Source organism: Oreochromis aureus, linkage group 19 (assembly GCF_013358895.1).
Source record: "Oreochromis aureus strain Israel breed Guangdong linkage group 19, ZZ_aureus, whole genome shotgun sequence".
Classification (NCBI taxonomy): Eukaryota; Metazoa; Chordata; class Actinopteri; order Cichliformes; family Cichlidae; genus Oreochromis; species Oreochromis aureus.
In genome coordinates, this window is record NC_052960.1 from 28663287 (window position 1) to 28807465 (window position 144179).

Below are 144179 nucleotides of genomic sequence, written 5' to 3' on the forward strand. Positions count from 1 at the left end.
GCAGCCATATTGCAAGAGGCTCGATAGCAATGGCGAATAAGAGGGGTGAGAGAGGGTACCCTTGCCTAGTGCCCCTCTCAAGTGGAAAAGGTGAAGAAAAGTTGTTGTTAGTACAAATGCAGGTGGATGGCGAGGAATATAGTAACTTAACCCATAGAATAAAGTCAACCCCCAAGCCAAACCTATCCATCACCTCATAGAGGAAGCTCCACTCGAAGCAGTCGAAAGCGGTCGAGGGATACCACAACCTCTGGAATTGAATTGCACGATGTATGGATAATATTCAAAAGGCATCTTGAATTGTCATATGAGTGCCTTGCCGGCCATGAAACCTGTCTGATTGGAGGAGATGATTTGTGGCAGGACACGTTGTAGCCTGAGTGCGAGAATTTTTGAAAGTATTTTAAAATCAATATTTAAAAGAGAAATTGGTCTGTAACTGCTACACAATAGGGGATCCTTGTCTTTTTTCAAGATTAAAGAAACAGTAGCTTCTGACAAAGTCTTGGGTAATTGACATTTTAAAAAAGGCTTCATTATACATATCTTTCAACAGTGGTGCCATAAGATCAGAATTGGCTTTATAGTATTCTGCCGAGTAGCCATCAGGGCCCGGCGATTTACCTGTGTTTAAGGATTTAATGGCTTCTTGCATCTTTACTACAGTAATTGGTGCCCCTCAGGGGCGATTCTAGGATCAGAGCTTTGGGGGTGCTGAGCACCCAGAGAGCTGCCCATCCAGGCAAGGTAAACTTTACTCGTCACGATGAGACTTCTTCCCTGTCTCTGTCAGTCCCTGCATCCTTAAATGTCTCCAGTTGTCCCGAGTTCCCTCTGACTGTCTCCTTGGTGCATTTAAACCCCTGTTCCTCCCTGTCCTCATCGTCTGTTGTCTTCATCTCCGTTATCAGTCATCATAATTTTACCCTCTCTGTGCAAGTCTGCAAATTTCTTTATTAAATCATAAGATTCTTAAATTCATCAAGTCTCTCTGTGCCTGGGTCCTTGTCACAAAACATGACATCACTGTTTTGTACATTTTAACACAAATATTAAATTGTGTTAAAATGTACAAAACACATTTGTGAAAGAAAAGCAAAACACTTTTTTGAAAAGTCTGTAACAAAACCATCAAATCTGATAACAATTATTTAAATGCTGCTAAAGACTCCTACTGCCAAAGAAGAATGGATTGGAATTTTTAAAAAAAAAATACATATCCTAACCTTAATTGCTGCGGGAGAATAATGAATGATGCTCATAGTGAGTAAAAAGTAAACTGAGTGCATTTTTTGGACAGAGATTCACTTTTAAAATGTATGTATAATACAATACAGATACATAAAAAATACACTCCAAAAATAGAAGAGTCCTTGAAATGTACAAAATATTATTAAAAAATTAGAAAAATAGAGATACCTTGGCCTATGGTACAATGTATACAATGTATGAAAAGGTCTTTACTGCAGATACTACTATGGCTCTGCAGATTTTTTCTTTTCTTTTAACCTATGTCGCCTCACCTTGAGGTTGGCAAATCTGTCTATCACATTTTGGTGGTCAAGTCTCTCAAGCATCTCTTTCTCAACTGACATCACAGCCAGGTGCTGGAGTCTGCTTTGACCCATGGTCCTTCTCAGCCAGGTATGGAGCCGATGAAAGACACTAAAAGACCTCTCACAGCTACAGCTGCTAACTGGGTTTGTTAGGGCAACCTGAATAACAGTTTTCAGTGTGGGGAAGATCTGATTATCCAGAAGATTGTACAATGTTAACATATCTGGAATGGCACCAGCCTCACTCTTGAGCTTCAAAAAGTTTTTGGCAACCGTGACTTCCTCTGACTGAAGTTCAATATGGTAATGCAGTGCCAGGGCTGACAACCCAGTTTGTTTTGCAGATTCTGTATAGCAGCTTTAATATAGGGAGAACACAACTTCCAGATTGTATGAGTAAAATTAGTTGTTGTTTTTTTCTTTGCCAGTTTAACAGTTTCTGTTTTGCCTGTTAGTATTCCCTGTCTGTTTTCTTACCTGGTTCTTCCTGACCTTGTACTTTCTCCTCATGTTCCCCTCTTTCCTCTCTCCCTCTTTGGACTGACAATCATACACAAATAGATTGTATTCAATTAGATTTAAAAAAAAAAAAAAAAAAACTATAAAGATCACTAATAAAAAAGTCCTCTCTCAGTGTACTTTCAACCAAAAGGCAAATAACCAAACCACATATACATCTAATAAAGGATATAAATATTGAAACACTGATCCAACATTATCCTTCATTGATCTTGCACTTTTACCTGACTGTGGCTCCTTTTTTTGAAAAAAACTTCCTCATATCCATTATGAACCTGGCTGTCTCACACACAACAGGAGTTATAAGGTTAATGGGCATCCAGTCAGTTAGCTAGTGTTAAGGTTCATTTTGAGGACGAGAGATGTGGGAGATCAGAATAACACACTGACCCTGTCAGTTGGAGTCAACGAATGATTTAATGACACATGTGGAGAGATAAATCCTGTATGCAGACAGCATCGATCTCTATCTCCAAAACTTCAGAACACAGTTTTATACATCGGGGTATTAGAACGCCCCCTCTTGCGTAAATTACATGGATACGTCAACTCAAAACCACAAATGTTCTGTTTGACAACTTGAGACACAATTAAAAAGAACACTGGCTTCCATCTTCTCCCCGGTGGTTTCCCGCAAGCCCGCTCAGCTCTCGCATCGTGCACCTGCTTCTTCATCAAACAGTCACGTACACCAACATAAAACTGCAACCCTAGCAAAACATGCTTAAACTTTCACCTACAAGTGAACCTCTAACTAAGTGTGTGTCTGTGTGTGTGTGGTTACGTGTGTGTCTATGTGCTAACCACAATCGCACCCCATTTCACCTCGCCAACTAGCTCCTGATCTCTCCCCAGACAGAGAGACAGAAGCCGCTCTCGTGTATGTAATAACCGAACCGAAACTATGTATGTGTACTCTACTGAATAAATGTTTTAATCAAGAACCTCTACTAAAAGCTTAATCAAAAGATATAAAAGTATAAAAGATAATAGCATCATCGAAACTGCTCCTCAGACTAACTTTCACTCAGACTCTAGTTTCGGTTTCACTTCCTGCAAAGCATGTAACTTCAAAAACATGTAACTTCCTGTCTTATTTTGGCACAGAGTTACTCTGCGTTAGGCCTTTTCTTTCACCACGGAGTCTCCATATAAACATTTAAGATTATAAATCCAACTCAACAGTTTAAGGTGGTTATAACTGCACCTGTAATAAAAGCTTAATTGGGTGCCAATACGTTTAAACATCTAAATGCAATATCACTATTAATAAATGCGTCAATGCAAATGCTTGTTATATGATTATGATGCAATAGCAATAACAAAATAATGAAACTAGAAATAGTAAAAGGAAATAATAAAAATGGCAGAAAAATAACACCTCATTTCCTCACACTAGTTAGTACCTTGGGTTCAATATCGGCACATGCAAATATGACAAAATAACCAGTTTCTCTCATTACATTTCAAACAGGACAGTGGTAACAACAATAGGCTACGGACAATGTTAAGTTTTAGATTTTAAATAGGCTGTATAAATTTCAATGGGAGCAACAGGACGGTCAAATATCGCTGATTTTACTACAGAGCAGGACGGATTGTAGGGTAGCAAACATAGTCGGGAAACACGTTTTCAACACACCAGGTTACCTGGGTGTAATGTTTTTCAGCTAAAAAGAAACATGGCCTGACTCCTACCTAACTATATAAAGTGTGACTGAAGGTTAAATGCAGCTAATATGTCCTGTTTTAAGCCAGGCACTCACACCTCCGCTCCGCTGCGTCTCAGCCACTATCGCTCTGGCAGCAACAGCGCTAGAGCCAGAGCAGGGGAGAGCTGAGCTGGAACAAACCATTTTGGGAGAGGGGGTTATCTATACTTTTGTTGTTAAAATGTTCCATCTCAATTAAGTACTGTATGCTTTTTATATTTTTAGTAGTGTGTCCCACAAACAGCAAATATTGTAAAAAAGAAAAAAGAAAAAAAAAGAAAAAAATCTTTGGGGGTGCTTTGATTCATTTTGGGCTAAAAAATGGGCTAAAATCGCCCCTGGTGCCCCTAATCCCATTGTCAGATCTGTATCTATTCTTGGAAAATGTATATTTTGGAGAGTTTCATCTGATAGAGGTGGAGAGCTTGAAGTGTACAGATCGGAATAGAAACGAACAAATACTTAATTAATTCCCTCTGGGTCCGATATTATGTCGCCAGCAGCAGACTTGACCTTTGGAATTAGTTTGGAGGTTGCTTCGGCACAGGCTTGATAGGCCAGAAGTTTCCTTGCCTTATCACCGGATTCAAAAAAGCGTTGTTTTGTCTTAATTAATTGAACCATAGCTGTTGCGGTGGTGGTTAAATTGAGACTGGCTTGAACTTTCACACGTTCTGTATAGAGGTTAGAATCTGGGTCTGATGCATATCTGCCATCTAGATCTTTAATCTTATTCAATAAACTGGCCGTGTAAGATAGCTCTTTCTTCTTTAAATTTGAAACAGCCTATAAGCTGGCTCCTCATGTAGGCTTTCGATGTTTCCAATAGTACACCTCTTGACACTTCAGTGGAATCATTCAATTCGAGGAAAAGTGAGAACTGTGGTCTCAAAAATTTTGTGTGGTCATCCCTTATCAACAGGCTAGAGTTAAATCTCCAGTGTTTAATAGGTCAAGATGGGGTCGCTAATACCACATCAAAAGAAACTGGTGAATGATCCGAAATGGCGATAGCATGATACTCACAATGGCTAATTTTACAGAGAAACCTAATATCGATAAGAAAAAAAGTCTATACGTGTATATGTATGGTGGGAATGAGAAAAAAAGGAAAATGCCTTAGTAGTAGGATTCGCATATCGCCATGGATTAACAATCCCCAACTGAGTTTTGAAAAATTCTAAGGTTTTAGCAGATTTACTCAAGGAACAGGCCTTAGTTGATGATCTATCCAGCAGAGTGTCCTGGACCAAGTTAAAGTCACCTCCAATAATAAGATGATAGTTTTCCAAATTTGGGAGTGAAGAGAAAAGTTTAGCTATAAAAGAGTCATCGTTCCAATTCGGCCTGTACACACTATCCAGTATCATAAGTGAGCCCTGCAAGTTTCCTGACATAAATGTGAAACGGCCATCTGGATCAGCAATAACTTTATGTTGCTCAAACAGAATATTATTACGAATAAGCAGTGACGGCGTTACAAGTAACAGCGTTACTTTTTTCAATAACGAGTAATCTAACTAATTACTATTTCTATCATTACAACGCCGTTACCATTACTAACAAGAAAATGTGGTGCGGTCGCGTTACTATTTTTCAACAAACAGACGGCTGAAGCTGTGTTCAGCTTACTGCACGTAAGCAATGTGGGCGCTACAGCTTTAAGCAGCTACGCGCACTCCCGCGGACGGCAATCACTTTCTGGCAAATGATCACTTTTTGGCACAACACCTGGAGCTAGGGGGGCAAAACAATCGCATGTGTGCTGCTGTTTGACTGAGGAAGAATAAAGTAGTCGTGGTAAGCCAATCATGCATGTGCAGCTGTCAGCCTGTGAGCTTCAGCTGCAGCAAATAAAAATGGCTCAAAGCAACAACCTGTGGTCCCGCTGTGCCTTATTCACACCACACCATGTTTTCAGATCAGGTCTCCAGGATGTTAGAACTCAGAGGTTGGTGTGAGGCAATGTAGCCTTATTCACACCACACTGGTGCTAAAACCCAGGACGCGGCACGGTGGGCCTACAACCGAGCCAGAGGGAGGAGCTGGCCCAGAGGGTGGCCGAGATGGCGGCCACCCAGAGTGAGCAGTGCTCCAAGCCTGGTCAGCATCACCACCGGGGGAAGCAGTGGAGGAGCCGCGTGGGGCACCTAGGCAGCCGGAGGTGGTGGACGAGGCACGCTGGAGTCCGCGCCTGCCTGAGGAGTGTGAACAGCCAGGTGAAGGGCTGCTCCTGCCAGGAGCGGTGGATGATCCACTCCAGCCAGTGGTGGACGAGGTGCCAGAGGGTCCGTGCCCGCTGGAGGTGGAGGAGCCGCTCCAGCCGGAGATGGAGGAGGTGTACGAGGGTCTGCTCCAGCCAGAAGCGGTGGAGGAACCGTGTGGGGAGACGGAGGTATCCACGCCAGGGGAGCCTGCTCGATCCGGATCCGAGGTCGAGGCACGCACTGCTCAGGAGCGACGGATCCGGCCCAGCTGCCCGTGAGCAGGGGCTCACGGCCGTGCCTGCAGTGCCTCCGGACCATTAGCCGTGTCGAGCTCATCTCTCTTTTGCTCTGCCCACTACCCTGGCGGGTAGTGAGAAAATTATTAAGTAGTTGTGATAAAAGTAGGAGCCCTGCGAAGAGTGGCTATTCCGACATGCCATCAACCGGAAGTCCCCTTGGAATCTTTTTTGACCAGGATATGTCCTCCAGTGTTACTGGAGGCCAAGGTAATGCCATGCAGAGTAAGCAACTGGTTAGAGACCATATTCCTACGATTTTTCAGGCTGAATACAATAACCTCAGTTTTATCTTAATTTAGAAGCAGAAATTTAGAAGTCGCCCAAGTCTTTATGTCTTTAAGACATTCCTGCAGACATTGTGTTATCTGACTTCATGGATAAAGCTGGGTATCATCTGCATAACAGTTGAAATGCTATGCATTTTAATGATACTGCCAGCGGAAGCATGTATAATGTAAACAGAATTTGTCCTAGCACTGAACCCTGTGGACTCCATAATTAACCTTAGTGTGTGAAGAGAACTCTCCATTTACATGAACAAATTGGACACTATTAGATATGATACAAACTATCTTTAATCCATACAGCATGCTCCAATTGCTGTATTGAATTATTATAGTTAGCGATATCAAATGCTGACGAACCACAACTACTCTTTCAAGAGGTTGGAGATTCACCTACAATAGGCTAAGACAACAGGGTCAAGCGATCGCTTTTTAACTAGTGGTTTAATTACTACCAGCTTAAAGACCTGTGGTATGTAGCCCACTAATAGATATAGATTGATCATCAAGATCAATCTATATCTATAAACAGGTGAGAGCACAACTGAGGAAAGATGGGAGGCTAAACTGAATATAGTCCCACGTTGTCTAAGGAGCTTGGAAAGAAAAGCGTTGCTGGAAGATGTTTCACCTCTCATCCGAGAAGCTTCTTCAGTTCTAGGGTCAAATGGTGGAGAGTCCCGGATTTAAGCTCTGTGGGAGTAACCCATCAAGAGACGTTCACAGACGTTCCGTGTGCATTATCAAAATAACACAGGAAACTAACACTGAGACAAAGAGGGTGAAATACAAACTTGACAATAACAGGAAAACATGACTGAATGAGAAACCATGGATAACATATGAGAGGAGAACAGGATTACTAGACAGGGGAACATAGGGAGACAAACAACAGGTACACATGAGATTGGGACACAAGAGAACACAGGAGAGAACTAATCAGGGAAGACGGTGATGCAGAAGCACGGAAAGACCACAGAAATAGAAACACAGACTAGACACAGAAGAGTAAATAAAAACAAAGCTGACTTCAAACATAAGATTGTGAAGTGCTTAAAGTTAAAGTTTGTAAAACATCTTCTGTTACAAAAATTACATCACTGGGTTGGTTGGTGGGTTGCCGCTTATAGACTTGCATCAGTTTATGTTAGCCAACTAACACCAGAACCAATAACTCAGTGGAAGGAGACTAAAACAACAAAATCCATTTAAGTGGGTCACATTTATATTACTCCTGTATGGGCAGAAATTTGTGCCATCAGAAACTGAATTTGAATAAGTTAAATTTGAATTTGAATTACTCGGATTGAATCTGAATTGTAACTTGAATGAAAGCTTTTGAAAACTGAATTTGAATTAGTCTAATTTGAAATTGAATTTATGGTTTGAAAATGAATTGATTTGCTTTGAAACTGCATTTTATCCTTTAAAAATTCAGCTCTCGAATAATTTCAGATTCACTTCTCACCATTCAGTTTCAGTTCTACAATTCAATTTCAGTTCCAAAATTCAGTTTTTTGGGACTTACATCCGGTTCCGGTTCAAGCGCAGATTAATAGAACTACAGACTGATAGCGTTACTGACGGAATCTACAGCGTCTTGAGCTGAATTAAGACTTCAGAAGTCATTCGTCATGTCGAATGACCAGCGGATAAACTCTCAGGTTGGTAATAAATGTATTACATGTATAAGAACAAGCGTCATGTTAACAAATGATAGCCGTACAGTAACCTTTATGCTTATTGTAGCTGCTAGCTAAAAACGCTAATTTAGCGTAGTTTGCCCTGAATTCAGCTTTGACAAACAAATATGATCGACTGTTTCTAGTAGAATTCCAAAGTTGTCATCTTGTACCCTGTCAGAGCCCTGTATGCTTGCAGAGACCCCTACAGTAGGGAAACATGCAAAACGCTGTCCAAACCTTTGTATTTGAGCTTTATTTATGTCTTACACAGCATCCCAACTCTTTAGCTAACTTAATAACTTTAGCTAAAGTGAATAGTTAGTCTAATTCATTAGTGCAGCATTACTGGATCACCTCTGTTTGAAGTGATATAATATGATATACAACTATCACTGACACAGCAAACTTTGTAAATAAACAACACTTCTCATTCTCTAAACGTTTGGCCACAGCTGTAGATTACACTATCAGTGCTTGTTCACTCTTGACAATAATTACATTTCTAAATTCTCTTTGTGCATTTACAGGTAAACAATATCTAATATTTTATCTAAATGACTGCTTTGTCTTTGAAAAGGTGAAGAGCCTGAGGCCGGTGACACTCCAGTTCTACTCTAAGTACATCCTTACGGTGGCTCACAGGACAAGGCCACATTCCTGTCCTGCCAGGAGAGAAGAGAAACTTCAGAGTCTTCATGAAGTTCAACCAAAACCTGTCATATGGAATATGACAGGGGTCTCAAACTCCATTCCTCGAATGCCGGTGTCATGCAACTTTTCCATGCGCCCTCGAGGACTGGAGTTTGAGACCCCTGCTGTATGGTGTTCATGCAGTTTTCTACCCCACAGTTACAGCATGTCTGACTGCCTGTTCAGCATATGCAAAAATATATGATGAGTTTAAACATGTGATGACTAAGGCCTTCCATTATGGTGTTTGTCATCACATGTCACAGACATCTGGATGATCATTTGGAATAAACAAAAAAACAAAAAACTTGTTACTTCATCTTTTATCTTTATTATTATTATTGTTCTTATTTTACATTTTTCATTGTCAGGCATTGGGTTTATTTATAGTAGTCCTTTCCAACTTCTTTCCCTCTTCCATGTTACTGTGTCAGCTTGTCAGCATCTATTTGGGTTTGGGAGTGGAACAGGAAGTAAGGAACAGAAAGTGCCATTTAAACCAGGAGAGGTTCTTATATTTCAGAAGAAGGGATTAATTCAAAAGAAATGACCTCAATGCCATATTTTATTTAGGAACCCTAGAGAGCACTTTGCAAAATAACACATTCTTATAATTTCACCCTCAGATGAGCCAAGCTACGACTGTCAGGGAAGGTGATGTAGGTACAGAGCATGTGAGAGTGATTAAGTTAATGTCTCTTGTCTAGATGAAGGCACAGGAGGGATCAATGGCACGGCGTAGAGATTCAGTATCTTCAGTCTTCAGTGGACACTCCATTTCTGGCACAAAACACCTGTAAAAGATGGTCGATTTAGGAGGTGACCCGACAACTTCAGCTTGTCAAACATAGCAATGGAGCAGTATGTTAAAAAAAAAACCCAACTAATTAAGCATGCACTCAGTACCCTAAGAATTATTATGGTAGTTAAACACAGTGATAGTTGTATATCATATTATATCACTTCAAACAGAGGTGATCCAGTAATGCTGCACTAATGAATTAGACTAACTATTCACTTTAGCTAAAGTTATTAAGTTAGCTAAAGAGTTGGGATGCTGTGTAAGACATAAATAAAGCTCAAATACAAAGGTTTGGACAGCGTTTTGCATGTTTCCCTACTGTAGAGGTCTCTGCAAGCATACAGGGCTCTGACAGGGTACAAGATGACAACTTTGGAATTCTACTAGAAACAGTCGATCATATTTGTTTGTCAAAGCTGAATTCAGGGCAAACTACGCTAAATTAGCGTTTTTAGCTAGCAGCTACAATAAGCATAAAGGTTACTGTACGGCTATCATTTGTTAACATCACGCTTGTTCTTATACATGTAATACATTTATTACCAACCTGAGAGTTTATCCGCTGGTCATTCGACATGACGAATGACTTCTGAAGTCTTAATTCAGCTCAAGACGCTGTAGATTCCGTCAGTAACGCTATCAGTCTGTAGTTCTATTAATCTGCGCTTGAACCGAACCGGATGTAAGTCCCAAAAACTGAATTTTGGAACTGAAATTGAATTGTAGAACTGAAACTGAATGGTGAGAAGTGAATCTGAAATTATTCGAGAGCTGAATTTTTAAAGGATAAAATGCAGTTTCAAAGCAAATCAATTCATTTTCAAACCATAAATTCAATTTCAAATTAGACTAATTCAAATTCAGTTTTCAAAAGCTTTCATTCAAGTTACAATTCAGATTCAATCCGAGTAATTCAAATTCAAATTTAACTTATTCAAATTCAGTTTCTGATGGCACAAATTTCTGCCCATACTCCTGGCTGCAATAATGAGTTTTATGTTAAAACTAAGGAAATACTGTCTGTTAACCTGTTAGCCATAATGTCAGGCTTGTAAAGCACGTTATAAATGAGAACAGGAGGAGATCTCCATACCAGATCAACAAGCTAGAACTACACGCAAATTTTCACACAGGTGTACAAACAGATACTTACAAACACATACTGTATTGGTTGACTGCTGCCTCTAAAAATATCATGCATTACTAGTACTCTATGCCACTCAGTAACATTCAATACTTAGTGTTTACTGTTACTCATGGTTATACTAGTTGTTCGTGTGTGGTGAAAGATTTTATTATGTTTATGTTTAGAAGTACATTTCATTTAAGGTTTTCTAGATGTGTTTGCTCTTTTTTACTAGAGAAGTTACGTTGTGCAAGCTCAACAGGAAGTTACGTTGTGCAAGCTCAGCAGGAAGCCTGCACGCTGTGCAAGCTCTGCAGGAAGCCTGCACAGTTGTATGTTATCTCTTCCTGCATGTTTCTGAGACGCAAACATGCTTGAGTATAAATAAAGGCTGACCACTGCTCCAGGGTGTGTGAGTCTCCTTCGAACTCTCACCCGTGTGCACGTTAATTTGTAAAACCTGTCTGAGTGTCATTTATTCCAATCTGAGTTGCATTACAGGAAAACTCCTCACATTTCTTGGTCCTCCGAGCCGGAGTAACATAACACTTTTGTGTGATCCTACGGGAAAACCTCATCGAGTCCTGACGTCGTGAGAAGCCCGCGCTGAAGTCTGTCGACAGCTCCTGTCTAGGGTACAGGATAAAAGACCAGAGACGTTGAAATTCAGGTTCTGGCCAGAGTTTTTAGAAGTGGTCCACGACGGTGGGGGTCGATGAGGAGGACCTGACAACCCGGCAATAACTCAACAAGCAGGTGAATATTGACACTCTGAGACACGTTGCGTAAAACCGTGTAAGCTCGCCCAGAGGGGCTGGTAGCATGTAAAAGCTCGCCTGAAGAAGGCTGGTAGCATTTTAAAATAAAATAGAGCTCGTCTGGGACTGGTAGCTCCCCTGTAGTGGGTAAAGTTAGCGCGCGCATAAAGGTATTTATTGTTTTATTTTTGTGTTGATGGAATAAGTTGATTTTACAGCACAATAAGGAGGCTGAACTATTCCATTAATTTGTTTACTGTTGGCCACCCAAGTACTGGTGAAAAGAGAAAAAGGTCGTGTTTTATCACGTAAAGGTGACACCGCTTTCAAGAATAGCTTGAAAGTAGAAGGCCGTGTCAACTACCTCTCTCGATTCTCGTGCCAGAGAAGGTGCCGCAGTTGTGTAGTTGTAAAGGATTAAAATGGGTAACGAAGCTTCAAAACTCACTGCTGACGAGCAGTGGTTAGAGAAAAAATGTCCAGGCGCCGGACAAATTAGTGCATGTAGATGGAGAAATCCAAAAAAAACTGAATGTCCCACATGGGAGGGAAAATGTAGCCCCTCCGCATTGACTAAATTAAAAGAAACCCTCCAAGTAGAAATAAATACTGAAAAGAATCCTAAAAAGAAAACAAAACGTATTCAAGAGTTGCAATATTTTAAAGCATGGAAAGAGGAGGAAGAAAGACGTAGTGAAAATAGACAAAAAAAAACAAAAGAAAAAAGAAACAGCATTACAAAGCCCACAGCCACCCCCTTATGTATCAATGCCGTCAGCACCAGAACCGCAATCAAAAAATCCGTTTATCAACCAACCTAACCCCTATGCTCAAGCCCGAAACGCATTAAACTGTATGACTGTAAATAAAAATCCACAGGAAGACATAGGGAAAGATCTGTCAGGCAGGGACATGGGAAGAAGTGTGGACCCCCCAGGACCCTCTGAATTATTCCCAATGATAGCCACACCTAATCCTAGATTTGGACAGCTGACCGGTGGTGTAAATAATGAGCGAGATGAGAACCCAAACATATTTGTTTTTAGACCATGGTCACAAAAAGATAGACAGAATGTACTCAAAGATGTCCCACCTTTAAATGAAGGCTTCATACAGTGGAGAGAAGCTGTCGAGTTAATTAGAAGACAGTGGTATTTAAATGGTCATGAAATGCTCCAAGTGATACAAGACTTGTTAGGATTAAGAATGGGAACAGTGAGGGAAGATTTTACAGGATCAGACGAACATGGTAGGGCCCTAGCTCCTGTATCTGCTGACTTACAAACTGCTATAACACATTTGTATGAGCGGATTAGAGTCCGCCTGGCCCCCAGAGCAGATTATGCAAAAATAGGAGAAGTAAAACAAAAGGAAGCCGAGACAGCATCAGACTTCCTCGACCGGCTACGCCCGGTTTTTAGACAGCATTCAGGCCTAGATTATGAAGAAGGCCCAGAGAGACCATACCAACAGCAATTAAAGAATGCATTCTTAAATGGTCTCCTTCCCCAGTTAGAGCCCATGTTGAAAAACACTGGGTGACAATGAACACCGGTAACCTAACAGATGCTCTGCAGTATGCAGAACATGCAACCCGAAGTGCTAAAAAGAAAGAGAAAGGAGGTGTTTTCACTGTGGATCCTGAAACAGGATTCGTGGCATTTGCTGGTGGATACAGAGGACAGAGACAGGGACAGCAGAGGAACAAAGGAAGGAGAAGAGCAGGTTTCAGAGGAGATAGAAGGGACAGAAATGATAGAGACAATCGCTGTTATAACTGCGGAAAGGAAGGACACTTTGCAAGAGACTGTAGGAATAGAAGTGAGGATCAGAGTAAGTGACTAGAACAGGAAACAGAAGAGGAAACAGAAATTTTCAACATAGAACAGTTGCTCCTAGGTTCTGAACACAAACCCACAGTAACAATCCATGTCAGTGGCCAACCTATAACCATGTTATGTGACACTGGAGCATGTAAAACTGTGTTAAATCAAAAGCCCAAAAATTTAAAATACTCAAGTGACACCCTGATAGTTAAGTCTGCATCAGGCCACACCAGTGTTAAATCATTAACAGAAGGATTGTTGCTAGTACACAAAGAAAGCGGCAGAAGTTGTAAGAACCAATGTATATATGACCCATCCTGCCCAGTCAACCTTTTAGGGAGAGATGCTTTAGAAAAACTAAAGATCGGTGTAGTGCCAGGGCCAGAGGGCATGTATGCTAAACTAATGTTGCATGAAGAGCAAAGTCCTGAGGCCCGTCAGCTTACTGTGTGTGAAGGACAGGGTGAGCCCCATTATTATTGGACACTAGACCTGCCTCCATTAGAACCCTTGCAGCATATAGCAAACCGCTATTTGCCAACTCATTCAAGAAAGCTAGACTTTACTGATTACCACAACACCTTAAGGTTCAAACAAAGCCCAGGTCATGACTCCATGTATGACCAACAAGTGCACAGACTAGGACCGCAGAAACTCACACTGCAACACCTTTATGTTACCCAAAGCGGCAACGCAGTGTGTTCTGTAATACAGCCAGAAAAGGTACAAGAGCTAAACAGGATGCCAAAACCACATGTGTCAGTAGCATGCAATGACAATATAGACTGGAAAGACTTAGGCCGCATCCTCACTCAGGTTGAAAGGGACAGATATGAGAAAACTGAAGAAACACATGAAGGGTGGTTTCAGGGCCGTAGAACAGGATGTATGAGGTACACATTAGGGTGGGTACTCACAACACAGCCAGCAACCCACATGACTGACTCGCAGATGCACACATGCATGAAGTTAGTGAGGATTGATACACTCTCTTTAGAGCAACATCCAGAACTAGAAGAACTACCTGCAAAGCTGTGGTCTATAGGACCAACAGACGTAGGACTAATTAAAGGAGCAGATCCTGTTGTAGTAAAAACCACCACAACTTACAGGCCAGTAAAACCGCAGTATCCCCTCACAACAGAAGCCAAAGCAGGAATAAAACCAGTAATTGCAGACATGGAAAAGGCAGGCATCTTAATAAAAACAACTAAAGTAACCTGTAACACACCTATTTTCCCAGTGAAAAAAGCAAATACGGGAAAGTACCGTCTAGTACATGACCTCAGAGCAATAAATGAAGTAACAGAACAAATCTCGCCTGTGGTAGCAAATCCCCACACACTCCTGAATCAAGTGACCCCCAAGGAACAGTGGTTTTCAGTTATAGATTTGTCAAATGCATTCTTTTCTGTACCACTGCACCCTGACTCGCAGCATCTGTTCGGGTTCACCTTTGAGGGTCAAAAGTACACATACACAAGGTTACCTCAGGGTTTTCAGAACAGCCCCACTCTGCACGCAGAGGCTCTAAAAAAGTCCATGTCACTGTGCACACTCCCCGCGCCGGGGCAGTTTCTCTTGTATGTAGATGATATACTCATCACAGGGAACACACAAGCAGACTGCAAAGCGAACACAATGACAGTGTTACACCATTTAGCTGAGCAGGGTCATAAAGTCTCACAGCACAAATTACAACTGTGGAGCCCAAAGGTCACATACCTCGGACACACACTCACAGGGGAAGGGAAAACACTGTTAGACAGCAGAAAACTAGCAGTACAAAATGCTCCAAAACCACTCACGAAGCAACAAATGATGAGCTTTTTAGGTCTTTGCAATTATTGTAGAAGTTGGATACCTGAATATGCTTCCTTAGCTCAGCCTTTGCAGAATCTAATTTATGGTAAAAATCTAGCACTGAAAGATAAATTAGAATGGACACCAGAAGCAGAAAAAGCGTTCAGCAATCTAAAACTCGCACTCCAAACACGTACAGTTTTAGCATTGCCAGATTATGACAAACCTTTCTACTTGCATGTAGACGGAGGTGCAGGCTACATGAAGGCTGTTTTAACGCAGGCCTTCGGGGAAAAGCAACGTCCACTTGCGTTTTACTCGTGCAAATTAGACTCGGTTGCATCAGGTTTGCCTACGTGCGTGCAGGCCTGTGCAGCTGCAGCAGAGGCAGTTAAAAAGTCTGCTGATATCGTTCTGGGACACACATTGATTATCAAAGTCCCACATGCTGTAACCTCCATCTTATTGCAAGCAAATTTGTCTTATCTCACACATGCAAGACAACTTTCCTATGTAGGCATTTTGCTTTCACAGTCACATATCAAAATTGAGAAGTGTGGCCAGTTAAACCCCAGCACACTTCTCCCCACTCTGCAAGATGGTGACGCACACTGCTGTATAAAGAAGCTAGATGAGAAAACAAAACCACGCGCTGACATTTACAGCACACCACAAGCTGGTTTCGTTAACATCTTTGTAGATGGTTCAGCGTTCAAAAATAACTTCGGGCGAAACTGTGTAGGTTATGCAGTAACCACAGCAGACACAGTTTTAGAAGCAAAAGCACTAACTTCCTCACACTCTGCACAAAGTGCAGAACTTACAGCTGTTATACGTGCGTGTCAACTGCATGAAGGACAAGACATAAAAATACACACTGACAGCCAGTATGTTTTTGCAGCAGTACATCATTTTGCAAAAATTTGGCAGAATAGAGGTATGATTACTTCTACTGGCAATCCAGTGCAACATGGAAATCTTTTAAAGGCACTGTTGGAAGTGATAACATTGCCAAAACAGTTAGCATTATGTAAATGTGCTGCACACCAGAAGGACAACTCAGAGGTCACTAAAGGCAATAACTTCACAGATCAAGCCGCAAAAGCAGCAGCACAACATACAATAGACACATTAATGTCTGAATCCTCAATGCAAATACCACTTGATGTGCTTAAAAACGAACAAAAAGCCGCACCAACTGCAGAACAAAAGAAATGGTTAAAATGTGGTGCACAGCTGGAAAATGATTTGATGACTTGTAATGGTAAACCAATACTACCAAAATCCCTACACAAAACAGCAGCATTAGTGACACACGGTTTCACTCATGTGTCAACCGGAGGGATGGTAGATATACTTTCCAAACATTTCTTTACTCAAAATTTCGAAAATTCAGCAAAGGAATTTGTCAGAACATGCATGATTTGCCAGAAACATAATGCACAGGGAAACCTCAGACCAAAAAGAGGTAACTTTCCCACACCACCTCATCCTTTTCATACAATCCACATGGATTTTATTGAACTAAATGAATGCCAAGGCTCAAAATACGCTCTAGTGATTATAGACGTATTTTCAAAATGGCCAGAAATTTATCCAGTAAAAAAAGCAGACGCCATCTCAGTAGCAAAATGTTTGTGCAACCATTCCATTCCAACATATGGCATCCCCACTCTGATAAGATCAGACAATGGGACACATTTTCTTAATGAAGTAATCAGCAAGGTCTCTGAAGCACTAGGATTCAGTATTAAACATCACTGTGCTTACCACCCTCAAAGTGCCGGACTAGTGGAAAGAACTAACGGCACGATAAAACAGAGACTGAGAAAATGCATGGAAGAAACAGGGAGACCATGGCCTGAGTGTATAGGCCTGGTAAAAATGTGGATGAGACTGACACAAAGTTCTCAGAAACTCACACCTTTTGAAATAATTCACGGTAGACCATTTCCACTACCAATCACAAGTGAGCCCATAGATAAGTCAATAAGAGAAACTACACTAGCCGAATGGATGACTAAATTGCTTGAAAATAAAGAGATTGTACTAAACAACCAACTGCCGAGTGATATCTCTCCAGTGTCTTGCAGGTTGAAACCAGGTGATTGGATCCTGATCAAAGTACTCCAAAGGAAAAATTGGAGTTCACCCAGGTGGGAAGGTCCTTATCAAGTGCTACTCACCACGCCAACTGCCTCAAAATAGCAGAAAGACCGTCCTGGATTCATCAAAGCCACTGCAAAAAAGTGAGTGACAACCTAGACGTTTAGACGCCGACACCCCTAACTCCTGGTGATCTATTGGTGAAGGAGGGCTGATCAGGTACACCCCGCCTCTACTTCTCGCCGGTAGTCTACTCATCAGAGGTCACAGGTGTGTCTGGTCATCATGAAGACGCTCGTCCTCCTAGTGGCTAGTGTTGCACTCCTGGTGAGTTTATTGACACTCACCCGAAAGAAAGAAGATGAACAACACCACCTGCAGACAAGATGGACACATGACAACTCACACCTCCGTGACATGACACAAGACCACATTCACCCATGGATGAATAACGCATGGTATCGCTACGTACATGACAGAACTAAGGGAGAGCCTAACAACACTGCATGTTATGTCTGCTCCCACATGCCATGCACCTCGACACATCCCACCTTTTATGGAGACTACATGAATAAAACACAAGCCAAGTGCGCTGCCAGTTTCGCGGGCATTGGCTATCAACATAAGAAAATCATCATTAATGAGACAAGCTCTACCATCCACTCGCTTAACCTGTTTAGTATGTTTACGGGACCACCACAATATGAGTTGATCACCACTGAAAACGCTGGATTAGACAATGGAACGTGTGATCAACTTTTCTGGATCAACTTCAACGTGACGAACCGGAACACATCCATTCACTTCCCAGTGTTCTTGGACCAAACCCCAGGGAAGAACCACTCCATATGCTACTGGCAAGACAACGGTAACAGACCGCTTGGAAACACCACTAATTGTAATCAGACCGCTGGAAACGGAGAAGGTGCCCCTGTGAACACAGCCAACCACTCTAACGGCACTTACTGGGTGCAAGGAGTAGCCTGGCTATGTGGACAACGTGCTTATTTCATACTACCCCCAGGCTGGACCGGAGTTTGCGCTCCCATCTTCATATCAGTTCACACCTTCAAAATAACTCTGGGAAACACCACGATGCCTCGACGACAACGACGAGACGTCTCTGCAGTACAACCACACGACCCGATCTGGGGATCAGATGTCCCCCAGGATTTCAAGCTCTGGACCACTGGACAGAAAGTGGTACATGCCCTGTTCCCATGGGTCGGAGTTGGGAAACATGCCCTGCGTATCGAGACGTTGGACTACCGTTTTGGACTTTTTCTGAACGCTTCATGTAAAATCAACGACAAACAGAATCAAGAAATTGACGCTCTGCGTATTGCAGTAATGCAACACAGAGTAGCATTAGACATGATTCTCGCCGAGAAAGGAGGACTATGTGTCCTCTTTAACAACACATGCTGCACATACATTCCAGATAATGTGCACTCATCCAACATGACTGATGCTCTGAACACACTTAGACAACTCAGGGATGCACAACAACAAGACTATGTCACAAACACAGAAGACTGGCTCGCGTGGTTGTTAAGCGGCTCTTGGAAGTCCCTGCTGATTAAAGGACTTGTTTTAGTTGGTGTTCTACTATTGTTATTGTGTATTTCCACTTCATGCGTCATACCTTGTTTGAAGAACATGGTGTCAAAAATGGTAACTGCTTCAATTAATGCTTACATCACCCTACCACAGAATGAAGAAGATGATAATGAGATAGACATTTGGATATAACATATTCACAAAACCCACTAATTAATGATGTCCTGGCTAAAAATGTTTTACAAGTGGCCATAGACTGATACAGTGTTAGTGAGTTGCTATGTATATATATAGGAGAAAAGATCAAACAACAGGAGGGAATGTTGAAAGATTTTATTATGTTTATGTTTAGAAGTACATTTCATTTAAGGTTTTCTAGATGTGTTTGCTCTTTTTTACTAGAGAAGTTACGTTGTGCAAGCTCAAAAGGAAGCTACGCTGTGCAAGCTCTGCAGGAAGCCTGCACAGTTGTATGTTATCTCTTCCTGCATGTTTCTGAGATGCAAACATGCTTGAGTATAAATAAAGGCTGACCACTGCTCCAGGGTGTGTGAGTCTCCTTCGAACTCTCACCCGTGTGCACGCTAATTTGTAAAACCTGTCTGAGTGTCATTTATTCCAATCTGAGTTGCATTACAGGAAAACTCCTCACACTGTGATTTCCCAACTGTGTTGTTTTTGGTTTTTTGCTAGTTTTTTTCCAGCCAGTGATAAAGCAGATTTTCAGTGTCTTTTCTCTCTATCCCTTTTCTCTATTTTTCTCTGGGTTTCCTTTTTTTTACTGTCTTCTCAGCTTTTCTTTCCTTCTTCTTTCTCTTTCCCATGCCTAAATCTGTCTGGCATTTTTCTTTGCCTTTAGACAATAATTCTCATCGCTCCAGTGCTGAACAGGACAGCAAAAACCAAAGAAAACAAACAAACCGATGTGTCATACTGGAACATGATAGAAAATCCTGACACTCATCAGTGTGTTCAATGGAAAAAAATTCTTACTTAAAAATGACCAAGTTACGCTCCCCTTCACTTACACTTTCCTGGTTCTGTTATTAGTTAGCTAACATATCATAACATAACATAACATAACTAATGTAAGTCTACTGACTGCAGCCAACCAACCTGGTGATGTGTGAGTACAAGAAAATAATTATTAGAATATAATGTGTTAAATTTGTTTAGATCACAGTAATAAGGGAGGATTTGTCTCTGTGTTTCAGTTTGGTTTAGCTGTGGCCTGAGAGTGTGTAATTCTTTAGAGAGAAAGGAATTTATGGACACTGGGGGTCTGGTGTCATAAATAAAAGGAGTCAGGAAGCTACAGTTGGGGGTTGCTGATGCTGATGCTTGTACCTTTAATAAAAACTCATAATTGCCATTACTTAGAAGTAGGCTTGCAGGAGACTCTCCACCTTATCTGTAAATGTAAGACAATGGCCCAGTGAATGCAGAGTGGGGGTCTCAATATTTGTAATATGTTATTTCTGTTTTGTATGTTGTGTAGAGGAATTTGGTTTAACTTGGGTGAGATTACTTTTATGACCCCCAGGAAGTACGTATACAGAGACACACACAAACAGTGCTTTGACTGTTACGACGCACCCACACTTACATGCACATTCACTCACGTGCACACACATACCAGGTATCCGCACACAGTCATTCACGTGCACTCACATAGGCACACGGGTACGCGCACACACAGGCACTCACGTGCTCGTGCACATAGACACAGACACAGAGTTTACAGCATACCATGGGGGATTTATGATAGGGCTGCTTCTATAAAGCTGGCTGTGACTAACAAAGGGGTGAAGATTTTGCAGAGGGACACACTGGCCTCGTCTTCCCTTCTAGAAGTGCATGCTTAAATGAAGATGAATAAAGATGAATAAAGATTTTGTAAAAATGGCTACTGAGTTCCGGTGCCGTTTCTGGATTCCTCGACGAATAAAGAACCGGGGCAAAACTGATTTCGTAACAGATGTCACGTTCCATACTGACAGGAGATTGTGCTAACAAGTTTTTAAGCACTTATTTCTTAAATCCAGCTTCACAGACAGGATTATAGCTCTAGTCATTTATGACAGCAGGGCTCTGTGGTGTAAATTAGCCTTTATATATACGTTTACGTGTTCGTGTTTGTCTCATCTGTCTTTTGTCCTTTATTTAGTGTGTATATGAAACACCACAAGGAAGGCAAGACTACAAAGGCACTCAAGTACAGGGAGTGCAGAATTATTAGGCAAATGAGTATTTTGTCCACATCATCCTCTTCATGCATGTTGTCTTACTCCAAGCTGTATAGGCTCGAAAGCCTACTACCAATTAAGCATATTAGGTGATGTGCATCTCTGTAATGAGAAGGGGTGTAGTCTAATGACATCAACACCCTATATCAGGTGTGCATAATTATTAGGCAACTTCCTTTCCTTTGGCAAAATGGGTCAAAAGAAGGACTTGACAGGCTCAGAAAAGTCAAAAATAGTGAGATATCTTGCAGAGGGATGCAGCAGTCTTAAAATTGCAAAGCTTCTGAAGCGTGATCATCGAACAATCAAGCGTTTCATTCAAAATAGTCAACAGGGTCGCAAGAAGCGTGTGGAAAAACCAAGGCGCAAAATAACTGCCCATGAACTGAGAAAAGTCAAGCGTGCAGCTGCCAAGATGCCACTTGCCACCAGTTTGGCCATATTTCAGAGCTGCAACATCACTGAGTGCCCAAAAGCACAAGGTGTGCAATACTCAGAGACATGGCCAAGGTAAGAAAGGCTGAAAGACGACCACCACTGAACAAGACACACAAGCTGAAACGTCAAGACTGGGCCAAGAAATATCTCAAGACTGATTTTTCTAAGGTTTTATGGACTGATGAAATGAGAGTGAGTCTTGATGGGCCAGATGGATGGGCCCGTGGCTGGATTGGTAAAGGGCAGAGAGCTCCAGTCCGACTCAGACGCCAGCAAGGTGGAGGTGGAGTACTGGTTTGGGTTGGTATCATCAAATATGAGCTTGTGGGGCCTTTTCGGGTTGAGGATGGAGTCAAGCTCAACTCCCAGTCCTACTGCCAGTTTCTGGAAGACACCTTCTTCAAGCAGTGGTACAGGAAGAAGTCTGCATCCTTCAAGAAAAACATGATTTTCATGCAGGACAATGCTCCATCACACGCGCGTCCAAGTACTCCACAGCGTGGCTGGCAAGAAAGGGTATAAAAAGAAGAAAACTAATGACATGGCCTCCTTGTTCACCTGATCTGAACCCCATTGAGAACCTGTGGTCCATCATCAAATGTGAGATTTACAAGGAGGGAAAACAGTACACCTCTCTGAACAGTGTCTGGGAGGCTGTGGTTGCTGCTGCACTAATGTTGATGGTGAACAGATCAAAACACTGACAGAATCCATGGATGGCAGGCTTTTGACTGTCCTTGCAAAGAAAGGTGGCTATATTGGTCGCTGATTTGTTTTTGTTTTGTTTTTGAATGTCAGAAATGTATATTTGTGAATGTGGAGATGTTATATTGGTTTCACTGGTAAAAATAAATAATTGCAATGGGTATATATTTGTTTTTGTTAAGTTGCCTAATAATTATGCACAGTAATAGTCACCTGCACACACAGATATCCCCTAAAATAGCTAAAACTAAAAACAAACTAAAACTACTTCCAAAAACATTCAGCTTTGATATTAATGTGTTTTTTGGGTTCATTGAGAACATGGTTGTTGTTCAATAATAAAATTATTCCTCAAAAATACAACTTGCCTAATAATTCTGCACTCCCTGTATTATACTGAAACCAGGGACAGAGAAATTTAGAAACTAGACCTGGGAAATATAGAGAAAAAAACTAACACAAATACAGTAAAATGACACAAAAATCAAAACACAGGGTCAACAACCCAGGAACCATAACAGAAAAACTGCAGTAATGCATCTATACACTGTGTTCAGATGCAGTAGTGCATCTGTGTTCATTAGGCACCCAGTAGTCTTAGTATAAAGGTAAAGCCTCAGACATACCTTACACTAAGCATAATCTATGATGGCAGCACATTTGAAGTATTTTTGTAGATATTCAAAATTCACTAAATTTAGCTTGCACAAGTGGTATATGAGCACATTCTTTTGCCATGATGTATGTAACACCTACCGGTAAAAGTAATAAAGAACTTCAATACAACAAAACTGTATTATTTTCAGTAGAGCTTGATCAGAAAGACCAAAACATTTTTTTCTGAATGTGCCAGTAAAATGATAAGATTGTGCACAAACACATGATAGTAAACATGGACTCATTTTAATGTATTCTGTGTATTCACTCACTAATTTATAGTCACAGTATTCACTCACTGTATCTTTAGGGTTTTGCTTGCTTAGCTTAGCTTGCGGCCGACTCGCTAGCACATGTCCCTCCTGCACCTTCCTGCTCATTGTGTCAGATGTTTAGTTACTACTTGGCCTCCTGTTATGTCAATCGATGTGGGCTTTTTAGATAATTGGGAAACTTCTTGTCTTGTTAGGAGAGACTACATCAATCCCACTTTGGATGGAGCAGCTCTCATTTCTAGGAATGTGGCCAAATTTATTAAACCCCCCCAAAACATGACTATCCAGAGCTGGGACCAGGAAGCAGAGTTGCAGTCCTACACGCCTCTCTGCAGCTTCTCTCCTCCTATTATCCCCCCAGAACCCCATCTCCATAGAGACTGTGTCAGCTCCCAACCTGAAAAAAACAAAGCAAAAACCAGCAAAACAGCCCCAGACCTTCACACTACCACCACTATGTGGTGGTATGGTATGATGTTCCTTTTCTGAAATGCTATGTTACTTTTATGCCAGATGTAGTGGGAGACACGCTTTCCAAGAAGTTCCACTTTTGACTCATCAGTCCACAGAGTATTTTCCAAAAAGCCTTGGGGATCATCAAGATGTTTTCTGACAAAACTGAGACGAGCCTTTATATTTGTTTTGGTCAGCTTTGGTTTTGGAACTCTGCCATGCAGGCCATTTTTGCCCAGTCTGTTTTTTATGGTGGAATCATGAATACTGACATTAACTAGGGAAGTAGAGTCTGCAGTTCTTTGGATGTTCTGGGGCCTTTTGTGACCTCTTGGATGAGTTATTGCTGCGTACTTGGGGTAATTTTGGTTGGCTGGCCACTCCTAGGAAGGTACACCATTTGTGGTGAATGCCTCTCTCTATCCTCTCACTGATCTTTGGGTCTACTCCACTTTGCCAGGCAGGTCCTGGTTCCTAATTGAGAACAGGTGAGGCCTTCAGACAAGGCCATGCAGGTTTGGATATTTTTTCTCATTTGGTGACTGCATTTTGTGTTTACTTGTGTTATCTTGCCTAATATTTAATTTTGTTTGATGATCTGAAACATTTAAGTGTGACAAAAAAAAAAAAAGGAAATCAGAAAGGGGGCAAACACTTTTTCAAACCACTAAAGCTCGTCACTGATCGAAAGAGACGTTTTGATCTGTCTTTATGTAAAGTTATGTCAAACTGAAACAGCTGTGGGGAAAGGTGAGTGTTGAGCTCAGGACGAGGACACACTGGAAATCCTAGATGGGAAGTACTCAGGGAGCACAGGCTGGATTATATCTGTGAACATCAAATTTGCTTATGTAACACATTGTAGTTCAGACAAAGACACTAGCAGCTGTTATGCAATCCACTGAATCCACTGGTGACCTGGCTAAGAGGCGCACTACACTGTACACACACGTACACATGGATATCTAAGCTACACTTTGTGTGTGTGTGTGTATAGGAAAGGGAGAGGGAGGAAATGACAGAATGGCTGTAATTGCCATAAATAGTATCTGACCGTGGTTTAACATAAAATTAAACGCAGAATAGAACATAAGGCTTTAGAACAGTTGGTTTTCAGAAGATAGCCTGAGATCTGGTTTAGTAGCCATGAAATCTATGAATGTCTAGGACCAGGATTTTAGGCTTGTAAAGATGTATTTGTGCAAATGACATGAAGAAATAAAAATATTTCTTCATGTCATTATGCGGGCCGCAAGTAGGGGTGACATGGGCCACGAGATTGAGACCCAGACATTAGAGCCTCTTAATGCGTGTTTTGTTTGGGTTTCCACCGGTGTGGAATTACCAAAAATAGAGAGGGCATAGCCTAACATATGAAACAGGAAAAGACCACCGTGTAATCCATTTATTTCAGCACAGTAACTGTATTCTGAATACCACTGTAACGGAATACAGTTACTCATATTTTGTATTTTAAATACGTAACGACAGTTACGACAGTTTTCAAAAGTCTAAGAAAGTTCATAGAACACATAGAACACAGATTTACACTGACCAAATCCAGATCTATGTTAATGGATCAAAGTGCGTTCAGGATTCTGTATAATTTAGTTATTAATGATGATTCTTAAAGATGCATGCAACCATAAAAATGATCAACTTTTTTGACTTTGGGTCAGCTGGGTAAGGGATGGATGGAAAAGAATCTGAATTTAAAAAAATTGTGAAACTGAGTGCAGTCACGACTCAAAATCCAAGCAAAAAATAAAAATATAGACAGTGTCAAATGTAGTGCAAAAGACAGTTTGAGATCAACATTTTTAATACAGGGACCAGGGAAACACTTCAGTCATCACATTTACTTACATTTTCACATTAACTTTTAGCTAGAAGACTTGTTGTTAATGAAAATACTGTATAGAAAAGAGATGCTGACTCGATTCTTCTACTGACACAAGGATGATAACTGACAAATCAGAACAGGTCTCACCACTTGAAAACCCCTCTGACACATAATCGGACATTTAACGTCCATTTCAGTGGTCATAGGGACATAAAAACTGCATGTATGTTGCGCCAGTTAAACTCACTAGTTGAGGAGTAGATCATAGAGCAGTCTGGGTCCAATATGTCCTTTGGTGCGTGTCTTCGCCAGTTTCTCTCCCCACTTTCCTGGATGTAAAAAACTGCATGTATAGAATCACCAGTCAAATCTGATAAAGAAAAAACCTTTAAGATTTGGTCTGTTTGGGTGAAAGTATGGTTTAAAAAGCTTTTCCATCACAACACATACTTCTACTATGCAGTCGGGGAACTTGAATTTCCACAATTTTGTTGTACAATGACAATAAAGGGCTCTTCTACTGCCTCTTGTATATTTCTTTATTTTAAAAGTATTTTTTTCTACAAACCTTTAATGTCACATTACCAAAACAAAAAACAACAAAGCAAAACAGACCAAAAGTGAAGATTCAACATATGCCACAGGTCAATACAAAAAATGGGGCATTAAAATACTAATTGGTTCAGTTTCCCATGTTAAGCATCTTCAAATCTTGTTAAATATTATTTTTTTGTGTAGTTTAGTTTTCTTTGTTCTCTTTGCCCAGTAAAAACAGTTAGGCAAGTGAAAGACACTGTGGGGCTGAATGGACCAAATGATTCACACTAAGAAAAAGATTAAAATAAAACCATCAGGGTGCAGCTCTGGTACAGTTGTTAATGGGTGCTACTGCACACTCCGCTGGTCAGAGTCAGTTTACTCCACCTCCTTTGGTTAAGGAGTTTGCGGGTCTGTTGAACCTTTACGCGAACATCAAAAACCTCCTGGATGGCTTTTTTGAAGCAGTGAAAGTTGTAGTCGATCAGTCCTGTCAGAGAGAGGACAGAATCACATTTGTTAGAAATCAAAAGATTTACAAATAGCCAAAAAATGCAGTAAACAGATCTATTTCAAATCGATACATAACACGTTCCGCAAACACTGATATGATGTCTAAAGAACAACCCTTAAAAGGCAAAGTTCAAAGTTACCATATCTGAGGCCATAAAACAAACAAAAAATGTGTAGATATAGATTTGGTTCTCATGGTTTCTTTACGGTCATCTATTTGTGTATCAAATGCACTGGTTTTGCACACTCTTGCTCAATTTGTCAGAGAATAGAGCACTTTTTGTATTTGGGAGTGAGATAACAAAACTGTGTTCAGAGGGTATCAACCCTCTCCCCTGACTCCAGCGTTTTGCAGAATCTAAAAGAGTTCTAGCACAGTCACACCATAAGATTGTAAACTGCACATGCTCTGTCCCTCCCTCACAAACAATTTTCCTTAAAGGTGAGGCTCAACAGTAGATCATCTCCATGGAGACTTTTAATCTCAAGGGGAAAAAAAAATCTTCCATTGTCACTCACCGAAGATTAATATCCGCCTGTTACCAAGCAACATGAGGTAGATAAAGTCAGACGAAAGAATAACAGGAATGATGCAGAGTTAAACTACAGGTATACAGACATCCAGCACAAAAACTGAATGTAAAGTGTAAATGCTGACAGCAACATCATAAAAGGCCCTTATAAAATAAATCACGAAGGTGAAATTTAGCACCTCAGGGCATGATAAAATTCCTACACAGCCTTCAAGCACAACTTTCTGTCTAAAAACAGAAATGACAAAATCTTCATGAGCCTCCAGGAAAATAATGAAATATGCCATGACCTAGTTGCTGAAATGAATCTCAAAATTGTGTTATGGTTCTGTTTTAGAGCCAAGTCTCATGATTATTGACCATTCTCTCCAGCTTACACACAATAACAACCAGAAGTGGAGTTAATGAATAGTTACAAACACTTAAGAACAATGACTGATTGTGCTTTGATGTAAATTCAGAAGAGTTTATAAGGGCCTACACTTATAAACTAAGATCACTGAATGGAGATAGGACTTTGGATGGCTGTGCTGGTCCTATTGTGCAGCATTTGATTGCACTGATGATTAAGAGGTGATCTGAAGAGGAGGAAGAAGAGGCCCCAGCTCCACCCCGATGGGGTTGAGGAAAGCAGCTGCCTTACAAACCCTCAGCGGGCATCTCCTCAATCCAGGAGGTCAATGTGGAGGACTATAAATATCTATAGATAAGTACATGACTATAAATATCTATAGATAAGTACATGACTCAATCACCTTTTCTGAAGGTGATTGAGTCTTTTCATATCTGTCAGGCAATGCTCAGGATTTTCCATGAGTTTGTTGGAGCATGCTACATCATCCTCTATGATGTAGCATGCTGGGGCAGCAGGTCGATACCACCAGATTCAATAAACTGGTCTGCAAGGCCAGTAACGTTGTGTGGATGGAGCTGGACTCTGGAGAGGCGGATGTTGTCCTACATAAGGACGATGCTGGACATTACCTCCCACCCACTCCATGACATGCTGGCCAGTCACAAGAGGACGTTCAGTGAAAGACTATGATTACGTAAATACACAACTGAGAACACAATAAGTCACTCAGCTTGTGGCCAATTCTTTGAATAAGCCCACTAGGACAAACACCAGGTTTTCCATGAGCCTGACACCTCAGAGTAGTGTGAAGTGGGGTTGTCAGCCTAATGCTGACAAAACTAGAAGTAGAAGTCCACAACACCAGGCCAGCTCATTCACATAAGTCTCACAAGATAGTGAAGATGCTTCATAAAGAGAAAGGCTGGAGAACCAGGGGTGTATTAGTAGAGACTAAAGGGATTAGTTGAATGAGGATCACAGTGCTGACGGCAAGTTAGAGAGTGTTTGCTACTGTCTGGCCAATCAGATGCTGTGCTCATTCTCTTATGTTTTTATGACAACACATGGACCCAAGCACAGGCAGACCACACGAACTATTCAAAAAGGTTTATTAACAAAGTCGTAATTTAACAACAACATGAACTGCAGGGCTGTTTTCTGTGGGGATGAAGAGAAGGGTATATTTTTAGCAGGTGACTGGACAGACATGCAGTTTAATCTGAGTTTGAATCAAAATCCAGTAAATTCCAAACATGCAATGGGAGAATCCGATTGGGCTGTGAGCTTTGTGGAAGAAGATATGAAAGCAATACAAGACAAAATGTAAACTACTAAGATACTGTATGACCACTGTATGATCTGGCAAAGCTGGAGCAGTGGAGTCAGTCCTTAAGCATTCAGTTTTTTGAAGTCTGTCAGCAGAACCAGCTGAAGGGCATGTCTTCAGAGATATAGAACAAAGAGGCAACCTTGCACACACACATGCGCATAACAGAATAAGGGAAGAGACAGCGAGAGAGAGAGAGAGAGAGAAGTAAAGAGAACAGGACAGAAAGGAGACAGAGAAAGCGAAAAAGAAATCTGCCATTGAAAATGATTGACATTTGGCTACGTCATATAAGTTATAAGTCATATAACCAGTTGTGATATCAGAGATAATCCTCACATCCTCAATCACGAAAACAGTTTTGTACTGATTCACTTGTGATCCATATTGTGAAGAAGTTAAGTAGAACATCAGTTTGATTCCGAACAAATCAAAATTGTTCACTAGTGTTGCTAACTACATATTTCAACTAATATCTGCCACTTCAGAGTGCCCAGCCTACTAAACATTGTTTTGATAAAGTTAAAATCAACATCAAAATTCAGAGAAAGGAGACAGGAAGGAAAAGAACAGTGATTTCAACTGAAATTTGGACAGTTGTTACAGACGATTACAATAATAATGTTTTTTCTTTTTTTTTTACTTAGCTAGACAACCAGCATAAAATGAGAGGGAGTGAGGTTTATACTGCACCCTGATTACCTTTTCAGTAAAACATGATGCATATGTGACTCATGCGTTTGAATTGGTTTGATGAAAAAAAATTACACAATGAAAAGTTTTGTTTGGGACACTGAAGAGCCATATGAGGTATCTTAATCTTTTTCTTCTTCTTGTAGCCATCCTCTCTTCTTCCTTCCTGGCATCTTTTGTCCCATTTATCCACATGTTCACACCATCTAAACCTCGCTTCTCTAATTTTGTCTCCAAAGCATCTGACCATCTGTTCCAGAAGGAAAAGATTAGACATGAGCTGTACCACTGTGGTACAGCTTATGTCTAATCTTTTCCTTCTGGCCACTCTCAAAGAAAATCTTAACATCTTCAACTCTTCATCTGCAGCTCCGCCACCTGTGTTTTTGTTAGTGCTACCATCTCCAAACCATTAATAGTAGGTCTCACCAACATATTGAAAGCTTCACTGTTACATTCAACTCCCTGTCATTCACAGACATGTATTCGGTCTTGGTTTTGCTGACTTCCATTGCTCTACTCTCCAGAACATACCTCCACCTGCTCCTCACTCTCACTACAGATCAGTGTTGTCTAAGAACATCATAGTCCATGGAAACTCATCTGTCAATCTGTCCATCACAGCGCCAACGAGAAAAAAATCATGTATTCCCTTCCCCACCTTGAACTGATATGTCACTCTTACCACACACCTCATCGTTATCTTGCTGACCTCATACATGTCCTCCACCACCCTCACCTTGTCTGCCACTCCTGACTACTTAATCCAGTACCATATTTTCTCTCTTGGCACCCTTTCATGTTTCCTCTAAATCCACCAAGGCACATAGAAGCTCCTTCTGACTTTTTCTATACTTCTCCATCAACACACTCATAAGTCATACTGTTGCTCGTCAGCTCCATTTTCAGCTTAGCTTCAACAACTCTTTAAACAGCTATATAGCTAATCACCTTTATGCCTCCAGAATTATTAAGCTCTGTCTATCACTAGTGATCCCAGTAGTCCAGTTCCTTGGAACTGTTAGTTCAATTCCTTCTCTTTTGAGTAGGAACTCCACTACACATTGGCTGGAGTGCAGTGAGCAAACTGATTGAGAACACCTGAGTCGGAGCTTCACCCCAACTAAGGTATTTTGGGCCTGGGTGTTTTGCAGCAGGGAGAAATGGTCTATCTTGCCTTCATCTTTGCTATGCTTGTCCTTCAGGGGTCAGATTTGTTTGCATTTGGTATGGTTTGCTTGCTCTTACATCTGGTGAGTGTAAAAAGCCTAATGATGATTTGTCTATTCCTAATGTCCCTTTGAGTAGGGATGGTTTTGTTTCCTTGGTAGGAGGTGAGGATAAAGTCCCAGTTAAAATTCTGAGGGACACAGGAACCTATGACTTCTATGTAGTGAACTCTGTGCTGCCCTTCTCAAACGAGTCTGACACAGGTGACAAGATCCTCGGTTATGGGATGGGTTTCACCACTCTTCCTGTTCCTTTGCACAAGCTCATCTTGACTAGCGAGCTCCTCCAAGGTGACATTTCCATGGGAGTACGTCCAGCATTGCCCGTTGATGGTGTTCATTTTATTTTGGGCAATGGTTTGGCTGGTAGCATGGTTTGGGCAGATGTTCCTCTTTCAACTATTGTGGCATCTGCTCCACTTAAAACTGTCTCTGATGAAGGTGTCGGTGAGTTTCCAGGTTTTTCTGCTTATGTGGTTAGACGTGCCATGGCAATGATTGATGGTGACATACCCTCCAGAAGTGTGACTCTGAGTTGAAGGTTCCGTCTTTAAATGAGTTTCCTCTAAAAGTTTCACAGATTGTGCTGTTGCATGAGCAACAGAATGATCAGAGTCTGAAAGATCTATTCAACTGAGTGAGCCTGAAACTGAAATAAACAGCCGAGCGTGTGGTTTATGTATTGCATAATGGTCAGTTGTTTGGAAAGTGAGTCACTCTGGCTGACGACGTTGTTGGAGATGCCTGGGGTCTGCCTGGGGTGAAGGGGGTAAGAAAAAGCTACCTGAAGCTTTTAAAATATTTCTTTTAGCCTCATGTCAAAATGGATGATGTGGCTTACATTAGAAGTTGTCATGTGTGCCAGTTGGCAGAAAAACCAATTAGGCCGTTAGGCCAGTAATTCCTGCAATAACTGAACCTTTAGAACACCTTATTCTAGACTGTTTCTAGACTTTAGAACACCTTATTCTAGACTGTAAAAACTGGAGTGTCAATATTTCAGAGTAAACCTATTTTAACCTAGATAGAGTATTTACAACTCTATGAGGAGTAAAAACCAGCTCTAACATCAGAGTTAAAAGTCAGTGTAAAGTTCTTCTGACATGCAGTGAAGACTTAACTCCACACAGTGTTGATTATTGGCAGTCCGCAGGCGTGCGCAGTCTCAGAGTTCTGATGAGCATGGAATTTTCTCCAGAGAGGTGCCACAGTCAGGTAACTGAAGTTAACATTCCCATACTGGTAACATTGTTTAAAAGGTATTCTTTTCAAATCTAAGTCGCTCTTTATAATTTCACTGATGTCGAGTGAGGCAGCATTTACCCATAAGGTTTAATGATATTGTTGAGTAGCTACATGCTAACAGTTGCTAAAAGTTCAGATGTCGTTATCTTCTCACTGAGCTAATATGAACCTAAAACATGTTAACTATGTATTTCTTCTAAATGCTGCTGAGATAATATAATTGTCACGTCTAATGCCATAGTTTTAACAACTAAATTAACGTTTATTTGTCAGCTAATAATCGCTAATTAGCTTCTGTAAGCGAACGAACTTTCAGAAAAAGTGGGTAACATTACCATAAAGTTAACTCTACTAATTTATATTCTTTTAAGGAAATCCCAAAGGCATACACTACTTTAGAGTTTCGCTCATTATTTAGCAAATAATATGTATTTTGTATAAATTAACTGATAGCAATGTTAATGATATGTTAATGTATATCACTTGTTCACAGAAATAAAGCGAATTGCAGTAAGAGCAGACCAATACTTGGTAAGTAGGCTAAAGTCATTAAACAATATTGATGTTAGCCACACTTGGCCCATTTGCAGTAACACTGGTTGATAAAGGATCTTTGTTAGCAGTTAACCTGTTATTTATTTCTTCATGTAGCTGCTAAGTAATGTTAACTTGTAAGTAATGTTTCTATTTTATATTTTTAAAAAACTAAAGTACATCCACAGTTAACTCTTTTTTCAATTGTTTCCTTTTTTATTTTTTCCTCTTTGTTTTGTGAACAGAATATGCTGCTGCGGGTTTTGTTTGGTAGGGAGCATAAGTATGTTATGCTGTCTGACCTAACATTTGATGCTGTCATGAAAGAAGGTTAGAATATCAGGATAAAACAATATATCAATTTTTACTTGTTCAATACACCAACTTCATTATAAAACCATATTCTTACTCAACTACCTAAGTTGACAAGACAACCTAAAAGGCCATGCCATATAAACTATGAGGCAAAAACTCTGGGTAGTGGATACTGTTAAGTCTCATCTGGATGTTTGATGTGAAGTGTTTTTATGTAATTGTTTTCTAGTCTTTTTTAAGGTTTAAAAATTTCTGACTTCATATTGAAAAAAATCTTAACAACAAAGCCCGGTGGTGAACACATCATACAAGAGTATGCAAAAACCAAATCTCTGACAGATGCAACCAGAAGACAGATGATAAACATACTTGCGGCTGAGATGACAGAAGCACATGGGTAAGAATCATAAATGTAGGCTGTAAAGAAACATTGTTAGTATTGTATTATTAATTGTGATATTCAATGCCTCATTGAATTTATACATTAGGACATCTCCCGCTTAAAGTGTAAGAGTGACGTATGCGCAGGGGATTGTTGCTCTGTTTCCATATCTACGAGACCCATATTCACAACATGCATATCTAAGTAAAGGGGACTTTGCAACATTAAACACGTAGTTGCTATCAGAAATTTTGTTAACATTGTCATTCTGCATGTATTTAATACATAGGAACATTACTACAATCCAGAAAGCGGTTCAGGATACCTTGCATGGTGGTTAAAGACCATTCAAAGAAAAGCTGCAAAGGAAAGAAGCGTCTCAGTTTGCAAATCTCGCAAAAGTAAGTTCACTTATCATTTAAATGATACTGATGTATCGTAGGCAGGAGTCAATCAAATTGTTTTTTCTTAAGTTGGTGGGCCAGGCCATGGTCGATCCAGATCACTCAGAATGGCATGACTGTGACTGTTTTTAATTGCCATTGTTGGTTATATAGGTAATTCTGTCAATTGAATGTTTTTTTGGAATAATTCTTGTTTATTCGTCTGTAGGCTGAGACAGTGACATGTCTGCTTTCTCGCTGCTGCTAAATCTGCTACCACCATCAGCACAAGGGCGAAAGAGACCAGGAAAGATGTCTGCATCTCAAGCTGTCGATAAACTCATCAAATTCCTAAAAGTATGTTTAAAATATATGTTCCATCACCTCCATTTTCATGAACAGTGAGGTGATCTAATCTACTGTCAGAGCATAGTCACTAAATACTGCTGTTTAATGTGTTGTTGTAGGCTGGAACCAGTGTACAGCAGCATCTAGACAACATCACCGGAAGCAGTCAGCCCTACATTCGTGCTCAGGGACCCATAAGAAGCAGCATTCACGCCTTCATTGTAATTGACAAGCATGCACTTCCATGTAAAGTGGCAGGTTCACTAGGAGCCCTTGATGAACTCTTTAAGGCCCATTATGTCTTTGGTACATCATACCGTTCATCCCTGACCAACTTTTTCACTTTTCTGCAAACAACTATTTACAACATTGATATTGGGGAAACGTCATATTGCTTTCTCATTATAGTACTGTATGCTACTGTGAATTGTAAAGGTTTGTTACATTAATCAAATGACACTGAAATGACACACATAATAAATGTTGTTACTGTACCCTTTATGTTTGTTGTTATTTCCATAATATAGGATAGATCACAGCTGGGTACTTGTTTGAGCTGTTGCAGGAATGGATCCATTAGCTGGAGTGCAGTGGGCAAACTGACTGAGGACAGCTGAGTTGGATCTTCTCCCTTATATGAAGGCCTAGGTGTTGTTGAGCAGGGGGGAATGGATTTCTCTCTTCTCAATCTTTGCCCTTCAGGGTCAGATTTGTTTCCATTTGGTATGGTTTGTCATCCATCACAATGACGTGAGTCATTTAACTGACTTTGTATATCAGATTACCAGTTATTAGTTTTTTGTTATTTTTCTTAAAAATAAATATTTGTAAATGGTTACTTTGTGTCCTTTCCCATTTTTGTCATAACCCATGAGCCAGGCTGTGACACGAGGTAAATTACAAATTACTTTCTCCTGGGAGTGACTATGTAATATCAATATTACATATTGCGCTTCATTTGGACACGCCCCCTTTACTGAACACAGGCCTTGGGGCTTCAGTGTCAGATGTATCATTGCCTCCAACAAACATTCGACCACACACAATGCAATTAATTTGCATTAATGAAATGTCTTTGATATGCTGCTTAGGGATGGTGGTGCCTCTCAAAGCAGAGCCAATGAGAATGGCAGGAGAGGGGTGGAGCAGTGGGTCCAGGATGTGGTGTCAGGGGAGGCTGACCAACACAGCTGTTCTCCTTTGACTGGTCGTGCCTTCCCTATCTCAGTAGGATGCCAGGACATGAGCAGTGTGCTACATGAGAACAAGGTAAACAAAATGCAGACAGCACTGTAAATAAAAAGTGCTGTGCACCTTGAGTCCTTTATAAAACAGGGGGCAATTACTTTTCACCTAGGGCCAGTTAGGTTTGGATCACTTTTTACTTTAATTTAAAACAATCATAATTTAAAAACTACATTTTGTTTTTATTCAGGCTCTCTTTGTCTAATATTAAAATTTGTTTGATCATCTGAAATATTCAATTTGGACAAATATGTAAAAAACAAGAAATTAGGAAGGGGGCAAATTAATTTTTTCACTGCACTGCAGTCTCTTTGCAGTGTATGCCTGAATTCTGTATTAATCTTCACCAGTGTTGCATTTGATGAAAACTTTGGATACTCAATCACATAATAACAAAGCAACTTTACAGGTATTTCAATATGAACAGAAAGAAATGCATCACACTTTGAAGTGGTTGAACAGCTAAACATGTTTTTGTGCAAAAACTACAAATATCACTGTTCATTTTGACATGATCTGTCATCTGTTTTCAGTTTTCAGCTATCAGTGAGGGCTGTCAGCCGTCCTGTCATCTGTGTCCCCCTTTCACACTGTTTTGTGTGTATGTTTAGGGTTGTCTGATTTAATAGATGTCCTTCAACACTGAATTAGCACAAAGCTTCCATGAACCTGCTGCCAAGTGTTTACTCCTGGTATTTTCACTGTGTTAAGACTTTTTTGCACAAGGGAAAAGTTTGCCTTCTAAAGTGAAAGAGTGTGTTGTAATCCAAACCATTTCCTGACTGAAATAGTCCATGAAAAAAAGAAAGAAAAGTAAAACAAAAATCTAAAATGGAACTCCTACATGGGATGCTAATACAGTGGAACCCCGACTTACGAAATTAATTCGTTCCCGGGGGTCTTTCGTAAGTCGAAGCACCCATCGCACATTTTGACTGAGGCGATGCTGAATGATAGGCTATAGGCTAATTGCTAACTAGAACAACAATACGTCATTCAAGTGGAACGGTGAAGCGCAAGTACGGAAGCCAAGGGGTTGTCACATGATTCAGAAGGCATTGTGGGTATTGTAGGCTCAGCCAATCAGAGCCAGTGGATTTCGTTACTCTGGCATTTTGCCGTAACACGGGCAAAAATATTGCCGTTCAGTGCCTTCGTAACTTGAATTTTTCGTGAAACGGGGTATTCGTAAGTCGGGGTTCCACTGTACTTGTTTTCTGGGTGAAATTGGATTGCAACTCAACCCCACCTACCTACAGAAAAGAATTTTGCCTGTTTTTATACTTCATGGTTCTAGGCTCATTGTATTTAGCACTAACCTGCACTATAAAAATGGCCCTAAATAGGTAACACCTGGATTATGTGGGTAGTACTTTAAAGTGTGACTAGAAGGGTTCCTGACCAATTCATATCACTGTGTGTTGAGCTGAGGATAAGAATGTCCTCTTGTTAATTTCCTACTTGCAGGGGATCAATCCATCTTAACTTAAGAAAAGGAAGCATGGTAATGAATTTCGCAATAGGGCTACTTCCTGACATGCTTATAAATGTACTGAATATTAATGAACTGACCTTTCCTAGCAAAGCTTTCCTTGCGGAGGAAGCAGACCATGGCAAGAAACTTGGTGACCTCTTTCAGGTATATGACTGTGGTGTTGTTCAGGTGAATGATGGCCATAGAGTCTTTGTCATGGGGTAAACCAGCTTCAACGTTTGGCATACTGAAGGAAAGAAGATAGAAAAAAATAGCTTAGATGAACTTCAAAGATAATATTTAATTTTACATAATACTGAGACACAGTGTAGACTTTTACTGAGTGAGCACTATATTATAGCTTCTTGTTTTCAACAGTTTAAAGAAACTGCCAACTGCCTAGGTAAACAACAGAGTCTCGCTTTTATTTAGAACTCACCCAGAGGACTTTCAAAATGTAGCAAGAAAGTTGGAGGGGAAAAGAAAAAGAACAACGTAGCACCCTGAAATGGATAGATGGATGGATGTATAGATTCTCTGGAGGTCATCTAAGTTTGGCATTGAGGAAGAAGCCTGAACTTTTCACTTTTCATCCAAACTCATCCAAAGTACAAATGACCATCACTTTTTCTCCTCCTTATGCTGTATCATAAATCCTTTCTTACTATATGTTACATGTATTTAGTTTTTTTTTAACCCCAATAGCCAACAGATATATTATGATATCTATAACTATTAACACATATACACCCACATACATGTACAACACCCCCGTATAACAAATTATCACACCAAGAAAGTTCCACACCATCTATATCAATCTGCAGTTGTGAGTTTGAGAATTCCAAAATAACATGATTTAAAATATACTGTAATCAGCAAATAATACTAATTTAAATATATCAGATATCTTTAAAAATGTCATTTATATAAAAATGAATAGCTCTGGACCCAGTACATAAACCTGAGGAAGCAATATCCAAGCATGATGAGGATTATTCTCTCAACTTTACACTTTTAACGTGCATCTTCTCCATGCATCTGGACTCGTCTTCAGTGATTTTTTTATTGGAGTCATCAGGTGTTTTAAGTCTTTCAACGTTATATAAACTCACCCAGGTGAGGGTGATCAAGAGCCACCCATCACTCTCCCCACTGGATCCATAACCATCTTGACACCACCTCTGCTGCCTCAGTGATCAGCTTGATAACCTTGCGCTTGCTTGCGCCTGTGATGGCCAACTTGCTGAAGGCCCTGAAGCAGGACTGGCCAATGAATCCTCTGCACCCACCTCTGTGTTCACATCTCACTTGCCACCCGTTCCTTCTACACTTTTCCATTAGTGCTGGATATCCTGTTTTTTTTCCTCATTAGCCTCCAACAGTCACTTCTATTAGGACGACCTGCTTTCAGGCTTATGAGATCAGCATCATGACTGATCGCAGGCTTCCGATTAGCTGCCTAACTATGCCCGTGTGGTCCAGATATCCTGGTACCTTTGGGATTCCTTCCTTCTGGACTGAGGTGTCAAGGTAGGTGTGCCTCAGGAGGAAGTCTGTTAGACGCCTGCCAACAATGGTAAAGAAAATCTTAGCTTCAACACTAAGTACGGACATAATTCTGAATTGATCAATACTTTTGGACTCTTCCTCCTCTGGAATCCACACCCCTTCTGCAAACCTCCACTGGTGAGCTACCTTCCCCCTCCTCCAGAGTCTGTGGGGTCGCCTAGGGCAGTTCTTATACACCTTATACAGTACTCCAGTCAGCCCTGGGGTGGACCTTCCTCTCGCTGTCTTGACCACCTCCTGGACCTCCTTCCCACAGGGCTCCTTTTCATCAAAGTCCTGTGTTGGTCCAGGAGAATTTATTAAGGCTCCCTGAATTTATCTCCATAGTTGTTTATGAGTTGATGGTCTACTCTGTTTTGGAGCAAGTGAGCTGCCCATTTTGCTTCTGTCCCAGCAGCTGTTTCATAAATCCAAATAGATTTTCTAGAAAGGCAGCTAGCTTTCTGGCCCTCTCCTTCCTCTGCCTCCTATACTCCTCAGCCCTTCTCAAGGTTAGCAGCTTCTTCCAGAGGACGCCACGCTACTCTACGAGGGGTCCTTTCTGAGCAGGGGTGCTTTTTGCTTGGTTGTTCTTCGTGTAAGATTTTGCTACACTCATCTCCAGCAGTTAAACTGCTCAGCTGCTAGGCTGTTGATGATGGTGGTGTAGGGATGTTTAGCTTATTTTAGAGGTTAGACATGTAGGAATGTTTAGTTTGCTTTAGAGTTTAGAAATGTGTTAAGATAGAATGTAGAATTAATGTAGAGACACTGACACTGCCCTCAATATAATAAAGGCCTGATTGTGTCGTGAGCTTAGAAGTAGATTTGGAACTGGATAACTGTGGTCTGGAGGGGAGATGGTATTTATGGCCCCTAGGAAGAGACATATACCCACAGTGTTTTAACTGATATACTCCCACACCTATATGCACACTCACTTACGTGCACGCATATATCAGCTATGCACACACAGTCACCACGAGCACTCACATAGACACGCTGGAGCGCACATGTAGGCATTCACGTGCTCGCACACACACAAGTAAAAGTAGGTAAACATAGCACTTAGTTTTATGGCACCTCGTAGAGGGATTAGAAGGGGGGTCACTTATACAAAACTGCATGTAACAGACAAAGAGGTTGAGATCTGCAGAGAAAGTCCGGGGTTCTGTACATCTCCCTTCTAGAAGGTATAATCAATAAGTGTGTATGAATAAAGGTATTGTTAATTGACTACTGAGTCCCGGTATTCTTTCTGGAAGCCTGACGAATATACGAACCGGGGTGAAACTGCTTTTTGCAACAGTTTTGGTGCCGAAACCCTGGGATTCGCTCGAGGCCCAGAGAGGACGAATTGGCAGAGCTGAGATCGTGAAAACGAGGCGAACAGAGAGCCGGCTCAATCATTTATAAGGTAAGCACCACCTGTTTATTTTCGAAGTGTGCATATTGAATAAAGTCTAAATTATGTGTTCGCTAAGTTGAGCGTATCCCAGTGTAAATTCACTCAGTAGAAAAAGGCGGCTAGGGTCCGCCTCAGTGCGTTAAAGCAAGAGACTTTTGCTAAGAACCCAGGTTGATGTTTAGCGCCCCGTAAGAAAAAGCAGGAGATGTTTGTTACGGATTAATAGAATCGGTGTTTCATCCATGGTGGTGTGTGACCCGTCTTAGTTATTAGGAAAAAGTGGCAGTGTGTGATCCGTCCTCCGTGCGTTAAAGCAGGAAACGTGTGTTACTATTAGTTAGAAAGCGGGGCTGGAAGGCCTCGTCGCCAGCTTAGGGCTGTGTGTGTTCCGGGCTTGGTTGCCCCACCTATTCTCGGACGCAGGGGATAGGACCTGTGGGATAGGAGATTCCAGGGTGGTTACCTAGGGGACCGGGGACACCTTAAACGGATTAATAGAATAGAACCAACACCTAACTAAAGCTAGGTGTTGGATCCTAGTCGCGGTTGATAACCTGCATGAGAGTGGGGGGCAAGTTGCTTCGTTAGTGAAAGCACGACGGCTTGGCTCACCCCACTGACTGCAGCGTTAGTAAATTGCGTTGTGTGTGTGGAAAGCGCCGTTAGAGTCGGCGTCTCGTTGAAGTACGGGAGTCAATTATAGTAACAAAAAGAATTTGTGTCTAAAAGTGTGTGTTTGTGGTGTGCAGAAATCGCGGCAGGAGGCCGTGTCGCGAATTATTGCAAACAGTGAAGTCAATTGGGGGGTTGAATTTGGTTTTATTTTTTCTGGGGAAGAGAAACTGCGGTATCCAGTCCGTGGCGCAGTTTGAATAATTCGCGAGGCAAATGTGGCGTGATCTGACGATTGTGAGCCTAATTGTCCTAGTTTTGTGAGGTGTGAGCAGACGGCACCCGCTCTTGGTGCTGACTGGGGCGTTGTCCTGGATCAGCAGAGGAGGAAGTGTCCCGCAGTGAGTTGTGAAGGGGACTGCGAGAAGTAGGAGGTGTGCGATAGCCAGCCTCAGGGGCGGACTCATTTGTGGGACGGAGGAGGAGTACCAAGGAGGAGCTCGGAGGGTTCCGAGGAAAACTACAGCGACATCTGGTGGTAAGTAAAGGGAATTTCAGGTGAGTTAAAATAATGACTGAACAACAGGAGATTATTAGAGAAGGAGTGAGGAGTCCAACGGAGGGAGAAATGCAATGGAAAACTGTTGAGAAGCAAAAAGAGAAATTAGGGGAAGCATTGAAGATCACCATGACAGGACATCTAACAGGTAAGAATGGTAAAATACTGGAAATGGGGAAGGAAATAATGAGTGTATGTGATCAAGCTGGAATAAAAGGTGACATGCGATGCTCTCTTGCAAAGGTTTTGTTGGAAGCGGCCAAGGCATCTGAGGAGAAGGAGGAGAAACTCAGGAAAGAGTTGGATGGAGCAAATATCTTAGAGAAGAGGGGAGTTAAGGACCGAATAAAGGAGGAGAAACGAGCCAGGCTGGCTGCATGGGGAATCAGCTGCCAAGGATTGGAGCACTGGATGAGGGAACCTGTGGAAGAGGAACCCCCAGCCCACAGCTCCTCTTTTTTCAGTATGTCCTCCTCCATATTTTGGTAATTATCCTATGTTGAGCATTAAGGATGGCAGCATGGAGAATGAAGATGGTGTGGTGCTGCGACTAACTGGAGGGCAGGCTGAGTGTGAGTATGAGGAGCAGCACCACCCAAGGCCGCAGCAACAAATGATAACAATGGGACCTGAAAAGATAGTGCCACCTGCTACTCAGGTCCAGACCCATGTGGATCATAAAGAGGAGGAGGACGAGGAAGGAGAAGAAGAACGGTCCAGTGCAGCAGGAGCGACAGCTAGGTCTCCTCCGGAACTATCAGCCGGAGAGGCAGAGAGATTGGTGGAGATGCTTTGCAAGCAACTCGAAGAAGAAGAATTGACTGAAAAATTTAAGAAGCAAAAAGGAGTAGCTGAAGGGAAAGCAGACCCGCCTTTGGATGTGAAAAAAAAGGTGCATCTTAAGGTGCACTTACCTAAGGTAAGAGGTGTTGACTCCTGGGATGGATGGATACAGGGCACTCTGGAAGAGGATATAGATGAATGTAGTGTGATTCAGAGTCCAGGAGGGGAGGAAGATGACTCAAGAAGACGCCACGCGTTTGGATCTAGAAAAGAGCGAGAGGAGATGGAGGAGCAATGGCTTCAAAGTGGAGGAGAGCGTGGAGAACATTCGATGGTGAGAAGAAGTCAAATGAAAGTAGCGGAAAACCCCCAGAAGGGGGTCATGGGACATTCCAATTATGCATTAGAAATGCCCCTGGTGGCCACAGCAGGGGGTGAGAGAAGATATAAACCATATGGAGTAGGGGATGTTACAACCCTAGTGCAGATGCTCCCACCCATCATTGATGGAGGGGCGGGTTGGCTGAGACAACTTGATAAAGTGACATCAGGCACACAGCTCGCCCTGGGGGATTTTCGAGCCATAGCTGGCCGGTGTATGACAGTCACTGCACTGGAGGAAATCCAGGTACTGGTAGCTGTCATCACTAGACCAGACTCTACACCTTTTTTTAGAGTGCAGGAGCAGATTGGGAATGCTGTGCATCAACAATATCCAACCCCAAATGCGGCTGCCATTACAAAGTTGCAATGGAAGCCTGATCAAAACCCTAGAGATTATGTAGAGCAGGTGAAAGAGAAGTGGATGCAGAACACAGGTTACAATCCTTCTGCACGTGGTCTTCACCAGGTGTGGTTTAGAAAGGCAGTATTAGAAGGGATACCAGAACAGGTAAGAGAAAAAATTTTAGATATCCCTGATTTAGAAGGAGCAGACGCACATCGCTGGGAGAGACATTTGGTGCATTATTTGGATAAATACAGTGGCTTGCAAAAGTATTCGGCCCCCTTGAACTTTTCCACATTTTGTCACATTACAGCCACAAATATGAATCAATTTTATTGGAATTCCAGGTGAAAGACCAACACAAAGTGGTGTACACGTGAGAAGTGGAACGAAAATCATGCATGATTCCAAACATTTTTTACAAATAAATAACTGCAAAGTGGGGTGTGCGTAATTATTCAGCCCCCTGAGTCAACACTTTGTAGAACCACCTTTTGCTGCAGTTACAGCTGCCAGTCTTTTAGGGTATGTCTCTACCAGCTTTGCACATCTACAGACTGAAATCCTTGCCCATTCTTCTTTGCAAAACAGCTCCAGCTCAGTCAGATTAGATGGACAGCGTTTGTGAACAGCAGTTTTCAGATCTTGCCACAGATTCTCGATTGGATTTAGATCTGGACTTTGACTGGGCCATTCTAACACATGGATATGTTTTGTTTTAAACCATTCCATTGTTGCCTTGCTTTATGTTTAGGGTCGTTGTCCTGCTGGAAGGTGAACCTCCGCCCCAGTCTCAAGTGTTTTGCAGACTCCAAGAGGTTTTCTTCCAAGATTGCCCTGTATTTGGCTCCATCCATCTTCCCATCAACTCTGACCAGCTTCCCTGTCCCTGCTGAAGAGAAGCACCCCCAGAGCATGATGCTGCCACCACCATATTTGACAGTGGGGATGGTGTGTTCAGAGTGATGTGCAGTGTTAGTTTTCCGCCACACATAGTGTTTTGCATTTTGGCCAAAAAGTTCCATTTTGGTCTCATCTGACCAGAGCACCTTCTTCCACATGTTTGCTGTGTCCCCCACATGGCTTGTGGCAAACTGCAAACGGGACTTCTTATGGTTTTATGTTAACAACGGCTTTCTTCTTGCCACTCTTCCATAAAGGCCAACTTTGTGCAGTGCACGACTAATAGTTGTCCTACGGACAGATTCCCCCACCTGAGCTGTAGATCTCTGCAGCTCGTCCAGAGTCACCATGGGCCTCTTGGCTGCATTTCTGATCAGCGCTCTCCTTGTTCGGCCTGTGAGTTTAGGTGGACGGCCTTGTCTTGGTAGGTTTACAGTTGTGCCATACTCCTTCCATTTCTGAATGATGGCTTGAACAGTGCTCCGTGGGATGTTCAAGGCTTGGGAAATCTTTTTGTAGCCTAAGCCTGCTTTAAATTTCTCAATAACTTTATCCCTGACCTGTCTGGTGTCTAAATCCAATCGAGAATCTGCGGCAAGATCTGAAAACTGCTGTTCACAAACGCTGTCCATCTAATCTGACTGAGCCGGGCAAGGATTTCAGTCTCTAGATGTGCAAAGCTGGTAGAGACATACCCTAAAAGACTGGCAGCTGTAACTGCAGCAAAAGGTGGTTCTACAAAGTGTTGACTCAGGGGGCTGAATAATTACGCACACCCCACTTTGCAGTTATTTATTCGTAAAAAATGTTTGGAATCATGTATGATTTTTGTTCCACTTCTCACGTGTACACCACTTTGTATTGGTCTTTCACCTGGAATTCCAATAAAATTGATTCATGTTTGTGGCTGTAATGTGACAAAATGTGGGAAAGTTCAAGGGGGCCGAATACTTTTGCAAGCCACTGTACAAGCAAGGTGAAGATAAGAAAAAAGGGGAGTTGGAGGAGATTCAGGGACAATTGCTTAAGCTGAACTTGGGAGAAGCGAAACAGAAGGTAAGTGAAAAGAAAAAAGAGAACAAATTAACTGATTTATCAAAGGTGATGGTAGCTCAAGACTGCCCTCCTGAGCCTAAAAGGCCTGAATTTAATCCAAATGTTTATCCAATGAATCCCTGGACACATTATGATGGTTTGCAGAGTCCACCCATGGCCAGCTGGGGAGGTAATGTGTGGCCCGGTAGGGGTAGGGCTAGAGGCCGTGGTGGCCCAGTGGGTGTGAGGGGCGCCTTGGGCTATGGAAGGGGTGTGCCTGGAGCGGGTCGTGGGTTTAGAGATGTTTGTTGGAATTGTTCTCAGCCTGGGCACTGGGCCAGAAATTGTCCACAGCAGCCACAAATTCAACAGCAAATGGGCCCGCCTCAAGCAGGAAGGGGTGGTCCATACTACCAGGCTCCAAACCCACACATGATCCCTGGACCAAGACCTCAAGTGCCGACCTGGGAGGCCGGCTGGAACAGCCAGGACTGGCAGCAGTGACACACCCCACAGGGAGGCCGAGGAGAGGGGGGAAAGGCAGACCCCTTACTCTCACTGACGGTGAATGGACTGACTCTGCCGTTCCTTGTTGATACGGGAGCTACTTATTCAACCATCCAAGAAGTTCCTGATAACACTAAATTATCTGGGGACGAGGTCAGCGTGGTCGGCTTCTCTGGGGTTTCAATGACATTGCCAGTGACTGTTCCTTTAAAGACTGAAATTGGAAAGCAAGCAGTGGCTCATCCATATGTCATTTCAGCGCAGGTGCCTGTGAACTTGATGGAGCGAGACCTGCTCATCAAATTGGGAGCTGTGATCATGTGTGTGCCTGATGGTTTAACAGTGACTCTGAAGGATGGCACACAGCTTCCATGTGTGGCCACAGGTACGAGAGGACAGTGGCTGCTGTCTGAGGACATTGATCGTACAGCAGAAATCTACTGGGCCCGGCTGACGACCTCTAACGGCATCCTGGCACACTTCCAACTCTGGCGGCCCTGGATCATGGCCCTCGACGTGTATGCTCCACCCATTGACCCATACCACGTGACACTCTTTTATGATCGCGAAAACACTGAGTGGTATGAAGATCTGTTCCATGAATTCCTGGAGGGGAAGGCATGGCAGGTCTCTACCAGAGATATTTATGTTGGACCGCAGGGGGTAGCAGCCCTGGTCCATTTGTCGGAGGAACAAAAGAGCTGGTTCCAAATGGGTGATGAATCTGTGCCTCATGTGTCTCTAGCAGTTCATTCTGGACATCAAGCGAAGGACTTGGGTCCCATGATGCGTGTGGCTTCACGAGCAATTGATTGGCAACTCACACAGATTCCTGATGTTTCCTTCTCCCCAAGTACTAAAACATATAGAATTTCAACATCACACACAGATGACACTATGTTGGAACATCGTCACATTCGTAGGACACATGGCAGGGAACTGACAGATCATCCAGAGGCCGTTAAAGGCCTCTCACAGTTGCCTCACACACTGTGGTCACAGGGGCCTACGGATGTTGGCTTAACCACCTGTTCGCCTGTGACCTTTGAACTTAAATCTGACATTCCAATATGGTGTCCGCAGTACCGACATTCACCACAGGCAGAGGAAGGCATTGCAGAGACTATTGAAGGGCTGTTAAAGGTGGGGGTGTTGGAGCCTTCCACGTCTCAATGGAACACGCCTATTTTGCCAGTGGAAAAGCATGGCACAGGTAAATATCATATGGCTCATGATCTGTGGGCCATTAATGCTATTTTGAAAACTAAAACTGTGCCAGTTCCTAATCCATTTACTGCATTGACAAATCTCTCCCCAGATCAGCGTTGGTTTACATGCATTGACCTGGCAAATGCCTTCTTTTGTTTACCTTTGCACCACTCTCTGCGTGATGTGTTTTCTTTCTCTTACAGGGGTCAACAGTTAAGGTATACTCGGTTGCCACAGGGATTTGCTCTGTCACCGGGGATTTTTAACCAGGTGTTGAAGCAGACGTTGGAACCGTGTGTGATGCTGGCTGGCTGCACTCTGGTTCAATATGTTGATGACCTCCTGATTGCCGCTCCCACGGCAGACGCTTGCTTTCAGGCCACCATGACCGTGCTCAGGAGACTGGCAGAGGCGGGCTTTAAAGTGAGTAAAGACAAATTACAGTTGGTGAGACCACAGGTGACTTTTTTAGGGAGAGAGGTGAAACAGCATATGGTGGGGATGATGGCTGCTCATAGAAGTGCCATTCTCTCCCACCCGCGGCCGGAGACTGTGAAAGAGATGCTTTCCTTTTTAGGTCTCACAGGCTACAGCTGGCAGTACATTCCAGACTATGTGGGCCGCACTAAGCCTTTGCGTGACTTGGTGAAGCAGCATGGAATGAGAGACCTGACTGCTAAGTTGAACTGGACTACTGAAGCTGAACAATGCTTTATTTCTCTGAAACAGGATCTTTCTCAAGCAGTAGATTTAGCTGTGCCAGATTACAACAGGGACTTCTTCTTAGATGTTTCTGAAACAAAAGGGGTGGTGAATGGCGTTTTGTTTCAGAAAAAAGGGGAAGGTAGACAGGTTTTGATGTACATCAGTGTATGCTTAGATAACATGGAGAAAAGGCACCCTACATGCACTCAGCATGTAGCTGGAGTGGCAAAGGCCATCCAGAAAGTAGCACATATAGTTAGAGGACACCCACTGAGAGTTTTAACAACACACAGTGTGGTGGCTTATGTTAACTCACAGGCCTTCACCATGACCCCACTTAGACAACAGAGGCTCAGCAAAGTGCTGGAGGCCCCAAATTTGACTCTTACACTTGAAGGGATAAACATGGCAGACCAAATGGGGTCAGGGGAACCGCACGACTGCGCTCAGGCGGTCTGGAAAGAAGACAAGACAAGACCAGATCTCAAAGTGGAAGCCATGGAAGGAGCAGAGGATCTCTTCACAGATGGCTGCTGCTTTAGGGACGAGAAGGAGGGGCTCAAGGCAGGCTATGCAGTGGTAAGTAAGAGAGGGGAGCAGCTGGAGGTGATCAAAGCAGCAAAGTTGGAAGGGCAGCAGTCAGCGTAGAGAGCAGAGGTGATTGCACTGATTGAAGCCCTTAAATATGCTCAAGGAAAGAAGATAAACATTTACACCGATTCAGCTTATGCCTTTGGAGCCGCACATGTGGAGCTGGGTCAGTGGAAGAGAGCTGGATTCCTCACTACCAATCAACAACCAATCAAACATGAGAAGGAGATGAGGGCACTGGAAGAGGCGCTGGAAGGACCCCTGGAGGTGGCAATAATAAAGTGCAAGGGACACGACGATTCGGCCACCTGGGTTGCTCGAGGTAATCGAGCAGCAGATGAAGCAGCCAAAAAGGTGGTTGGTTACACAGGGATCAGACAAATGGTAAGTATGGGAATAGATTAGGAAGAAAATCCAGGGCTGGAACGCGAAGAGATCATAAAAGAACAGGAGAAGGCCTCTCCAGAAGAAAAGTCACTCTGGAAGGAGAGAGGAGCCATAAAGGTAAGCAACATTTGGAGGGGCCAGATGGAAGACCAGTGTTGACGGCAGATATGGCAGAGAAAAGATCAGAGAAGCTCATGGCCTTGGGCATGTGGGTGTGGCCCAGATGGAGAGGAATCTCTGTCATTGGTGGCACCCATTCCTGAAGGACATGTTGAGGGAGCATGTGCGAACCTGCCTTATCTGTGGCCAACACAATCCTAAACCCACAGTGAAACCAGAGATGGGTAAGTTTCCCCTGGTCCAGAGGCCGGGGCAGGAAATAGTGATTGATTACACAGACATGGTGACACCAGCGAGGGGCTTCAGATACCTGCTGGTATGTGTGGATAGTTTGACAGGGTGGCCAGAGGCGTGGCCAGCCCGGAGAGAAGACAGCACAACAGTCATTAAGTGTTTGATAAATCATTACATTCCCTGGCATGGATTCCCAGAGAGAATTAGATCAGATAATGGGACACATTTTAAGAATAAACATTTGCAGGAAGTGGAATCCATGCTAGGGTTGCAACACAGGTTTGGGACCGTTTATCATCCACAGTCTCAAGGTAAGGTTGAGCGAATGAATCAAAACTTAAAAAATAAATTGGCTAAGATCTGTGCACAGACCAAAATGGATTGGGTTGAGGCGTTACCAATAGCCCTCATGAGCATTAGATGCTCAGTAAATCAGTCTACCGGGTTCACTCCTTATGAGCTGTTCACCGGGAGACAATTTCCTGGACCCACTGCAGGGATACCAGCCTTTAGACAAGAAATGCCCACATTTGAACATTTAAAGCAGTTTAAAGCACTAAAAGCTCTTGTCTTAAGTTTTACATCACAGGTGACTGCGGGCTAAGGACAGGAGCAGACGGTGCCAGAGGCGAAGTGGGTGTGGCTGAAGGTTTATAAACGGAAGTGGAACGAGCCCAGGTGGACAGGTCCGTTTGAGGTGGGGACCAGGACCTCACACGCAGTTCAGCTGAAGGGGAAAGGTGAAACCTGGTACCACTGGAGCCAGTGTGCTGTAGCTGAAGAGCCTAAGCGGTCGGAGAGGCTCTTGGCAAAAGAAAAGAGGGGGAACTCGGCTGAGACCCCTCACATGGATCCCAGCCCAGGGACAGAATAAATCCCTGATCCATGCAACGACTGAAGGGTAGTCTACCCCGGAAGTCGAAGAAAGAAGAGCGACAGAGGATCGCACAATCCAGAAGATAAAGGTGGTTTTATAAAATAAGTGAAAAGTGAAAACTATATTGGATAAAAAGGGATAAGATAAAAAAACAAAAAACAAGATGGGGTTATGGGGAAATTGGAAAGAAATGGTAGTGTTAGGAGTGATGGCTGTTGTTATTGTAACTGTGATTTTTCTTTTAAGTGAATTGCCCATAGACAGACCCGAATCCACTCTGGCGACTCCACCATCACAGGCCACGGCGGTTTAACCAAACGCAGTGAAACAGGTAAATCAGATGAGTGTTTGGATTATTATGGCGGTATAGAGTTGGACTACGTTAAAGGGTCCACTACCTCGTATACATTCGACCTTTGTGCTGTCATTAAATGTAAAGGCTTAAACAGTTCATGGCGGGGATATGATGTCTGGATAGGTTATAATCCAATGGTAGGTATAGAGTGTAATAATCAGAAGCTTGGCTACCCCTATCACACTTATTGGAAGGGCCCGTGTGACTACTGGTCTACCATAGTGGAGTATTCTGGCACGTGGCGCCCCTACAAGGACACCACGTGGCAGAAGCTTGGGTTTCAGCGGGACTTCTCATCTGGGCAGAACCCGTTGACCCTCTCACTGAATCGTTGGTATGACACCGTGTGGCCCGCCCGATCTGTGGTGTATTTATTTATAGGGGCAGATGTCTCAGGGAAGGATCCATACGGTTTGGTTAAAATTAATTTTAGAGATTTTGCACACGGTGTGGCTGAAATAACTGTATCAACACCTCCCCCGCCATTGCCACTTTCTGAATCGGGCCCACAAATAATCGAGGTAGATTATACAAGACTAAAACCTAAACAGCTTATTTCAATGGCTACTGGCTATCGTGAAAGCAATTTATGGCTAGACTGGCTTATCCAAAATGCTAGGGAACAGAAGGTTTCAGATTGTGTGGCGTGCGCAGCTGCCCGCCCACATCTTTTCACAGAACCGGCTCCTTTACATCCCGAAGACCAGTGGGGATTTGAGTGCATGCTCAGACTCACTAGAGAAGCGGTTTCTGAAGATAATTGTACTACATTAGCAAGTTTGTTTCCACCAATAGGTAATGATACTCTACTTGGTCCCTTCACGCCAAGAAGAGCCAACTACACGTGTTTTAACTTTACTGTATCTTTCCCTGACAGACATGAGCATGAGGCCGGGGAGATTAACGCTGATTGGTGCACTGTGACGTACCTGGCCAGAGGAAAGTTATCAAGAGACACCGGCACCGAAATAGGCCTGTGGGCACGTGCTGGTTTGTATTATTATTGTGGTGGGTATAGATTGTATGTTAGAATTCCTAATGGGACTTCTGGTCTCTGTGCCATGGTACGTTTAGGTGCACCTCTTGTTTTAGTAGGTGAAAAGGGGGTGCGGCTGGCTAAGCCCGGCACCGCTCAATTGACAGCCAGGCGGAGACGTCATGTGTTGGCCAAACGGTCACCAGGATCGTTTGACCTTACAATAGGATCACCAACGTATATAGATGCTATTGGAGTGCCTAGGGGTGTGCCTAATGAATTTAAGTTAGCGGACCAAATTGCTGGAGGATTTGAAAATCTCCCAATAATTTCTGCATTTTTTCCAGTAACTCCAAATAAGAATGTGGATCGTATTAATTATGTGCATTATAATGTCCTGAGACTGGCGAACCTTACCAGGGACGCGGTTGAAGGGCTTGCTGAACAGTTGGGTCCAACATCTTTAATGGCAGTACAAAATCGGATGGCGTTAGACATGTTGTTGGGAGAAAAAGGGGGCATTTGCGCGATGTTTGGGGATATGTGTTGCACCTTTATTCCAAATAACACAGCTCCGGATGGCTCTGTGACCCGAGCGCTGGAAGGCCTGAGGACGTTGTCCATCACAATGCATGAGCATTCAGGAGTGGATAACCCACTGGAAGAGTGGATGACCTCTGTCTTTGGGCAATGGAAAGGTTTTATTATGTCAATTATGGTTTCTTTGTCTGTTTTTATTGCAATATTAGTGACGTGTGGGTGTTGTTGTGTGCCTTGTATCAGAGCTTTGCTTGTAAGACTCATCAATCGTGCTGTGGGAGAATCTGATACAAAGGCAGACACCATGTTGCCACTTTTGGGAAATGGGGAGTCACAGTATGAAAACATTATGGTGAAAGATTTAGTTTAGTTTTATCTGCCGTAGGGCAGATAAAAAAGGGGGTTTGTAGGGATGTTTAGCTTATTTTAGAGTTTAGACATGTAGGAATGTTTAGTTTGCTTTAGAGTTTAGAAATGTGTTAAGGTAGAATGTAGAATTATTGTAGAGACACTGACACTGCCCTCAATATAATAAAGGCCTGATTGTGTCGTGAGCTTAGAAGTAGATTTGGAACTGGATAACTGTGGTCTGGAGGGGAGATGGTATTTATGGCCCCTAGGAAGAGACATATACCCACAGTGTTTTAACTGATATACTCCCACACCTATATGCACACTCACTTACGTGCACGCATATATCAGCTATGCACACACAGTCACTCACGAGCACTCACATAGACACGCTGGAACGCAGCGCACATGTAGGCATTCACGTGCTCGCACACACACAAGTAAAAGTAGGTAAACATAGCACTTAGTTTTATGGCACCTCGTAGAGGGATTAGAAAGGGGGTCACTTATACAAAACTGCATGTAACAGACAAAGGGGTTGAGATCTGCAGAGAAAGTCCGGGGTTCTGTACATCTCCCTTCTAGAAGGTATAATCAATAAGTGTGTATGAATAAAGGTATTGTTAATTGACTACTGAGTCCCGGTGTTCTTTCTGGAAGCCTGACGAATATACGAACCGGGGTGAAACTGCTTTTTGCAACAGTGGCCTCATTGTCTGGAGGTGGTAGTCAGCTTTTCCCTTGGCTGTCGCTTCCAAGATGGCATCGACATCATTGTCGAACAATAGCCACTCCTCCTTCTTACAAGCTTGGGGCCACTTGACCTATGTTCTGATGACTGGTCATGTGTCACCTGGAGGTTGTGGGCACTGTGAGGTGTCTCCTGGCCTGGCTTCTCCTGCATCTCATCAGAACAAGGGTCTGAGTGCTGTGACACTTGCACATATTTCATCTTGACCTGGTGGATTTTTGGGCTATATGGCTTCTTACAGATTTTGCTGTAACGGATCTCATAATCATTATTATGTTTCCATTGCCATGATGTTTTACCATTTGGTCTGTCTGACTGGGATTCTCATTCTCCCTCTCACTCTCTCGGAACCCTTGGGGGTGTTTCTCCGTAGGTCAATCTGTAGCTGCAAACAATTTTTTTACTCAATGCAGTACAATCCCCTTAATCCCATACTATTTCAGTTTTATTTCAGGATCAAATGTAGTAATACTCTGCCTGCATACTGTTTATGATCCCTAGTGTTTGTAATCTCGCAGTTTATTCAATTAATGCGGCTTGATCTGAACCCATAGTGAGTGTTACATGGACTGATTCTTATATAGCAGTTTTCTACTCTCCCAGAGTACTTGAGGCGCTCTATACAACATGCCACATTCACCCATTCACACGAGCACCGTTTCTATGCTTTGAAGTGCTTTCAAACTACCATTCACACTCATACTCCAATGGATGCAATGGAGATCGAACCACCAACCTTCCGATCGGTAGATGACCTGCTTGACCTTCTGAGCTACAGCCACCCAGAAAGTAAGCTATGTTAGGATTTTTGAGAATTGTGGTAGTAGAGAAACAGGACTGTAATTTGTGGTGTATGTTTTAACAGCAGCACAACTTTAGCTATTTTCATTTTGTTTCTGAACTCCCTTCTATGATCTTCTTGACAATTTTTACATTAATACCATTCCAATCAGTGCGTGTTTTTTATTTCCATTCACTTACAATATATATCAATCAGGCTTTTGCTACAGTCTACAGATAGTAATGGCTTAGGAATTCTTTCTGCCAGATTTGGTCTGACATTTACAAAATAACTCTTAAAGCTATTGACCATTATCAGTATAACACTGAGGATAACTTAAATGTCCAGAACTATTTTTAATAATATTATTTAATATATCCCTCAATATTGTGTTTGTTACTATTCAATATTTTACTACAACATTCCTTCCTAGATACACGTATAATATTAGTTAAATTATTTTTCTTATTTATTTTCTCCTCCTTTTTTTGTTCTTTTTATAAATTATCTATACAGAGTGTTTTTCTTTTTGCATGCATTTTGTAAACCTGGCCGATCATGGTCAATCAGAATTTTGCTTTATGCTGTATTGTATTGTTTTTGTTTTCATTTTATAATACAATGTCATGAATATTCTTAAAGATCTGTCATATGCATTGTCAATATAACTTATTTTGTGTACTGTATATGATATATTTTCCAGTTCTGAATTAACAGGTCATTTTAAAACGCATTCATGGTTTCTTTTGTCCTCACATCTGTATCTTGTTCCCATGGCTAAATTCTCATTGTACATTGTAATTAGTGTCATAAACTGCAAAAAGTGAAACTAATACTTTTATTTAAAAACAACAAAGTACACAAATACAAGATTAAATCTTTTATTTAACAAAGATACATGATTGCACATTCATACAATGAACAAGGTTTCTATAAAAATTACACATGATGTTAACATACAAATAAATGTTTTATAAAAATCTGACATACTTCCAAAGCATACAAATAAAAGTGTTATAAATATCACGGTCTTTAACGATCATATTACACGTGTCACATTTTAAAAGCATAATATATTTAGAAAAGTGTTTAAAAACAGTTTTAGAGAACTTACACATCTTTACTTTTTCCACAGTGCCCGTATGCCTCTTCCAAACTTTGTGCTTTTCACCATCAGACACAATAACTCAAGATTATCTAAGACCTACCGTCAAATGTCTATCGCTTCTTCACAATCATTCATGTCCGCTGCTCTCCTTAGGTGTGATGTATCAGATCCAAATGCAGAGTCTTTTGTACCGGGGGGTAAAAATGGCTCTTTGGCAGTACCTCAAAAAGTATCTGAAATAGTGATGTTTTAAGTGGAAAAATGCCTGAATGTGGTAAAGGGACCAACACTGAGTTGCGGAGCAGCTTGTAAGGACTTGTGTATTTCTGAAGAGTCTGTAAAGTCTGCAAAGCTGTCTTGGTTGATTTAAAAAACTTGCACGGTTCACTTGTCAGGCCGTAAATTGAGCTCATTGGTCAGATCAAAAACATTCCCTGGGCTCTTAGTGGCCGAAGTGAGAGCCTGCCTCTCTGAAATGACTATATTGACAGGTCCGGTAGGAGTTTAAACTTGCGTCTGGGGGTTACAGTCGTTAAAAAAAGTAAACTTTTCTGCTTAAAAATGACAACAAACTCAATCTATCACAAACAACCTATTTTTCATCCTATCCCATAGCCATATTTTCATGATCATATTTTTGGATTATTGATTATTACTGAGTTATGAAATATCATAATTTTATGATATTTATAAAAATTATGACTGCTATTAACTTTTATAACTTCCTTTTTTTCCTTCCTAAGTCATAAATGATTTGACAGGAGGGCCATAAACCACTGGTTTGACATAAGGGGTATTATTCCCCTCCTGACCACCTTTGTTTCAGTTCCTTTTCTTCTTTTTTAAGTTGCTCATGGTCTGGCATCTAACATGTTTGTCTGTTTAATATGTGAACAGTTTTTTTTAATTTAAGTTGATTTTTTGTATTTATATGCTGTACTAAAACTGCTAAATAAATCATTTTAAAAAACTTCATACAATCCTGCTAAAATATTTGAGGAGAGGCCCCCACTCATATCATCAAGCTCCTTCAACCTTATTCTCCAAACCGGATCCACTGATAGTGGTCTTCTGGCTATTCCACGGACCCGTTTGAAAACAAAGGGCGATCACGCTTTCCAAACCTTAATGCCTTAAACTGTGGAACAGTTTACCTCCCCCTCTACACACCATTGACTCTGTGGCTTCTTTTAAAAAACAGCTGAAAACTAATCTATTTAGATATGCATTTGGGTAATGTTCTTCTGTATTATGTTGCTTTTGTCTGATGCATTTTTAAATTCCCTGGAAAGCACTTTGCAATAGATTCTTGTCTTAAAAAGTGGTATATAAATAAATTTTACTTCACTTTTAAAAAAAAAATTCTGTTCATTATGATTTAGGGTTTTTTTCATTGAAAGGAATGACATAAAGGCTCTCAGTTTATGCACATAAACTGCATTAAAAAGTTTACCGCTTGCATGAGCGAGTACTCCTTGCTGGCGCACTTGCGCTGTGCTTTGCTCGATGCAGAGGTAAACCGTTATTGTCTGGCGCGTGCAATAGACATGAATTTATTTCAAAGCACAGTGCTGCAATGCCGTGTCCTAAAGGCCATGTGTTTTCATGAGGAGCAGTAGACCTCTCACGTACCAAAGTTGGAAACCTGAAAATTTAACAGGGTCACCACTTTCTTATTGCTGCCTTTGATCACAGAAATAAGTGAAATAATGACAGATTTCTGTGACTTGATAAAAGTCCAGAATGCTTTTAACTGCAGACAACTCATGCATTTGTGTCATCACGTTTAGATTATTGTAACTTCCTGTTCACCAGCTTGGACAAATCATCTCTTTCATTCCTCCAAACTGTACAAAATGCTGCGGCCAGAATATTAACATGTTCTAGCAAGCGAGCTCACATCAAATCACATCACTCTGATGTGGCCAGGCCCCAGATTATTTATCTCAGTTTCTTACAAAGTACACCGCTACTCACTGTCTTTCGTTCACAGGCTCAGACTTTGTATATCGTTCCCTGTACACAACTACAGACTAGGGGGGACAGAGCACATAAGTAGATAGATCAGTCCGCTTTCAGAGGCCATAAGAAGATCATTTTTAATATTCACTAATGCCGTTTCTGTACTATGATGAGTTCTGAAAACCAGCTGACAGAAGACTTAGCTCACAGTCTCCACTCTCACTGAAAAAGGTATTCTGTTGGTATGATGTCAGGACTGGATTTTTTGGTGACATATATACTTGTATACACTATATACTTACAATGGAGTGTTTTATATATTGGACTCACCATGTTAAGCATTTAACCCATATATCAAAACTGTATGTGACCCATATATTTAGGTATTATTAGGTATTATTTTTATAATATTTTACTTTTGCTTTTACAACTGAACACAACATCCTTATACAGATTCAACTGTAAACAATTACTACAGTTAGCATATGTGGACTTGTAAGCATGAAGACAAAAAAAAAAAAAGAAAAGTAAAATAAATGAGGAGGTAAAATAATTAAGAAAAAAAATATAACAATAATGAATAAATAAATAATTAAATAAATAAAATGGGGAGGTACACGCAGAGGGGAGGTATAAGATTAAGATCAATTAAGTTGAAAGAATTTTAGAAATGGCTGCCAAATCGTGCAAAAACGTGCCATTTTTCCTTGTCAAATCTTATCTGTTCCACCCTCGCCACAGACACCATCTCATTAAGCCACCTCTTAAAACACGGGGTCGAAGGGGACCGCCACTGCAAAAGAATGAGTTTCTTTGCAGCAAGCATACCCATTGTGATTATCTGTTTTTGTGAACAGGAGAAGGATTCAATTGAGGTAGAAGATTCAAGTATAGCCAGTGTACCATCAAGTGGTACATTTTTCCTAAATTGGTTTGAAAACCACGTAAAAATCTGGCACCAAAAAGCATTCAAGACTGGGCAGAGCCAAAATAGATGTGCAAGGGAACCTTCATCAGCGTTACATCTATCACTACATCTACAGAGTTATAAATCCGGTTAAGTTTGAGTTTAGAAAAATGTAGTCTGTGAATGACTTTAAACTGGATTAGTTTGTATCTAGTTTACTCTAGACTTTGGTTATGATTTTATGATCACAATTTAATAGAGCAATGGGTCTGTAATTTGCTGGGTCACCTTCCTCCTTTCCAGTTTTATGAAGCAAGCAGATATTTGCATCATAAAGTGAAGTTGGTAACCTTTTATTTTTAAGTTATTTACCATCCTAAGCATGAGAGGAATAATTTTGTTTTGAAAGGCTTTATAGAATTCATTACCAAATCTGTCTGGACCAGCTGTCTTTCCAAGCGGTAGAGACTGAATTGCTCTTAAAAGATGGTTTTCAGAGATAGGGGAATCAATTTCCTCTCTCAGGGCTCCATCTAGTTGGGGAATAGATAATTGGTCGAAGAAATTGCAGAAATCGCTTTAAGAAGGTTTAATTTTACTAGAATACAAGTTTTTGTAGAATTAGGTGAAACAAGTTTTAATTTCCTTTGGACTGGTGCTTACTTTACCGGATTTCATTTTCACTTTTTGGATTGCTCGTTTTGCTTGTTCTCCTCTAAGTTGGTTTGCCAACAGTTTTTCTGGTTTATCTCCAAATTCAAAATGTCTCTGTTTGAGCTTCAAATGAAGATTGCTAATACGTTTATTTAAAATTGTGTTGTATTCATACCTTAATTTCATTTTCATTTAAGTCAGTTTGCAACAAGGATGATCTATATACTTCCTCCAGTTCAGAAAGCTTTGTTTCTATTTCTTTGAGCCTTTTCTCCAATGTTTTTTTTCTTGGAAGATTCAAAGGAAATAATGTGACCTCTCATTACGACCTTAAGTGTCTCCCATAGAATAGAATCCGAAACTTCCCCGTTATCATTAGTAGCAAGAAACATATCAATAATACCTAATAGTATGATTAGGTATTATTAAGTACAGGGTGGGCCATTTATATGGATACACCGTAATAAAATGGGAATGGTTGGTGATATTAAAGTCCTGTTTGTGGCACATTAGTATATGTGAGGGGGCAAACTCCTCAAGATGGGTGGTGACCATGGTGGCCATTTAGAAGTCGGCCATCTTGGATACAACTTTTGTTTTTTCAATAGGAAGAGGGCCATGTGACACATCAAACTTATTGGTAATGTCACAAGAAAAACAATGGTGTGCTTGGTTTCATGAGACTATGAAGTCTCTTACTCTGAAGAACCAGTGGATTATTCTTAAAGAAAATGTGTCAGTCACAGTGTGTAAGGCTTTGCTGGTTATACTGCGCGGCGACCCCCCCTCCCCCCCAGCCCTCCTTTTTTATTTAGGTCACTGCAGTTCGCAACATATCACCAAATAATGTGTGTGCATGTGTCTTTATGTGTCATTGTATGGTAGGTGAGAATGAGTGACTAAGAGAATGGTCTGTCGACTGTCCGTGGCTTCTGAAGGGGCGTTATTCCAGCTTCCCACGCTCATTATTTAATATGAAGGCAATATGAGCAGGACCCACAAGCATGTTGAGGGATTGGCTGTGTAAGTTCAGTGAGAGAGTCAATAACTAATGTGTAGACTTATGTCTGCTTTTTTATTTTGTTAAATACAAACAGAAAGAGAGGGCCAATGTGTTTATTTGGTAGTTCAATGAAAGGCTTCAGTTAGTTAAAAGTGAGAAAAAAAATTTTGTTCACATCTGCAAATTTGTCTTGTTATACAATATTTGCAAATGAGACCATGAAGCATTTTAAATGCTTCATGGTCTCATGAAGCATTTAAAATTTAAAATTACTTTGTCACTTGGAAACTAAACATCCTACTGTGAAGAACAAACACTTGATTATTTTTAAAGACAATTTGTTGGTCAAAGTATGTAAGGGCATCCATATGGCTTTGCTGGCTATACTGTGTGGCGACCCTCCCCCCAACCCTCGTTTTTATTTAGGTCATTGCAGTTCACAACATATCACTACACAATGTGTGTGCATGTATGATGGGTGACAGTGAGTTTCTGGAGGGGGTTCCTTTTTTTTTCTCTGCCTGTACTGCCTTAGACATTGTCATACTATATCACAAGTAATAACTGAAATAACACAAACAGAAATCAATAAATAAACAGCCAAATGATTGACATGAACAAGAAGAGAAAGATTTTATATAGCTGTTATTGGAAAAACAAAATGTGTGGCACTGCAGTGATTTCAGATCACAATTTTGATTGAAAAGCTGTCACAAAGCAAAGAATGTGAACATTGAGCTTGTGGCATTAAGAGAAAGTCTACTGACTTACCCATAAATACAGGAGATGTCAATGACCACGTCAATCATATCACAACACAGTTCATACGTCTGCATATCTACTGGACTGCTGTCTGTAGCGATGTAAATCTTGCTGCCTACATCAAACAAGAAGGCCTTTTCAATACCTGAGTTCTGAAATCAGAGGCAGAGAAACAAAGGAGAAAAGTAGTTATGGATTTTCTTTACATAAATAAGACCCCCATAAATAAGACCCCAGGTGCACCTGGGGTCTTGCCTGGCGTGATAGGTGCAGGCTGTGTAAAGATGCACCTGAGACAATCCAGCACATAACAGCAGGTGGAAGATGCTACAGGCGGGGCATACATGGAACGCCATAACCAAGTGGCCGGCATAGTGTACAGAAACATCTGTGCCGAGTATGGCCTGGAAGTCCCGAGGTTAAAATGGGAGACGCCCCCAAGGGTGGTAGAGAAGGACCGAGCTAAGATCCTGTGGGACTTCCAGATACAGACGGACAAAATGGTGGTGGCTAACCAACCGGACATAGTGGTGGTGGACAAGCAGAGGAAGACGGCCATAGTGGTAGACGTAACGATACCAAATTCAATTCAATTTTATTTATACAGTGCCAAATTACTGCCGCCTCAAGGCTCCTTATATTGAATGATAGCAACATCAGGAACACAAGAAGCTGGAGAAGTTCCAAGGGAAGAGAGGAGCTTGAGAAGATGTGGAGGGGGGTCCCAGTGGTAATCGAAGTAGTAGGTGCAGTGACCCCCAGCAGATCCCAGGAACAACATCGGAGATCTCTGTCCAGAAGAGTGCAGTCCTAGGACCAGCTAAGAGACTGTGCAGTTAGACTTGTTAGACTGCTATGTTCGACTTTGTTAATAATAATCATTTGTATTAGGTTTTATGTATCATATTTTTACCTTGTCCTCTCACTCTATGGAATTATGATAAACCAACTGTTTCTTGCCGTGAATCCAAACTCTTTCCTGGGAAACATCGAAGGACTCAGAAGCCTTCATCAGAGGAATGATGAATGATGTCTGCCTTGTCCTAGTCTCCACATTTGTGTCTCCAGGAGACAATGCTCAATGGGTATACTGGAGAAAAGTTATCTGTGGTGATGTTGCATCTTGTCTTTCTCAGTCTACTGCACAACTGGACAGATTCTTTCCCCAGATTATTCTGAACGTCTTCCCTTGTTTGTCTCCCTGTGTGAACTGTTATGAATACTGCATAGCTCATGAGGGCATCAGAAATGCAGAAGGTCTTCAGGCCATACTTGAGGCTTCAGGCACATATTATGAATCGCTGTCTCATTGCCAAATGTATGCTTTCTGTTAGTTCCTACTGTATAAAATAGTCTTCTGAAGAGGTGACACTGTTGCCCACAAAATATATTTTCTTGACAGTCACAGCTGATAAGAAGAAAAAGTTCTCATGAAATTCCATAGGACATGAATGCGAGTCATTTTTGACCCACTTCTGGAAAATTGGGGTAGCAATACAAAAACTACAGTTTTCTGAAATGTATAAAAGGGTTAGGGATCTGATAACCTAAAAATTAAAATGGCATAATATCAAAACCATATATTTTTTAAAAAACAGCTGGAATATGAAATAATAACTTTTCATTAAAAATATATTGCAAGAAAACAGCCTTACTGGCTAATTTTTGGCCCACTTTTCTCCAAACTATTTCTCCAGGCTAAATTTATGAAATGCCATTTAAGGTGTGTGTTTGAGAATTATACCAGCGAGTCAAATACTTCTGATTTCAGGCTCTCTTTTTCACAGGAGCGACAGTATCCAGAGTCGTACGTAGTGAGGAGGTAAAATTATTAACAAGATAATCGACCTCTGTTGGAGTAGCGTTCAGGTAGCTGCTCTGCTCTATGTTGGTACAGGGCATTGAAGATGATAACAGTGGGTGGATTATATTCTTAAACTTAGTTACAGCACTTTCAGAAAGACATCTACTGTGATAAAGTCTACTCTCCACTGCTGTGTAATCAATTATTGTAAATGTAAATGTTATCAGGAAATGATCAGACAGCAGAGGGTTTTCAGGAAACACTGTTAAATGTTCAGTTTCTATGCCATATGTTAAAACAAGATCTAGAGTGTGATTAAAGTGGTGGGTGGGTTCTTTTACATTTTGAGAGAAGCCAATTGAGTCTAATAACAGATTAAATGCGATGTTGAGGCTGTCATTTTAGCATCTACATGGATGTTAAAATCACCCACAATAATTATTTTATCTGAGCTGAGCACTAAATCAGATAAAAAGTCTGAGAAATCAGAGAGAAACTCTGTGTAAGGCCCAGGTGGACGATAGATGATAACAAGTAAGACTGGTTTCTGAGTTTTACAGCTGGGGTGGACAAGGCTAAGCATCAGGCTTTCAAATGAATTAAAAGTCTGTCTTGGTCTTTGGTTGATTAATAGACTGGTGTGAAAATTGCTGCCACACCGCCCCTCGGCCTGTGCTTCGAGGTTTCTGGTAGTTAGAATGACTCGGGGTGTTGATTCATTTAAACTAACATAATCATCCGGCTGCAACCAGGTTTCTGTAAGGCAGAGTAAATCGATTTGTTGATCAATTATTAAGTCATGTACTAACAGAGACTTGGAGGAGAGAGACCTAATATTTAATAATCCACGTTTCAGTTTTACTCTTTGGTTCAGATGTGGATACTGTATTGTTCTTTCTTTGTGATTTTTTATGTTTAAGTTGTTTATTGCTGGTTTTTAGTTTGTTTTTTGTCTGTTTGGGAGCTGACACAGTCTCTATGGAGATGGGGTTTTGGGGGGTAGCAGGAGGAGAGAAGCTGCAGAGAGGCGTGTAAGACTGCAACTCTGCTTCCTGGTCCCAACTCTGGATAGTCACATTTTGGGGGGTTTAATAAACAGGGTTCATACGCCTTTTTCAGGGTCAAATTCAAGCACTTTTTAAGCACTTTCAAGGTCCCTTTTCAAGCTTTTCCAGCACATCTCCCCCGCAAAAAAAAAGAAAAAAAAAGAATGCATGTTTCAATTCGCATCACCTTAGTAAGACCATGTGAAAATTAAAACAAATCATCCTTGGTGAACTTAGACACCGTTGCTCCCCTTTTGTTAAAAAATACACACAAAAATCTGCAAAAGGAAACGCTTGCCTTATATACAGTGTATAAACTCAAAATGCACATTTCACTTAAAAATTAAGATGTGAAAATGTGAACAAATCAACTTGTTAGAGATAGTCTTCTCCTGTTGGGAAAAACAAACAAAAAAGAAATAAATAAGTCTTCTCATCAGATATTGATGCTTCTTTCCTGTGTGACATAAAATAGGAGACAGATGTTTGTTGAGGGTTTTTTTTTTTTAAAGCTAATTCCCAATAAGACTAACTGTAAGATCTTTAACTACATTGCTGTCTGTATTATTGCTGAAGTCCTAAATGATCACCTTTAAAGTGTTTGTGCTAACAACATCATGTACAGTCAGACAGGCATGGAGAACAGCACTGACTGGGAGGCTTTGAACAGATCACATAGTTCAATTCAACATATAAGACTTGAAGAATGCACAAGCATCTACTTAAAGTCTATTGAATTTATCATCTGTGATATTATTATGTACAATTCCAATGTATTTTATTCATCTCCCTTAAATAAACAGGCAGCCTTAAAGTATGAAATATTCATATACAAATATACATATAAATGTGTGTACTGTCTCAGTGGCTGATAGTGCCCCACAGGCCTCAGTGTGAGCTTGAAGACATTTATAATGTTTAAGTAGTTTAATGTGTAGGTGCTGACGATAAACACATTTTGAATGAAAGCAGGGGAACTTTGGTAGCACAGAAACAAGTGGCTATTCTTTGTGACCATATGGCTCGGTCCCTCATATTACCATTATTTCACCCAAAGGCACCAAGTTAATACTCAAAAAAGCTGCAGCAATACACACAAATATAAACAGTGCTTGGTGACAACTTTGCTTTTAGCCTTTAACCCTCTGGGGTCCAGGGTATAACTGGCCATTTTTGACTACTTTTGATTTGGCCTCTATATTTCACCTTTAAAAACTGTTTATCTTGCCAATTTGTTATTTTCTCATTTTGTCATGTGTCAGCACAATTTATCTAAATTCAGACAAAATTTAATATACAAGTAGAAAGTGATATTTTTGACTGTAAAAACCAAAAGCATGTTTAACGAATCATTTTCATAACTTGAAATGCAAATAGAAATTGTACATTTTTAGGAAAATATGCACAAGTTTTGCAAACAACAAAGTTATATGGTACTATTTACCTAAAAATGCAGCCAAGGCTTAGAAGTTTTTTATATAACCATTTAAAACTATTTACAGAACAATCAGGTGTTCTGCATCAAATAAGAAGGCACACAAATTATTTATGCAACTCCAAAAATAGTTTGTGTTCACTATAAGACAGATGAGAACAGCACAGGGATAAACCTGCAGGTCTGACAGCAGGTGTGTCACTCCTGTTTTCCATGTGGGGATAGCGTTTACACTGCAATCTGTCTTTGGTGGCTTTTTTGCAGCAACTGTGACATTCACTAGTAGAACTGACACACAAAACAAAACAACGACTACACTACACATGACAACACACTAACTTGAGACTCCAAACACAGTAAACGTCACAAATTTCTCATGTATCAAAACTCTCTTTCGCTCACTCCTAAAACTTCCCCCTCTTCCTAAACAACCAAATGGCACATATTTCCAATATCATTTTTTGATTGGTTGATATGGTACATTTTTCCACCAATAGGGAAGGAGTGTTTTTTCTTTTTTCACTCACAAGCAAAACGTGTTTGCTAGCGCTCTCCTTAGAAAACGCCACTGTTTTATTCAGAAAAAAACATCGGTTTTACGTGACCTATCAACACAATTTAAAAACTGGTATATAGTTTGAAGTCCGCACGTTTGACCCAAGTTGAAATGGAGACTCTGGGTCCATCGACCCCAGAGGGTTAATCAGAAAGCCTTAAGTTGGCTAGTTATGTATCGGGCTAATGTTTAAAGCTTTCACTTGAGTAAATTAACTCATATTACTGCTAAGTAATGTTGGCTAAGTTCACAGCATATTCCATAATAGCGCTGCCATACTGCATCACACTCAGTGCATTTCAATCATTTTAAATTTTTATTTTAATTTTAAAAAATAGTATGTGTAACGTACACGTACTGGAAAATTATTTACTAGGACTCACCTATCATGCGACTAGAGAGCGCAAACTCCGCTCTTGTCGTTTTCCATCAAACACTCATTAAAACAGCAACCTACAGGTATGTTAGCGCACTCATCCCCAACTGGCCGAGGGAAGGGCATGGTTACACGTTGAAACAGACAGAGGCGCAAGGCAGCCCAGGCGGGGAAATTTTGCCTCTACATTTTGCGACTAATTTTATTTCTCTATCTGACAAGAAAACTATTCAATCAGATAGTTATTTGTGGTGAATGAAATACAGTTACACTTTCAAGCACTTTTAAGCACCACATCTGAAATTCAAGCACTTTTCAAACCTTGAAAAGACAACATTAAAATTCAAGCATTCCCAAGGATTTCAAGCACCCGTACGAACCCTGAATAAATTTGGCCAGATTTCTAGAAATGAGAGCTGCTCCAGTGGGATGGATGCTGTCTCTCCTAACATTACCAGGTTTCCTCCAGTAAGTTTCCCAATTATCTATAAAGCCCACATAATTTTTTGGACACCACTCAGACAGCCAGCAATTTAAGGAGAACATGCGGCTAAACATGTCACTCCTGATCTGACTGGGAGGGGACCAGGAGAGACATTATAGACAGAAGAGTGAAAAGAATTATCAAAAAAGTTGTCTCTGATCCAAGGACCACTGTTTTCCTTCTCTCACCCCAACCGGTCGCAGCAGATGGCCCCGCCCCTCCCTGAGCCTGGTTCTGCCGGAGGTTTCTTCCTGTTAAAAGGGAGTTTTCCCTTCCCACTGTCGCCAAAGTGCTTGCTCATAGGGGGTCATATGATTGTTGGGTTTTTCTCTGTATCTGTTATTATAGAGTATACTGTACAATATAAAGCGTGTTGAGGCGACTTTTGTTGTAATTTGGCACTATATAAATAAAACTGAATTGAATTGAATTGGACAGTTACAGAAAGACCTGAAATCAGCAGCCAAAGAAACCCTCTGTAGGTTTCAGACAAAGAAAGTAAAGCTGCTAGAATAGCGCAGCAAATGGCCAGGCCTGACCTGAATCTAAGTGAAAGTCTATGGAAAGAAAAGAAGCTCAAAATTCATAGACGGGTTCCACAGAACCTTGAGGATTTAAAGACTGTTTGTGTAGAAGGACAGGCCAAAATAACCAACCATGCCTTTTGTACAAAGTTCAATGCTTTATCCATGTGTCATTTCTCATTATTTACACATTTTATGGAGATCTATGGTTTGATTTCTTTGCATGTGTGGATTCGATGGGTTGTTAAAGACATTTGGTGACAATTTCTTGTCAATAGCACCCTTAGAAATATATTTACTTAGAAAGTTGGTGACATGCTCAATACTTATTTGACCCGCTAAAAAAATTTAGATCGCAAACAGACAGCAGTCAACCAGGTAATAACCACTATTGGTAAATGCCTGGAAACAGAAGGAAATGATTCTGTGCTTTCTACACATGAGCTCAGATCAAGAGTATCTGTAACTGTCACATGGGCACACAGCCTGTTTGGAGCAAGAATTCTGGCTGGTTTATAGGGGATCAAATACTTATTTTACTCAATAACATACTTTTTTATACATTTATTTGATGGAAGGGTAAACAGACAAACGTGGGTTTCTCTTTTTAGCTAAAAATCTTAATGGAATGACAAGAATATGAGATCCTTATACACAAAGAAATACCCCACAGTGACCTGTGAAGACCCCATGTAATATTGGAAGTACCTCCTCACTACGTATGACTCTGGATACTGTAGCTCCTGTGAAAACTAAGGTCTCAAATCAGAAGTACCTGACTCCGTGGTATAATTCTCAAACACGTGGCCTAAAGCAGATGACTCGTAAGCTGGAGAGGAAATGGTGTGTCACAAATTTAGAGGATCATCATTTAGCCTGGAGAAATAGTTTGCTGAGTTATAAGAAAGCCCTCCACAAAGCCAGAACATCTTACTATTCGTCACTGATTGAAGAAAATAAGAACAACCCCAGGTTTCTCTTCAGCACTGTAGCCAGGCTGACAAACAGTCAGAGCTCTGTTGAGCCAACAATCCCTTTAACGTTAACTAGTAATGACTTCATGAACTTCTTCACAAATAAAATTCTTATCATTAGAGAAAAAATTACCGATAATCATCCCACAGATGTAATATCGTCTACAGCTACTCTTAGTACCATTGATGTTAAGTTAGACTCTTTTTCTCCAATTGATCTTTCTGAGTTAACTTCAATAATTACTTCCTCCAAACCATCAACGTGTCTTTTAGACCCCATTCCAACAAAACTGCTCAAAGAAGTCCTGCCATTAATTAATTCTTCAGTCTTAAATATGATCAACTTATCTCTAATAATCGGCTATGTACCACAGGCCTTCAAGCTGGCTGTAGTTAAACCTTTACTTAAAAAGCATCTCTAGACCCAGCTGTCTTAGCTAATTATAGGCCAATCTCCAACCTTCCTTTCATATCAAACATCCTTGAAAGAGTAGTTGTCAAACAGCTAACAGATCATCTGCAGAGGAATGGCTTATTTGAAGAGTTTCAGTCAGGTTTCAGAGCTCATCACAGCACAGAAACAGCTTTAGTGAAGGTTACAAATGATCTTCTTATGGCCTCTGACAGTGGACTCGTCTCTGTGCTTGTCCTGCTAGACCTCAGTGCAGCGTTCGATACTGTTGACCATAATATCCTATTAGAGTGATTAGAACATGCTGTAGGTATTACAGGTACTGCACTGCAGTGGTTTGTATCATATCTATCTAATAGACTCCAATTTGTACATGTAAATGGAGAGTCCTCTTCACACACTAAGGTCAATTATGGTGTTCCACAGGGTTCAGTGCTAGGACCAATTCTGTTTACATTATACATGCTTCCCCTAGGCAGCATCATTAGAAGACATAGCATACATTTTCACTGCTATGCAGATGACACGCAGCTCTATCTATCCATGAAGCCAGGTAACACACACCAATTAGTTAAACTGCAGGAATGTCTTAAAGACATAAAGTCCTGGATGGCTGCTAACTTTCTGCTTCTTAATTCAGATCAAACTGAGGTTATTGTACTCGGCCCTGAAAATCTTAGAAATATGGTATCTAACCAGATTCTTACTCTGGATGGCATTACCTTGGCCTCCAGTAACGCTGTGAGGAACCTTGGAGTCATTTTTGACCAGGACATGTCCTTCAACGCACATATTAAACAAATATGTAAGACTGCTTTCTTCCATTTGCGCAACATCTCTAAAGTTAGAAATATCCTGTCTCAGAGTGACGCTGAAAAACTAGTTCATGCATTTATTACTTCCATTACTTACTTGCTCTCGCACTGCAGGCTTACTTGTTGTTCCTAAGGTATTTAAAAGTAGAATGGGAGGGAGAGCCTTCAGTTTTCAGGCCCCTCTTCTGTGGAACCAGCTTCCAGTTTGGATTCGGGAGACAGACACTATCTCTACTTTCAAGATTAGGCTTAAAACTTTCCTTTTTGCTAAAGCATATAGTTAGGGCTGGACCAGGTGACCCTGAATCCTCCCTTAGTTATGCTGCAATAGACGTAGGCTGCTGGGGGATTCTCATGATGCATTGAGTTTTTCCTTTTCAGTCACCTTTCTCACTCACTATGTGTTAATAGACCTCTCTGCATTGAATCATATCTGTTATTAACCTCTGTCTCTCTTCCACAGCATGTCTTTCATCCTGTCTTCCTTCTCTCTCCCCATCCGGTCGCAGCAGATGGCCCCGCCCCTCCCTGAGCCTGGTTCTGCCGGAGGTTTCTTCCTGTTAAAAGGGAGTTTTTCCTTCCCACTGTCACCAAAGTGCTTGCTCATAGGGGGTCATATGATTGTTGGGTTTTTCTCTGTACCTATGAAGCGCCTTGAGGTGACTTTTGTTGTGATTTGGCGCTATATAAATAAAATTGAATTGAATTGAATTGAAGACTGGCTTTCATTCAGTTTGTCACATCTGACATGTGCATATCTCTGTGTACAGGCCTTTTCACAGTGTATCAGCTGCTAGACATATAATCAGCCTGTAATGGCCAAACCCATAGCCACACTCTAAAGTCGGTAACCCTTGTATTTTCATTCCTTTGTTTGAACACAATAACACACTTTAGTTCCCAATAATTTTATTGATTGGTTTGGATACATTTGTTCTATTTGTAAGCGCGCACATTTAGTTTACTTATGTATTCATACCAGTTTATTACTTTGATTTTTGACTAACAATCACCATTTGTTGACAATTTGCAAGAGGACTTTGGTTTAACCCAGTAGTATTACCTGTGCTAATAGCAAAGGCAGAAAGATTTGTCTAGGATGAACTCTTCATTGTACACATAGATATTTATATTCTGATGCATCTCCCAGGACCTCAGAGTCCCAACCTCATTTTGCAGCCTCATACTGAGACAGAAAAAGTACAATGCCTTTCAGTTTCAACTTAGATTGGATGAAAACTCCTGAATGAAAGAACTGAGCTGTGAATACCTCAACAATAACCACTGATACAGCAAGTAATGATTTTTGGCTCTTTAATATCCTCCTAAAAACCAAGGAAAAAATAATTTTCCCATTGAATTTTTTTTGTAGTTTCCTTCCTCTTTGGAGCAAAAAGAGGCCACTTAACACATTAAATATCAATGGAAGGCCCAGGATGTCCTCTTAAGTACGTCAGGACTTAGTCCGTAGCTCAAATAAGTCCACAGATAAAAACAACAACAACTAAATAAACCAGTCCATTACAGAGGAGATAAATGAATAGGTTGGTTCTCAGCAGGATATGGCAGCATGCACTGAAGTTGACCTTATACATTTCTACCATCTAGTGGCTGTTGTAAAGCACAGAAAAGCATGCACATGAAAATTTAGTTACCTGCCCATTCCAACTTCAATCAGAAACGCACATTAGGTTTGTATATAGGGTTGACCTAAAGTTTTCTTAGTTTACATGCTGTTCCCTCAGTGATACTGTAAGTGTGTTTGTGTGCAAGAAAAGCAGTTTACTCACAGATATAAAGATGTTCAGCAGATTTTCCAGCGTTGGCAGCTGTGGTATGAGCTTTTGGACCACTTTGCTGAAGGCCTCAAATATGGAGTGGTCATATATGCTGGTTAAATAAAAGCTGCAGGGTTAGGAAGAAAAATAAGAATCAGAACTGGTTTTATAAACAGACTGCTTCACATTTTGATTATTTTACGTTTTTTTTACCCATTAATAAAAAGACGGCAGTCTAGAGTTTTCAAATCTAGAAAAGGAAGCAGAGCCTTCAGCTGTATGGCCCTCTACTATGTTAGGAGCTCTTAGTTTGGAAACACAGTAGGGGGACAGACACCCTCTTTACTTTTAGGATTAAGCTTTAAACTTTCCTTTTTGATAAAGGGTACAGTTAGTCAGACGACCCTTAACTCTCCCTTAGTTATGCTACAATAGGCTTAAGCTGTTGGGGACTTCCCATAATGCACTTAGTGTTCTTCACTCACCTCTATTTCGTCTGTGTGTTTATACATCACTTGAGCTTATTTCTGTGAGGGGTTTCCTATTGAAAAGAAATTTCTTTCTTTCCCACTGTTGCCAAGACCCATAGGGGGTCATAGCAATGTTGGGATTTCTTTCTAATATTGTATTCTTTACCTTACAAAATAAAGCACCTTGAGGTTACTGTTTTAACATATAATTGAATCAAACTGAACTGAATTAAAATAGTTTCAAGATCCAATAATTGCAGTTGCTGCAATTTAAAAAGAAGCTTGTAACAACCCAACCAATCAACACATGCAAAGAAATCAAACCATATATGTCCATAAATTATGTGTAATAATGAGACACAAATCTTACTGAAATGTATTTAAGAATCAGAATCAGAATCTTTATTGTCATTGTCACAGGTACAACGAAATTAAAAATGGTTCCCGATCAGTGCATCATGCCTAACAATATCAAAATATAAATAAAACAATAAAATTCAATAAATAGAATACTTAAAGTGCTAATAAGAAGTATCAGCAAACATTCACATACATTCCCACATACATGCTTCAGTCAGCGCATAGATTAATACAGTGGTTCCCAAACTATTTTTGCTGGGCCCCCCTTGTTTAACAAGAAAAATGTTCGCGCCCCCCCACCTCCGCGCGTGCACGCGCGCACGCACACGCACAAACACATCCTTCAACCACGCACACCCATATTTTGCTCCATTGCGGTTTATTTCAGACCTCAAACATTTATTAAACAATTAAGCAAATACAAATAATCTGCAATAAATTACAGGTAGTAAGAAAATAAACTACCAACTCTTTTACGCTCCGTCCGCACCTACACGGGTATTTTTGAACGCGCAGCTGTTTCGGGCACATGTAAACGGCGTATCGAATCACCGAGAACGGAGATTTTTTAAAACTCCTTTTTTTTTGCGTTTACGTGTGGACGAGGAATACAGAGTTCGTCACGCAATGTCAAAGGTATGTGCCTTTTTCACGTCACACTGTGCGCCACGTTATTGTTTACATGAGATGAATTGCAGAATGGCAGATAGAGACAAAATACTGTTAATCTGACTCTGCAGGTTTTACACGCTTACATATACAGGCCATTACTGTCCCTGCATTTAGAAAGGCAGAGGCATCACGGTGTAATTATTTTACATGTAGTTGTTTTTTTTCCTGTGTAATAATGTTCAACATTGCTGTCAATACATTTTTCAAAAAAACCCTCTACAAAATGGGTTCAAAAACATAAACAACTGTGGGATACTGTTTGTCCGTGATTTGAACAGCCCAGCGCTGCTCCTGATGCAAGGAAAACTAATTCTGCAGGGAGACCTACCTCAGCACTTGTGCAGGTGAAACCAAAGGGAAGATATGCCTCACCATATTTTCTAGTCTTTGGCTTAGAATGAAGTGGGTTTGGAAACATATTCAGCAATGCTTCATCTCCTGCTTTGCGTTTGTGTGGGAGCCCCGTGCTAGCATTGTCCAAGCGTTGTTTTTGTTTTTTTTCCCTTTTTCATGCCGCGCCCCCCCTGCAATAGCTCTGCGCCCCCCCTAGGGGGCGGGCCCCACACTTTGGGAACCACTGGATTAATACAAGAGTGGCGTGATGGACATTTTTTCGTAGCAGTATTCAGATGTGCTATTGCAGTTGGATAAAAGCTGTGTTTGAGTCTATTAGTCCTTACACTGATTGCTCTGTACCGTCTGCCTGAGGGCAACAGTTCAAAGAGGGAGTGGCCAGGATGTGAGGTTTCTTTTATGATGTTTTAGGCTTTTTTAAGACAGCGGGTGTTGTGTAGATCTTCCAGCGTGGGGAGAGGGCAGCCAGTGATCTTTTGGGCGGTGTTAATGATCCCTTGGAATGCCTTCCTCTGGGCCACTGTGCAGCTAGTGTACCAGATGCAAATGCAATAGGTTAGAACACTCTCAGGCTGTATCCCAATTCAGGGTCTGCAACCTTAAAGGCCGCATTTTATGGCCGATTACGTCACCGCGACGCGACGAAGGCTGTCCCAATTCAAAGGCTGCTCGAAATGCGGCCCTCAAATGGGTCCTTCATTTCCCTGAATTTTAAGGACGTGGCGGTGTAGACTTCATGGCCCAACATATCCCAGAATGCATAGCGCGGGGTTGGGTGTGGATAATTATGCCGAGAAAAAAAAACGGTGGAAGCGGGGCGGCCAAAGAGTAAACTTGGAAAAGTAAGTACTGAATATTATGTCACTTATTTATGTGCAAATGTTTAATAACGAAGAACATTAAAACATTACTGTTGGCCACATGTCGGCAAAGTTATGTGACATTAGTGATGTTTGTACTTTCAGCGTTTACTTTGTTTTAAAGCCTTTGCTTTATAAATATATATAGTTGGCCCTAATCTTACAGAGAATGTGATGATTACATGGATAATTAAAGTCAGTCATATATCCACAAACACAACAAGCTGAAAGTCAGTGATGCTGCTCGGTTTGCAGTCCTGAATATGACGGCACAAGCAGGATTCACTGCACTGTTAATGTTAGCTATGTTATATTGCTGCCTCTGTTCGGTGGTGTCGAGCCAAACGGACTTTAACGTGTGTTTGAACGAGCTGACGGTTCACTCGTTAAGCTGAAAGAAAGATGCTTTAATCACAGGAGTCACACATGTGTCCACTGGACCATCTGGGAACTCTTCTTGTTTAGCACTCATAATAACACAAACACTAAATCCTCCTTCTCTGGTGCTGTTTTGTAGCAGTGTATACACCTGAGACTGTCACCTGTCTGTCTGTCCTGCACTCTCTCTCTGTTTCTTTCTCTCTGATTGTGGAATAAAAGTATGAACATGTATTTTTAAGTTACACTTGTGTTTGAATCCTGCAGCTTATCACACATTTGATTTCCAGGTGTGACAACTGCAAGTGTCCAGAGTGAGAACAGACTGAGGGACCCACTGCTGCACATCATCTGTGAGGCTTTGCACCCCTGATGATCCACCAGGACAAACTCAGCAGTGTGTGAGGAAGAGGAGGAGGAAGAGCCAGCAGCAGCTGACAGATGGAGAGAATAGACAGACTGTTCCCTGTTTGTGAAGGACTGCTAGAAAAGTTTAAAATAACTAACTGTCTGTCCTGAATCAGTCTTATTAGGTAATGTTCAAATAATTTGATCATTCCAGTGTTTTCAGTGTGGGAGAAAGTACTCAGGGCCTTCAAGTTACACACTATGAAAGGCAGCAACAAGTTTAATATTCAGAAACCTACAGTATGTATCAGCAGCAGGATGGAGCTAAAAATAAATGTTTGTTTCAGTTCTATGAAGCTTTGAGTATTTTGGATTAGTAGCACTGCTGTGTTTGTTGTATCATATTGCTGTAATTGTTTATATGCTTTATATATTCTGAGGTAAGTTGATCTATAGTGTTACATCATATTCTATAAGGATGTTATGTGTTTGTATACTTTCTGCCTAGTTTGACCCATTTAGCAGAAGTCAGCCTGTTTAAGGCTCTGATATCTATTCTGTATGACTTAAAGCAGTTATGACATGGTCTGATTTTCTCACCCAGTAAAGGAATATTTCATATATCAGTCTGATCTTCATTCTATCAGAAACAGTTATCACAGATCGTACATTTGCTTTTTCCACATATATCTAAGCATTGAGCCAAATTTAGTAATGCCAACATATTAAAAGAACAATATTTGTCTCTTATATATAATACAGGGTGGGCCATTTATATGGATACACCGTAATAAAATGGGAATGGTTGGTGATATTAAAGTCCTGTTTGTGGCACATTAGTATATGTGAGGGGGCAAACTCCTCAAGATGGGTGGTGACCATGGTGGCCATTTAGAAGTCGGCCATCTTGGATACAACTTTTGTTTTTTCAGTAGGAAGAGGGCCATGTGACACATCAAACTTATTGGTAATGTCACAAGAAAAACACTGGTGTGCTTGGTTTCAACGTAACTTTATTCTTTCATGAGTTATTTACAAGTTTCTGACCACTTATAAAATGTGTTCAATGTGCTGCCCATTGTGTTGGATTGTCAATGCAACCCTATTCTCCCACTCTTCACACACTGATAGCAACACTGCAGGAGAAATGCCAGCACAGGCATCCAGTATCCGTAGTTTCAGGTGCTGCACATCTCGTATCTTCACACCATAGACAATTGCCTTCAGATGACCCCAAAGATAAAAGTCTAAAGGGGGTCAGATCGGGAGACCTTTGGGGCCATTCAACTGGCCCCACGACGACCAGTCCACTTTCCAGGAAACTGTTCATCTAGGAATGCTCGGACCTGGCACCCATAATGTGGTGGTGCACCATCTTGCTGGAAAAACTCAGGGGAACGTGCCAGCTTCAGTGCATAAAGAGGGAAACACATCATCATGTAGCAATTTCAAATATCCAGTGGCCTTGAGGTTTCCATTGATGAAGAGTGGACCCACTATCGTTGTACCCCATATACCACACCAAACCATCACTTTTGTTGTTCCAACAGTCTTGGAGGGATCCATCCAATGTGGGTTAGTGTCAGACCAATAGCGGTGGTTTTGCTTGTTAACTTCACCATTCACATAAAAGTTTGCCTCATCACTGAACAAAATCTTCTGCGTGAACTGAGGGTCCTGTTCCAATTTTTGGTTTGCCCGTTCTGCAAATTCTGTGCACCGATCTGGGTCATCCTCGTTGAGATGCTGCAGTAGCTGGAGTTTGTAAGGGTGCCATTTGTGAGTAGCTAATATCCGCCGAAGGGATGTTCGACTAATGCCACTCTCCAGTGACATGCGGCGAGTGCTACGCTGTGGGCTCTTGCTGAATGAAGCTAGGACAGCCACTGATGTTTCTTCATTAGTGACAGTTTTCTTGCGTCCACATTTTGGCAAATCCAATACTGAACCAGTTTCACGAAACTTAGCAAGCAGTTTGCTAACTGTAGCATGGGAGATGGGTGGTCTCGTAGGGTGTCTTGCATTGAAATCTGCTGCAATGACCCGGTTACTGCATTCACCAGATATCAACACAATTTCGATCCGCTCCTCATGTGTTAACCTCTTCGACATGTCAATGGCTGTGAACAAAGAGAAACTTGTAAATAACTCATGAAAGAATAAAGTTACGTTGAAACCAAGCACACCATTGTTTTTCTTGTGACATTACCAATAAGTTTGATGTGTCACATGGCCCTCTTCCCATTGACAAAACAAAAGTTGTATCCAAGATGGCCGACTTCTAAATGGCCACCATGGTCACCACCCATCTTGAGGAGTTTGCCCCCTCACATATACTAATGTGCCACAAACAGGACTTTAATATCACCAACCATTCCCATGTTATTACGGTGTATCCATATAAATGGCCCACCCTGTACATCTATATACGTATACACTGTCAAAGATACTTGTCTTTGAGTGAAGATTTAAGGTGATAGGAAATATAAATAAATGCAGCTTGAATCTTTACTGAAGCTCAGTATTTGGCACAGAGTTCATGTTCACTGCTGTAATAACTAAAAATGATTAATATAATAACTATAATATTGGCCATATTATATTTACATTGAGATGACTTTAGTCTCATGAACAACATTAGGTAATTGTTATTTACTAGCTAATCTTAAAATGACTGTTCAGTACAGAAATGAAGCCCAACTATCATGTTTTACAGTCCTGTGGTTTCAGCCTCAGATACTCATTAAATCACACAGAGCTCACGTAGAAACAAATGAACAAAATATGTTCTTCTTCGTTTCTGTCAAACAAAGCTGTATGAAACGTTTCCAGCTGTTAGTATCATGGTTGCTAGGCAACCTGGGCAGGGCGACGGAGGCTAGACCGTCCCATTTCACAAGCCTCGCACTTCCGGTCTTAGCGGTCTTTGAGTATGCGGCCCTTGAGGACCGTTGAGGCTGCGTACTTTAAGCCCGCAGACCCTGAATTGGGATACACCCTCAATGGTGACTCTGTAGAAGGACACCAGCAGTCTCTGTGTGATGCTATTCCTCCTGAGAATTCTCAGGAAGTACAGACTCGGACGAAGAAGATATTCAGCTCCTCCGCCAGCGCCAGGTCACCTTCCACAGCTCCGAGATTGATCTTATAGTTGGTTAAATGCTGGATACCCTGCAAAACACCTGCCGGCTGTTGTTACTCTCCAGATGGTCCTCAATCCTCCTCCTATAGTCCCCCTTCGATTCTCTGATGCATCTCTTCAGGTTGGCTCGGGCTGCGGTGTAGTGGTCCCTGTTGCCAGACCTGAACGCGGTGTTCCTCTCCTTCAGCAGCTGCTTGGCCTCCCAGGTCATCCAGGGCTTTAGGTTGGGATAAGACCGGATACATTTGACTGCTGTAACAGTGTCTGTGCAGTGTTTTATGTGGCAGAGAACACTGTCTGTGAACATTTCCAGGTCCTGATGTTCAAAGATACAGTGGCTTGCAAAAGTATTCGGCCCCCTTGAACTTTTCCACATTTTGTCACATTACAGCCACAAACATGAATCAATTTTATTGGAATTCCAGGTGAAAGCCCAATACAAAGTGGTGTACACGTGAGAAGTGGAACGAAAATCATACATGATTCCAAACATTTATTACAAATAAATAACTGCAAAGTGGGGTGTGCGTAATTATTCAGCCCCCTGAGTCAATACTTTGTAGAACCACCTTTTGCTGCAGTTACAGCTGCCAGTCTTTTAGGGTATGTCTCTACCAGCTTTGCACATGTAGAGACTGAAATCCTTGCCCATTCTTCTTTGCAAAACAGCTCCAGCTCAGTCAGATTAGATGGACAGCGTTTGTGAACAGCAGTTTTCAGATCTCGCCACCCTCTGTGATTCTATTGGCTCAAACGATTAAAAAGAGGTGTCAATCATGCAAATTGACCAAAAGAAACCAAAGTTACAGGCCCTCAGAGTTTAAAGGGCCAGAGGCCAATGGGCACGGCAGAAAAGGGCTATTGCCATGTAAATGTGTGGTTAATTTTTCAAAAATATATTTTAAAAAAAAAGCATTTTTAGGCCTGTTAAAAAAATTAATTAATTTCTGCTCTTTAATATCTAAAAAATTCAACTGGCATGGTGTCCAATTGTGTGCCAAAATTAGACATTTTTGTACAACGTCTGGATATTCATGTATTGACAGTGCTGTAATTTTTCACTGTTTCACTTTAGAAACAAATCTTTGCACAGATGATGTTTATATGTTGGTTACTGAATTTGTGGAATGAAATGTGAACTGGGGCATATTTTTAAAAGGGTTATATGCTAAAAAAAATCTTTTTTTTTTAAATTAGGCGAGGATAAAATCTACTTACTTTTTCTGTGTTCCAGTCTCAGTAACTTTGACACAGTAATATCTGCTTCAATATTTACACCTCTGATGAAATTTCACAAGTGTCAGCTTTATTTTGATACCAAGATTGTAAGCACAGAGTTTGTAATTGCAGAGAAATAGTCAATTAATTTGGGGCATTTCATTTTCGAAGCTCAGAAACCCCTTTGGGGCTTAAGACCTAAACCTAATGGCAAAGGGTGCTTTCTCCCATCACTTTGTTTGTGCTTGCTTGTATGTGGCTTGGACTGCAATTTGTGTCCATCAAGAATCCAAACCATCTTCTGTGAAACTTGAGCTCTGGTGGACAGTGCTAAGCAAACCAGTGATGACAATGGGTTGGGACCACTGACCAATGGCCATGAATACCATTCACAGAGAGTTGGGGAATGGCTGCAATCACAGCTTTGTAAGATGGTGAAAGATGTACCCTAACGCCCTTCCTCAATTCAGAGATGGTCTTTCCCTTTTCACGTAAATGGCCTCCTTGACTCCGCGCTCAAACCAGCTTTCGTTCCTGTCCAGGATGTGTACATCCTCATCATTAAAAGTGTGTCCACTGGCCTGTAGGTGTGAATAGACTGCAGAGTCCTGCCCTGACGAGGTGGCTCTTCTGTCTTGTGCCATCTGCTTCACCAGAGGTTGTTTGGTTTCCTCGTTGTATAAATCCTGGCAGTCCTCCTGGCACTTAACAGCTTACACTATGTTACTCTGTTTTTGTCGGGGGAACCGATCCTTGGGACGGACCAATTTTTGGCAAAGTGTGTTTTGGGGTTTAAAAACCACAGAGACGCAGTGTTTAGAAAAAATGAGTCTCAACTGTTCCGATACTCCTGACACATACGGGATCACTACAGGTTTTCGCTTAGTCAGCAGTTGTCCTTCTCTCCTGGATCGGCTGGAGTTTTTGTTTTGGCGCCTTCCCAGCTTTGACAAAAATAAAGCTGGGATAACCACATCTACTCAGGGCCTTTTTGATGTGATGTTTTTCTGCTTCCCTGGCCGCTGTGTCTGTGGGGATGGTGTTCGCTCTGTGTTGTAGCGTCCTGATGACACCCAGTTTATGCTCCAGTGGATGATAAGAGTCAAACCTTAAATACTGATCCATATGCGTAGGTTTCCAGTACACATCAGTTTTTAGATGTCCCCAGTTATTGATGGAAATCTCACAGTCTAAGAAGGCTAACCTGCCACTTGTCATATCTTCCCTGGTGAATTTGATGTGTCGGTCCACCGAGTTAATGTGATCTGTGAAATGTGGTACATCCTGAGTTTTGATTTTCACCCAAGTGTCATCCACATACCTGAACCAATGACTTGGTGGTGTTCCAGGGTGGCATAACAAAGCCGTCTTTTCCACTTCTTCCATGTACAAATTGGCCGCGATGGGTGAAACTGGGGAACCCATGGCACACCCATGTTTCTGCCTGTGGAACTGACCCTTGTATGTTAAGTAGGTGGAATGAAGACACAGTTCCAGAAGCAAACACACTTGGTCGATGCTGAGAGTGGTCCTGTTGCTGAGGTTGGGTCATCCTGTAATCTCTTACGAACTACCTCTTCACTTGACTGGAATGCAAGTGAAGAGAGATGTAAAATCGCACGAGACCATGGTTTCATCTGGCTCCATAATGGCATCTCTCACCTTCTCAACAAAATCCAAGGTGTTCTGGATGTGGTGTTCAGAGCTTCCCACCAATGGGTTGAGGATTGAAGCCAGAAACTGAGCTGAGGTCCGGTCAGTAGTCTTGTTTTGTTCTAACTGCTTCAGACAGTCTATCAACCTGTTCCTGTAATCACTTCCTGGGTCTCGTTTCAGGGGCTTGTAAGTATTTTTGTCACTGAGTAGTGGCAAAATTTTCTCATGATAGTCTTTCTGGTTTAGCAATACTGTGCACCTACCCATGTCTGCCAGAAGGATGATAATGTTGTTGTCATTACTAAGTGATGTGAGTGCCTTCCTCTCCTCCATGGTAATGTTGGATGCTGGGGGCTTTGCATTGCTGAGACAGGCCACAACCTTTGTCCGTAGTTGCTCTGCTTCCACTTCTGCAATATTGTTGTTTCGAATTGCTGTTTCCGTGGCTGTGATCAGTTCCACTAGCGGGATTTGTCTCGGCATGACAGTAAAATTCAACCCTTTAGCAAGGGTTTGGGTGAGCTGTCTGTCAGACAAATTCTTCACCCACTTGTCCACATCCTCGGTGTCGCATCCTTCTCTCTTCTGGCTGCTTAGGACACTCTGTATTTTGCAGTGGTTTCCGACATACAACAAGTAATTCAAACTTCCTTTGTTGCCTCGTCTTAGACTTCTTGTGTGTGCTAGAAGAGCCTTCTCAGTGAAGTCAAACACCTTTTAAAGAAAATTCTCATCTAAAAGCATCATAACTCTCTGTCGGATCTGCTCCTCTTGAGATTTTAGCATGTCGATGGTAAAATTTGTTTGCCTCACCCGTTCAATAAGCAGCTGGTGCTGTGCCTTCTGGAGCCTATTCAAGCTACCGTAGGGCAAGAGGCAGGGAACACCCTGGACAGTTCGCCAGTCTGTCACAGGGCTTACCTGAAAACTATTGCTCAAAATCACTTTTAAAAATTTAAAGAAAATGTGGATCCTTGGAAGTAAAATGCAAACAAAAGAAGGGTGGTTCAAGACTTTTGCACAGTACTTAACACACCTGGTGTATAGATTTTTACCATCATAGACAGTGTAAAACATAGCTTCTGGATCTGTAAAACAAAGTCTCTTACCTTTTGTTCCAAAAATACTCATTCCTATACAAATCTAATGGACCTCTGTCAACACTCTTCTATTGAGATTATGTTTTCAGTCAGTCTTTTCAGATCATGTTGAACAAAAATTTAGGTCCATTTTACAAATCTTGGCCATATTACGTTTCTAGGATTATCTAGGATATCACTAGCTAATGACTAGTGATTAATAAGTCGTTAGAAAAACATGACGCCAAAATTGCAATTTACTTCCGATTTACCCCTTTTAGCACTTAAATGCACCTCTCCATGGATTAGGGAGCAATAATGGAAACAGCCAGTTGTTTTGCTTTACCAACATGTAATTTCTAGCACTGTCACAGATTTGCATAAACATCATCAGCACAAAATGACCGTTAATAAATTCTGTGGCTTTTGAAGATGTACACAACAACTGAGGAAAGTTTAGCATACAAAAAAGACACTGGTTGAAAGAGGTGTTTAAAAGGGGGGAAAAAAACAATCATTTTTCAATTAACTGAATTGAAGAATGAGGGAAAAAGTAGCCAATAATGCAGCAGATATCCAAATAAATATTTTATGAAAGACCTTCAAAAAAGTACTGTTGCTTAATACCACTTTAAAAAAAATGCACATAATTAATCCAAACTGCAAACTCAAAATCCCTTTATAAGCTTTAGATGACACACAACCTTAGATGTATCTGCTCCAGTCCTGCATCTGTGAGGTCAGTGTTGGTTCGTTTGTGGATATCCCTCTGCTTCTCGATCTTGTGGTCATCAGACAAACCATCCACTTTGTGAATGAACACTTCAAAGCTGATGTCGGGGTTTACTTTGTAAGCCCTGGTCACTGTGAGATGCAGTCTACTCAGAGCTTCCACATAGTTATCCTGTCATAAAAAAGAGAAATTCCTTTTAGTCTATCTAAAGTCTTACAGACTGTTCATCAAAAAGCAAGAAGTAGACTAAACTTTAGCTTGACTTTAAACCCGCTGAACTAAGAATGACATCCCAATAGTGAAAATTGCAAGTCCTGTACCAAAATAAAAAACAAAACAAAAAAAAAACAATAAAACAAACAGCCCAAAATATACAAGAATTAAGAACAAAACATTTTTTACTTGAGCTAAACACTGCACCAGCATTACAGCCGAATTGGATTTTCTTGTTTCTTAGTACAGGGATACCTCAATTTTGCAAAGGTTAAGTATCTAGGAATCAAGGACAAAAAGCAAGATATATTAGTTGCCACGGTGGGCTGTGCGTCTGTGCATGTGCATGCGCCTCAAGTCCTCCTGCCTTGCCACACCCCCTTCTTCAAGCCATCATGCAAACATGTTGATTAAAGCCCATCCATAAAAGTCTGTTTAAAAAAAAATCATCATTAGTATTAAAAATGATTTAGCGTTCATCATAGCACAGAAACAGAACTAGTGAAGGTTACAAATGATCGTATGGCCTCGGACACTGCTGTCTCTGGGCTTGTCCTACAAGACTTCAGTGTAGTATTTGATCACAATATTTTCTACAGAGATTAGCACACAGTGATGGTATTATAGGAACTCCACTACAAAGGTTTGAGTCCCATCTAACTGAGATTTTAAGTTTAACAAGTAAATAAGAAGTCTTCATCATATATAAAAGGTAGCCATGCAGTTACACAGGTTTCTGTGTTGGGACCAATACTTTTTACATTATATATGCTTCTACTGGTTAATGTTCTGTGAAAATACTCCATGCTTTCATTGCAATGTAGATGACTCCCACTTAGAATTATTTATCTAAATTATGGACATGTCTTAGAGACCCAAAGGTTTGAATGACATATAATTTTCTAATTATAAATTTGGACAAAACTGAGACTACTTGACTGTAAAAATCTCACACACCATATAATTCCTCTGGATGGCCTCACTCTGGTCTGTGAGGAATCATGGAGGGATTTCTGATCAGTACAAGTCATGCACACATTAAACAAACATGTAGGACTGCTTTCTTTTATCTATGTAATATTGCCAGAATTAGAAATATCCTGTCTCAGATTTATGCTTAAAAACTGGTTCATGCATTTTCTGTTCTAAAAGTTCCCTGAAGGTTTTCTGTTTTCTTTGTATTATTGTAGGTGTTACCTTAGATCAGGGGTCGACAACCTGCGGCTCCGGAGCCGCATGCAGCTCTTTAGTCTTTATACAGGTCAAGGCTCTGCTACGCACTACGAAAGCCCAAAGGCGATATAAGGATGATGGCCCAGTTTTTGTTTGCTACATGGAAAATTTAAGTTCAGCTTTTTAATTCATTTAAAAGAGACCTTCAACTGGATGTTTTTCTTTTTTGTTATAATTTTTTAAGAGTTCAAAATGTGTTCATTACATAAATAAAATTTCATTTTCTTTGTAGCATTTCATGAATTTCATAAGCAACACACTATAGTTGTTTATACAAAGCATAGCGGTAAAAAAAAACAAAAAAAAAAACAATGTATGCAGTGTTAACTTCATTTTAGATGTCGAAAAGTATTTGCGGCTCCCAGTGTTTTCTTTTCCGTGGAAACCGGGTCCAAATGGCTCTTTGGGTCTTAAAGGTTGCTGACCCTGCCTTAGATTATAAAACACATTGAGCCAAATGTTGTTGTGATTTGGCACTATATAAAAAAAACTCCACTGAACCTTACTTTCCAGGCACTAAATAATAATTGGAGGTTGACACACTGCTCTCGCCCTGAGATGTTTAGGTCATGGCTGTGTGTGCTGGGCAACAATGAAGAATAGCATATCATAATATATCACTGACATATCGAAATGACACTTTATCACATATATAATGGTATCACCACAAAAAATAATATGACACAGCCCTACTTGCCAGATATGCAAATTCATGCTCTTCCCAAAAATAAAAATCATGTAGAAGGGTTACTGTTTCAGTACACTGGTGGAGATCTGCAGAGGCACAAGTCATAAGAAACCGTCCTGCCTCCATTCCTCTTTACTTTGAACACCTCAGATTTCTAGTGTGAGAGTGAAAAATGCAACCTACAGTTCTGATGACACTTCAGCTACAGCTGCTTGAGTGTTCACCTGAATGATGACTGGAGGACAAACAGTAATCCTGTGTACAAGAAGGCACTGATCAAACTACTTTCTGAGGAAGCTTAAATAAAATAGGCGTGTCTTCTCCAATCACATGCCTATTTTAGTTAATATATCTTTACCCTGTCAAAAAGTTACGCAGTGTACTATAGCACGTCATTAACCTCTTATTAATCCTTCCACTGCCATTCAGTTCTCTCTTGCCTTTAATGATGTGGTAAAATCAGATTTTGGTTAATTTTCAGAGGATAATACTGAGGATAAACACTGAGGACCTCTTAATTCCTATCAATCTGTCGGAGCATTCTTGACACTGTTGCTCCATTTAAAACTGTTTGTTTGTGTCTCTTTCCAAGTTAAAGAAAATTTTCATTCTGCTTAAGCCATCATCTTGACCCAGTGATGTGCGTCCACCTTTCCTTTTTAAAGAGCTCTGGGATACTAATGGTCCAAATGTCCAAACCACCAGGTTGTAGTACATCCACTGATTAAAAGAAGCAAACATGAATGCTTCTATCTTCTCTAATTTTAGACCCATTGTAAAATTATGGCCTCTTATATCTAACATTTTAGAGTATTTTTAAAGTTGCAATCTTTTCTAGACTCTCTGAGGATTCTGGGCACTTTCCAGTCTGGTTCACAGTACCAAATCACTACTTTTAAGCATTCTTAGTGAGCTTACACTAACCACAGATTCAGGTGACTTCGCCATTCTTGTGCTTTCAAAGCATAAGAATGGCGATGGTATAGCTTTAGAGTGGTTCAGGTCCTATTGTAAAGAACCTTCTCAGAACACCATGATGAGTCTGCATCTTCCTTATCCCCAGTAGCATCTGGTTTCCCATAAGGATCAATTTTCGGTCCAGTTGTTTTCTCCCCCTACCTTCTTCCATGGGCCTGATTTTAAAAAAAACAAACAAACATGGACTTGCATACTATTTCTATGCAGATGACACCCAAATTTACATGCCTATATAAAGATTTTATTATATCTTTTTAAAACCTTTAATGGATCAGCACCACTATAAATATCTGAGCTCCGACTGCCATATATTCCCTCAAGATCACTAAGGTCCAGCTACTCCTGGCAGTCCCTAAAACCCCACTGAAAACCATGGGTGACGGAGCCTTTTCAGCTATCACCCCCAAATTGTGGAATGATTTCCCTGCACATGTTAGGATGGGCCCCTCATTGCTTCTTCTTCTGTTTAAACTTGTGCTTTTTAGAAAGTGCTTTATATATAAATTGGTAACGGTGATTCTTGCTTATGTGGTAGAAGAGGCTTATTGTGTTGGACTCTGTGGTGGGGACCAGTACGCTGCATAATTTGCACAGTACAGTTTTCTGTTCTGGTTGCTGCTCATTTACAAACGAGCTCATTTATTAGTTTTGGCTGGTCCTTCTGTGGTGACGAGGTAACTACTGCAAACAGTGATCTAACGCAATGAAAAAAATACTGCAGTAAACGGTTTCCTATGATAGCACAAAATAAATGACAGAGTTTAATATGAAACGATAGACTTCTGTTTAACGTTGTCATATCTCACAGCTCTAATAGCAGCTGTTCTGAAAAAGTAACAGTGCACAGGGGTCCTGGATGGGGGATCGGCCAAATGTGAATCTGTTAAGCTTTGGATTTTTACTGCTCCATTTCCAAAACTTTTAATCACATTTTGCTATTATGGTAACATGACAACAGTATATACTGTTTCACTGTATTTCCTTGTGAACTGACCTGTGAATCAATGACAAAGATTAACGCTCCAGTGCCTCTGAAGATCATTTCGTAGTCAAAAGTGGGGTCAAAGAAGTCAATCTGGCCAGGAAAGTCCCAGATCTGGAAACTGACAAAGGAGCTGCTGGAGACATCCTCTCTGCAGATCTTATTAGTACTCTCCAGGAACAGAGTCTCACTGGGAGACATTTTATGGAAAACCACTTTCTGGATGGAGGACTTCCCACTCCTTCTCAGGCCCATCAACAAAATACGAGGTTTGACCACACCATTCATGGAATCACTGAAGCCCGGAGCTATAAAACAGCAGAGGGAAAGCTTTAGGTGAGCAATTTTAAATTAGACAAGTTAAAAAGATTAGTTCACAAGTTACTCTTAATTAGTGATGGCCAAATGAAGCTTTCTGAAACACTTGTAGTGAAAAAAGTGTCATTACTCAAAGCTTCTCAACACAGTCCTCTGCGGTGCCATCTGGTGTCCAAAAATATGAAGAGCAGCTTGAATCCACAACTTTAAATGAACTGCTTCAATTAACATTACAACACATCTCAGTACATTTTCCACCAGAGATATGTGACGTTAGACACTTTAATATATTTCCAGTATATCAATAAAGTATTCACAGCACTTAACTGGTTTGACATTTTACCATCTTACACCCTGGAGTTTCCTAAAAGGCAAAGACGCATGATGTCTGGCTGGTGATGAGCCACCGCTCATCACCAGCCAGTACCATCCCTCCAGTGAAGCATGGTGGTGGCAGCATTATGCTGTGGAGATGTTTTGCAGCAGCAGGAACTGGGAGATTATTTACAGTTGAGGGAACGATGTACAATGTACATGGAACAGGAACTGCTAATCCAGTCTGGGTCTTTTTGGACTCCTTGGAATTTGCCAAGTCTAGTATGAAATACTAAATAATTTCACTACAGGTTCTTTTAACTTCTTAGGTGATATTTTGTATCTATGAACTAACTTTCCTTCTGAACTGAGGTCCTATACCTATTTTTACCTCACTCTTCTGGTCTATTAGTGCCTCGCTTCTGTCTGTGCTAGTGCTAGTACCTGATCTGTATTTTGATCTTCTGTATTATTGTGAAGCACTTTGGTTTTTAAATGTGCTATACAAATAAAACTGTATTGCATTGTACTGTATTGTATATTTGAATGACACATTGATAACTGTTATTACTTTTTTTTTTTTTTATCCTTAATTGGTATTTAATAGCCATTTCAAGGAGTGGGAGGAGCCACTGGTTATTTAGTCAGGGACTAACTAGTGTGCCAGGGCATGATGGAGAGTGGATCATAGTAGCCTATTGTTAGCAGCCCTCATTAAAGCGGTTTAGGCTAGTGCAGAGCCGTTTCTATTTAATTTAGAATTATCTTTAAATTGGAGGTATCTTGTTTTTCCTTTGTTTCATTGTAAAATCTTTCTACTTTGAGTGTTTCTTTAGTTGGCTGCATTGTGTGTATGACACATTAAATCACAAATGTGAATGAAAGAATAAAAACACTTGACTGTTGTGAATCATTTATTTCTGCTTCCACCACTTGGGCAACCCTCGCATCTAGCTGATGGAGCTTGAGAGCTTCTGCAAATAACACTTGGAAAAACTGCGCAAAATCACGTGTACTGAGCCTGTGGCATTATATGCAAAAATAGATGGTGCTTCAACAAAGCAAAAGTTGTGAATATTATTATTTATTTATTTTTATTCATTTGCAATAATTTTTTGGATTTTTCTATATAATTTGTTAATTTGCAAGAATTTTAACAGTTTTACTTTGTCTTTATGGGGTGTTATGACAAATTCATTTCATCTATTTAATTGTCTAACATGACAAGATGTGGAACAAGTGAAGCGCTGTCGATAAATGCCAGTACCCCTGGCGCTTCTGTAGGTGTGCACAGTTGACATTATACTGTACACAACTCTGCTAGTTACGCCCACGAAGCTCCACGCTAACGCAGAAGGTGTTGGATTGCAGAGAAAGCAGACCGTTTTCCGAGTGTGTGACCTTCCAAAGCAGCGAAAAATCCCATACCTCTGTCCTCACAGCTCAGGTCGGCATCGGAAAACGCCTCCAGGTCGTACTCGTCGTCGTCATATTCCAGAGCCTCGTCCTCCTCTCCGCACAGGACTGAAACGTTCTCACTGGTCATGCTGACATTTTGTTTTGGATTCAAGCTGCTCGTGGTATCCAGCTTTCCCACAGCGTTCACCTGATACGTGAGCGCCATGCCGGTGAACTTTCACCCGCGGTCCCCGCCTCCAGTCGCTGCATACGCAGCCAAGCAGGGAGGTGTTTAGTTTTGGTAGCTTTATAACACTCAGTCTCATACTGTAGTAAAGTATATAGAAGCAAATTAAAATTACATTTCTGATGAAGATTTATTTAAGATATGCTTTATTATTGATTGATTTTTTTCAAAAAAAGGTCTACACATTAAAAGAAAGCTAAGCATTAGGCCACAGGGAAAAGGCATCTGAATGATGTTCTTAGATGTATGTGGCTGTGAAACAATAGCTGCATCCGTCTCAAAACATAATAATAATAATAATAATAATAATAATGATAATAATAATAATAATGATAGCACCATGCTGAGTGTGTGTTTTGTTGTTGTTTTCCCATCGACTTATTTATCCTTCATTACTAAAACTGTGTTTCATTTGTACACCTTTTTCTGAGTCTTCTTGTTTGTTTGTTTTTTGTTATTGTTTTCATTTGTCTCTGTGGAGAACCTAACTGTTTTCAAATGGGACCAACTGAACACATTAGTGATACTGAATGGAACCAGACCTGTAAGGAGCCATAGAGGACAGCACGGGGCTGCAGAGCTAAGCAAAGAATTAAGAGGAGGAAATACACTTACTGCCCACTTTATTGGGGACACTTATTCAACTTCTTATTAACACAGATGTCTAATCAGCCAATTACATAACAGCAACTCAATATATATATATATATATATATATATACATATATATATATATATATATATATATATATATATATATATATATATATATATATATATACATATATATATATATATATATATATATATATATATATATATATATATATATATATATATATATATATATATATATATATATATATATATATATATATATATATATATATATATATATATATATATATATATATATATATATATATATATATATATATATATATATATATATATATATATATATATATATATATATATATATATATATATATATATATATATATATATATATATATATATATATATATATATATATATATATATATATATACATATATATACATATATATATATATACATATATATATATATATATATATATATATATATATATATATATATATATATATATATATATATATATATATATATATATATATATATATATATATATATATATATATATATATATATATATATATATATATATATATATATATATATATATATATATATATATATATATATATATATATATATATATATATATATATATATATATATATATATATATATATATATATATATATATATATATATATATATATATATATATATATATATATATATATATATATATATATATATATATATATATATATATATATATATATATATATATATATATATATATATATATATATATATATATATATATATATATATATATATATATATATATATATATATATATATATATATATATATATATATATATATATATATATATATATATATATATATATATATATATATATATATATATATATATATATATATATATATATATACATATATATATATATATATATATATATATATATATATATATATATATATATATATATATATATATATATATATATTTTAATTATTAGTCCTTTATTTATCCAGGTAAAAAATCTTACAGAGATTAAAAATCTAATTTCCAAGAGAGACCTGACATCATGGCAGCAAAAGTCAAAAATACATGTACATAACAAATACAATATCCCATACAAACATGTGAACTATACAATAACAGATCAATTACGAGCGACATTAAAACAATCACACTGAGTAAAAGAGTCATTCTCTCGTTCCTTTAAGATGGACTTAAACTCCCCCAAGGTAACCAGTTCTGATCATTTCAGTTCCTTCTGCAGACTTTTTCCAGAAAACAGGGGCAGCATATTTAAAAGCCTTTATTACTAATTCTCTTCTGATTTTCTGGACAATCGGTTGTATGATATTGTGAGAACGAAGGCTGTATTGGTTGTGTTTTTTACACATATAAACACATAAATAAGAGGGAACCAGCCCAAGGAGAGATTTGTAGATAAAGACAAAACAATGGGAAAGTCTGCAAATACAAAGATGGAAGTTTAGCAGCAGCATACAAAGAACAATGATGTACACGATTTCCATAGCCAGTAATAAAACATAAAGCACAATGGTAGACAGTATCCGACCTCTTTAGGTAGTGGGCAGGTGCATTCATACAAAGCAGGTCACCGTAATCCAATAAAGGTAAATAAAAAAAATTTCCATGAAACAAGTGTATTCTCACTTGGAGGGAGAAATAGGACCGATTGCTAATAAAGTAACTTAGTTTTAGTTTCAACTTAGACACAAGTCTTTGAATGTGAGTTTTAAATGACAACTTCTGATCTACAATGAAGCGAAGCTGACTACTCTCACACATGGATGTGTAAACACATACAAACACACTAAACTACAAATTATGAAACTCTTTTTGTATTTTTAATTGTATATTTTCAATTATAAACACTGTATGAGTGTTAATAATTAATCTAATTACTGCTGCATGGGAATTAAAGTCGTTTAAATTGAGAATAACGAAGACAGAGGAACGTCACTTCACAGAGGCATGTACTGAACATTTCTTAACAGTGGCAAATGAGTGGAAAATTGAAGGAAAAATCACAACAATCAGTCATGTGCACAAAACATGACACCTGCAGCTAAACTTCTGCCATTTGAGCATATGCCTTGTGTGGCTCATATCTTACAGGGATGCATCACTGTGAGTCTTGGTGACAGTGGACTTGAGAGTGCATTGTCCAAGTGTCGGAAAATTGTTGGCCACTTCAAACATAGTCCAGCCAATACCTCGAAGCTGTAAACACAGCAAAAACCCTGGGGCATGTTAAGGTTCAAAAATATAGGGAAGTAAATACAGGAGGAATGCAAGTAACCACACTGGTCCAAAGGGTAAAGACGATGATTTTAATGAAAAGACACGCGTGGGAGAATGAGCGGACTCCGTAAGCAGACAGCCCCACAATCTCATCCTCCTAACATCATACTACAGTTTTATATGCATCAGAGTATATTTAGTGACACCTCCTCATTGCGTCATCACATACATCAGCTTCAAAACCACAAATGTTCTATTTGACAACTTGAGACACAATTAAAAGGACACTGGCTTCCATCTTCTCCCCGGTGGTTTCCCGCAAGCCAGCTCAGCTCTCGCATCGTGCACCTGCTTCTCCATCAAACAGTCACGTACACACAGAAACTGCACCCTAGCCAAACAATTTAAACTTTCCCCTACAAGTGAACCTCTAACTAAGTGTGTGTGTGTGTGGTTACATGTATGTCTATGTGCTAACCACAATCGCACCCCATTTCACCTGCCGACTATCTCCTGACCTCCCCAGACAGAGAGACAGAAGCCGCTCTCGTGTATGTAATAACCGAACCGAAACTATGTATGTGTACTCTACTGAATAAATGTTTTAATCAAGAACCTCTACTGAAAGCTTAATCAAAAGATATAAAAGTATAAAAAATAATAGCATCATCGAAACTGCCCCTCAGACTAACTTTCACTCAGACTCTAGTTTTGGTTTCACTTCCTGCAAAGCATGTAACTTCAAAAACATGTAACTTCCTGTCTTATTTTGGCACAGAGTTACTCTGCGTGGGGCCTTTTCTTTCACCATGCAGTCTGCCCATAAACTTTTAAGATTATAGGAGCCTTGAAAAGCATTTAAAATTATAGATTCAACTCAACAGTTTAACGTGGTTCTTACTGGACCTGTAATAAAGACTAATATTATACCAGTATATTTGAACATTTGAATGCAATATCACTATGAATAATTAATGGAATGGTAATACTGATTATAAAAATAGCAACAAATAATAGCAGTAAAATATCTTTCTACTCTTCACAGGCAGCAGAAGCAGCCATTGATCCAGGACGTGCCAATGCGCTGGAATTCAACATGAGAAATGATCAAGAATTTAAACAGCAAACAAGCAGCAATTAAAGCAACCCTGGACCAGCAGAGCAAGAATGGGACAAACTGCAGAAACTGGAGTCTCTCCTGGAGTCCTGCAAGTAAGCTGTCTATATACAATTTAGACTGAAATAAAATGAATTGATTAAAGAAAATCAATTTCTTGTTTTAATAACCATTTTATTCTTCTTCCATCTCTCCCTCTGTTTGTGTGTTTTCACTAAAGTATGTAACTGAGATTCTGGGTGGAGAATCCTACCTTTCCTGCTCATTGGTACTGCCTGCCCTCTTCCACCTCCATCGTGTGATGGAAACCTCTGATGATGGCCCTGCATATGGAGTTAGGTCTTCTGGCAATGCTGTTTTAAACCTAACCTCACTTAAAGAAAACTATATCAACAATGAATAGCTCAAGATTGCAACAGCTTTGGATTCTCGTTCAAGGACTTGCCTCCCCAAGAGTGACAGAGAGAGGTTGTGGACCACTCTTGGAAGACTGATAAATGATCAATCTCCACCTCAACAGAAGATGGGCCACCCGAAAAAATGAGTCTTTTACAGATGGACTCCGATTCAGAATCAGATGAGTTTCTGCCTGAGAGAATCATGCACTTGTACAGAGCAGAGCCGATCATTAGTATGCGCGACTGTCCCTTGAAGTGTTGGTCAGCTCATTCGGGATCTCATGACACGCTGGCACTGCTGGCTTGCAAATATCTGGCCACTCCTGCAACCTCTGTTCCATGTGAGAGACTGTTCTCAGCTGCAGGTAACATTGTAAATAAGAAGCGGTCCGCTCTCCTCTCGGACAATGTCAACAAGTTAGTTTGTCTTAGTAACAAACATTGCATGAAAGTTTAGATCTGCATTTACAGTATTAAACTAAAACTTAATAGTTTTATCTATTAAATTAATATTGCTTATATGTGAAATTGTTAAAGGGGTGATTATGTTTTTACAGTTATATGCCTACTGGCTGAAGAAGCTGACTGCACTCCACGAGCATCTGGTAGTACAAATGAACCAGCTGTTAGTCCATGAGAGACACCCGGAATGGCTAACCAAAGCCCGGACAGTCCTGCTCCCCAAGGACCCCCAGAAGAGACCAGTCTCCTCCAACTACTGGCCAATAACCTGCCTGAGTACCACATGGAAGCTCCTGTCAGGCATAATAGTGCCTAAGATAAACAGGCACATGGCTTAGTACATGAGTAGGGCACAGAAAGGAAGAGGCAAGAATACCAGAGGAGCAAAACACCAGCTACTGGTAGACAGAGCAGTCGCCCATGACTGCAAGACTAGGCTGACCAACCTGTGCACTGCCTGGACTGACTGCCTATGACACGATCCCCCACACATATATTTAAAAAAACATTAAAAATTCCCCTCTTGCCCCTGCAGGCGGTCTATCCTTCAAGCTCGGGTCCTCTACCAGAGGCCTGGTAGTTTGACGGTCCTGCGCAGCATCTTAGCTGTTCCCAGGACTGCGCTCTTCTGGACAGAGATCTCCAATGTTGTTCCCGGGATCTGCTGGAGCCACTCGCCTAGCTTGGGAGTCACTGCACCGAGTGCTCCGATTACCACTGGGACCACTGTTACCTTCACCCTCCACATCTTCTCGAGCTCTTCTCTGAACCCTTGGTATTTCTCGAGCTTCTTGTGTTCCTTGGAACTACTACATCTATCACTACAGCCGTCTTTTTCTGTTTGTCTACCACTACTATGTCTGGTTTGTTTGCCACAAATATTTTGTCGGTCTGTATCTGGAAGACCCACAGGATCTTAGCTCGGTCATTCTCCACCCCCCTTGGGGGCGTCTCCCATTTTGACCTTGGGACATTTTGACCAGGGGCCTCTCCTTCCATGATGGTTCCTCCTCTTTCTTGAGTTTCTGCTGCCTGAGGTATTCACTGAGCACACAGTTGGTTGGAGCCATCTTCCTCATGTATTCATGGACTGTGGTGCTGACACTCACTAATCCCCAGCCTCCTTCCTTCCGCTTAACATACAGCCTCAGGGTGCTGGACTTGGGGTGAAACCCTTCATACATGGTCAGGAGCTTCCTGGTCTTGATCATTGGCTTCTGTCTCTTCCTGTGGCCAGCTTCTTATTTCAGCAGGTACCCGATTACAGGCAGGGCGTAGGTGTTGATAGCCTGGATCTTGTTCTTACTGTTCAGCTGACTCCTCAGGACCCTCTGCAGGTACTTGGTGGTTGCAGCTTTCCAAGTGGCCTCTTCATGGTTCCCATTTGCCTGTGGGATCCCCAGGTAAGTAAGTAAAGTAAGTACAATTTATTTCTATAGCACTTTTTAAGACAGGAAGCTATTACAAAGTGCTCCACATGGAAATATAAAAGCAGGCACTTGTAGCTGTCCTCTATGTCTGCAATGTTGCCTTCTGGTAGTTTGATCTCCACAGTTCTGACTACCTTCCCTCTCTGGGAACACCAATCTGCAGATGGATTCTAAACTTCCTCACAAACAGGCCCCAGGTGGTGAGAGTTGGTAAGCACACCTCCTCATCACTCATCCTAAACACAGGTACGCCACAGGGTTGTGTGCTTAGCCCCCTCCTATATTCCCTGTTCACACACGACTGTGTTGCTAAACATGAGTCCAACATCATCATCAAGTTTGCGGATGACACAACCATCATAGGCCTCATCACAGACAACGACGAGCCTATAGAGAGGAGGTGATGGCACTGTACGAGTGGTGTCTGGAAAATAACCTGACTCTCAACATCAGCAAAACCAGAGAAATGATAGTGGATTACCGGAAACGACCAGTCAGGGAACACCAGCCCATCCACATCAACGGTGTCAAGGTCGAAAGGGTCAGCAGCTTCAAATTCCTTGGAGTCAACATCACCGAGGACTTCTCCTGGACCCTTCACACAGATACTGCTATCAGGAAAGCTCGCCGAGGAAGTTTGGCATGAACGCCAACATCACCTCAAATTTCTACAGGTGTGCAATCGAGAGCTTGCTGACGAGCTGCATTACAGTTTGGTACGGAAGCTGCTCTGCCAGCAGCCGTAAATCACTACAGAGGGTGGTGAAGGCAGCAGAGCACATCACTGGCATGAGGCTTCCTGCCATTCAGGACATTTATCTCCAGCGATGCCTCCGTAAAGCACACAGCATCATCAAGGACCACAGCCACCCAGCACATCAGCTCTTGTCCTTGTTACCATCTGGCAGACGTTACAGGAGTCTGTCTGCTCGGACTACAAGACTTAAAAACAGTTTTTACCACCAAGCCATATGACACCTCAACCACAACACTTAAACACACACAACACAGTCCATAGGACGCACTCAGAAGCTACCCTGCAGCTTCACAAGTACTCTGTTTAATCTGCACTGGTCACTCCACTTTATTGTTATTGATATTTATATTTAAAAGTGCAATACTGTAATTTTCTGCTGCTCATTCCTGTGCAATATCCCATCTGCCCCCCCGTCATATTTCTTTTCAAGATTTTCTTATTTAATCACTAGTGTACATATATTTATATTTATAGATACATATATATTTAGTCATCTTTTCTCTTTTACCACGTCTCTCTAATATTTTGCGCTTTACTATTTTTCTATTTATTTTTTTATTATTTTATTTTATTTTATTATATTTTCTTCTACTGTACCATGCTGCTGAGTGACTGCTGCTCGTCAAACACATTTCATTGCAATGTTGACCCTGTGCTAACTTACATATGACAAATAAAAACTAAAACTAAAAAAACTAAAACTAAACTAAAAACTTCGTTATCATCCAACTACTTCTCCAGTTCGAATGACATTCCGATGTCATTGCTGTATATCCTGGTGGTGTGGCTCAGTGAATCAATCTCTCCCCTTCACTCTTGGCATACAGCTTGTACTTGAGATGACGAGACACTGTCCAGCTGAGTCAAGCGTGTCCCAGTCTCACAAACACACACAGTTTGTTAAAAGTTCACCCAGTGCATCCAGGTATGTTGCCAAGGGCACGAGAAAAATTTGTGGAAAACACAGAAAATCTGTTGAAAAACATAATGCCCTCACACACTGAGTCACCACTGGGATCGATTTCCTCAGTGGTGCCCAGCAACATGATTGCTGGTCAAACGTGGGCCGCCCACACATGCAGTCAGATCTAGGTTGCAGGGCCAGTTTTCATCACAAGAGGGAGCCAAAGCACCTTCCACTGTGCAGTGCCAGACTTTGGGCCCTCTGTTGGCAGAATAGCGAGATGGCAAACTCTTGCCATCTCGCGTGTGGGTTGTCAGGACATTAGAGCATATTTTCACATCCCTATTTACCCACCTCACAGGAAATTCCTGCGATTTGCTGGAATTTCAGGGCAATTGCACGAATGTACGAGTACCTGGTGTTGCCATTTGGTCTCTCACTGAGCCGTCGGATAATTGTGAAATACCCGGCGATCATAGCACCACTGAAGAGATGGACAACATAGACAATTGGCTGCTGCTATCAGAGTCAGAAATAATGGGAAGAGAGCACACCAGGTTAACAATGGATTACCTGATTACTCTGGGTTTCACCATAAAAAAGTGTCCTTGCCAACTCAGGCCATCTCTTTTCATAGGCACATTTTTTAAATTTCCACTTCATACAGAGTGTGCCTATTTGTAGACAGAGTGGGAAAAACGCTGTCACATGCGGGCATTTTTCGGGTGGGGAAATATCTCCCATACAGATGATGCCTGCAGATGCTGGGATCTGGGCATCTTTGTTGGTGGTCATCCCACTAGGCAGACTGTATATGAGGGAGTTTCAGTGATGGGTTGCATCAATGAGACTGACTTTGGCCAGCCACAGATTGACCTGTTTGCCTCGAGGGAGAACGCTCAGTGTCCACTGTATTTCTCCCTGAGGGATCAGGAGGCTCTGCTAGGGGTAGACGCATTAGCCCACAGATGGCCACATGCTCTGCTTTATGCGTTCCCTCCACTGGCTTTAATTTCTTCCACTCTAACCAGAGTGAGAGAGAGAGGGCTAACAATAATATTGATTGCCCCAAGGTGGACGAGGTCCCATTGGTTATCAGAGATTATCAGGGTTTTAATAGTTTTGCAATTTTCATTAGTTTTTATTTTTATTTAGTTTTGACTTCAGATTTTCAATTTTATATCAGTTTTAATTAGTTTTTACCAATTGTTTGCTAGTTTAGTTTAGTTTTTATTTTTTTGAAAATCCTTAGTTTCAGTTTAGTTTTGATTAGTTTCAGTTATAGTTTTAGTTGTGTTTGCAATAATTAAGTGTAACAAAATCCCAGTTTCATCATATCAGTCATTCTCTTCTGCTTATCCTTGGGTATGTTGCTATTCCACCTACCATACCCTGCACCCTAGACAGGTCGCCTGTCTGTCGCAGGGCTAACACGCAGAGACAGACAACTCACATTCCCACCTATGGGTTCTTTAAATAAATAAATAAATTAGGGCAGATGAACAACCATTGATACCAGGCAACTATAAAATGTATATCTTGGCCCCAATGAGACTATTAACTCTTGCAGCACCGGGTGTTCGTAATTTTGGTTCAAGTGAATTGATAAACTTTTTGAAGGCAATTGACTCACACAGTTATGTAGATATCCCAGTCCTGTTGTCTCGGGATGCATCACGCTGCCTTGCCTGGGGTTAGCTTCTGTTTCTGGGGATGAGGGTTGAGTGTGCTCCCTTACCTTCTCAAGGTAAGCTAGCTTAGCCTTCTTGTGTGAGCTTTCCAAGTGCACTTTAAGGTTTGTGGGATTTTTTTCCCTTTAGAAATGTCCCTCATAATTTGTCTCTTTCCACTACAAGACACTTGCTTTATCCAAAACACAGTCATATTCAAAGTAATCCAAAATTGGACTCTTGCGCTTTCTCCCGACTTTTCCTGACATGATTCTGCGCGTGGACGGAGCAGCAACACAGACGACTCGACTGACGTACTTGCCACCTGCTGGCATAATGAGAAACAGCAAGAAAAAAATCTGGAAACTAAACTTCATTTTCACCCTTGACTATTGTATGACACACACACATCTACGAAAACTAAACACATTTTTGCTATAAATTCAGTTAATTTTAGTTAGTTTTGTGAACACTCATTACAGTTTTAGTTAGTTTTCCTTTTTTTGTTTTTATTTTTATTTCCGTTAACGAAAATGTTTTTTCACTTCTAGTTTTCGTTATTTCGTTAGTTTTCGTTAACGATAATAACCTTGGAGATTATGCCCCTTTTGTGGAGCCAATTTTGGCTTTTCCCTCTCCAACAAGACCTAGTCTTCCAAACCGGGGGGGGGGAGAGATTTTTCACCCCCCACCCCGAGCACCTTGTTCTTTGGGCTTGGCCCATGAGAGGTTCAATCTCAGTACAGCAGCAGTGTTATAAGCACTATTCAGAGTGCTAGAGACACCTCCACAAGATGCCTGTATGGGAATATGCAGAGGGTATTTGAGGAGTGGTGTGGAAAGTCTCAGACTCTCTCCTTTCACTGATAGGTGACAACAATTCTCTCCTTTCTCCAGGGGCTGTTAGATAAAGGAAATGCCTTTACCACAATTAAAGTATATCTAGCAGCCATTTCAGCCTGTCTTCGTGTATGGCCCACTGAGCCATCACCCGCTAGTCTGCCATTTTATGAGAGGGGCATGACGGCTCCACCCGGTGTCTAAACCTCTTGTCCCCACATGGGATTTATCCCTAGTCCTGGGGGCAGTTTCACAGCCACCATTTGCGCCACTAAGCCACCTCAAGTTTTGTGGCTTTCCACAGACACTGCTTTCCACAGTTTTATGGCAAATTCACCTAAAGGTGAGGATAGCTTCTGTGATCCAAGGCAGGAATTTAACAGTGCTGCCTTTCCTGATTTTAAGAGCAGCCACTTTATCTAGAATTTATTAGACATTGCAAACTTTTTAGTTCGAATTTTTAGTCACATGCCGTTCCATATCATCAGTTTCAGGTAGATTATCAAACAGTTTCACAAATTCTTCCAGCACAGTGTCAGTAATTAGTTGTGACTGCTTGACATGAACAGAGGGCAGAGGGTCACAGGTGAAAGATCAAATAAGATATTTGTGATTGCTAATAAAAATGTCCTCACGACAGACTGGTCTGATATCCAGACCCAGTGACAGAATCAGATCCAGGGTGTGGCCATCAGTTTGTGTTGGCCCAGTCACATGCTGGGTAAAATTAAAAGAGTCTAAGAGAGTAAAATCAGAAGCAGCATGGCATGAACTGTCATCAAGATGGAAATTAAAATCCCCCAGCAGAAGGATTCTTTCCAGCTTGATGGTGGAGGATAAAAAGTCCACAAACTCCACTAGGAAACTCCCAGAAAATCCTGGTGGTCTATAGATTAATTTCACATAGAAGGAGTTAGTCCTATAAATCTTCATCATCTGAATATCAAAGGAGTTAAAAGAAAGGGTCATACACCAGATGACAGAAAAAGGAGTTTTTAGCCATAACAGCCAGCCCACCTCCACGTCCTGAAAGTCACGCTGTGGTTAGACAAATACAGTCTGCCAGGCACAGTTCATCAAAATGGGCAAATTCCATATTCTGCTGCCATGTTTCAGTTAGGAACATAAAATCCAAGTTATTCCTAATAAAAAGATCATTTGAGATCGGCAGTTTAATAGGGTCATCTTAATCGGCCAGACTGAAATATCTCTGGTTAAATCCTGAGGGGCTTGGCACACCCTGGCTCTTCTTACCGTTTATCATAAGTTGTGGGACAATAAAATGGTCACTCACATGGTCTGGGAAAACGGGTCTCAAACACGGCGTCCTGACGAAACTCGTGTGGAGAAGTCGTGCATTCAGCTGAAGATCCGTTTTAGCTAAAACATCCAACATGTTCTTCCTAATGGTTGTGTCCTCCCTCATAGTATGTAGTAGTAGAAGTGACACCTGGGAGGTGTGGACGTAACTATCTACATAGACAATGTATACATTGTAAATGACACCAAAGAGGAGAACCTAGAGCAGGGGTGGGCAATCTCAGTCCACGAGGGCCGGTGTCCTGCAGGTTTTAGATCTCGCCCTGGGTCAACACACCCTCGTGGACTGAGATTGCCCACCCCTGACCTAGAGGTATTGCAGAAGGTGACCTGACACCTGAGACTGTCTGTGGAATTCAGAGAGGAGCTAGACCATATCCAACTGCCATCATCAGAGAAGGACCTGCAGAAACTCCAAGGACTGTGGAACTACATGAAGAAGGCTACACAAGTGGCAGTGAGACTGCCAGTTGGTGGCAGAAATCATCTGTGAGGATGAAGATGCCATTGTGAATGTGAGTAAAGGCCGTGAAGGTTTAGTAACCTTGTCGTCATCTGTAGAGAAGAAATACCCACCTGAAGAAAGGAGCTCACAGTCAGGCCTATGTCAAGGAGGGGGCTCACAACAAAGCAGCTGCATAAATGGATTTTGTATCCTAGAAGGACTGCTGAAATTTGTGGGAATTTGAGGACAGTGTCAGGGTTATTTTGAGGTTATTTTGCATGTGTGACTCTTTCTGTGACAGAGTGAAGATGTTTTAAGTTTAAGTTTTTACAGTTTAGGCCATGTCCACACTAATACGTTTTCGTTTGAAAATGCATTTTTTTTCTCTCCATTTTGGCCTTCTGTCCACACTGAGATGGGATTTCTGGTCAAGGAAAATGAAGCTTTTTGAAAACGTTCTCCAAAGTCGATAAATTTGAAAACCCCATTTGCAGTGTGGACTGCAAAAATGTAGGCTTTCGAAAACTATGACACATTTTAGTCATATGATGCAGTCATGTGACGTGTTAGGGAGTAACAAAATACATGTACCGCCGTTACGTATTTAAGTTATGCAGGCTTGTTTGCACAACAAGGCTAAATAATTATATAAACTTTTCTGAATCTAAATTGTGTACTTTGGTAGAATTAAAAAATAAGTGTAGTGCAGGTCTATGATGATTTTTAGTGCTAGTATCATCTAGTTTTGATTCTGGTTCTGTTTTGGTTAAGTCCTAAGTAGTCCTGATTTTGAACTGTTGTAGTCCTGTTTTAATTCCAGATCAGTTCTGGGTCTGGTTGAATTGGGGTTTAGTCCTTGTGTCTTGATACAGCCCCGACTTTGTTCTGCCTTGCTGCTTAATTAAAAAACTAGTTTAAGGTGTCCTGCATATGTGATTTTTTTTCTTCCTATATGGAGTCATTCTTTTTTGAACAAAACTCAAAACAGAGCCTATTGATCTTTCAGTCATTTCTACCCTCACTTAATTTCCTTTCGCTGCTCAGCTCTCACACAGTGGCTCAGCTATGCTCCAATCCCTCCATATTGTGGCCAATCACATGCGAGGATATAGGATAATATCATTATGTGAAAAACAGAGAGGGTGAGAGACGCGACAGTCAAGTGGAGCATGCGTCTGTCCTCTCAGTAAGTGAGTGAGATAGTAGACAGCGGTGAGGAGGGCTGTGCGAAAGCAAAAACACATAAATATGCCTGACACCCGTAAACGAAGTAGCATCTGGCTGCAGTTTAAAGACTTTTTTTGTCTCGGTCTTGGTCTTGGTCTCGTCTCGGTCTCGGTCTTGGTCTCGTCTCGACTTGGTCTTGGTCTTGTCTTGATCTCGATATCCTCGGGTCTTGGTCTTGTCTTGGTCTCGGATTAGGCGGTCTTGACTACTAGAATACAGTTACTTTGTTGAAATAAATGGATTACACAACAGTCTTTCCTGTTTCATATGTTAGGCTATGCCCTCTTTTGCTAGTTCCACGCCAGTGGAAACCCAAACAAAACATGCATTAAGAGGCTCTAATGCCTGTGTCTCAATCTCGCGGCCCATGTCACCCCTAGTTGCATAACGATGTGAAGAAATATTTTTTAAAATTATTTTAAAAATGATTTAATATGAAGGCAATAGGCAGAGTGTTACAGGCATAGCCCTAAAGAATGTAGCCTGTGTAGCCCGTGCTGCAGGGAGAATGGACTGCCATACCCGTTATGTGTCTGTGAGCGAGGGAGGGAAAAAAAGGAGAGTTGAAAAGTACGAGTTGTCATCAAACAGAAACGGGAGATGGAAGCATGTAAAGCCAAAAAGAGTGCCTGACGAGCCCAGTTGTAAGTAAGCTATTAAGGCTCGACTTTACACTGTGTTTGTTTTTTCCTCCAAAACAATAAGTTCGTTGGAGCAGCCTTTCAACGCCTCTCTGTCTCTCGCTTAGATCCAGAGAGACCCAATGTCCACCCTACTGTTACTCATTTTATAATAAGATTTAAACATCTAGTTGGTATTGGTATGGCGAGTAACCTTCAGTAATAGTTATATATGTAGTTGTAAAAAGCATGATAATATATTAAGTAATCCAAAGTATTCAGAATATGTTACTCTCATTGAGTAACGTAACAGAATACGTAACAAAATACATTTTGGGGCATGTATTCTGTAATCTGTAGTGGAATACATTTTAAAAGTAACCTTCCCAATACTGCATGTGACCAATTCAACTAAGATGGCGGATGGCATTGTACAGCAGTTGTTTTGTTTGCTCTAAATTTTGACAGCCCTAATTAAGATTAATATCAGTTTGTACTTGCTCCAGATAGCTCCAGATAAAACTCGGTGCTTTTCCGTTTCAAAGAGCCAGAAAGTAAATAAACTGGAGATGGAAATGACGCAGGTCGACTCATCTTACGTTTCACGCATGCGTAATACAGGAACGTAGCGTTTTCAGTGTGGATGAAAACAATTGAAAACGATAGTGTGGACGTGGAGTGCTTTTAGACGGAAAGGCCGTTTTCAAATTTATCCGGATTATTGTAGACATAGCCTTAGTCTTGAGTTTAGTTCTTTCCATTTTTCCGAGTTTACTTCTACTTCCAGTTCATAGTTTCTTGTCTGTGAGGTTCATCTTGTGTCTTTGTCTCATCCTTCTTTCTCTTGTAAGAGTCTGTCATGTCATCTGTGTTTACGTCTCCCTCGCCCTCTGGGTATCTCGCTCCCACTCTGTCTCTGGATCTTAGTCATGTCTTTTCGGCTCCGCTATTTTTCCCCCGAGTTGCCCTCCTTGTTTCGTCTGTTAACCCTCCCTTGTGTCTCCATGTCTCCAGTTGACTCCAAGTATTCCAAGTGTCCCAGGGTTTCAGATATTAGGTGTCCCACCTGCTTAAATTCGTTTCTGTTAACCTTAGGACCCATAGGATCAGAGACTCAGACCCTTTTAAAGGAAAGCTGGTCAAATCTCTGTACAGAGGTAACTGGGATTTCACTAGTTGGGACCACATCCTCAATTACAATGAGCCATGATCTGTTTTTTGCCAGGACATAGTTTACAGTTTTCTGTAAAATTTGCTTCCTTTTGAGCAAATTCAATGTAGTGTGAATATCTCTATCCTCCAAACACTGTATTCTGCCTTTTTTGTTTGTTTGTTTTCATTTAACCATTTGTTTTTTTAATTAATAACTGTAGTGTGATTACTTAACTTAGGAAAGTGATGTGTTACGTTTTGCATTACAGAAAACTGTAGTGTAACTACAGTGTTAGAGTTAATGTGTTACTTTGTTACAACAACCAATGCTGACTAGTGATGCGCGAATCATGAACGAATCGTTCAATACTCGAGAATCACTTTACTGACTCATGAATCATGATTCACAAGCGCAACTGACTCACTGACTCATCCCTGTTGCTGTTAGCAAACTAATTTCATTAGTAGAAATATATCTAGCTTATAATTCAAATTGTGAAGAAAAACACAACATCCAGTACCTTAACAAAAACATTTCTGCTCTGAACTGGAAGAAAAAACCCTGAGTAGAAGCTCACATCAAGAAAATAGCTCCTCGGTTCACAGTAGCATCGCTCTGCTAACATGCTAACAGCACATTTGAGCTACTCACCCCTCCCTTCCTGCGCTGAATCGTAGGGGAAGCAAATCACTCATGACTCACTAACCCCCTCCCTCCTGTGCTGAATCATAGAGCGAGCGAATCACTCATGACTCGCTAACCCCCTCCCTCCTGTGCTGAATCATAGAGCGAGCGAATCACTCATGACTCGCTCACCCCCTCCCTCCTGTCCTGAATCATAGAGCGAACGAATCACTCACTCACTCACCCCCTCCCACCTGGCTCGCAGCTATTTCTTCTTCTTGGTTGGCAACCAATGTTAAGGCGCACTACCGCCCCCTGGCTCACAGCGCCAGTGGACATTTAGATGAGAAAATATATATTTGACACATGTAAGGAAAATACTAATAAAATAAAAATAAACAAAAGAAATGTTCCCTTTAGAAATTCTTTTGCTCCTTTTTGCTATATAAAATAGTTGTTTTCTTTAAGAATCACTCATCTTAGCAGTAGGATTTACATTAAAAGAGAAACAAATTAAGTTTGAGTGAAAATGTACATTTTTTGCACTCTCTGGTCAACTGAGTCAGTGACTCAAATGACTCAAAAAACCCGATTCACTTTGGTGAGTGACTCATTAAAACTCGATTCAGTAAAAAGAATCAAATTTACCATCACTAATGCTGACTAACTGACAGACAGGACATAGTGTCTGAGAATTGGCAGAGCACTATCTGATTTGGCCATGTTACGCCCCCTCGACTGCAGGAGGGGGTAACACAACAACACCAAAAACTCAGTACAAGTGTTATAAGCTGAGACAAGTTTAATGGCAGTTTTCTCGCAAAAACAATGACCTAAATTCATACAAAAAAAACCCAAAATGTGGGGGGAAAATGGACAGTTAGGTTGTGCCAAAAAAAAACACACCAAAAAAGACAAAACCAAAACTTAGCCGAGCTCTTACCCTAGAAAAACAAGTAGGGGGAAAAAAAGTCCTAATCCTCAACTCAAAACAAGCTCAAAAATTACATGGGGGGGCACCAACTTACTTAAGATAACCTTTATTAGTCCCACACGTGGGAAATTTGTTACCCAATGTTTCTAACAGAAAAGATTCTACGTGAGTAAGTGTATGGGGTCCCCCAGACTTACCTTGTCCTCTTTACTCCCACCACAAACTTTTTTTTTTTCCCGCCTCTCCCGCTTGTTTCTTTTGCCATCAGAATTATTGTCTAAAGGCCAAGAAAGATGTTTAACTGTTTAACTGTGAAAAATGACCAGAAACATTAGAAAAGGAAGAAAACCAATTCAATTCAATTTATATAGCGCCAAATCACAACAAAAGTTGCCTTTAGGCGCTTCATAGATACAGAGAAAAACCCAACAATCATATGACCCCCTATGAGCAAGCACTTTGGCGACAGTGGGAAGGAAAAACTCCCTTTTAACAGGAACAAACCTCCAGCAGAACCAGGCTCAGGGAGGGGCGGCCATCTGCTGCGACCGATTGGGGTGAGAGAAGGAAAACAGGAATACCAGCCAGCAGATAAACTGATGTGAAACAAAACCAAGGTAAAATTGCAGAATTTACACAGTTGGTGAAATGTAAAAATGGCAACAAAAAAGCCCCAAACAAACAAACAAACAAAACCACACAAACAACATTTAGTTAATAAATGCACAAGATGATTTGATGATAAATATGGTACCAATCTACAAAATACTGTCGAAATGAAGTCCACATTGTGATATATTTCAGGTGTGGAGAGTCACACAGCTAAACAATCGATGTGCATATTTAAAGAATCAAATAAAGAACATTGTTGTGGAATAAATTACAGTGAATAACAATCACTGCCCTGTGTTAGAGAGTGACTTATGATGAGGTATTAATTGGCTTAACTTTACCTCTAACAGCTTTTCACATAGTGCTGTGACCAGGGTGAAATCCACCATAAAGTAACTGTAAACATTAGAACCATTAGCATGAATGTTATGGTTCTACTCTGATCAAAACTCAAGTCAGCTGTGTGACAGATGATATAAAATGATAAAGAGGAACACATATAAATGGATGTGACCTTTATGAACTTTTCAAAATGACTTTATATGTCTGACCCATTATCTATATATATTAGAGCAGATGTGGAAAACCACTGTTAGACCTACTCTATACTAATGTAGTTACTGACACCCCATACTAAGGCAGGATTCATACAAACACACATTATTTATTCACTTAAACACTTTCTTTTTTCACATTTTGAGATTGTGTAATTTCTATAAAGAATATGTGTAATGGTTCAATAGATATAGTTATTTAAATGTCCATAATAATCACATGATCATTTTGTACATCCTACAATTCAAGATTTAGAGCTGTGTGTTTGTATGAATTCAGCTTGCTATACTTATAGACTTAGATATATTAATCCACTATTTACCCAAACAAGTTACATTGTTTGGGTAAATAGATTGGGTTTGTCCTACAAAATAATTATTCAACAATTTAAAAAAAACACAAAAAACATCTGCACATTAATCCAGAGTTCAGTTTCATATGTCTGATATTGTTTGTTAAATCTGGTGACACAAACACAGTCAAAAATTCATTGCTAGTGTGACATGTGGTCCTTTTTGCCTTTGACCAATGATATGCTGGTTACTTGGACCAGTTTAGTATTTGCTGTCACAGAGGAATGTTAACCATAAATCCAAAAGACAAAACTGAAAAAAAAATATGTTAATTACAAACATGTTTTTGCTTAGTAAAAGGATTGAAATTACTTGGAAACTGTCACCTTAAAGCCTCATTGTAAATATAATCACAAACACATGTTTTCCACACAGTTAACAAAGCTCCACCACATCCGATCACTGCATATAAATCTAAAAGAAAACAACAAACAAAAAAAAAAATATAATAAAAATTAACACAAGGGAAGACTTTTGATTTAATAACTAAGCTTAAAATAAGTGTTACCTTTGAATATTTGTGGGAAAAATCTGATACTACCCCAAGAATACAAAGCCACACTGGAAACGATGACAGGCTTGCAGCCCTGTCTTCCTGGAGTGAGGTGCCTGATCAGTAGCAGTGAGTTGACAGAAGTCGGTGTCTGTAAGGGTGGCCAAACACTGATACTCTGTCCACTTGCGTAGAGTCTAAGAAGCTGGAATGCAGGCACACTGTACGAGCTTGTTCTAAAAAATACAGAAAAAGGAACATTTTATTTGTGTTAAGGCCTAAAAACTAGAAATAAGTTATAAAATGAACAATGTTGAAATACCTTATAGGTGCTGCAGGCCACATAACCAGAATCCAGAGCAATCTCACACTCACATGATGGTGAGGAAAGACAGGAGCTCTGTGATGAGGTTTGAATGTCTCAGTTGGGACACTGAAGAACTCAGAAGACAGCAATACCTGCACAGAGAGACAGAGTAGAAAAAGCATAGATTTGTAATCCATAATGTGAATTAAAACTCAAAAAGTGTCAACAAGTATAATCATTTGAGTGTGTAATTCTTTATGCAATAATCAGGATTTAAATTAATTAAATGAATTAAAAGCAATGACATTTTTTATCAAAGATAAAGAATCATACCTCTCTCTGCTCTGAGGATCACTGAGCATTTCTGACAGCAAATACAGTTTCCTCAGTATGAGTCATCATTGATGGTCTCAGAGGTGTGTAGTGTGGCAGCATGATGATGGTCTCCAGATCAGGCAGGAGGTCAGGTGATGGGTGTGTCATCTTCTCCATTGAAGACACACTGGTATGGCAGTTCATAAAACAGCAGTCTCCTTGTGGCGTGTAGTTATCTGTGCAGTCCAGCACTGATGGATCAGGTTTGGCTCAGCAGTTCATGAAGATGGTGTTAAGATGTTGTTGAGGAGGATGGTGAAGTTTGAAGGTTTTGCCACAAAGAAAACAGGACTGTGTGTGCCCTGTCTGAAAAATAGATCTACAAAACATAAAGTGCTTTTAACACCACCCACCCTCCCACCCACCCATCTCAGCCCCCAAGTGTCTATGTAATGCTGGTATGGGGTGTCAGTTACTAAATCTAATTAGTGCGTCAGAAAGCGGGGCTACAGCTAAAGCCCCGCTTTCTGATGTCTTTGTTTATTAGCAGCTTTTTCCAGCTGCTCAGAGAATTCTGACTTGGCCTTTATCCACCCAAACCCAAACCCACCCGGATAAAGGCCAAGTCAGAAAATGGATGCAGAAACTTTCCATGTACTTCTAAATCAGTTTTATACATATTCTGTAAGCTGTAAAAATGTTTTTCTCACGTAATGTATCGTTATAGACATCTCTGGTAGCCTAAAGATAGTTTAAAACTTTTAACATTTTTTTACCTGTAAAACATGATAAGCAAAACCTCATTTATCCCAAAAACATTTGATTCTACAAAATTTACTATAATCAAGAAAATATAATTGTCTGTATTTATTCATGTGACCCATAATAAATACCTGCATTTATCTGGGATTTATTTATTTACTATTTCATATTTGAAAGCCCTTGGAGGGAAGATCTCGTTTGTTGAGATCCATACGTCAGAGTAAAAAAGTATCAAAAAGGAGATGACAATTAACATCCATGAAAAAATGCATTAGTAGATTTAGTCATTTAAAACATGAGAATAAAAATAAATTATGTCCGTTTAATACTTTTTGCAGCATATTTCAGATCTGAGGTGCATGATAACAGAAAGCAGATCTCCCGGCTCTGCATGAAGTACAGCCATGATTTGGTGAAATGATTAATAACATTGCAATAAGAAAGGGTCTTCTTACAGACAGAGTAGGGAAGACAATATGAAGAAATATGATTTTCAATGAAAAATCTTTTTCATGCTCTACAATCAGTAAACTCTGTAACAAACATGATCTGTAATTGTTTCAAAACTCACCAGACAACTTCATGACTGGCTGGAGGACAGGACACAAAACACAGGGTTGTGGTAACTGTAATATGTCCTCAGGACACCTGAATGGAGACTTTGCTGTGGCTGAGAAACAAAAATGAGGTCAAGCAGGGTGTTCTTGTCTGTAGTGGCAGAAGTGATCAGCTGTGAATACCCTCTAGACTGAAACTGCTCCAGAATCTGTTTTCTTCCACTCTGTAACTGGTTCTCATTAAAATCTCCACACACAATGATTGGGTGACAGTCCATTATTTCAAGTGAATCTAAAAGACTTACCAGGTTTTGCATGAATGGTGTCAAACTGTAGTCAGGAGGTCTGTACACAACAGCAATGAGCGCAGGGAATGGAGCCTGAACCTTCAACACTAAAAACTCAAGATCAGTGACATTATGCAGATACTGTTTTACCTGAACCTGAAAATGATTCCTCAAATACACAACAACTCCTCCACCACTTCTGCTGGCCATGTGAGGAAAGTTTGTGTAGGACACATGTCTGTTGCGTTTGAACATGGTGTAGCCGTCCAAATGAAGACTGTCTGCAACAAAGGAGCCTTGGAGGTGAGACTCTGTGAGACACAAAACATCTGCTAAACACATTTCATGATGACTCTTGATGCGTCACTGATGTGAGATGGCAAACCCTCCGTATTGTGATGGATCAGTGTAAGAGTGTCAGGTCTGCTGGCTGTTTCTCTGACCTGAAGAAGAGGCATCATTTCCTCAACACTGGCTTGTCTCATGGTTTGGAGCGCTGCAGTTACCTCGGGATTGGCATAAATCTTGTTCTCATCCAAGTCCTGCAAATAGAGTCCACTGAGAGACGTCACCCTGCTGAGAGCAACATAAGCCATACCTGGTTCAAAAATGTTCTTCATTGAAACTACAGCTGTCTGTGTTGTAAGACCCTGGGTTTTGTGGATTGTGCAGGCAAATGCGAGCTTTACAGGAAACTGTCTGCGTACCGCTCCTTTAAACTTCAGACTCTCCTCTGCTCTCTCAATGTAAACAAGATCATCAGATGCTGCATTAGCACTGCGGTTGTGTCTCATAGGCTGCCGGTTGTCCATTCTGAGCCCCAGTTTAATTATGTGTCCATCATTTTCAGATCTCACCACCTTTATCAGTATACCAAAAGCACCATTGACCAAACCGTTTAGTGTGTCCAAGTTTCTGGTCAGCATCACTCGAGCTCCTTCAGCAACATTCAGGGTGTCGGGTAAATCATTTCGCCCACCTGTAAATGGTTTGTCTCTTCGTGCCATTCTGCCTGTACGTTTATCCTTCTGGAAATCGTCTGCATTGATGATTATAATGTTTGAATGAAGCTTCTTGAGCGTATCTGTGTTGTGGGATTCAACATTCTTGTTGGTGGCATAAATGTGTAAGACCTCAATTGGACATTCTTCTGGTGCAGTCACAGCCTGTGACAACAAATCTCTGTCGCACTGAGAAAGCTCATCTGTCTTTTCTTTGACTCTAATCCTGTTCAGCATCTCTGCAAAGGCCACATCATCTTTCTGACGCATGATCTCGGTTAGAGTGATCATCTGAAAATGCTCCTGCCATAGGTCAATCTGTTCTGGATCATAAACACAGAGAGGCTTAGACTGTCGCACTGGTGGCAGCTGGTAAAAATCTCCAACAGCTAAAACTGACATTCCACCAAAAGGTCTCTGAGTGCCTTTGATTTGTTTCAGTCTTGCATCCACATAGGCAAAAAGGGGTTTTGAAACCATTGAAATCTCATCAATAACAATAATTTCGGCATTCATAAGCTCACATCTGACTTCATCCAGTTGGTTACCAAGTCCTTGAATGGGTGGTTTCAGACTTCTGGGTAGTTTCAGTAGGGAATGTAACGTAGAGCCATTGATAGAAAAAGCTGCTGTCCCGGTAAATGACGTCAGTAAAACAGTTGGATTTGATATGTCAGCTTCTTCTGCATTAGCAGGCAGTCTGCTCAGGATCTTTGATGCTTCAGAGTGAATACATTTAATCAGATGTGACTTTCCAGTTCCTGCACCACCGTTGATATAGAAGAAAAATGGATCTGGGTTCAAACCACAAACTCGCTGAATACACCAGTCTCTTATAGCATAGAACACGCAGGCCTGCTTCTGGTTCAGATTCTGATACATTACACGTACCACAGCTGGATCGACTGCAGGTTGTTCTCTGATGGCTCTGATCTCTGTTACAGCATCAGACTGACGACTGTAGTCAGGGACATTTTCCTGTTCGTTCTCATCATCAGAATGTCTCTCAGGAAGATTCTCATCACATTGCAGCCTCACAACTTCAGATTCAGGAGCAAGATTACACCATTCATCAATCACAACATCCCTATTTTGTTCAAACTCTTCCAGTGCACTCTCAATATCCTCAGAGTTCTTCTCATACTTGTCTTTATTTCTCTTCACAACCCTTTTCACAGACTCACTGTGGTCTGAACATGGAAGTCGTATACAAAACCTGAGTTGTAGAAGGACTGATAGGTTTGGAACCCTTGTGGTTTCAGTTCCTGCTCTGATCTGTGTGGAAGGTAAAGTCTCAACAGTCGACCATAATATTGCTCAGGATCTTTTTCCTGTGAACAGTGGTAATACCTGATTATAGCTGGTTTATCATTCTTTCGCCTTTGTACAAATCCAAGCTGGTTTAGAAGAGGAAGCACATCTTTTCCTTCATTTGGACCACTCACCAACCGGCACAAGGCAGCAAAATCAGCCAGGACATTTCCTCATATTCTGGTGTCTCAGGTCTGCATTTGTATTTATCACTCAAACTTGTCATCCAAATATTACAACTGTCATGTGTTGTGGATTCCAGGTAGCTCATCGGGCGGCTCATTTTTACTGGGTTATCATCTGTTGGTACAAATACAACACTGCGGGAACATTTTTTCATTTTTAGGCCACAGACTCGAGTCACACACTCCTGTGCGCTGATTTTCTCTTTTTGAATAAGCCTGCATCACAGCTCTCATTTCATCACATTCATTGACCGTGTTCTTATCAGAGTTGTCAATAACTGTCTTCAGGTATTCAGAGAGGCCAGATTCTTTCTTCGTTATATATTTACAGAGGTATTCTATACAAGAATAGGCATTCAAGATTAACGAGACATCTAAATTAGAGTTCCAGGCTTCAAGCAGGTCTGGGTTGTAATTGTTAATCCAACAGTCCTTTGGGTCACGTTTCAGAATAAGAGCTGTTTTCTTGTTTATGTCTTGGAGGCATTGCTCATACTCATTCATTGTCAAGTTGCATCGTGACAGAATCTGCTCTATGGTGAGGGAAGCAGCTTCAGGTTCCTTCAGCAGGTTCAACAAAGGTCTGAGTTTGGCTTTTGCAGCTTCAGTGTCTGAATCCTCATCCTGTCTCACAATCATTGTTCTTGTGGCTGGTGGTTTTGGGAACCCAAATCTACAACCAGAGTTCACACTCTTAAAGCATGTTTTTGTGTGGTTTTTGCTGTGCTTTTGTAGTTCAGCAACTTTTTTGTGCAGTTCAGGTTGTTTTTCTGGATCAGGAAGTTGAGCTGAGATGTATCTGTCCACAAAGTCACAGACAGTTTGGTCATCATCCACATCTACTTCTACCTTTTCTCGAATCCACAGCAACATGTGTATATGCGGACTACCTCTGTGCTGGAACCCAACTCTGTAAAAGTAATCAATGATTTCACCAAGGGGCTGTGCAGGAGAAAAAAGCAAATCTCTGAACAAAGCCTCAACACGCTTATCAAACATTCGCATGGTGGTTACTGGATTTGATCTTAGAATTTCACACTTTTCTGACCAGTCCAGGGCTTCGAAATCAACCTCTTCACGTTGTTGTCTCTTTATTGCTTGAATCACTTCAGGCCATCTCATCTCAGCAGCAGAGAAAGTGACAAAGAACTGAGGTGTTCCTATTTGACGGACCATACTGAATAAATCTCTGGTAGTTTTCTGCCAGTAAGCTGGAGTTCCTCTGAGTGGCTGCATAAATCTGATTGCATCTTTATTTCTTACCAGCTTCTCTACTTCTGTCTTACTTTGTAACATTCCTGATGTGATTTTGCGTCCATCTTTGGTCATAGTTTTACCTTTCCTTAGCTGTATTGTCATGCTGGAATTAGCCAAGTGTATTTCAGTGACAAACTGTGAGAAAAACAGGTAATTCGTATCTTTAGCAAATCTTGCATCAATGTTGAAAAGCCTTGACTTGAAGTAAGCACTTGGTGTGAGTTTAAGACGTCTCTTTTCATCCAGTGTATTCTGACCAGTAGGAAACTGCACAGGAAATGCCATGGCTTCCAAATGAGGAGTTCTGAAGAAGCTAACAGGATTGTTTCTTTCTGCAGGAGCCACACAATATGTGTTATCAGTGAAACAGAGAATCTCTTCTGAAATGTCAACAGGCTGCAGACAACTTTCTAGAGCAAAACCTCCATTGTTCAAATCACTTTCTGGTTCCTCTGGATTTTGTTCTTCTGGTTGTTCATCACAGGATAGCATGTTAATATCTTGTTCACTTTCAGACTCCCTTCGCGCAAAAAGGGCATCTTTTTCATAGTTGTCAATTTCCATTAAATCTGCTTCATCATAATCATCACTTGCCATGCTGGCTTCATCACTGCTGTCATCATCAGGTAACGTTGGATCACAAAGCAATGCATCATCTCTGATAACAATATCTGTGTACTGTGGATGAATTTGTTTCAGTTTACGCAGGGCTTGGATCAGTTTAGACCAGGTGACAGTCTGGAACAGCTGATGGCCTTTGTAGCACAGTCGTCTTTTCAGCTTGATCCTCATTATCTGTGATTGGTTTCTGAGCCTCGGTAAACAGTCAACTGTTTGTTGGACTTCAGATGGTACACACACCACATTACCACGTATGAGTCTTTGTCTGCCCTTTGGAAGTGGAATAATCTTAGCAAAAGGTATGCATTTGGCAATCAGATGTCTCTCCAGAATGTTGAGATCACACAGTTCAGCTGGAATATCCTGCAGATCTAAACCGTTAACAGCAGCAAGCCTTGGCATGCGTCCACTTTTGAGGGAACTGTGACACGTGTGACAGATATACTCCTTTTTTCTCTCAACAGGAAAGCTGCAGTGATCATTACATGCTTCATCACACATATGAACAAATTTACCAGTTAGACACTGCTGAGCTACAGTTTCGTGTTTTGAGTAATTGTTTCTTTTGCAGATTTTCACCTGATTAGGAAAAGAAGCTTTTAGACAAACAGTACAAACATAAGATGGTGCTGATTTAATGTTTGATCTGAAACGAGATATGGCCTCATTCATTAAAGTGTTATCTGGATGAGACTGTAAACTTTCAGCTGGTCGATGCATCTGGCGATATTTTCTTTTTATGTTCATTGCACATCTGATATTATGCATCTGTCTAAAAGAAAAACTGTTCCAATATTTTACTCTCATTCGTTCTCTCATATTGTCCTTGTGTTGCTGATGAAATTGTCTCTCTTCTCCATAACGTTTAGTGATATAACATTGTTTTTTCTGTCTAAATTCTTCACTTTCTTTATATAGGTTAGAAACATATGACCTCATGTAAGCTTTATGTTTCTCTCTGAATTCAGCACAAGTTCTGTATGTTCTTGTTATTCGTTCCTTCTGCTTTTCTCGGAACACGGGAGATTCTCTGTGTGCTCTTGTTATTCGTTCCTTCTGCTTTTCTCGGAACACGGGAGATTCTCTGTATGTTCTTGTTATTCGTTCCTTCTGCTTTTCTCGGAACACGGGAGATTCTCTGTATGTTCTTGTTATTCGTTCCTTCTGCTTTTCTTTGAATATAGGATTGTCTTTATACATCCTTATGACACGTTCTCTTTTTCTCTCTCTAATTTTGGCACTTTCTCTATAGATCCTTCTCATTTGCTCCTTCTGTTTTTCCTTAAAATCATCTCTTTCCTTATAGATCTTTCTCAAATGTTCCCTCTGTTTCTCTCTATATGTAGGATTTAGCTTATATAGATTACTTTTGTACACACTCTTCTTTTGTCTGTGACCAGGATCATTAGACTTTCCACTGGAATTTCTTTTCTTTGCCTCAAAGCTTTCATTGGAAGTGTACATCTGCCTTTCTTTCTTTTTCTGATTTTCCTTTCTTTCTTTCTGGTAGTTTTTGTTGGGCCAGTGATCTTCTCCTCATTTTTTTCCTTTCCTGTTTACTATATTTCAGCAGTTTATGTGAAAGTTCCTGTGTTGTCTTGGTTGAACAGGAGGCAGCGGTTGGATCCTTCTGAGGAACAGAATCTGATGTTACCTGAGGTTCTCTCAAAGAAGATGCAGATGTTTCTTTTTGTAAAAAATCAGAAGGACGATGGTTGCTTTCAGCAGCAGCTGTCTCATTTGAATAATCCACTCTGGATGATGTCACTTCTCTGGTTAAAGTGTCACTCACAGTTTTCTGTGTCTGCTCAGTGGATGTCTGGGAGTTTAATTCAGGAACAGGTTCATTTAAATCTGGTGCTGGAGCACTTGTAGCGCATTGTCTGTATTCGGTGTTTTGATTAGCATCTCTTTGGTAAGCAGCGTTTTCACTGTGAAACTCGATGGGCTGTAGCTCATAAGTGCAGGTTGGTGCGATGTTAAACATTCGGTACAAACATTTGAGCCTGTCAATCATGTCGTTAAGACGTGTGAATTTTAACATTACTGCAGTTCCACCACTTACACTTAGTGACAATGGCATTCCTGTAGACTTACGTGGGTGAGGGTCAAAGTATGCGTATTCACCTGAAGTCAGCCTGCAAACTGCGATGACTGTTCCTCCCATGACTAGCAAAGCGTAGCGAAACTCTGAAGCCAAACACTGTAGTCCCTGTTCAAGGCTCGGAAGATGATCTGTACTATCAAATGTGCCATAACGAGCAAACTGAGACATATCCACTTGATACTCGTGTCTGCGGCTGGTGACCACTGTGGGAAGCTCATCACAGGCTAGAAACACACTGTTCACAAACCTCTTTCTGGCATCTGAATACACGGCATTGCCTTTGTCCAACACACGGTTAAGATCTGCTCTGGTAATGAATTCATCCTCATGTAAGAATGAGAGGAAAACCAAACTGTTCGCCATGCATTGCTGATTCCGGTACTTTCCATACTTAGCAGAGGCCTGGCTTCGGGATGCACAGATGCTACTCACTCGTGGACGACTTTCACTGTTTGTAACCTGTACATGAGACGGTCCTGGAGCTTCTCCATCATGCTGCGTTTGCAGAGTTACCTGGGGTTCAGTCTGGATTACCTGCTGTACTTTGGCATCTGGCACACATGCTGAGCAAACACCTCTCTTTACCAGATCTGCATAAGACTCTGCGGCTGTCTGAACGCTGAGCTGCACTTCTGGACTGGGAATACTTGTAACAGACACCTTTACCTGTTCACCGATCTGAGAAACATTTACCTGTTCCTTCTCCTTTTGCCATCTAAGCTTCTGGGACTGCGACCTTTGACCTTTCCTTGGCATTTTGTGCAAGTACAAACTGGACCTTATATGTATTTATACACAAATGTAAACAAAACTCAACCTGTAAACACTAAAACAAAAATCAATGACTCCTCAAGTTTCTATTAAATGGATAAATGTAACACTATACAAATGGTAAAGTATTCTTATAACTATGTAATTGATGTAAAAGGCTGACTTAAATGCAAACTCAATATAAAAGTTATTGAAAGTTCTTTAAAAACAATTTTATTGTAGCTTTTTCAAAAACTGTATATTAATACTTCTTTTTTTTTTAACCAGACTAGTTAATGAATAGGTCTATACTTCTGTGAAGTAATATGCAGAATAAATCTCAACAATCAATCAGCAGGCTATAATAAAACTCTTAGCTTTGAAGTAGACTTTGTGTAAATCTTTCAGATATCTAAAATTTAAAGCAAATATAAGGAGCTGTGATGGTGTGGTGATCAGATGACAGGCGATGGGGATTCTTCAGCTGGATGTTCTGCAGCAGTCAGGAAACAGGAAGTCTGGGTTCTCAGGGCAGCCTCTAGATAACAATTGTAACTGAACACTTACACTGAGTGACAAAAAAGGGTTTGTCCTTAAATAATAATAGTTTAAACTTGTAGTCAAATGTTACAATCAATGAAACAGACTTAAAAAATGTATTTGAATCTAATTTAATATTTATGTAAATACAGCAGTCTGAATGTATATATTACAAAATAACCAGATTGTCTTATTACAAATAAACCTTTAAGAAGAGGTGTATATTTTATATAATTTATTAAAGCAATTGCACCTGTAAGCCAAACAGCCAATCAATGTTTATTCCAAAGTGTAATGCAAAATTAAAATGACAAGTGTAGGGCTGTGTAAGTAGTTTCTACTGTGAGTTCTACTGTACTGTAATTCTACTACTGTATATTCAACATTCTACTTGTAATTTCCAGTAAAATGAGTGGATGAGTTTAACGACAGGAAAGAAGGAGCAGTGAGAGCAGAGATCTCTCAGATTTCTGAAAACAGATCGTCGAAGTTGTGGTAACCTCAATTTCCAAAAACTTGTTTTTTTGTCAAACTTGGTTTCTTGTCAAACTTGGTTTCTTGTCAAACTTGGTTTCTTGTCAACACAGGTTTAAGCTTGTCAAAATTAGATAGAGCTCATGGCGGAGAAATGATAGAAGATAGAATGGCTTGTCAAAAAAGATGGAGCAGGGAGAGGGAGAGTGATAGGACAGACTGAAATTGCTTGTTAATTGCTTGTCAACGATAGAGGGAGAGGGTTTTCTGCAGCAGGTCACCTGTAAGACAAAAAGAGACTGGAATTAGGCATATTTTCAATAAACATGGCTTTCCAGTATTTTTCGGACTATAAGTCACACTTAAAATCCTTGAGTTTTCTCAAAAATCAACAGTTTACCTTATGTATTAATTCTGGCTGTGCTTACTGACCTCAACCCAATTTTATGTGCTACACGGCACTCAAACATCTGTCAAAATGTTTTAGTATGACTTTGGAAAGCTACAAAGCTGCAGCGCTTGATGGATTGTTGGAGCATTACAGCTACAGTAGTCAGGAGCCTTGCCGAGTAATTCGTATTGTGCTTAAACATAATATTATGGTGTGTATGAGGACCTGGCATCTGTTTAGAGACATGCGTACGAAGCAGATTTCAAACCGATCAATCCATGAAGAATTTGATAGATTTGTGGAAGAGGACTGAACAGAAAAAGTGAGTGTATTGTTGTGTTACCACTGAAAAATGTTGAGAGTTATTGTGAATGAGTTGAATAGTTTGAGTTATCTGAATATTTGGTTAGCTGCATACGCCTTATAATCCCAAAAATACAGTACATACAGGGCTTTACATATTGAAGAGTTCCACAGTACATTATTGGACTGAACTTATTGAAAATGCTCAAAAATGGTGGTGGAACTATTCTAAAGAAACTTTTAGATTGTATTTACACAATAAAAACAAACAGTGTCTATAAACTTAAACCAAGATGTGCTGCTACAATAACCTACTGTAAATATCATATGGTAGAACAAAACCCATACACGGAGGTTAGAGCAGACAGTTTCAGGCCACCTGCTTAAAATTTATGCCACATCACATGTTCCTTAATCCCCAAAGTTCTCAAATTCCTGTTTCTGTGTGTACTTACCTGGGACAACAGTACATCATAATATCTGGGCACACAGAAACAGGGATTTGAGGTCCGTTAACATAAAAGTAAACAATACTTTATTCAGTATGACTTTTAGCAAAATGATAAATTTGGAGATGGATGGTTCCTACAAAGCAGTTTCTACATATTTCAGTCACATGTTTAATACACAGGCATAAGCACTAAATCTAGGACGTACTTATAATGGCCGACTTAAAGGCCTAATTAAAAATGTAGTATGACGATAATTTCTTTGTAGATCATTTAATCATAAAATATAGAAATGAATGCTGTATCTGTGCTTTTGATTTTTTCCAGTCATCAACAAAATCTTTAATAAAAAGACTAATTCAAAGAGCAGTTTTCAGACAGTGACTTAATTTAATGAAGGGAAAGAAGCTTTTGAAATCCACAAGGCCCTACTTGAAGACTTAATTGTATCTAAACTGCTGTTCATGAGCTGCTCTAATGTGAAAAAAGATGCGCTGCTACAATAACCTACCGACCTCTGTAGGTCTGGAAATGTTTACACAGACTTTTCTAGGATTTTATGACTTTTGATGATCACCAACAGCTGTGCTCACTCACTGCACTAAACTGAATCTCCTATAATGAGAAACATTTCCCAGCACTGCACCTCAGAAGAACCTTTACTTACCAGACTTGAGACGATCAGATCAGCAGTCTAGAGAAAGGAAACAATTCATCAGATCACTGTTTGATGATTCAGACTGTTGAGCCTCTTCACACACAATCCAACTTACTGTGACACAAATTAGCTAGTAAAATCCTCAATTACTTTAAGCTTTTTTAAGTTTACTGTAGTCTAAAGAGGAGATAATTGAACTGCACGGTCTCACATAGCTATAGCAAGTGTAATAAAAACATTATTACTACAGAAATGCAAAGAATAGGCACCAATATTTGTTGGCACAAGTGCAGGATACACCAAATATTTCCTACACAGAAGCCTTGTGGCTCCAACATTTTCTACAATAGGTCAGAGCTAATAAAGTGTGAAAAACCAAAACTTTTAATGTCCTTTCAGGTTAAAAACATTAAATACAAAGTAATTCTTTAAATCAGAGGCAACAGAAAACCTCATCATGTTTTGGTTAGTCTGATATGAATATGCAAATCCTAAAATACATGTAAATATTGACATGTTACAATAACAGAGGTGCAGAATGTTTTGTGATTAAAATTAAATGTCTTAAAATATTACACTAAAAAGTCCTTTAATTGTACCCGTTGCTAGGAATATTTATGTATGTTGCAATGTCCATTTTTGGCAACATTTCTATTTAATTTTAAAACACATATTCACTAAATAAGTAATAAACTAATTAGACACACTGGCTGTAATGTACCTAACAATGTCCACTCACACCTCTGGTTCTCTTCGTTTTTATTATTGCTTAACTGTTAAAGCTATTACTTATACCGAGTCAGGCAAAATACTTCTACAGTGTTCTGACTTTAATGTACTACATCAGCAGAATTTGAGAGACAATATAAATCAATACCTGTGCAGCTCTTAAGTGTTTGAGCAACCACTTATACTGACTCCCCTAAAACACTTTCATTGTTTTGTCTGCTACTTAAATCCACAAACATAAGGAGAAAATGAACAACTGTATAAAGACATCCGACATTTAACTATGTTTGGATTCAATAAGCCATAAAAATTTAAATCATACATAAATGGGCTATTAAACTTCAGGGACAGTCAGAGGCCCTGTGTGGGGCTTTTTGCTACAGGTCACAAATCCTGTGTTTTTGCCAATCAGTAAATGGAAACATATCACAAAAAGTCAAACTACTGTATGTAAGTTGCCAAATGTGCTTGCCAAATGCCAGGTTCATACTGCTTCAGTTACAATCACTGTTTACTTACCAGCAAAGGCAAAACCAAAGATCTCTTTCACTCTGTGTAACAAAAGACAAAGCACAAAAACACAGAATGAAACAACTCAAATCAGCATCACAATCAATACTGCATCACTCTGTGTAGTCCAAAAGATTCAGTACACTTCTTTGTTTACCACAGCAACAAACAACTCACCTCTTTTTTTCTACACCTTATTAAAGATTACTGTCTTCATTAAGGTAAAATGGGGTTTCATCTATTTGTAATAAGCCACACAAGTTTCTCAGTTATGTGATAGCTCTATTAGTTTGGTGCTATTAGATAACAGAGTAGATTTAATAAGCAATGATTTGCTACACCTAGCAGTGCACACTTTATCAAATTCTGACATCACAATTTAAAAGCATGAACAATCATAAATGAAAGCTTGGATGATATATTTGTAGGCTTCAACATTTGAGTTGGTGGGCATTCAAATTCTGCTTCCTAAAAATATCATCACCTGCACACAGTATCATTTAGTATCATTTAATATGCTGTTGTTTTAAATATCTACATATCATAATTTATTATATTAATGGCGCACTGCTGCATTTTATTTATTTGAAGGTGGCCTTTTTATATTTCATTCATTTTTCACAAAGTGAGAAGTTAAACAGTGCTGCATGTGTAGGGTTTTAAAAAAAAAAAAAAAAAACAACCTGCACAAACAAGTGTTTGTTAAAGAGTTCTTAAAATTTGACTAAAAACTAGAATGAATTAATTTAAAAAATTTCTTGTTAAGAGATGTTATTCTTATATTATGTGTTTTATCCTTAGCTCTCTCCCTTCTGTTAATTAACCCACAACACAAACACACACGGCACAGGCACGTGACTCTTTTTCTCCCGGCTTTCAGTCAGAGGGAGTAAAATGGCTCCTTTGAAGTTGCCACCCTGCTGCTTCAGCAGCTAATCAGTGGTTCTAAAATGGCGGCTCATTACCTTACAACCTAAAGAATGAGGCCGTTTTAACTGACTGATTTGTGAAGAGGAGAACTAACTTCAGCTTCCCTAAGAGACTCAGAAACACTAACACACCGAATGAACCATATTAATTTCACACTGGGCCTATAGGAGCTAGGCTAGGCGTTAGCGCTTAGGTTGTTAGGGCTAGCATACCAAACACTCCTTTTAAATACTAAAATTACAACGTTTCACTAAAAAAGCAGCCATTGTGTTACTTTTACATGACTTGTACTTGACTGGCTTTATAAGTCACTAACAACAACTGGGTAAATCACTCAAACAGCTTGTAGACATTTCATTTCAGAGAAGAGAGACAGAGAAGCAGCGCTTACCGGCAGGGATCCAGCAGAGAGTGGGCGGAGATTAAGGAGTCAGCCAGAGACGTAAAAAAAGAGGCATTCACGGGTAGTGGGAAATTTCGCCATTACACAAACTTGGCATTGAAAACGTGAAAAATATATGTAAATTTAAATATTATTATACTAGATTTTTTGCAACAAAAACAATTAGCAGAAATTTAATTCTATAAGTTTAATAAATGTTTCAAACAGGATTCTTTGAATTTGAAATAATGGTTAAAAGACATAAATAAACAAGGTCATTATGTTAAAATGTACTGTATTATGATAGATTTATTTAACTGACTGCAGTAATAGGAACAGTCTTCTTCTGAACACCAACACCAAGGAGCTGGTGTTGGTGTTCATGAAGCTTCAGCTTCAAAGCTGAAGCTGTCTGCAAAAACTAGCTGAAAAGCTGAAACATTGCAGAAATTTGTAATAACTTTGCAGAAGCATAAGAACCTAGCAAAAATGTAATTACTTAGCAGAACTGCAATAACATAAAGAAAACATAATACTTGGCAGAAATACAATAACATAGTAGAACTTAGCAGAAATATTGTAACTTACCAGAAACATGATATCTTCTCAAAAATACAAGAATTTAGGAGAAATAGTATAAGATAACAGAAAGAATATATTTAGCCAAACATTCTTAAACATTACAGAAATACTATGATTTAGAGAAACAGTACAACATAGCAAAAATACTATATTAAGCAGAAATAGTATGATTTAGCAGAAATGCTGTATTTAGCACAAATCTTATAAAATAGCAGAAATAGTATGATTTAGCACAATAGTAATAACTTGAATAGAAAAATTGGAAAAGCAAAATGGACAGCTGAAAACATGCTGAACATGCTATGGGTCCCTCACATATAATTGTTAAATGAAAAAAATCGGCAAAAAAAAATGTAACAGCCACACAATCACAAATATGGACACATATGGAAACACACATGCACAGAGAGACACACACACAAGATCCAATTCAGTCAACCAGTCTAAATATATTGAATTTGAATCTTACAATGAGATGATCCCATAAAAAGGCTTTCTCTCTCTCTCTCTCTCTCTCTCTCTCTCTCTCTCAGTCACTCACTCACACACACACACACACACACACAGCATCAGAAAGTGAACAGGGGCTGTTAACAGCATATTTCTAGGTCAGTCAAACAGCTGTGAGATTCTCAATTTGAATCCACCAATCAGAGGGGCTGTGTGCTTTTTCCTGCCAAAACTGGTGCACCAAGTGCAGGCTTTTACAGCACAGAGAGAGACAGGATTTTTGCAGTCCATTTCTCATAGTGAGGACTCCCCTCAAACAAACAGCCATAAATTCCTAATTGTAGGGGCTAAAACGGTCATTCTTAGACTGTTGTTTTCAGAAGAGATGGGAGAATCTTGAAATGTTGACCATTTAAAATAAAAATATGAAATATCATAGATATATGACATAGATGATTGGTTGTCTTAGAAGCCATGAATGCCCCAATATGCAAATTTGAATGTGCCAGGCCTCAGATATGATTGGCTGGCTGGGAAGCCATGAAGGCAACAATATGCAAATTTGAATGTGCAAGCCCTCGGATATGATTGGTTGTCTTTGAAGCCATATAAAAAGCAGTAAAACTGTACTATGATTTGGTAGAAAAACTATAATTAATCAAAAATACTATATTTGGCAGAAATACTATTTTTTAGCAGGAACACTATATTTAGCACAAATCTTATGAAATAGCAGAAATAGTATGATTTAGCAGAAATGCTGTATTTGGCACAAATCTCATAAAATAGCAGACATAGTATGATTTAGCAGAAATGCTGTATTTAGCACAAATACTGGAAAGCAGCAGAAATGCTATGACTTAGCACAATAGTAACAACCTAAACAGAAAAATTGGAAAAGCAAAATGGACAGCTGAAAAAATGCTGAACATGCTAAGGGTCCCTCAAATGTAATTGTTAAATGAAAAAAAAAATCAGCAAAAAAGAAGTATAACAGTCACACAATCACAAATATGTACACATATGGTAACACACATGCACAGACAGACAGACACAGGATCAAATTCAGTCAACCAGTCTAAATATATTGAATTTAAATCACACACATGCACACGCACACACACACACACACACACACACACACACACACACACACAGCAGCAGCAGCAGCATCAACAAGTGAACAGGGGTTGTTAACAGCCTGTTTCTAGGTCAGTCAAGCAGCCTGGGAGCTGCTAAATTTGAATCCACCAATCAGAGAGGCTGTGTAGTTTTTCCCGCCAAAACAGGTGCACCTCTTTTTACACACATGCAGCACAGAGACAGAATTTGTGCTGTCTAGTTTTCATAGTCAGGATTCCCCTCAAACAAATGGCTATAATTTCCTAACCGTAGGGGCTAGAACAGTCATTCTTACACCGTTTTGTTCAGAAGAGATGGGGGAATCTTAAAGTATTGACAATTCATCATTAAAATATGAATTATTGAAGATATTTGACTTCTAATGCACCATAACTGAGTAGAGGCAAAGCGAAAACTGCCTTGACTTGCCCTCAAACAACGCTTTCTAACTCTAAATCTATTTGGAGTATCAATATCATTCTTTCACCGTAAGAGACAGCAGGCTTTGGTGAACAGTCATGGAAATTTTCAGGTCTCTGTGGAAATCCATCAAAAAGATATGACGAGAGAAAAAAGTGGTTCATTTCCAGAGTTTGAAATCTGAAGAAATCTGAGCGAGGGACAAATTTCCTACCCTCAAACAAACCCAATTCATGGCCAAATTGTAATAGGTGAGAAAGAAATTCTTGAATTGTGAGCGTCAGGAGTGTCTGAAGATATATTGGCACAAGCCTCATGTCTTAACTTCGCTTCGTTAAGGAGATATCACGATTTGAAAATGCCTTTCATTAGAGAAATCCAGCGGTGATTTTGAACAAGCTCTCCATTGACTTTCTATGGAGAGTTTTGCGACTTTGTGTTGGTCTGAGGAGATTTGCCAAAATTCTATTATACAGAAATACTGTAATCAGCACATATACTGTAACATGACAGAAATTCCTCCACTTAGTAGTAATACTATAGCATAACACAAATATTATGATTTGGCACAAAAACCATGATTTGGCAAAATACTATGATTGAGCAGAAGTACTACGATGTAGTAAAAGTACTTTGATTTAACAGAAATACAATTATGGAGGAGTAATACTTTAAAATGGGAGAAATATTGATACACACACACATACACAGAGCCTAAAGGGAACAGTATTTTTGCCATGGAGTGTTAACAAGAATCTGTGGTCCATATTAGAAAAGCTGCAAAAATCATAAAAGTTTTCAGAATTGTAATAAATGATGAATATGAATTAGTGGTCTGTGATAGTGTATTAATTTGTAGGAAAAAAAAACATGTCGCCCAAGGTGGAATTGAACCCACGACCTTTGGGTTGCAGACCTGTGTCATTACAAACTGTGCCACTGGGAAAGAGAAGGAGGGCCTGGAAAACAGGGTGATGAGCAGTCAGAATTAGATCGCGGTGAGAGGCGAAGAATGCCTTTTTTTGGAGTTACAAAACGTCGTGTAACTCAAAAAATAGGTGGACTAGAAGCATAATTCTTGTACTGGGTGAATCAGCGGACTTTGGTGTACTTTGACTGCGATTTTCATTGCTCTTTGTACATCCCTTGCTGAGATATGACGAGAGAAGAAAGGGCAGACCTCAGATATGATTGGCTGGCTGGGAAGCCGTGCAGGCCCTGATATGTAAATTTGAATGTCTCAGTCCTCAGAGGATTGGCTGCCTGGGGACCTGGCAGAAATATATAGTAATAGTATGATTAAGCATAAATACTACATTTAGCAGAAATACTGTATTAAGCACAAATCCTATAAAAAGCAAAAATACTATATTAAGCACAAATCCTATAAAAAGCAGGAATACTATATTAAGCAATATAAATATCCTATAAAAATCCTATAAAAAGCAAAAATACTATTCTATGATTTGGTAGAAAAACTATAATTAATCAGAAATAATATATTTGGCAGAAATACTATATTTAGCACAAATCTTTTAAAAAAGCAGAAATAGTATGACTTAGCAGAAATGTTGTATTTTGCACAAATCTTATAAAATAGCAAAAATTGTATGATTTAGCAAAAATACAGTATTTAGCACAAGTCTCATAAAAGAGCAGAAATAGTATGATTTAGGAGAAATGCAGTATTTAGCACAAATCTTGTGAAATAGCAGAAATGCTGAAAAGCAGCAGATATGCTATGACTTAGCACAATAGTAATAACTTAAATAGAAAAATTGGAAAAGCAAAATGGACAGCTGAAAAAATGCTGAACATGCAAAGGGTCCCTCAAATGTAATTGTTAAATGAAAAAAAAAAATCAGGGAAAAAGTATAACAGTCACACAATCACAAATATGGACACATATGGAAACACACATGCACAGAGAGACACACACACAAGATCCAATTCAGTCAACTAGTCTAAATATATTGAATTTGAATCTTACAATGAGATCATCCCATAAAAAGGCTTTTCTCTCTCTCTCTCTCTCTCTCTCTCTCTCTCTCTCTCTCTGTCACACACACACACACACACACACACACACGATCCAATTCAGTCAACCAGTCTAAATATATTGAATTTAAATCTTACAATGAGATAATCCCATAAAAGGCTCTCTCTCTCTCTCTCTCTCTCTCACACACACACACACACACACACACACACACACAAGATCCAATTCAGTCAACCAGTCTAAATATATTGAATTTGAATCTTACAATGAGATCATCCCATAAAAAGGCTTTCTCTCTCTCTCTCTCTCTGTCACACACACACACACACACACACACACACACACACACACACACACACACACACACACACAAGATCCAATTCAGTCAACCAGTCTAAATATATTGAATTTAAATCTTACAATGAGATCATCCCATAAAAAGCCTCTCTCTCTCTCTCTCTCTCTCTCACACACACACACACACACACATACACACACACACACACACACAAGATCCAATTCAGTCAACCAGTCTAAATATATTGAATTTGAATCTTACAATGAGATCATTGCATAAAAAGGCGCGCGCTCTCTCTCTCTCTCTCTCTCTCTCTCTCTCACACACACACACACACACACACACACACACACAGGGAGAGAGAAGTAAGTTTCTAGCTCAGTCAAGCAGCCTGGGAGCTGCTGAATTTGAATCCACCAATCAGAGAGGCTGTATACTTTTTCCCGCCAAAACAGGTGCACCAGCTTACACACACACCACAGAGAGAGACAGGATTTGTGCAGTCTATTTTCCATAGTGAGGACTCCCCTCAAACAAATGGCTATAATTTCCTAACCGTAGGGGCTAGAACGGTCATTCTTACACCGTTTTGTTCAGAAGAGATGGGGGAATCTTAAAGTGTTGACAATTTATCATTAAAATATGAGTTATTGAATATATTTGACTTCTAATGCACCATAACTGAGTAGAGGTGAAGCGAAAACTGCCTTGACTTGCCCTCAAACAACGCTTTCTAACTCTAAATCTATTTGGAGTATTTATATCATTCTTTCACCGTGAGAGACAGCAGGCTTTGGTGAACAGTCATGGAAATTTTCAGGTCTCTGTGGAAATCTATCAAAAAGATATGACGATAGAAAAAAGTGCCTCATTTCAAGAGTTTGAAATCTGAAGAAATCTGAGCGAGGGACAAATTTCCTACCCTCAAACAAACCCAATTCATGGCCAAATGGTAATAGATGAGAAAAAAATTCTTGAATTGTGAGCGTCAGGAGTGTCTGAAGATATATTGGCACAAGCCTCATGTCTTAACTTTGTTTCGTTAAGGAGATATGACGATTTGAAAATGCCTCTCATTACAGAAATCAAGCGGTGATTTTAAACGAACTCTCCATTGACTTTCTATGGGGATTTTTGAGACATTGTGTTGCTCTGAGGAGATTTGCAAAAATTCTATAAATCCCACAACAATGATAGTGACATTTTCTGAAAGCCAGCATAAATACCTACGTTTTGATGTATAATTTGTGTGGGTTGAGTGAAAATTGAGCGAGTAGCAAGAAGTTGTTCGGACATGAAGAGAAGACTGCAAAACTTACAGTGGCTCACTGAAAGCCAAGTGCATAGCAACCATAACAACACATGTATTTTGTGAAAAATCACAAAAATGAAACTGAAAACTTAAACAGGGATAAGATGAAAATGGTAACAGATATGAAAAAGCTGAATCATTCATGAATAGCCCAATAATTTGAGAACATTTTAAAGTTTGAATGGTTGTTCTAGGTGAAAGTAGGACAAAGTAGTTAAGTTTCAAAAACAAGCAAGTTTTAGCAGAATTTTGGAAGTTTTCCATTCATTTCAATGGGACAAAAAAAAGCATAAAAAGCATAATATTTTAAAAAGTATAATAGTTAAAAATACCAAAAGTCATAGCGATCATTAGCAGAAATAGCAGAATAGTTTAAAATTTGAACGGTGAAAATCGGCTGAAAATTGTGGAAGTAGAAAAGTGCCAAAAAAGTACAAAAAAGTGGCAACTAGAATAATAACTAGAAAAATTTGCATTTCCTGCGAAAATGCAGTGTGGATGCTTTAAAGCTGAAGCTGTCTGCTGAAACTAGCTGAAAAAGCTGAAAAGTTGCAGAAATTGTAAAAACTTTGCAGAAGCAAAGGAACTTTGCTAAAATGCAGTAACTTAGCAGAACTGTAATATCTTAGAGGAAACATAATACTTGGCAGAAATACAATAGCATAGCAGAACTTAGCAGAAATATTGTAACTTACCAGAAACACGATAACTTCTCAAAAATACAAGAATTTAGGAGAAATAGTATAAGATAACAGAAAGAATATATTTAGCCAAACATTCTTGAACATTACAGAAATACTGTGATTTAGAAAAACAGTACAACATAGAAGAAATGCTGTGATTTACCAGAGACACTGTAATATACTATGAATATTGTAATTTTATATGAATACTATGTTTTAGCAAAAATACTCCAATTTAGCACAAATATTATAACATAGCAGAAATACTATTCTATAGCAGAAATGCTATATTTAGAAAGAAAAATATAATATAGTAGAAATACTATGATTTAGCAGAAATCCTACAATATAGCTTAAACGAAAAATAAGTCCAGCTAAGACACAGACCCTTGCCGAGCGATCGGGCGATTAAACAAATTTTAGCCACCTCACTATCAGCCAAGCCTGGGTGGTTTTTCACGAAGGTCGCTAGTCGCGCTAGCTAGCTAAGCTAGCGGCGCTAGCTAGCTAGCTAGCCAGCCAGCCCGGCTATCAGCAACACGTAAGAGAACTGTTGCTAAATAAACTACACCTAAACTCGGTTTATATCTGACCCAAATAGAGTGCAGGTCATAACTTCTTACCTGAAATTCAGTTCACCTCACGCTCCTGCCTTCGCTTTCCCTGATCCACGATTGACCTCCGCGTTAGCAAACACCGGACGATCGGCGGTAGCCTCACCGCCTTGTATGTCTCGTTCGCGGCATGTCCTTTCTGTCACACACCGGTGGATAGCTGCCCTCTGTTGTAGCTCCACCACCAAACAACTCAGTTATTTTTTCCACATCGACCAGCATCATCGGCCCATATAAAGCGAAAAATAAGTCCAGCTAAGACACAGACCCTTGCCGAGCGATCGGGCGATTAAACAAATTTTAGCCACCTCACTATCAGCCAAGCCTGGGTGGTTTTTCACGAAGGGGCGCTAGCTAGCTAAGCTAGCGGCGCTAGCTAGCTAGCCGGCTATCAGCAACACTTAAGAGAATTGTCGCTAATATGGGATGTCTTGATAAAACGAGCAGATATTTGAAGTTTACACACCTACATTCTCACCTGAAAATATGTTAAAAGTGTATTTTGTGACCTAGAAACACGAATAAAAGACATATAAAACGAAGTGGTGTCCGCCATTGTTTGACTCGGTAGAGGCATGCTATGAATTGTGGGATATGTAGTTTTCACCAAGCATGGCGCCCTTTAGGCCGTACTACTCCCGGTATACCACTAGAGAGAGCCAACACACCACAAATGAAGTCTGTTTCTATGGTGCCAAAAGCAGAATCTTTCTCAGGAGCCTAGAAATTGGCCTAAATTTGCACTAAAATCTAAATATTTCAAAAACTATAAAAGTTATAAACACCAAAAGTCACACCATACTAGCCCAGCTCCAGCCGCACAAAATGATGTAACATATGTACCCCTATTGTCAAAACTGTTTGGCAGAGGAGCGCGGGAAAATTTTCACTAAAATATTAATATTTAAAAAACTATAATAGTCATAAACACCAAAAGTCATAGCACACCATTCCAGATCCAGCCGCACAAAATGAGGTAACATATATGAAGCTTTTCTCAAAACTGCGGGGCGTGATACGTGCCGAAATTTAGGCGGAAGATGGAGAATAAAAATAATAATAATAATAATAACTAGAAAGCGAAAATTTCAGAAGAAATTTTATGTGTGCCTATGCCGCTGCTAATCTGTGTAGTTTTCCATTCATACGGCTACAGACAGCAAAACTCAGAAGAGCAGCCATTTTCCACCATGAATTATGGTAAAACAAACACCGCTCGCGCCTCACAGATGACAGCTTACAGTTTTGGGTAAAGATGAGGTCACTTTGTACAGCCCCGATTTGCAGGCGCTGTGCACACAGGTTCATAAGCAGAAGTCCCTCTGTACCACGGCAGACCCCGACAATGTTTGCACGAACACACTTTGAACCAGTACGTTATGGACCACTTTTCACACATGGTTGGTGTACCCTCCCAGCCAGCTGTAGCTTTTCAACTCACAGCCCGACACACACCCAAAAACAGCCGAGAGAGCACAGACTACGCCCGAGAGGTGTGATTGCAGATGCCCCTCAGGTGGGTCCACCTCCCCTGCAGCGGCACTGCAGACCACGCCCGCCACACATATCAAACACGTAAAATAAATATTTATGCACTTTTGCATTCACTTTTTGTTTTTGTTATTTTTACACAGTGTTCTGAATGATGAACAATGGTCTACAGCCAATCTTGTGTATTATTATACAAACTTTGGTTGTAAGATTCAGATAACTATTTAATAAAAGCTAAATATTTTATACAGGGAGTGCAGAATTATTAGGCAAATGAGTATTTTGTCCACATCATCCCCTTCATGCATGTTGTCTTACTCCAAGCTGTATAGGCTCGAAAGCCTACTACCAATTAAGCATATTAGGTGATGTGCATCTCTGTAATGAGAAGGGGTATGGTCTAATGACATCAACACCCTATATCAGGTGTGCATAATTATTAGGCAACTTCCTTTCCTTTGGCAAAATGGGTCAAAAGAAGGACTTGACAGGCTCAGAAAAGTCAAAAATAGTGAGATATCTTGCAGAGGCATGCAGCAGTCTTAAAATTGCAAAGCTTCTGAAGCGTGATCATCGAACAATCAAGCGTTTCATTCAAAATAGTCAACAGGGTCGCAAGAAGCGTGTGGAAAAACCAAGGCGCAAAATAACTGCCCATGAACTGAGAAAAGTCAAGCGTGCAGCTGCCAAGATGCCACTTGCCACCAGTTTGGCCATATTTCAGAGCTGCAACATCACTGGAGTGCCCAAAAGCACAAGGTGTGCAATACTCAGAGACATGGCCAAGGTAAGAAAGGCTGAAAGACGACCACCACTGAACAAGACACACAAGCTGAAACGTCAAGACTGGGCCAAGAAATATCTCAAGACTGATTTTTCTAAGGTTTTATGGACTGATGAAATGAGAGTGAGTCTTGATGGGCCAGATGGATGGGCCCGTGGCTGGATTGGTAAAGGGCAGAGAGCTCCAGTCCCACTCAGACGCCAGCAAGGTGGAGGTGGAGTACTGGTTTGGGCTGGTATCATCAAAGATGAGCTTGTGGGGCCTTTTCGGGTTGAGGATGGAGTCAAGCTCAACTCCCAGTCCTACTGCCAGTTTCTGGAAGACACCTTCTTCAAGCAGTGGTACAGGAAGAAGTCTGCATCCTTCAAGAAAACATGATTTTCATGCAGGACAATGCTCCATCACACGCGTCCAAGTACTCCACAGCGTGGCTGGCAAGAAAGGGTTTAAAAGAAGAAAAACTAATGACATGGCCTCCTTGTTCACCTGATCTGAACCCCATTGAGAACCTGTGGTCCATCATCAAATGTGAGATTTACAAGGAGGGAAAACAGTACACCTCTCTGAACAGTGTCTGGGAGGCTGTGGTTGCTGCTGCACGCAATGTTGATGGTGAACAGATCAAAACACTGACAGAATCCATGGATGGCAGGCTTTTGAGTGTCCTTGCAAAGAAAGGTGGCTATATTGGTCGCTGATTTGTTTTTGTTTTGTTTTTGAATGTCAGAAATGTATATTTGTGAATGTGGAGATGTTATATTGGTTTCACTGGTAAAAATAAATAATTGAAATGGGTATATATTTTTTTGTTAAGTTGCCTAATAATTATGCACAGTAATAGTCACCTGCACACACAGATATCCCCTAAAATAGCTAAAACTAAACACAAACTAAAAACTACTTACGAAAACATTCAGCTTTGATATTAATGTGTTTTTGGGTTCATTGAGAACATGGTTGTTGTTCAATAATAAAATTATTCCTCAAAAATACAACTTGCCTAATAATTCTGCACTCCCCTGTATGAGAGTAAGAAAGAAAAGTATATCTTTGTGTCCACCTTTCTCTGTTAATGCCCTACCTGGCCCCTGGCAAAAGCTTTGCTAGATCCGCCCCTGCACAGTTACCAGCTGTCAGCTAAATAAAAAAAGGAGCTTGGTGTTTATTTCTCTCAGAAACAGTTCATAACTTCCTTCAACTCATTCATGTCACCTAAAAAAAAAAGGTAAACCTGTTTCTCCATCACCAGTTCAGCTCTGATGATTCAGTAAGGTCATCTCCTGGTTTCGACCAGCCGCTTCTACAGCTGTGGCTCCAGCAAACATCAGCTGATACTAGAAATTAAAAGCAAATGAATTCTAACAACAGCTGATCAAGCTTTAAGCGTGCTGCTGTTGTTTAGCGCGATAAACAAACAAGAGAGAAAAGCCGATCATTGATCAGTTTCATGACTGAAGTTTGAACAGGCGAGAGAATGACAGGGAGGCTGTCATAAAGTTCAACATCAGTAACTTAGCGCCGCACACAGCTGTATAGAAACTCCATCGTGCTAGCTACCACGCAGTACGAGTTATTATAACTGATTGTAAAAAGTCAGCACAACGAAAATAAACTACACCTAAACTCGGTTTATATCTGACCCAAATAGAGTGCAGGTCATAACTTCTTACCTGAAATTCAGTTCACCTCACGCTCCGACCGGCAGCCGCCTGCTTCTCCTGCCTCGGTTTCCTGATCCACGATCTACCACCGGTCGATCGGCGGTCGCCTCGCCGCCTCGTTCCCGCATGTTCTTTCTGACACACACGGTGGATAGCTGCCCTCGGTTGTAGCTCCGTCAGCGACTACCAAACAACTCAGTTATTTTTTCCACATCGACCAGCATCTGGACAATCCACCGCCTTTCACTGTTTGTACCGTTACTAAAAAAAACCCTCATCGGCTCATAAAAACGAAAAATAAGTCCAGCTATGACCCTGAGTCAAAAGACAGCCAGCTCGGGTTAGCTAGCTACCTGTCTAGCTCTTTGCAGGCACCGAAAACATCAGAGCTAATATGGGATGTCTTGGTAACACGAGCAGATATTTGAAGTTTACATCTGGCCAATCCACCACCTTTCACTGTTTATACCGTTACTAAAATGAATAAATAAATAAATCATCGGTCCATATAAATGAAAAATAAGTCCAGCTAAAACACATACTGTCGGCGAGCGACCGGGTGCTGACACGAGTTTCACCCGCCTCAATATAAGCCAAGCCTGGGTGCTTTTTTCACGAAGGGTCGCTAGCGGTGCTAGCTAACTATGCTAGCGGCGCTAGCTAGCTAGCCGGCTATCAGCAACACATAAGAGAACTGCTGCTAAATAAACTACACCTAAACTCGGTTTATATCTGACCCAAATAGAGTGCAGGTCATAACTTCTTACCTGAAATTCAGTTCACCTCACGCTCCTGCCTTCGCTTTCCCTGATCCACGATTGACCTCCGCGTTAGCAAACACCGGTCGATCGGGCGGTCGTGGCATGTCCTTTCTGTCATACACCGTGGATAGCTGCCCACTGTTGTAGCTCCGCGTTATAGCACCACCAAACAACTCAGTTATTTTTTCCACATCCAGCTGTAACTCCGATTCTGTGCGAGCATTTGCGAGAGACCGGGAGGTGAAACGACAGAGAGAGTCCCTCGCTATCCATTTGCAGCCAAGCGCGGCAGCTAGCTAGGTAGCCGGCTAGCTGTCAGGCAGGACCGACGTCGTCAGAGCACTGTCGCTAAATATGGGATGTCTTGATAAAACAAGCAGATATTTGAAGTTTACACACCTACATTCTCGCCTGAAAATATCTTAAAAGTTTATTTTGTGACCTAGAAACACGAATAAAAGACATATAAAACGAAGTGGTGGCCGCCATTGTTCACTCTGTAGAGGCGTGCTATGAATTGTGGGATATGGAGTTTTCAACACAAGGATAAATCTTTTCGGCTGTACTACTCCCGGTATACCACTAGAGAGAGCCAAGACACCACAAATGAAGTCTGTTTATTTGGCGCCAAAAGATGAATTGGCCTAAATTTGTACTAAAATATTAATATTTAAAAACTATAAAAGTCATAAACACCAAAAGTCACAACATAATAGTCCAGCTCCAGCCGCACAAAATGATCTAACATATGTAATCCTAATGTCAAAACTGTTTGGCAGAGGAGCGGGAAAATTTTCACTAAAATATTAATATTTAAAAACTATAAAATTCATAAACACCAAAAGTCATAGCACACCATTCCAGATCCGGCCGCACAAAATGAGGTAACATATATGAAGCTTGTCTCAAAACTGCGGGCGTGATACGTGCGAAATTTAGGCGGAAGATGGAGAATAATAATAATAATAATAATAATAAGAATAATAAATCCGACGAATAGTAATATGTGTGCCTCTTGGCATAGGCACACATAATAATAAGAATAATAAATCCGACGAATAGTAATATGTGTGCCTCTTGGCATAGGCACACATAATAATAAATCCGACGAATAGTAATATGTGTGCCTCTTGGCATAGGCACACATAACTAGAAAAATTTGCATTTCCTGCGAAAATGCTGTGTGGATGCCTTAACGCTGAAGCTGTCTGCTGAAAAGCTGAAAAAGATGAAAAGTTGCAAAAAGTTGTATGGTGGTGAAAAAAAACTTTGCCCTGAGCAGGATTCGAACCTGGCCCTCCTGGGAACAGGGCGGCTACTTATTTCACTGTGCCAAATTCACTCTCACAAGGTAAGAGATGGAGAGACTGACAATTATGGTGAAATGAGCAGAAGCTGCTGAGAATTGTGCTGAGAAGAGGTGAAAAGGCTGAAAATTTTGCAGAAAAGAGGTAAATCAGCAGAATTTCTGCAGAAAAGAGGCAGAACAAAAGAGAAAACTGAAAACAGGTTTTGCCATGACCGGGATTTGAACCTGGCCGTTCTCATCTCAAGGCAGCTGCTCATCTCACTGAACCAAACTCTTTCTCTCAAAAAAAGAGATGGAGAAACTGACAATTTTGCTAAATGAGCAGAAGCTGCTGAGAATTGTGCTGAGAAGAAGTGAAAAGGCTGAAAATTTTGCAGAGAAGAGGTGAATCAGCAGAATTTCTGCAGAAAAGAGGTAAAGAAGCAATAAGTTGTGCGGAGATATGACGAGAGAAGAAACTGCTTCATTTTAAGAGTTTGAAAACAAACGTAATTTATGGCTCAACAGTAAGATGACAGTAAAAACTGCTCCAACCGTGAGTGTCAGCAGTGTCTGAAGATGAATTGGCACAAGCCTCTCATCTTAACTTTGCTTTATTAAAATTATTGTGGCATGCAGATGAATCTTGCAAAGAAGCTCACAGGGAGAGATTGAGCCTGTATTTCCACCCCAAGCTGGTAGGGGAGTTTTTATTGAACATACTTGCTTGTGTCACAATGTGCTTCAAGGGTCAATAACAGCATAACAGAACTCACTTATGGTACTGCATTCTTCCTATAAAACAATAACTGTCAGTGACTTTGTACCGTAGTATAAACACAACATTCAAACAACAGTTAAAAGTAACGTAACCATAAACAATGAAACAAGAACATCTCAAATGCAGCACATGTCCCAAGGCATGATGGGAGAGAACTAGCTGTTCCCCAACACGCCACATTATTTATGATTTATGATTTGGCAGAAACACTGGGACTTGGTATAAATACTATGACTTACATGAAATACTTTGACTTAGCAGAAATTCTGTAATCTAGCAAAAAGCACTTCAGCATAGCAGAAATTCTATGATTGAGCAGAATTACTAGGATTTAGCACAAACACTATGATTTGTCTAAAAAAAACCCCTTTATTTTGCAGTTATATTGTGATTTGGCAGAAATACTATGCTTTGGAACAAATACCAAGATTTGGCAGAAATACTATGAGCAGTAATAATATAACATAGCAGAAATACTGTTATTTTGTGGAAATACTATGCTTTGGCACAAATACCATGATTTGGCCAAAATACTATGATTTAGCAGAAATACTAAGATGTAGTAGAAGTACTTTGATTTAACAGAAATACTATTATGGAGGAGTAATACTTTAACATGGGAGAAATATTGATACAGACACACAAACATACACATACACAGAGCCTAAAGGGAACAGTGGCTGTTAAGAGTCTGGGCTTGGTATATCTAGGTCAGTTAAATTAGCTGCACCTGCTGTAATCAGCCCTTACACACACAGACACAGAGAGAGGTATAAGTTTTCTGCAGTGTATTTCTCACATTCACATTCAGGATTCCCCTCGAACCTCCTGGTCTCAAGGCAGCTACTCATCTCACTGAGCAAAACTCATTCTCACAAAAAGAGGTAGATAGACTGACAATTGTGCTGAAATTATCAGAAGCTGCTGAGAACTGTGCTGATAAGAGGCAAAAGGATGAAAATTTTGCAGAAAAGAGGTGAATCAGCAGAATTTCTGCAGAAAAGAGGCAAAGAAGCAGAACGTTGCGCTGAAAAGAGGTGAATCAGCAGAGTTTCTGCTGAAAAGAGGTTTTTTTTCTGAAAACCGCCAAAAAGCTGGAATTTGTGCTGAAAAGGGGTGAAAAAATGAAAATTTTGCTGAAAAGGGGTGAAGAAGCTAAAGTATACCAAATCAAAGTGTTTGTGCCAAAACATGGTATTGCTGCCATATTGTGGTATTTGCGCCACAAAAGTTACTACATTACAACATGAATACGGATTAAAGATGAAAGAAACTGGCAACAAATTCCTCCACTACAAACCAGTCTGATACCACTTCTTTGCAGTGTTTACTAAGGGACTACCCAAAAGGCGCCACAAGAGGGCACTCCAACACAACAGATGACCTATGTACACTGATGCACTTAGTAACAGTCAGCCTCCTACTTAGCCACTACGTAATACAGCGATATTACAGTGTACAAATTCACATAAATTTGCAGGGGAACAAACAAAGCAGGAACAAGCCCAAAACAATCAAATAACTGTGCTGCCATAGCTATCGCTAACTAGCACATACGCTAAAAGTAACTAAAACCAATACACACAAGTAGCAGGGTAAACATCTTAAGCATGGAACATTAACTCACGTTTATGTGACACACACCATCCCCAACAAATACAGGATGGGCTATTTGCTCCCCTTCCCAGCAGCTCTCTCCTCAATCGTAACCACAGGAACGAAGGAAGACCATCTAGCGCAGAAGTCCCATGAATTCCCTCACTGCTCAGAGGCTGCTGGGTAATGTAGCTCACACTAACACAGGTTTTTCTACAAGCACAAATACTATAACATAGCAGAAATACTGTGATTTTGTTGAAATACTATGCTTTAGGACAAATACTATGATTTGGCAGAAATACTATGTTTTGGTACAAATGCTGTGCTTAGGCACAAATATTATGATTTGGCAGACACGATGATTTAGCAGAGATAATATGATTTGGCAGAAATACTAAACTTTGGCACAAATACTATAATTGAGTGCAAGTACTTTAAGATAACAGAAATACTATGATTTAGCAGAAATAAAATGTTTTTGCAGAAACACTGCAATTTCACTCAAATACTTTGAAATAGCCGTAATACTATGATTTGGCAGAACATAACAGAAATTCTATGACTTAGTACTAATACTATAACATAACAGAAATATTAATTGGGCACAAATACTATAATTTGGCACAAGTACCATGTTTTGGCAAAATCCCATAATTTGGCACAAATACTATGATTTGGCAGACACTATGATTTAGCAGAGATAATATCATTTGGCAGAAATACTAAACTTTGGCACAAATACTATAATTGAGTACTTTAAGATGAGAGAAATACTATGATTTTGCAGAAATACAATATTTTTTGCAGAAACACTGTAATTTCACTCAAATACTATGAAATAGCAGTAATACTATGATTTGGCAGAAATACTATGTTTCAGTACAAATACTATGACAAAGCAGAAATACTATGACTTAGAAGTAATACTATAACAAAAGGGATTCCTCAAAATACTATGAAATTGCAGTAATTCTATGATTTGGCAGAAATACTGTACTTCATTACAAATACAATGCTTTGGTACAAATACTATATTTTGATTTAAATACTATGATTTGGCACGAGTAGTATGATTTAGTACAAATACTACGAATTGGCAGAAATACTGTGACCTAGTAGTAATACTATAACATAACAGATATACTATGATTTTGCAGACAGTCTATGTTTTTTTGCACAACTAGCACAATATGGCAGAAATACTATGATTTGGCACAAATACTATGTTTCAGTACAAATACTACGATTTGGCAATAATACTGGGTTTTAGCACAACTACTGAGATTTGGGTGAAATACTATGATTTAGAAGAAATACTATGACTTCGTTACAAATACAATGTTGTGGTTCAAATAATATGATTTCAAAAATACTATGATTTGGTACAAGTACCATGATTTAGTACAAATAATACAATTTCGGTCAAATACTATGAAATTGCAGTGATACTATGATTTTGAAGGAATACTATGATTTGGTAGAAATACTATGCCTTAGTAGTAATACTATAACATAGCAGATATAATGTGATTTTGCAGACATAGTATGTTTTTGCACAAATACTACGATTTCGCTCAAATACTATGGAATTGCAGTAATACTATGATTTGGTAGGAATACTATGCCTTAGTAGTAATACTATAACATAACAGATATACTATGATTTTGCAGAAATTCTATGTTTTTGCACAAATACTACAACAACTACTACTACAAATACTACAAGAAATACTATGTTTGGGCAGTAATACTATTATTTGCTATAAATACTATTATTTGGCACATATACTATAATCAGCAGATATACTATAACATAACAGAAATTCTACGACTTAGTAGTAACACTAGAATATAACAGAAATTTTAACTGGGCACAAATAACATGATTTGGCACAAATACCATGATTTGGCAAAAGATACCATGATTTGGCACAAATATGATCATATTGCAGAAATACTATGATTGGGTACAAATACTATGATTTGGCACAAGTACTATGAATAAGTACAAATACTATGATTTGGCAGAAATACTATGATTTAGCAGAAATACTGTTTTAACATAAATAATATCTTTTCAAAGAAATTTCTGCTAAAGGTACTATTTCTGCTTTTTAGCAGAAATACTGTAATTTTGCATAAATACTATGATTTGGGATAAATACTATGATTTGGCAGATATACTATATTCAGCACATAAACTATAACATAACAGACATTCCTCCACTTAGTAGTAATCTCATAACATAAAATAAATATTATGGTTCTGCCCCAAAACCATGATTTGGGACAAATACCATGATTTTTCAAAAATACTATGATTTAGCAGAAATACTATGATTGAGCAGAAGTACTAAGATGTAATAGAAGTACTTTGATTTAGCACAAATACTATTATGGAGGAGTAATACTTTAACATGGGAGAAATATTGATATACACACACATACACATAGAGCAAAGTGTACAGTGGCTGTTAAGAGTCTGGGCTTGGTATATCTAGGTCAGCTAAATTGGCTGCACCTGCTGTAATCAGCACTTACACACACAGACACAGAGACAGCTATGAGTTTTCTGCAGTGTATTTCTCACATTCAGGATTCCCCTCGAACAAATGGCCATAATTTCCTAACCGTAGGGGCTAGAACGCTCATTCTGACACCGATTTGTTCAGAAGAGATGGGGAATCTGCAGGCCTTCATAATTCAGAGATAAAATATAAATTATTGAAGATATATGACTTGTAATACACTGTAACTGAGTAGAGGCGAAGCAAAACTGCCTTGACTTGCCCTCAAACAACGTTTTGTAACTCTTAATCTATATGGAGCATCAAAATCATTCTTTCACCGTAAGAAACAGCAGGCTTTGGTGAACAGTCATGGAAATTTTCAGGTCTCTGTTGAAATCAATGAAAAGATATGACGAGAGAAAAAAGTGCCTCATTTCCAGAGTTTGAAATCTGAAGAAATCTGAGCGAGGGACAAATTTCCTACCCTCAAACAAGTGTAATTCATGGCCAAACGGTAATAGGTGAGGAAAAAAATTCTTGAATTGTCAGCATCAGGGATGTCTGAAGATATATTGGCACAAGCGTCATGTCTCAACTTTGTTTCGTTAAGGAGATATGACGATTTGAAAATGCCTCTCATTAGAGAATTCCAGCGCTGATTTTGAAGAAACTCTCCATTGAGTTTCTATGGAGAGTTTTGAGACTTTATGTTACTCTGAGGAGATTTGCAAAAAAATCTATAAGTCCCACAACAATGATAGTGACATTTTCTGAAAGCCAGCAAAAATACCTACGTTTTGATGTATAATTTGTGGGGGTTGAGTGGAAATTGAGCCAGTAGCAAGAAGTTGTTCAGACATGAAGAGAAAATTCAGAAAGGACGAGTGCACACTCTGAGTTAATTGCATAGCAACCATAACAACGCATGTATTTTCTGAAAAATCACAATTTTGCAACTGAAAACTTAAAGAGGTATAAAATTAAAACGGTAGAAGATCTGAAAAAGCTGAATCAGACAGGAATAGCCCAATAATCTGAGAACATTTTAAAGTTTGAATGGAGTTTCTAGGTGAAAGTATGACAAAGTAGTTAAGTTTCAAAAACAAGCAAGTTTTAGCAGAATTGTGGAAGTTTTCCATTCATTTCAATGGGACAAATTAAAGGAAAAAAGTGTAATATTTTAAAAAGTATAATAGTAATAAACACCAAAAGTCATTGCCGGAAAGAGCAGAAAGAGCAGAACAGTATAGAGTTTGAACTGAGAAAATCGGCAGAAAACTGAGGAAGTAGTTAAGTGCCAAAAAGTGTACGGAAGCAACTAGAAGAATAATAATAAAGAACTAGAAAAATTTGCATTTCCTGCGAAAATGCTGTGTGGATGCCTTAACGCTGAAGCTGTCTGCTGAAAAGCTGAAAAAGATGAAAAGTTGCAAAAAGTTGTATGGTGGTGAAAAAAAAATGTTGCCCTGAGCAGGATTCGAACCTGGCCCTACCAGACTCAAAGCAGCTACTCATCTCACTGACCCAAACACATTCTCACAGAGAAAAGGTGGACAGACTGACAATTCTGCTGAAATGAGCAGAAGCTGCTGAGAATTTTGCTGATAAGAGGTGAAAAGGCTTAAAATTTTGCAGAAAAGAGGTGAATCAGAAGAATTTCTGCAGAAAAGAGGCAAAGGAGCAGAAACGTGCGCTGAAAAGAGATGAATCAGCAGAGTTTCTGCTGAAAAGAGTTTTTTTTTCTGAAAACAGCCCCAAAAAATGGAATTTGTGCTGAAAAGGAGTGAAAAAAAAGAAAATTTTGCTGAAAAGGGGTGAAGAAGGTAAAGTATACCAAATCAAAGTATTTGTGCCAAAACATAGTGTTTCTGCCATATTGTGGTATTTGTGCCACAAAAGTTACTACATTACAACATGAATACGGATTAAAGATGAAAGAAACTGGCAACAAATTCCTCCACTACAAACCAGTCTGATACCACTTCTTTGCAGTGTTCACGTTTACTAAGGCACTACCCAAAAGGCGCCACGAGAGGGCACTCCAACACAAGAGATGAGGTGAATGAGCAGAATTTCTGCTGAAAAGAGGCAGAAGGTTCTGTATGTTGAAAAAGAAACACTGTTGAACCATGTGTGAAATAAATAAAGAAATGAAATGAAAGAACAACCTGGTTCTGCTCATTTTCACCAATCAGAGGTACTGCAAAAAGTTGTATGGTGGTGAAAACAAAATATTGCCCTGAGCAGGATTCGAACCTGGCCCTACCAGACTCAAAGCAGATACTCATCTCACTGACCCAAACACATTCTCACAGAGAAGAGGTGGACAGACTGACAATTCTGCTGAAATGAGCAGAAGCTGCTGAGAATTGTGCTGATAAGAGGTGAAAAGGTTGAAAATTTTGCAGAAAAGAGGTGAATCAGAAGAATTTCTGCAGAAAAGAGGCAAAGGAGCAGAAAAGCGTGCGCTGAAAAGAGATGAATCAGCAGAGTTTCTGCTGAAAAGAGTTTTTTTTTCTGAAAACAGCCCCAAAAAATGGAATTTGTGCTGAAAAGGGTGAAAAAATGAAAATTTTGCTGAAAAGGGGTGAAGAAGGTAAAGTATACCAAATCAAAGTATTTGTGCCAAAACATAGTGTTTCTGCCAAATTGTGGTATTTCTGCCACAAAAGTTACTACATTACAACATGAATACGGATTAAAGATGAAAGAAACTGGCAACAAATTCCTCCACTACAAAGCAGTCTGATACCACTTCTTTGCAGTGTTCACGTTTACTAAGGCACTACCCAAAAGGCGCCACGAGAGGGCACTGCAACACAAGAGATGAGGTGAATGAGCAGAATTTCTGCTGAAAAGAGGCAGAAGGTTCTGTATGTAGAAAAAGAAACACTGTTGAACCATGTGTGAAATAAATAAAGAAATGAAATGAAAGAACAACCTGGTTCTGCTCAAATTCACCAATGAAACAGACTGCCTCAGTCTGCTTCATCAGGCTGTGTACTTGTTTCTGCCATGGAGCATTAACAAGAATCTGAGGTCCATATTAGAAAAGCTGCTAAAATCATAAAACTGCAGAATTGTAATAAATTAGCAATATAAATTACAGGTCTGTGATAGTATATAAATTTGTAGTGAAAAAAAAAAAACTTGGACCAAGGTGGGATTGAACCCACGACCTTTGAGCTGCAGAGCCGTGTCATTACTGATTGCGCCACCTGGAAAGGGGGCGGCGGTCTGAAAGACAGATACTTGGGCAGTCAGAAAATAGATCGCGTGAGAGGCGAAAAACGCCGCTTTTTTGGAGTTACAAAACGTCGTGTAACTCAAAAACTAGGAGGGCTAGCAGCATAATTCTTGTACTGGGTGAATCAGCGGACTTTGGTGTATTTTGACTGCGATTTTCATAGCTCGTTCTACCTCCGTCGCGGAGATATGACGAGAGAAGAAACTGCTTCATTTCCAGAGTTTGAAGACTGAGAGAAGGACAGATTTCCACCCCTCAAACAAACGTAATTCATTGCTCAACGGTAAGATAATTGTAAAAACTGCTTCCACTGTGAGTGTCAGCAGTGTCTGAAGATATATTGGCACAAGCCTCATGTCCTAACTTTGCTTTGTTAAAGAGATTTGGCGATTTGAAAATGCCTCCCGTTTCAGAATTTCAGCTCTGAATTTCAAAACCTCCCATAGACTTTGAATGGGGACTTGTCAGACCTTGTGTCACTCCGAGGCACATTGCGAAAAAACGGTAAATCTCACAATAAAGATAGTGACATTGTCTGAAAGCCAGCAAAAATACCTACGTTTTGATGTATAATTTGTGGGGGTTGAGTGGAAATTGAGTGAGTAGCAAGAAGTTGTTTAGACATGAAGAGAAAATTCAGAACGGACCAGCACTCACTCTGACTTGATTGCATAGCAACCATAGCAACGCATGTATTTTCTGAAAAATCACAATTTTGCAACTGAAAACTTAAAGAGAGATAAGATTAAAACGGTAGAAGATCTGAAAAAGCTGAATCAGACAGGAATAGCCCAATAATCTGAGAACATTTTAAAGTTTGAATGGAGTTTCTAGGTGAAAGTATGACAAAGTAGTTAAGTTTCAAAGACAAGCAAGTTTTAGCAGAATTGTGGAAGTTTCCATTCATTTCAATGGGACAAATTAAAGGAAAAAAGTGTAATATTTTAAAAAGTATAACAGTAATAAACACCAAAAGTCATAGCCATCATTAGCAGAAAGAGCAGAACAGTATAGAGTTTGAACTGAGAAAATCGGCTGAAAACTGAGAAAGTAGTTAAGTGCCAAAAAGTGTACGGAAGCAACTAGAGGAATAACTAGAAAAATTTGCATTTCCTGCGAAAATGCTGTGTGGATGCCTTAACGCTGAAGCTGTCTGCTGAAAAGCTGAAAAAGATGAAAAGTTGCAAAAAGTTGTATGGTGGTGAAAAAAAAAATGTTGCCCTGAGCAGGATTCGAACCTGGCCCTTCTGGTCTCAAGGTAGCTACTCATCTCACTGAGCTAAACTCATTCTCTCAAGAAGAGGAGGAGAGACCGACAATTCTGCTAAAATGAGCAGAAGCTGCTGAGAATTGTGCTGAGAAGAAGTGAAACGGCTGAAAATTTTGCAGAAAAGAGGTGAATCAGCAGAATTTCTGCAGAAAAGAGGCAGAACAAAAGAGAAAACTGAAAACAGGTTTTGCCATGACTGGGATTTGAACCTGGCCGTTCTCATCTCAAGGCAGCTGCTCATCTCACTGAACCAAACTCTTTCTCGCAAAAAAAGAGATGGAGAAACTGACAATTTTGCTAAATGAGCAGAAGCTGCTGAGAATTGTGCTGAGAAGAAGTGAAACGGCTGAAAATTTTGCAGAAAAGAGGTGAATCAGCAGAATTTCTGCAGAAAAGAGGTAAAGAAGCAATAAGTTGCGCTGAAAAGAGATGAATCAGCAGAATTTCTGCTCAAAGGCGGCTATTCATTTCCCTGAGCCAAAGTCATTCTTACAAAGAAGAGGTGGAGAGACGGACAATTCTGCTGAAATGAGCAGAAGCTGCTGACAATTGTGCTGATAAGAGGTGAAAAGGCTGAAAATTTTGCAGAAAAGAGGTGAATCAGCAGAATTTCTGCAGAAAAGAGCCAAAGAAGCAGAAACTTGCGCTGAAAAGAGATGAATCAGCAGAGTTTCTGCTCAAAAGAGTTGTCTTTTTCTGAATACAGCCAAAAAGCTGGAATTTATGCTGAAAAGGGGTGAAAAAATGAAAATTTTGCTGAAAAGGGTGAAGAAGATGAAG

General features: G+C 40.1%; 1 protein-coding gene and 2 long non-coding RNA genes across 4 annotated transcripts; 1 reads left to right on the forward strand and 2 right to left on the reverse strand.

Annotated features, from left to right (window-relative positions):
- Window positions 1-25510: 25510 nt before the first annotated feature.
- rragd (ras-related GTP binding D) lies at window positions 25511-86959 on the reverse strand. Of its 2 annotated transcripts, XM_031736717.2 has the most exons (7): window positions 86651-86959; window positions 84602-84897; window positions 80467-80666; window positions 69238-69352; window positions 59031-59173; window positions 36762-36910; window positions 25511-26577 (listed from the first exon to the last, which is right to left on the reverse strand). In XM_031736717.2, the coding sequence occupies exons 1-7, from the start codon at window positions 86844-86846 to the stop codon at window positions 26426-26428; spliced, it is 1251 nt and encodes a 416-aa protein (XP_031592577.2). In that variant the 5' UTR covers window positions 86847-86959; the 3' UTR covers window positions 25511-26425. The 2 variants fall into 2 exon arrangements, with proteins under 2 accessions (XP_031592577.2, XP_031592578.2); XM_031736718.2 differs by lacking the exon at window positions 36762-36910 and having other exon boundaries at window positions 86651-86957.
- On the forward strand, window positions 32437-34313 carry LOC120434664. Its single transcript, XR_005609262.1, has 3 exons — window positions 32437-33228; window positions 33503-33614; window positions 33826-34313. It is a non-coding gene; the product is annotated as an uncharacterized LOC120434664 (long non-coding RNA).
- A 28859-nt stretch (window positions 86960-115818) lies between the features above and the next one.
- Window positions 115819-119257, reverse strand: LOC120434931. The gene is made up of 3 exons (XR_005609434.1): window positions 119225-119257; window positions 117986-118012; window positions 115819-116456 (listed from the first exon to the last, which is right to left on the reverse strand). It is a non-coding gene; the product is annotated as an uncharacterized LOC120434931 (long non-coding RNA).
- Between the last annotated feature and the right edge of the window lie 24922 nt (window positions 119258-144179).

Coding starts and splice junctions, on each gene's coding strand:
- rragd (XM_031736717.2), bottom strand. CDS start 86,846: ATGGCGCTCACGTATCAGGTGAACGCTGTGGGAAAGCTGGATACCACG. Junction 80,667..84,601: donor TCTTTGTCATTGATTCACAG/GTCAGTTCACAA, acceptor TTTTTATGACAG/GATAACTATGTGGAAGCTCT. Junction 26,578..36,761: donor GGAAAGCTTTGCTAGGAAAG/GTCAGTTCATTA, acceptor TCTCTCTGACAG/GACTGATCGACTACAACTTT.